Here is a 137,855-nt window from a genome sequence, read left to right as displayed (position 1 = left end):
GACCTTTCTGGAATGTGCCTCTGGCGGCGCTTGCAGGAGCCAGGATTCAAAGTAGGGTGACAAGGAGCGAAGGGGAACAGCATGCCGTCGCGCTCACCAGCCCCTCGCTGCCGCCTCCTGGGGTGGGAATGTGGGGAGGCGCAGCTGGAGCCGGGGATCACAGGGCTTTGGGGGCCCCCCCCAGCAGCCCCTGCACCCCACTTCCCCACTGTACGTTGGCCATCCCGCCAGGACGTGGAAGGCGCCCCTTCTCTGCCTCAGCCTCATTCTTCCTCTGCGTTTACCAGCGGGAGGAAGCTGCTGCCCCGAACCCAGCTTTGCTCCTAGAGTGGACCCCGCTCTGGCCACAGGTTATTCGAGGACAGACACACCACACGCGTCTGGCTGCTAGTGTTTCATCCCGAAGTTTTGCTGCTTTATTCCTAAGTAAGTTTCGTCTGCGCTTTTCTTTTTTGCACCGTATTTAGCAAGTTTGAGTGATGTGGGGCAACCGCTTCAAAGGCTGCAGAGGGCATGGTCCATCCTGTGAACCACACCTGTTTGGGAAATGACCCCGAGGCATCTGTTTGCGTGCACTGAATTTTAGTTTCCCTGCTGCGGCCACGACTCCTGTGCAGGGGGGTTGGCTTGACCTCAGGGGTTTACTGGCTGGTGCTTCCAGAGGCTGGCAGGCACCATTCTTCCAACGTGGTGTCCTTTGGCCGGCAGGTCGTAGGGGCTTCGCTTCCCGGGGCAGTGTCCTTTCCTCTCCCTTCTGGAGCCCACAGACTCCTCCCAGCTTCTTCCCGGGCCTCCTGTCTCCGCAGCTAGGCTGGTTTGAAGCGGCGGTGGACCCCAGAAAAGCCAAGTTCTTTAATCCTCATTCAACGTTGCTGGGTGGGAGCTTTTGCTTATTTCCGTAGAGATGCGACCCACCCAGTTGTGGGTGGTGATTTTTGATCAGATGGTTTCCATGGAGATGTGTCTCCATCCATTCCAGGTGGGGATGCTTGGCAGAGCCCTTTAGGAGGGAAGCATTTTGGAAAAAAGGTTTAGAAGCAATGAGAACTCACCCAGCCAGAGACCTTTGGAGATGGAGAAGGAAAACGCCCCGGGGGAGCTTCATGACACAAGAAGCCTGGAGAGGAAGCTGGCAGGCGTCGCCGCGTGCCCGCCCAGTTGAGAGAGAAACCCAAACTTCATCAGCCTTTCTTGAGCGATGGTAACATTTTGGTGCCTTAATCTGGACACTTCACAGCCTTTGAAGATATAAATTTGCAACGTAATAAATTCCCCTTTGAAAAAGCCGTTTCGTTTCTGGTATATCACATTCCGGCAGCTTTTGCAAACTGGAACGGCAGCCTTTTCTCTCCAAGCCCCGGGACTATCACGCGGGCACCCCTTCACGGAGGTCACTTCTCCAGATGGCCTCTCCGCGACAGGCTCGCGCCTACAGGTGCGGATTGGGATAAAGAACAGGTGTTTCCCAGGTGCCCAACTCTGTTTCCCACAGTGGGGAGCGTAACATCACATTGTGCAGCGCACAGGTCCTCAGGGGACGGTTTAGCAAGATGACGAGGCGAGCGCCAGTGCCGCCAACTCCCAGCCTGGAAGGACGCGCGGCCCGCTCCTGGGATGCCCCCGCGACATCTTCTCGTCGCTCTCCCTCCTCCCCGTCCTTTCTGAAAGAGGAATCACGTCCCTCTTCTGAGAGTCTGCTGCTCTCCACGCAAGCCTCTCTGAGTGATACAGTTCAGTGTAAGCCTGGGTTTGGACTTGGATCTTGCAGAATCCTATTGCGTAAGTGTTATTTTGTGTCTCGTCCCTTCTGCTCCACCTTTGCTTATGGGATTTGTCCCTGGGCTGCAGGGAGCCATGGAGCGCTCGTGAAAATCCCATTGTGGGGCTGTGTGGTGGTTACGCCGCCGCACTCCTGCACACGGGCACGGGGGGGTGATTTCGGCTCAGGGGTGTGAGGACAACGCTGGTGTCAGCAGAGCTGAGGAAGCCTGTCCCCCCCCACGTGCCAGACTTCTTCTTGGGAGTGGGATCGTGGGGCCTCGGGCTGCTCGCCCCTCTGAACATTGGACCTAAACCACTCTCTGGGCAGGACGAGTTCAAGCTCCGTGGCTCCAGCTTGTCGCCAGCTGCCAGAACTGCCCGGCTTCTGCGGTGACGCATGGGGTTTAATCTGCATCTCCCAGCTTAGAACAAGGCTGAGCGCTTTCCCCCAGTTCAGATGTATTCTTTTGGTAAGTGTCTGCCCCATTTCCTGCTGATCTATCATGTTACTAGTGATTTGTACTAGTTCTGAAAATATTCCGGGTGGTCCTGCATTAGTTACTGCTGCGTAACAAAGTATCCACAATGTCAACAGCCTCGAAGAACGCGGTTTCGGAAGGTCAGGCATCCAGGCACGTCTTGGCCGGACCCTCTGACCCCTCGCCCCTTGCGAGCTGCCGTTGGGGTGTGTCCAGGGCTGAGCCTCACCTGGGGACCCCACTGGTGAAGGAGGGTGGGGGCTGCTCTGATTTGCAGGCTGCCGAATGCAACCTACAAGAAACAGAATGGCTTTTCAAAAGGGGAATTTAATAAGTTGCAATTTTATAGTTCTAAACCTGTGAAATGTCCCAATCAAAGCAAAGGTTATAGAAATGTCCAATTTAAGGCATCCAGGAAAAGACATCTTGGTTCAAGAAGGCCGACGACGTTCAGGGTTTCTCTTTCTCAAGTGGAAGGGCACATGGTGAACCTGGCGATGTCTGCTAGCTTTCTCTCCAGGCTTCTTGCTTCATGAAGCTCCCCCAGGGGCATTTTCCTTCTTCATCTCCAAAGGTCTCTGGCTGCGTGGGCTCTGGTGGTTCTTGTGTCTCTCTCCAAAATGTTTCCTCTTTTAAAGGTTTCCAGTAAAGTAATGAAGACCCACCTGGAATGGTGGAGTCACCTCTCCCTCTAATCCGAAGTTAATACCCTCAAGTGGGCGCGTCACATCTCCATGGAGACGCTCTAATCAAACCTCCAACCTGCCATGCTAAATAGGGATTAAAGGAAACGGCTGCCTCCACAAAATGGATTAGGATTAAAATTTGGCTTTTCTAGGGTACATCATCCTTTCAAACCAGCACAGGGGGGTTGGAGCTGTTTGTCCCCAGAAAAGGCCATGGTCTTTTAATCCATCCCTGCAGTATGGGCCTGTTGTGGGCGGATTAGGTCACTTTGGGTCATTAGGTCATTTCAGTTGAGATGTGACCACCCCATTCAAGGTGGGCCTGAATCCCCTCACTGGAATCCTCTGTAAGAGGGTAAAGGATAGATGGAAAAGCCCAGAGAGATCAGAGAAGCAAAGAGATGAAATTAAGTGAAGCTTATAGAGAAAAACCCTGGAGAAGCTCAGAAAGAACCACAGAAGCCCGGAGAGGACCCACGGGAGCCCGGAGAGGACCCACGGGAGCCCGGAGAGGACCCACGGGAGCCCGGAGAGGACCCATGGGAGCCCAGAGAGGACCCACGGGAGCCCGGAGAGGACCCACGGGAGCCAGGAGTAGGAAGCAGCAAAATGCAGGAGAGAAGGGCCCGCAGATGCTGACCACGCCCCTCCCCAAGTGGCAGAGGTGTCCCGGGTGCCTGCAGCCTGTCTTCTGAGTCCAGGTATTGTCCTGTCGATGCTTTGAGTTGGACATTTTCATGGCCTAAGAACTGCACATTGTAAGTTAACAAATCCCATTGTAGAAGCCACCTGCTTCTCATGGATTGCATGCCGGCAACATTAACAAATGGGAAGAGCTGGGTTCCAGGCTTACGTTGTTGGTGGGATGCAGCTCTTTGAGAGTGGTTGGCTAGAGGCTGCTGTTTGTGCCTTGCCACATGGCGCCCTCCAAATGGGGGAGCTTATCACAGCCTGGAAGCCAGAAGGCCACAGACAGAGTGTGCCTGCGGGATGGGAGCTGCGGTCTCTGTAGCCCAGTCATGCAGGGGTTTTGGCTTTCACTGGTGGGAACGCGTGGGGCCAGCAGGTACCTGGGGGAGAGGTTGATTGCATGGGAGGACTGAGGCTCTGTCTGCCACGGCCCCCTCTCCCATTTGGGGGCTTGTTTTCTTTCCCTGTTTTTTTTTTTTTTTTAAATTAATTTATTTAGTTTTTACATGGGCAGGCACCAGGAATCGAACCTGGGTCCTCTGGCATGGCAGGCAAGCGTTCTTGCCGCTGAGCCACCATGGCCCGCCCTTTCCCTGTTTTTATCATGCGTTTTGATAAGCAGAAGTCCTTAATTTGTGAATCTTCTCTTGATGGTTTGTGCTTCTTGTGTCTTTAAGACCGCCCCATGGTCACAGATATATTTTGACAGGCTGTCTTAGTTTGGCAGAGCTGCTGTGACAAATATCACACAACGCGTTGGCTGAAACAATGCGAATTTCTTGGCCAGTGGTTTTTAGAAGCCGGAAGTCCCAAGTCAAGGCTCGGGCAAGGCCATGCCTTCTCCAGTGCTATAGCTTCTGGCGCTGACCTGCCTCGATCTGGGTCTCTCGGGTTGCACCTGCCTCCTGGCACGTGGATGTGCAGGGCAGCCCGTGGCTTGCTCTGACTTCCGGCCGCCAGGTCTCCTGGCTTTTCCACCTGCATCTGAATTTCCTCTGTGAGGCCTCTGGTGAGATGGATTACGGCTGTGCTGGTTCTGTTTGGCCACACCCAAGTAGTATCTTAGAAGATCCTTTCCACAGATGAGTCCACTCTCTAACCGATAACGTACCTTCAAAAGGTACCTCAGAGGTGGGTTCCCGTCCTCAGGAATCAGATTAAGATGAAGACGTGTCTTTTGTTGGTGGACGTAATTCAATCTACCACATATTTTGACTTCTAAAAGATTTAGTTTTGCCCTCACAGTTAACTCCAAAGCGACACTTGCAATGATGGGAGATGGGTGTCTACATTTATTCTTTTTTTTAAATATCACTCTCTAGTTGTCCCAGCATCCTCACATGAGCAAGAAGCAGGTTTCCCCACGGAATCCCAAGGTTACTTTTGTCTGAAATCTGCTTCTGGGCTCTTCTATCCAGGAGTCATTTTATCCATCCGCTCGTCCAGGTCCCTGCTGTCGTGATTAATGATTTAAATAACTAGCCATCTGTTTTAGTTTGTTAAGCTGCCAGAATGTGATATGCCAGAAACGGAATGGTTTTAAATAGGGAATTTATTAAGTTGTAAGTTCATAGTTCTAAGGCCGTGAAAATGTCCAAATTAAGACATTCATAGAAAGATACTTTGGCTCAAGAAGGCTGATGACGTTTAGAGTTTCTCTCTCAGCTGGAAAGGCACAAGGCGATGTCTGCCAAATGTCCTCATTTCCTAAGGCTTTCCCGGGGGTTTTTTCCTTCTGTATCTCCAAAGGTCTCTGGCTGCATGGGCTCTAAACCTTTTTCCAAAATGCTTCCCTCTTAAAGGGCTCCAGCCAGCAACCCCGCCTTGCTGGGGGAGACGCAGCTCCATGGAAATCTTCTAATCAAAGGTTATCACCCACAGTTAAGTGGGTCACACCTCCATGGCAACAAAGAGCTCCCACCCAGCAATATTGAATAGAGATTGAAGGACATGGCTTTTCTGGGGTACACGATGGCTTTAAACTGGCACGTTCTACCCTTTGGACCCCAAAAAGACACATTCTTTCCAAATACACAATATATTCATTCCATCATGATATCAGAAAGCCTTAAACCATTTTGGTAAAAATAGAAATAAAATACAAAGTCGGAAACAGTACAAAATCTCACGAGAGTCAGCTACTGGCGTGATCTGTCCTAAGGCAAAATTGCCCTCTGGCTGTTGACCTGTAAAACTCACAACAAGTTATCTGCTGCCAATATACGAAGGAGAACTGTCAAAGGATATGTGTTCCCATTTCCATGGGGAGGGACTGGAAGGAACCCGGGGGCACTGAACCCAAACTGTTCTGAAAACCTGCAGGGCAAAGTCCATTAGACTTCAAAGAAGTCTGAGAGTCATTTATCTTTGGGGCTTTAGAAAGTGGCAGACCCACCCTTTCCAAGGGCCTAGCATTGGCCTGCCTCTCTCCAAATGCAACCTTGGGGGGTATTGGGGAGACCACCTTTTTCTCGGCTCCACCCTCTCCAAGGATTGGGGCTGCACCCGGGCTCTCTGCCATCTCCGGGGCACCCACTCAACCCCTCCATGTGGTGGCAGCCAGGCTCTCCCCAAACCCCAAGGAATGTGCTCCATGCTCTCCAAGTATATGGGTGGGTCCGCTCTCCTGGCCGGAGGCTTCTTGACTTCAGACCTCAGCTTCCATGGTTCTGCCTCTGAAGTTATCTTTCTTTCCTCCAGTATGTCCCTTTACTGTCCCTTTTAGTCCAGACTGGCAGGGCTTCTGTTTATAAAGATCCCACAATGCTCTTGTGGGTTTTTTGTGCAGTATGCTGGGATCGTGGCCATCAGACAGACCCCACTTCTTTAGTACCAAAGTCTTTTTTTAGTTTAAGGTGCCAGAATGCAATACACCAGAAACAAAATAGTTCCTAAAAAGGGAATTTATCCTTTTATCTATGGTATGGACAGATGAGTAAAAAATATGGATTAAAAAAAAAGGAATTTATTAAGTTGCAAATTTGCAGTTCTAAGGCTGTGAAAATTTCCAAATTAAGGCAAGACTATAAAAATGTCCAAACTAAAGCATCCAGGGATAGACACCTTGGTTCAAGAAGGCCGATGATGCTCGGGGTTTCTCTCTTAGCTGGAAAGCCTATGGCAGCGTCTGCTAGCTTTCTCTCCAGGCTTTTCCAAACTGCTTGCCTGGGGGTGTTTTCTTTATGCATCTCCAAATGTCTCTGGCTGGGTGGGCTCTGAAGCTTTTTCCAAAATGGGTCCCTTTTTTAAGGACTCCAGTGAGCAACCCCACCTTGAATGGGTGGAGTCACATCTCCATGGAAATCATGGAAATCATAAAAAGCTCCCACCCAGCAATTTTGAATGAGGATTAAAGGACATGACTTTTCCAGGGTACACGACAGCTTCAAACCGGCACACATCCCTTCTCGTTCTGCAGGGTTCATTAGTCTTGGTCCTTTGACCTTCCATGCAAATTTTAGAATTAGCTCAAGTTTCGCCAAGATCTGATTGGGGCTTTGATTGGGATTGTATTAAATCTATAAACCAAGAGAAGGAATGTATTGTCTCCTATCGCTATTGTAACAAATTACTACAAACCACTTTGTTATCTTACAGTGCTAGAAGTTAGAAGCCTAGCATGGGTCTCACCGGGTGGAAGACACCGTGCAGGTGGGATGCCTTTCTTCTGGAGGCCCTAGGGGGGGATCCGTCTCCAGCCCCTAGAAGCTGTCTGAGTCCCTTCTGGAGGCCCTAGGGGGAATCCTTCTCTAGCCTCTAGAGGCTGAGTCCCTTCTGGAGGCCCTAGGGGGGGGGAATCCGTCTCCAGCCTCTAGAAGCTGTCTGAGTTCCTTCTGGAGTCCCTAGGGGGAATCCTTCTCTAGCCTCTAGAGGCTGTCTGAGTTCCTTCTGGAGGCCCTAGGGGGGAATCCATCTCCAGCCTCTAGAAGCTGTCTGAGTTCCTTCTGGAGGCCCTAGGGGGAATCCTTCTCTAGCCTCTAGAGGCTGTCTGAGTTCCTTCTGGAGGCCCTAGGGGGGATCCATCTCCGGTCTCTAGAGGCTGCCTCCCTCTCCCCTTTGGAGGAGTCTTGTGATTATGTTGGGTCCATCCAGATACTCCAGGATAATGTTCCCAGGTCAAGGTCAGCTGATTGGCACCTCAGTTCCTTTCCTGTGGGACCTAGCATATTCACAGGTTCTGGTGTCTTTGGGAGACATTATTCTGCCTGCCCCAAAGAGTGCAGGCCTTTCAGTACTGGGGTTCCCATTCTAGGAGCCTGGCATCACTCTATTGCTAGGTCTTCTCTGGAAGCCGTCAAAAAAGTCTCCTTAGAAACCTTATGTATCTTTTTCTTTACTTAATCTGGGGTACTTATCTTTTTTTTTTATGCTACTGTAAATAGTGGTGGTTTGTGGGAGAGGTATTTTTTAATAATCACAATTGGATACTTTCCTGCATGTCTTGAAATAATCATATACTTTTTCCTCCCTCAATCCCTAATATACTGGGTTAGATTAATTCATTTTCCAGTGTTAAACCAACCTTGCATTCCCAACATTTAACCTGATTGAGACACAATGTTTTATGCTTTTTAACATATTGCCAGAGTTCTTCTTGGCTGGTATTCTATTTAGGATTTTCACATTTACGGTCATAAGTGAATATGACCTATAATTTTCCAGTCTCACATTGTTTCTGGGATCTGCTGGTCTCAAAACATGAATCAGAGAGTGTTTCTTTTTTGTCTATCCTCTGGAAGAATTTATGGAAATATTTTTCCTTGAATGTTTGGTAGAACTTTTCAGTTAAGCCACCTGAAACTAAATTTTTGACTATTTCCGTTTCTCTAGTAGTTATAAGACTATTCAGATTTTTAAATTTCTTTTTCAATCAGTTTTTTTTTCCCTCATAGGAATTTATCCAGTTCATCTATAATTTTCAAGGTTGCTGGCATTAAATTGCTTGTGAAGTTATTTTATTCAGGACTCCACTAGCCTGTGTGCTGCCTTGATGTGAGTTAGAAAACGGCTCTTCCTTCCCTGGCTGGCTGGAGCTCCGGACCAGGGCAAACTTCTTGTGAGCAGAGAAAGGGCTGAGGGCCTTCGGGAAGGAAATGCCCCACCCAGCCCTGGGCTTCTGCCCTGCTCTTACCCTTTTAATATCTTGTCTTTGTGTCCATTTCTGAATTTAACCATTTGTGCCTTCTTTCTCTCTTGATCCATTTCCCCAGCAGTTTTCAATTTCATTCATACCTGCTTCTGTTATTTCCTGCTAAGTTCTTGTTTATTTTGTTATTCATTTTCTAACTTGAGATGGATGCTTGTATATATTACATGCATTCATTATATTTCATTACACACATATATATTTTTTTAAAGGCTATAAATTTCCCTCCAAATGCTACTTCAGCTGCATTGCGTAAGTTTCAAAATGCAATTATTTTCATGGTCTCGCAGTTTGAAACATTTTTAATTTTCCTAGAATATCTTTTTTGACCAATGTGTTATTTAGAACTGCTTTCTAAACAAATGGAGATTTTTCTTGCTATATTTTTGTCAATTTCTAACTAAATAGCATTTTGGTCAAGAGATGGTGTCTTTCAATCTTGCTGTATATAGTTACACCCACTGTGTGCTTGAAAAGTAAATGTCTTCCCTAAGTATTGAGTAAAATCCTTTATGTGTATATATTAGGTCAAATTTATTAATTATGTTATCTAAATCATCTATATCTTTAGTAATTGTTTTTTTCTACTTGTTCCATCAATAGCTGAGAGAGATGTTTAACTATTTCTCCTGATAGTTCTGTCAAGTTTTGCTTTGTGTATTTGGAGACTGTTTCCTTCAGGTCACACAAATTTTGAAATTGTTACTTTCCTGATGAAGTTCTTTTTTTTTTTTTTAATCATTACAATGTGTTTCTCTTTATTTCTAGCAATTTTTTTGCATTAAAGAATATGTTGTCTGATGTTAATAGAATCATGGCAGCTTTCTTTTGAGCAGTATTTGTATGGTATATTTTCCCCATCTTTTACTTTCAGCCTTTTTTTGTATTTTTAGGTTTCTGATATGTCTGTTGTAATTAGCATAGAGCTAGAAAGTTAAAGTACATTTTGACAAACTGACTTTTAATTGCAGCATTTATTTTTTTAAACTTTTTTATTGTATAGTATAACATATATACAAAGCAAAGAAATAAAACAGCAATAGTTTTCAAAGCACTCTTCAACAAGTGGTTACAGACAGGACAGATCCCAGAGTTTGCCATCGGCTCCCATACGATCCTCTCATATTTTTCCTTCTAGCTGCTCCAGAATACAGGAGGCTAGAGGGCTTAAATACTCTTTATCATCACCATCGACTTTTTTTCTTTTTTGTGAAAAATAAAATATATACAAAAAAGTAATAAATTTCCAAGCACAACACCACAATTAGTTGTAGAACATATTTCAGACTTTGACTTGGGTTACAATTCCACAATTTTAGATTTTTACTTCTAGCTGCTCTAAAATGCTGGAGACTAAAAGAGATATCAATTTAATGATTCAGCATTCATATTCATTTATTAAATCCTAACTTCTCTGTGTAACTCCACCATCAACTTTGATGTTTCCATCCCTCTCTTTAGGGGTGTTTGGGCTATCATCATTCTAAATTTTTGATATAGGAAGGGTCTGTCACTAATGTGGGGTAGGGAGAAGGAACTATATGATGTTCTGGAGAGGCTGGGCTAGGTGTCAAGACTTATCTGGTCCAGGGACCCATCTGGAGGTTGTAGGTTTCTGGAAAGGTACTCTAGTGCCTGGATCCCTTGTGGAATCTTATATATTGCCCCAGGTGTTCTTTAGGATTGGCTGGAATGGTCCTGGTTGGGGGTTGGCAGGTTATGATAGGTAGCAAGGTCTACCTGAAGCTTGTGAAAGAGCATCTTCCAGAGTAGCCTCTCAATTCTATTTGAACTCTCTCTGCCACTGATACTTTATTAATTACACTTCTTTTCCCCACTTTGGTCAGGATGGAATTGTTGATCCCATGGTGCCAGGTTTGGATTCATCCTGGGAGTCCTTTCCTACGCTGCCAGGGAGACTTTCACCCCTGGATGTCATGTCCCATGTAGGGGGAGGGCACTGATTTCACTTGCAGAGTTGGGCTTAGAGAGACTGAGGCCACATCTGAGCAGCAACAGAGGTCCTCCAGAAGGAACTCTTAGGCATGCCTAGAGGTAGGCTAAGCTTCTCTGTTACCTACATAAGTGTCACAAGAGTAAGTCTCATGATTGAGGGCATGGCCTATTGATTTGGGTGTCCCTAAAGTCTGACACAGTATCAGGGGATTCCCTGATGGTAAGGTTTAATATTTCCAGTCTTTCTCCCCTCCCTCAGGGGACTTTGCCAATACTTTCTGATTATCTGCTTAATCTACTCTAGGATGTATCTAATCATTACATCTATGCAGGGTTAAAGGACTTCACATTCTGTGCTCTGTGTTTCAGTTGTTCAAATGAGCGGTACAGGCAGGTTGAATTAGATTACGCGCTACAGAAAATTTCAGTTTCAGGTCAAATAAACCTTTCTTCCATTGGTCTCAAAGAGTATGTGTGGTTCTAAAATATAGACACTGTCTTCCTTACCCCTGTGTTCTGAATTAGTTTAACCCCAACCTGTTTGGCTTTGTTCTTATCTCTGAATATCACGTTATATATATAAAACAGCCTCTCAAAATCCAGAAAGAATGATCACCACTCCGGACTTGATGCAGCTGCTCTAAAAGCTTACAATCTAGGCCCCCGTTTTCTTATGACCGTTTTCTAAAGGTGACCATGCCATTTTTGTTCTTTTGTTTCTGGCTTATTTTGTCTCACCAAATGTCCTACATGTTCATTCACATCGTACATGCCTCACAACTTTTTTCCTTTTTGTAGCAGCACAAGCTTCGTTCATAAGTATACACCATCGTTTGCCAATCTACTTCTCCGTCAGTGCATCCTTCAGCCACCTGCATTCATCGGGCATCATGTAGCGGGCCAGAGTCCACAGTCCATCCACATTCTCAAATTTAGATAATTTCATTGTTCTCAAGAGAAAGAAAACCAATAAACACACCCTCACCAAATAGGAAATCTAAACCTTCTCTTAACCCTTGTCCCTCCCCCCATTATTTACCTCTGCTGTTGCTGTGGTCGTGCTGATGGTTTCCTTCTGAACACAGCTCATAGCATGTGATAGCAGTTTCCCCCCATACCCTGGACTTAAACACTCTTTATACAAGAATCATATCTTTTAACTAATTTTTGCAGAACTCATTCATATTTCTAGTGTTAATCAGTGGGACATGTAGGTCTATACAACCCCTTTCAATCTTGTTCATCTTCAATGTGGTAATATTACTTCTAGACCCCCTGGAGAACCACCTTCCCTCCTATTTATTCCCTTACGTTGTTCAACCTCATTAGCTAAGCGTTCACCCATCTCTATTAGCGCCCTTACATTTAATGTATTTATATTCAAACCTATCATTTACTTCGCATTTTCTATTTTTACCCTTTTTTTAAATTCCTTTTTATCTCCTCTCTGGCCTTTTTCTAGGATGCCATTTTTTTTTAAAGAAAACTTTTCTAATGTGTTAATTCTGAATATCTGGAAGTTATGATTCTGCTTCTATTATTTTAGTGGTTCTCTTAGATAATAAAATTTATGCTTACCAAAGTTCAGATTTAATGTTTTTTGCTCTTCTCTCAGGCAACATGGATTTGGAACACATCAATTCCATCTGCCCCGTACAGCCATATGCTTTTCTGTGCATATTTTAATTCCATCATTTAAAGAATCTAAAAAGGATGGCTGTTATTCCTTTATGTTGCCTGGTTAGATTTCCCCACATATCTACTCCCTCTTTGCTCTTTATTCCTTTCTTCATCTTGACCTTCCATCTAGGATCACTTTGTTTGTGTGAAGTACATTATTTACAATTTTCTTTGGGGTGAGTCTGCCGCCTGGTAAACTCTTTCAGGTTTTGTTTTTGTTTCAACCTCATTCTTGAAGCAAATTTTTGCTGCATTTACAATTTGAATATAATTACGATCACACTGTCTTCTCTCTTCCTTTACTGCTGCTGGAAAAAGTCAGTGGTCTTAAATTACGCCATAATTTTGAAGGTGATATGTCTTTTTTCTCTGGCTACTTTAAATATTTTCTGTTTTTCTCCTTTGTAAATGTTCTAATTAAGTGTCATGTACAGAGAGAAAAGTGAGCAAATTGTAAGTGCTGGATGCATTTTCAAAAGTTAGCACGCTCGTGTAACCTGCATCAGATAAACAGTATTTTCTAATTTTCATCATATTTTCTTCCTTGACAGAGGGATTTGGAAGTGTGCTTAAAACTCTATTTGCTGTTGAATTCTAACTCAATTCCTTCATGGTCCAAGAATGTGGACTCTAATGAAAAGAATTCTTGGGGAGTGGTGGAAATTTTGGGGGTGTCTAGTATGTTACATTTTAAAATTTTTGTCTTGAAGCCTATTCTGTCTGATATTATTATAGGTGCATCAGGTTTCTCTTGGAAGGTATTTAGCTGATAATCTCTTTTTTTTTTTTTTCTTTGCATGGGCAGGCACCGGGAATCGAACCCAAGTCCCCAGCATGGCAGGGGAGAACTCTGCTGCTGAGCCACCATTGCACCGCTCTAACTGATAGATCTTTTAATATCCTTTAACTTCTAACCGTGTCGGGTACTTGTTTAGATGTGTATCTTGCAAATAGGCTATACCACGAATTTTAATCTTAGTTTAATCTGACAGTATCTTCAGCTAGCAGGGCTTGCTTCTTTTAACGCTGTGATTCCTAACATCTGCATTTATCAGTGCAACCCTGTTTTGAGCTTTCTACCAAGGGGGAGGAGGGCGGCATCCCGAACGTCTTAGCCTGGTTGTAGGTGCTACTTGAAACTTGGGACTGCTTTAAGATTGGTCCTGAGTTCCCTACATTTCTTTCTCCTCTCCTTCCTCCTATTGGTTTGTTAGTTTTCTTTAAACTCTCCCAAGCACTGGTTTGGAAGGTATACATGTATATGCAGCTTTTTAGAACTGTTTAGAGATATCTTGTTTTAGACTTTCTCTAGACTTGGAGAGTTTGGTCTCATCCAAGAGCATCAGTGTTGGTGGTCTCCTGTTCTTAGGGGGCTGGTGGTTTCCAGGTGTAGCTTCCTTTACCATTTTAAACACCAGTTACTTCTTACTCTTGCTTTACAGACTCAGTACTAGTTTCAGTATCCTGATGATTTTCAACTGTCTCAGCATTCCTTCTCAGGTCTCTTTCCATTTGCCTCTCATCTCTTCTTCCTGCATGCATAGGTTCCTTCCGCGTGGGCCTGTCATTGAGAAACAGCTTTTATTCTGCTCTCGCTTACTATGCGTTAGCTGAGCACAGGATTCCAAGGTGTCATTTCCTTCTGAGTGATGTGAGGCGCTTCCTTGTTTTCCGACTTCTGTTGTCAGAGTTGTGAAGGTCGCACTTGGCCCAAATGGTGTGTGTGTGTGTGTGTATATGTGTGAGTGTGATTTCATTTTCTCTTTGCATTGCTTTTCTGACCTCCCCTGAGTCTCTGGTATTCTGCATTTTGACTGCTACATTCTGGGCTATGGATTGGGGGTTATTTATCCTGCTCACTGGTTTTCTGAATCTGAACGTTTCAAGAGTTTCTTGACTTTGGAGAGTGCTGGCCCTTTCCTGTCCGTGTATGGCCCCACACCCTCCACTCTCACTGTTTCTGACCTGCCCTGCACGCATGCCTGCCACCTCTCATCCTCCACATGCCTGGGTGTGTCCCGTCCATTGTCTTGGCTGCGACTGGGCAGTGGCCGGGGCACTCTCTGCCCTCCCTGAGGCTGCCGCCCAGCCAAGGCTCATCCGTGTCTGCTTCTCCTTCCAGCCAGGCCGTTTCCTTCTGCGACTCTACTTTTCAGTCCTCGAATTCTACCTTTCCCTCCACATCGGCTTTGTCTTTTCTCTCATATAAAGCCGTGCCTATGGGCCTCAGAAGGCACAGAGAAGTGTTCTAGTCTGCTAGCTGCCGGAATGCAATGTACCAGAAACTGAAGGACTTTTAAAAAGGGGAATTTAATATGCTGCTAGTTTACAGTTCTAAGGCTGAGAAAATGTCCCAGTTAAAACAAGTCTATAGAAATGTCCAATCTAAGACATCTAGGGAAAGATACCTTGGTTCAAGAAGGCCGATGAAGCAGAAGGGCACATGGTGAACACAGTCAGGGTTCCTCTCTCATCTGGAAGGGCACATGGTGAGCACCGTGTCATCTGCTAGCTTCTTCTCCTGGCTTCCTGTCTCATGAGGGTCCCCAGGAGGCGTTTTCCTTCTGCGTCTCCAAAGGCCACTGGCTGGTGGACTCTGCTTCTCGTGGCTGTGTCGTTCTGCTCTGCTCTCTCTGAATCTCTCGTTCTCCAAAATGTTTCCTCTTTTAGAGGACTCCAGAAACTAATCAAGTCCCACCCAAATGGGTGGAGACACGCCTCCAGCTAATCCATTTTAATAACTACTCTTGATTAAATCACATCTCCAGGGAGATGATCTAATTACAGTTTCAAACATACAATACTGAATAGGGATTAGAAGAAATACCACCTTTACAAAATGGGATTAGGATTAGACATGGCTTCTCTAGGGGTCATACATCATTTCAAACCAGCACAAAAAGCATAACAGAGCAAACGCTGAGCCTACAGCTCAGGAAATATGAATAGCAGTGGTCCCATCACAACCCCGCCTCCTTTTGCCTCCAGAGGTCACCAGGGGCTCTGGCTTTTGTAATTCTCAAGCATCTCATCACCTCTGCTGCATGAGCCTGTGGGGGGTTTGTATATTTTATACTTCATAGCACATCACACTGTACATTCCCTTTTGCAACCCGCCTCTTCCACCCAGTGTCGGGTAAATAACCACTTAGAATCAGTGTCCCTCTAGTCTGCTGCCCTGTCCTCGTGTGTGAAGAGATCGGAATGACCCTTTCTCCACTGAGGGACATCTGGGAGGTTTTCAGCTTTTTGCTGTTGTGAACTAAGCTGTGAAAGGTATCGCACATGTTCCTCCTCCACGTGTGTGTGTGCGTGTGCGTGTCTGGGTGAGGGAGAGTGCGCGTGACCTGTTCTCAGGGCTTTACTCAGTTGGATTCGGCGAGAGAGCCTGCTGTTCGGATGCCGGTGTCAGTGACCGTCCCTCGCTGTCCCCGCAGGTGACAAACGGCCGGCTCGCTCTCCACGAGCAGACGTTAATTTGTTACGTACAGCAGACGCTTTGGTCTTCAGGGCTGGGTGTCTGGGCAGAACCCCAGCTGGGAAGGGCCGGGAGAGCTCGGGATGGGAGCTGGGGGCGTGCAGGTCAACGCAACTGCCCCTGGGGGACCTCGCCACGTGCAGAGGGGGTCTTCAGCTCACACACCTGGGGGGCAGGCAGCTCCTTCTGTGGCCCCGCTGGGTCGCCAGCATCTGCGCTCTGCTGGGGTGCTGCGTGTGAGACAGCACCTCGCTGTGTCCGTCTCCTTAGCTACTCCCAGGCCGGACGTCTGCTCATGTTTGAATTTTTTATTCCATCTTCTCGGAATTGTCTGGTCACACATTTTGCCTATCCTGTTAGTGTCTTTTTCTGATTGATTTGTAGACGTTGTATTATTTGGATGCAAATTACCTGCCTTAGATGCGAGGACAGTCCTGTTTTCCAACAGCATCCCGTTCTTTCCTGACTCCTCTGGCCTTGAATTGTTTAGGGCAAATTCGCCGCTCATCACGTTTCTTGGCGTCTGACCCGAGGGGTTGCCCTGCTGGTTGCACGGCCTGCTCTCGCTTGGGAGCTCTTTTAGAAGGTGCCCTCGCCTTCAGGATGGCTTTATACGGGGAAATTGGGCCAGAAGGGTTTTGTTCCCTAAGTGTCTTCGCCCCAGGGCTCCACAGCACATTGCTGGGGTGGTTTCTGGCAGTAACATGACTTCAGGGGAGCTTTGCCTGTCCCGGTCTCAGACCGAGAGAACAGGGAGGAACTCCTGTCTTCCTGGGCCAGAGGGTATTTTATTTTCAGTTCACCTTATTACTACAAGTCCAGCAACAGCTATCCAAGGGTCCTGCCCCTACATAGGACAGAGCGCTGGGACCCCTGGACATCCCAATTTCCATGACCTCAAAGTCCCACTGACCACTGGGCCCTGGAAAGCCAAGCCCCCAGGCTCCCAAGAGCAGCCCCCGCCTCAGCACACTCTTGTTCTGGGGTGTCTAGCCCCTCCGTGCTGGGCTCCTGCCCGTCTCCCCTGTGTATGAGCACAGTTCTGCATGTACTTTTATTCTATATTTTGTATTTGGAGGGTTTTAGCATAACATTGTTCAAAACACTGCTGGAGACAGAAGCCCCTGGCCTAGCTGTGGAGTTACAGCTCTCTGCGGGGAAGGGACGCAGGGAAGGGGGCTGTAAGAGGCCAAGCCCGACTCGGACCACAGGCGGCAGCGAGGGTGGCAGTACAAGGTGGGATCCGGGTCTGCTTTGGAGGAAGGCCGCCAGCAGTGCCGGTGGCTTGCACGTGGGCAGCAGGGGTTGTGGTGTTGGGGACGCCTTCAGGTGCCTGGCTGAGTACTCCGCTGAGGTGGACCCGGATGGGAGAGGCTGGGGCTGGGCTCAGCGGGTGCCTTAGATCTGGACCTTCACGAGCTGTGTCATGGAGGGGGGATGTGTGGCCAGCAGCTCTAAGGGCCAGCTTGGGGTTACGGCTGAGGGTGGAGAGAATTCTGGAAACATCCTTGTGGTGGGCAGGCAGTGACGTCCACATCGGGGGACATAGGGAGCATGAGAGCAGGCAGGGGCGGGCAAGGGCCAGGCAGTTAAGGCCACGGCGCGCAAACATAAAGCACCCAAGCATCAGCCGGAGACTTCTGTTAAAATGTCCTGGGCGCCACCTCTGTTAAAGGTGGGGCCTGTGGACCTGTGTTTCTCACCAGCCCTCAGGGTGAAGGGCCCAGGCGGGCGAGTGCAGAGGCCCCAGCTGCCAGAGACCCAGGGGCCCAGAGGGGCTGAGCTGGTCCCAGCAGCAGTGGCTGCCACGGAGGTCCTGGGTGTGCTGGGAAGGGGCATGCTGGGGCTACACGGCAGGTCAGTGATGGGGCTGCCCACCAGGGTCACCTGGGGTGGGGTCTGTGCTGCTGCTGTATCAGAGGGAGGCAGGAAGCGTGTTTAATTATTGGACTTTAATGTAATTGTGACAAGAACAGATGGGTGGGGGTTCTGGGTAATGTGCCCCTGCCCCAGCCCTTGGCGGGAGGAGCCTGGGCCAGCTGCACTCCTCCATGAGAAACACTGATGTGGCCAGTGGCAGGCGGGTGTGGCACGGGCTGGTCCCAGGCATCCCCCGTGCAGAGCAGTGGCGGCGTTCCCACAGGTCCAGACAGCCGGCAGCTCCACCCTTGTGCCGGGGGCAAAGGGGGCTGGCCCGTCCTCGCTAAGCGCTGCCTGCGGTCAGGCCCAGGACCCAGTGGCACAGCGGGCAGGAGCTCAGGTGGGAGCTCAACACAAACAGCAACAAACAGACCCAGGCTGGGCCTCACGAACCCCGTCGGCCCCACCAGCTTGCAGCCAGCACCTGGCAATGACTCCCCGGCCTCTGGGCACCAGGGAGCAGAACAGCACACGAGGCTGTGTTTTCCCTGGGGAGGGAAAAGATTTCATTTCCGGGTGGGGTGGGGAGGTGAGGCCACGCAAGGGCTCTTCTGGGGAAAGGGCAACTTGTAGAACGAGCAGGTGAGTGGAAGGCAGAGCGTGCAGGCAGCGGCCGGGGTCTGGGCTGCCGTCCTGCAACCATGGAGCCCAGCAGGAGCGTCCGGTGCCCCCAGCAGGAACCCGAGGACAGAGCCGAGGCAGGTGGCCTCACTGGGTCCGGAGCTGGTAGTCTGGGGGCAGAGAAAAGCTGCGTCCTCCTCTGCACCCAGCAGGGCACCTGAGGATGTGGGGGCTCCAGTGCCCAGTGCCCAGCACCCGCCCTGGTGGGGGTTAGCAGGACAGCCCCATGACCCCGGTGGGCTGTACTCACCTCCGTTCTGGGTGATGTAGCGGACCCAGGGCAGGGCCTGGTAGCCACTCTTCTCAATGATTTTCAGGTAGCGCACCTGGGCACAGTTATAGGCCTGAGCACACACGTAGCCTCTCCCCAGGCCCAGGTGTTTCCTCCCGCTCCCGGGCTGAGTGGGGGTGGGAGACACAGGCTAGGGGTCGGTGGGTCTGGACAATGGACAATGCAGAGGCCACAGTGGGGCGGAGTCATGGCTAGAAGACCTAGCAAAGAGCCTGATTTGTGCCCTTGGACACGTCTCCAGCAGATTCCTGGAGAATTCTGGGACAGAATTCTCACCATCGAGTGGAGAACGCCTCTGGGTCCCAGGAGTCTCCCAGCGGGGAAGCTGCGAGGGGCGGGGCCTTCAACCCTGGTCCGCAGAGCAGGGGCGGGGCGCTCACCTGGATGCCCGAGGTAGTGAAGTAGGGGATCTCGAACTTGACGCTGATGGGCGGCCGGCCCTCCTTGTCCTCCGCCTCCACGCTGGGCAGCCCGAAATGGGCCCGCATCAGGTACTCCTTGCCGCCCTGGGGAACCGAGGAGGGAGGTGGTCAGGCCTGGGATAGCCCCTCCCTGCCGCTCCCCACCACCCCTCACACACACACCCCTGCGGGCCCCCACAGGGCAGATGAGAAAAGACCTGCCAGAAGCCCATCCAGGAAAACTCACCCAGGTCTAGGGAGCAAGAGGGAGTTCCCTAGGCTCTCAAGGGAAAAAACCAGCCGATACCCAGGAAGAGAAAGCGGCCTGGGCCTGGGAAAGGAGAGGGAGGGAGCACACGCACTCGCACTGTAGGACACGGGCCCAGCCTGCGCAGGCCAGAGATCCCAGGGAAGCCTCAGGACATTGGAAAGCAAGAGAGAGATGGAAATACGCTGAGGAAGGCGGAGCTGGGGGAGGACCCCGCACTGTGGGGTCAGGGCAGGGCCAGGACTGACCTGGCCACAGGAAGCACATCCGGGACTCCAGCCTCCTGGGGCTGTGGGCAGCTGCGGGGCTCAGCCTGACCCCCTGCACCTGGGGAGCCTCGACCCTCGCGGACCTCACCAAGTGTGGCTATTCCTTCCTCTCATGGGCCCCAGGCAGACCACCGGGGCCCACACGCATCCATGGCCCTCGCCCCCAGCCCAGGACGCGGTTCATGGCTGGATTTCCGCACACCACCACCAGGGCCAGCACACAAGTGAGGACTCTGCCTGCCCTGGTGTCCTGAGCCAAGTTTTGACTCTGGGCAGATGAGGGGAGCAAAGTATGAGCTATAACAAAACAGACATCCAGGAAGATCACATCAGCTGGTCAGGGCACTGAACGGGGCCACCACTGAAAACCGTGTCCTGCCATGTCTCCCAAAATCCACGCAGCCCTGGTACCTTATTTGGAATAGCATCTTTGTAAATATGCTAAGGTGAGACCATGCTGGGGTGTGGGTGGGGGGTTGTCCAATGACTGGGGTCCTGAGAAGAGGGAAATCTGGAGACAGCAGACCCTCAGAGGAGAGGAGGTCAGCTGACAACAGAGGGAGAGACTGGGCCACGGGAACTGGAAGAGGCAGGGAGGAGCTTCCCTACAGTCTTTGAGGGGCACAGCCCTGCCAACAGCTTCATCTCTGGTTTTCCCGACAGCTTCCTGAGCTAGTTGAGAATACATTTCTGTTGTTCTAAGCCCCCCATTTAAAGTTGGCTCACAGACTCCAAAACCCCACCCTACACTGTGAAAGCAGAGTGTGAGGGGCGTTAAAGCATAAATGCTGGGCAGGGGTGGGCCAACTAAACTCAAACAGACACATCAGGGGCTACTGTGACAACAGGCAGACTCTGGACTACAAAGAACAAAAGTTGCAAAGGACAGTTCACAATCCACAGTGAGGACAAGACAGTGAGTATCTATGCACCAAATAACAGGGCAGCAACTCCTGTAGAGAAAAAGTTCAGCATGGGACCATGAGACAGTTCTCCTTTCAGACAAGTCAATCTCACCCCATGTGGGAAACCTCACGGGAGCCTGCAGTGACAACATGGCGCGTGGGGAGCCTCACGGGAGCCTGCAGTGATGGCGCGTGGGGAACCTCATGGGAGCCTGCAGTGACAACACGGCGCGTGGGGAGCCTCACGGGAGCCTGCAGTGACGTCATGGCCCGCAGGAAACCTCATGGGCACCGGTGGTGAATTCTGTGCCCCCACAGCATAAGCTTCCTCATCTTCTCAAGTACAGATGGGATACCGATAAGCACTGCCTTAATACTCAAATGAGTTCTTAGAAGCAGAACAATACAAATAATATTCTTTGACCTCAAGGCCCTAAATATATAGTGATAAAAAAACCAGATAGATAAAAAGGCCCTTCCTTTTACATTTGATGACAGAGTTTCTAGAATCTGAGGGTCTACCACCAAGGCAGGGCTCAGAGAAACAGTCAGGACTTTAAATACGTACATCAGCACAAATATAAAGCACATCTAACTGGGCATCTAACTCAAAAATTTAGAGCCAGAACAGAGAAGGAGGAAGAAATTTAAATAGTGACTTAGAAAACAGGAAAATAATAGAACAAACAGTGACTACCCTGTCCTCATAAAAAAATTTTTTTTAAAAAGGCTGGGGATGGGATTCAAATACATATAACAAGAAACAAGGGAAGAATACTATCATAACAAAAAGAAAAAAAAACCAAAAAGATCCCATCCACAACTTGGTGGAGATTAACTGGAAAATGGTTGGAATGCGTAATTTTTTTTTTCTTTTTATTAATTAAAAAAATTAACTAACACAACATTTAGAAATCATTCCATTCTACATATACAATCAGTAATTCTTAATATCATCACATAGATGCATATTCATCATTTCTTAGTACATTTGCATCAATTTAGAAAAAGAAATAGAAAGACAACAGAAAAAGAAATAAAACGATAATAGAAGAAAAAAAAACACTATACCTCAGATGCAGCTTCATTCAGTGTTTTAACATAATTACATTGCAATTAGGTATTATTGTGCTGTCCATTTCTGAGTTTTTGTATCTAGTCCTGTTGCACAGTCTGTATCCCTTCAGCTCCAATTACCCATTATCTTACCCTATTTCTATCTCCTGATGGTCTCTGTTACCAATGACATATTCCAAGTTTATGGAATGGGTAATTTTGAAGGGAAATATAATTTACTTTAAACTGACTCCCGAAATTGAACTTTCGATGGCCCGATTTCCTTAGAAGAGATGAAGGGGTCCCAGATGGCCACTTGGGCTCGGTCCAGCACTCAGACCAGACACCCCAGGGCTGGGTAAGTTGTTCCCAGCATGGAAGAAGGAGACAAAAAATTATAAAGCAGGTCTAGCGATACCAAAACCTGATGGAGATTGTACCAAACAAACAAAAAAGCAGTCTCACGGGCATCCACATAAAGCTCCAAGTTAAAATGGGGACAAACAGAACTCAAGGGCGTGCTGGAGAGAGGACGTGTGGTGGCCTTGCAGCGCTGCCTAGGGGCAGATGCCACGCGCCACTCAGAGAGCCGAGCTGAAGGCCCGCGTGCCTGCGGACACACCAGAGCCCCGTTCTGGCCCGACGTGCCATGAGGGAGGGCGTGGCCGGGCCCTGCAGCCGAGGTGAGGAGGCTGAACAGCGGCGGCAGAGCAGACAGACCTGTACCTCGCTGCAGACGATAGCGGGGAACGTGAAAACCTGAGAATCTTCAGAAAAATGACTGACAAGCAAGAAAACCCAGTAAGGGACCAGGCCACAGAGCAAGGACAGACCCAGCGGCCTGCTGGGAGGTGTGACGGAGAGCGCAAGCGCAGCCCTGCAGCCCGCTGAGGGGACTTGGGCAGATCCAGGCTGGGCCTTGGGGCCTCCAGGGGCCAGGAGCGGTCTGCAGCCCCTGTCTGGCCCCACCACGTGGACGGTCACTAAGAGAGCTCGCCGAGCCATGCACGTCCCATGTGCTTTTTGGTAAGCACGTCGGCATGTTTACCTTAAAACTTAAACACGGATATGGAAAAGCCCACATGAGGTAAAAATGCTGAAAGACACAAAAGCGAGTCTGAGACAAGGCTTCATATAAAAAAGTTGTCAATTCTCCCAAAGATTGTAAATGAAATGCAATCTTGATAAAAACAAAACAAAACAATGCCCACAGCTATGGAGCTAGAGAACCTGATTCTAAAGTTCACAAGTAAAATGAAACAAGAAATATCCAGGAAAATCATGAAACAAGATAGCAGTGGGGGTATTGAAGGGTATAAGATGGTGGGAGGGATGGAGCTGGAATAAAGCTTTGCCTCCAGGGTAGACACATGAGAGAGAATTCAGAAACGGACCTAAGGACAAACAAAAATTAGATATTTCCTAAAGACAGCATTTGAAATCACTGGGAAAAAGATGGATTTTTGTAGTAAATGATACTGGGGAACTGAATAGCTGTTTGGAAAAAGATAAAATTAGATCTGTACCTCACCCTGTTTTCCAGACCATGGTCCAAAAAAACTTAAAATCTGAAGGAAAAAACTTAACCTTACAGGAATGCGAAGCAAACATGGCTGAATTCGTTTATAAGCAGGAACAGGGAAGACTTTCAAAGCGGGCCTCAACATCCAGAAATAGTAAAAAGAAAACATGAGAAACCTGACTACAGGAAATAACAGAAAAGGTTACCCAGCAAATACCACCAGGAGAGGAGCCAAGGCCAGACACCAAATGGGGCAAAACTATTTGTAGCTGACGTCCAAGAGACGTGGCACCCCAGCTGACGCACAGAACACTCTTGGAAACCAAGAAGAAAAGGACCAAACCCGAGGATGAGGTGAGTGAGAGGAGGGATGCCATGGCCCCCGGGAAGGGAAAAGCAGCCCATCCTGCTCACAGAACAGAACGGCAGGGAGAGCCGCGGCTTTGCAGTCTGGTCGGCAGGAACACGAGTGTGCAGCCCCTCCGCTGGCGAACAGAGAGCAAGCAAGCCCGGCGTAGCTTGGTACGAGCCAATGAATCCCGGATCCGTGCACCCTCGGACCTAGCAACCCCACGTCTGGCACCAGCCCTGTCACCACGCCTCCTGGGGCAGGCTGGCCAATGCATGAGGCCTCTCGTCAGAGCTGCTCTCTGGAGCCCAAGGTGACCAGCACCCCAAACTTGCTCAGTGGGGTGGGGGGATAAAGACTGGAAGGGTCCACGCACACCACACTACATGGCTGCCCAAGGCAACAGTCAGCAGAGAAGAGCCGGGCACAAAATGATTTGTGAGATATGCCATGCTCTGGTAAGGAAGGATGATAAGAAGTTACACACCCGTCCGTATCTGCTGCTTTTCACCAAGAGAACATCAGAAGAATAAGAAACAAATGAAAATGCTTCCCCAGAGCAGGAGGGAGGGTTGAAGACTCAGGAAGGGAAGGGAAGCTTCTGAGTCTTTTAGAGTTGTGACTTTTGAACCACATACATATTTTACAAATCTAAAAAACCTTTTTTTTTTCCCCATGAGCAGGCACTGGGAATCGAACCGGGTCTCCAGTACGTCAGGTGAGAATTCTACCTACTGCGCCACCGTCACACTGTCCTCCAAAAACTTTTATGAAAAAACAAGCCAAGCCTGAGGTTGACTATAAGTGGACTGGCAATGTGGAGAGATCTAGACAGGTGGGAGGACGGGATCGCCCATGTGTTTGAGGTATATGGACACGTTTTTGTGGTTCTTTTTGTCCTTTGGACACTTCAAGTGTTTGTGGGTAGCTGACATCACCTTGTACACTGCTAAATTCATTCTGCTTTTTAGAAATTACTTGTTTCCCATCTTGACTTAATTTGTTTTATGCTCATGAAAAACATTTACATGGTTTCAGAGTTAAAAGTATTAAAATAAGAGAGTCCAAGTTGGCTAGCCCTGTTGCCTTCCTCCTCTTAGAGGAACCATGTTATTTATTTCATGATCTATTTCTACTTCGTGTTATTTAAACACAGAAAAGCACTACTCTTCTTAGCAGGGGTCTAGGGACCAAGCGGCACAGCCTGACGGTGCAGGATGGCCCCGTTCCCTCGGTGGAACACCCTACTGCTGCCCACACTGGGGCCAAGAGCGCCCCAATGACCCAGAAAACACTTCAGACAGAAGTGTGGGAAGAAGACAAGAAGCAGCTCCAGTCCTTGCTGACAACTCTGCAGAACAAAACTAGAGGGGTGAGAAAGGTTAGACTGAACTCAGCAAGAAGCTAACTGCACAAGGTGGCAGAGTTCCAGGATTTTTTCTCCCTTCCCTCTTCTCTACATTTTCTGTAATGTGATTACCTAATTGTCTTAAAGGAAAACACCAACCAAAGAAACAAACAAAACCCCAGCACTTGAATGGTGGCACGCTCCAGCTTCATTACTTTGGCTGGGGCTGTTTCCAAGGACCCAGATGGAGCAAGGGGGAGTTCACGGGGAAGCGGCGGCGGCCAGAGCCTGGGCTCACCTGCAGATCAGGAGAACCTGAGGGCAGGAGCCCCAGCGCCCCAACAACCTGGACGCAAGTCCTCAGGGTCCTTTAAGCGGCGCTGGGAGCCACATTGACATAGCCAACCATGGGGATGGAAGCTTCCGGAAAGCCTAGCCTGAGACAGCCCGGCCTCTGAGAGGGAATCCGAGCCATGTGGCTCTGGCTCGGGAAAGGCCAGTGCCCAATACCCAGACCCGCCCACAGCACTCACTGGGAAGGACTTGATGGACCAGACGATCTCACTGTTCTCAGGAACCCACTTGACGCTGCCCACGGTGGTCTTGAACTTGGGCGAGTCGGCATCGTTGGGCACGGGGATGTGAATCTCCACATTGTTGGCTGTCGATCGCCGCTTGAACTGGCTCTTGGCCTGGAGGCGAGGCAGGCGTCAGCCCAGGTTCCGGGGTGGAGGCAAGATGGCCCCCACGGTGGCACGCAGCCCTGAGACCCTCCCAGCGCCTCGTCTCACAGGCGCTGTCCTGCCCCGAGGCCCCACCCCACCTCCTGGCCCATCTGGGGCTGCCAGAGCCACTGCTGAGTGGGTGGCATGTCACCCCTGCCCCAGGGCCCCTCAAAGGAGCTGGGGGAGCCATGAATGACACCCCCAGCCTGGTCAGGACCCCGGGGCACTGCATGGCTGCACGTACCTTGATCATGTACTCGATGCGGCTGTGGGAATGCTTCTCAATCACGGACTCAATCCAGATCAGGGGCTTCACCTGTCGGGGAGTGTGAGGGCCGCACTCACATCTGCTTGGGTTTCACCAAGCCCCGTCCCAGGGGGCGCCTTGCCAGCCTCTGCCAGGGCAGGTCGGGGCACAGATGAAGCCATGGGGTGCTGCCAGGGCCCCTGTGATGGTGTGGAGTGGGCAGTGTGGCCCTGAGGGCAACTCACGTGGGTGTTGAGGCGGTAGGACATGAGCTCAAACTCGCCGTCGGGCGGGATGAAGGAGATGGTGCGGTCGTTCTCGAATCGGGAAAGCCGCACGCACTGGTGGAACTTCACGTCTTCCAGCTCCACAGACTTGCTTTTGCCACCTGGGGGCGTGGTGAGGGGGAAGCTGCCGGGCCTCCAAGGACTGGCCCAGCTTGGGCAGACCCTGTGCCCTCGGCCCCCTCTTGGAAATGCTCCCTCCCACCCCAGAAGAACAGACCCAGATGTCAGGTATGGCCTTGGACCCTGAGGGCAGGGCTGATGGGGCTGCTTTGCCCAGCCCAGGCAGCTGCTCAGCACATTTACTGAATGACTGATGGAACTGGCCGGGGGCATGGGGGTGGCCTCGGGAGGGCCTCGGCTTAGCCACCTCTTGCTGTCTTATCAAAGTGGAGGGGCTGTGAGGGAGCTGCTGAGATGACGAAGGCAGGAGGAACTGGGCTACAGCTCTTGCTCAACCTGCTGGGGGTGGGAGCCCCAGTCCAGAACGCAGATGCATCCTGGCCAGTAGGGAGAGCTGGCAGGGTGGCCACGGCCTCCAGATCCCCGACCACAGGCTAGGGTGTGGTGGGGTGGGGTGTGAGGGGACAGGACCTGGCCCTCACCCGGGACCCCACCTAGGGGGCTGGCAGGTGGTCCCCGTTCCAGGATTCTTGCCCTCCTGTGTCATGTCCAGATGTAAAATCTTACACTCGCCTTTTTTCAGTCTTTTGAAGGATGTGAGAATGTTTCCACACTGCGTGGATGGCTCTAGTCTGCTCCCCAACATGGGCACCCCCTTTCCCCGGGCACCCCCGGCACTCACGGCCCGTGTTGTCGAAGAGGACTTTGTCGTTGAGGCCCAGGCGAAGCTCAGGCATGCCCGAGAGGAAGACCCGCATCTTGATGGAGCCCACGATCTCACTGCGCAGCACGTTGCCATTGGCGCTGACCTGGCAGGAGGGGCGGCGTCAGGGGGCTCCCCAGCTGCCCATGCCCACGCGCCAGGACCTCCCAGGCACCCACTCTCCCCTCCCGAGCTGTGAGTCTACCCACCCGCCCCGTCACACCCACCCTCCCCCATCTCCATGCCGGTGAGCTTGGACAACGTGCCCCCAGCCCCACGGCCGGCTGCCCTTGTGGCCCCAGCCACCCCAGCGCCTGATGACGCCATGCCTGGAAACCTGTCCCTTGGCCCAACACAGCCGCCCCCTCCTGGCAGCCCTCCCTGATGGCCCAGGTCACCTGGCGCCCGTGTCTGCACTGCTCACCCATGGCCAGGCGCCTCTCCTCTCCTGTCTAGTCTCCTCAGGGCTGACCCGACAGGAATCCCAAACGGAAACCACCACTGCCAGGGCAGGGTGCTGCTCCATGCCTCACGCCAACCCATGAGGATGGGACCGCAGCTGCGTCACCACCCAGCACCCAGACCGGGGGGCTCCAGGGCAGGCTGACCACCCCGCCAGGGGAAGGGCCACATGGCCAAGGGCACCTCTCCTCAGGCCACTGCAGGCGAGGGAACTAAGGCACACAGAAGGGAGTAAGGAGGGCCTGGCAGGGGTGCGGGGGCCCCGCTCCGCCACCCCACCGCCCTACCCCACCTCTCTGCCAGCAGCCCTGCTGGTTCTGGGGAGTGAGCCAGCGTCCACATTGCAAGCGAGCCTGAGGCCTGCGAGACCAGAGGCCCTGCTCCCACGGGACAGCACCCACGGTCCCCCTGCTGTAGAGGAGCAGGCCCATCTCTCCAGTCTTCAGGAGGCTGGAACTAAGGCAAGGGCTCATAGCTGTCACATGGACAAACCAGAGCCCTCCACCAGCATGCTGCCTCTCCGGGAAGTGGGAGAACAAAGTAGGAAAGGAGACCCCACTACCCCTTCCCCGTTCTTGTGACTGCTCCTTGCTCACTGTGCTGTGGCCCCCCCACCCCCAACTCACTGGGCCTGCTGTGTACAGCAGCCCCCTCCACCTCTTCCCCAGTCTCTCCCAGGCCCCAAGTCTGCCTTTGTCCGTCCTTCTCTGGGCCTGGAAGGCAGGTGCACAGCAGCAAGGCTGGGCTGGGAGGGTCCTTGTTGCTCTAGCACCCTGACCAGCATGTGGCCTGGGGGCTCCTGGTGGGGGTCGTCTCAGGGGTGTTCCTGGGGGAGGCAGCAGCACCCAGTGCTTACCCCACCTATCTTGCCCTGAGCCCCTCCGTGCTCCACCTGACTAAGCCTGCTCCCACCCCCCATCTCGGGGACCCACTGAGGGAGTCGAGGTGCACCTGCCGGGCCTGCTCTGAATGCATGGGCACAGGAGAGCTAGGAGGGAAGGTCCAGGAGGCCGGTCTCGGACCTGTGGGCAGTGATCCAGCCTCACTTTGGCCTCAGCCCAAAGCCAGCCCCTTCCCCAGGGCAGGCACCAAAGAGCTGATGGCCAAGGGCCAGGCTAGTGAAGTGCACATGCTGGGAGCTGGGCAGCTGGACCCTGGAAGCTGCTGCTGACACAGACCCAGGAGGGGGCGTCTGGGCACACAGGGAATCCACACCCCATCAAGCTGTGCTGTGGGGAAGCAGCGACAGCCAGTTCTCAGCACTGTCCCCCTCAGCGGTTTCTACGCTGCTTTTTCACCCCACGAACACCCGCGAGCGGCAGACCAACAACTCAGAGGAGGGTCCCTGCAGGGGGGTCGGCGGCTCTGACCCCACCTCACAGCTCACAAGGTAAGCGAGCGGACACACCAGCCTCAAGGCCACTGGGCCTTTCTGGAGAGGAGTTCCATGCCCAGAAACCCACCCCTGAGAAATCCCAACCCAGGCGAAGGAGACGCCTAGAACCCGTCATCTCTGCCTCATCTGTGAAGGCCAGAAAAGGGCACACCTGAGTGACCACTCACGGACCGCCCAAATCACAGGCTGCACGGCATCTATACTGGGAAACAAACAGAGCACAGGCAGGATGGAGCCGGCACGTGTCGCTCGCTCTCTGCTGCTGGTGACTACAGCACCTGGACAGATGCACAGACGGGGCAACACCAGAAGACTGACAAGTGTGGTGAGCAGGGAAAGGGGAAGAACCTGCCAAGTGGGCAGCATCCCCCACACCCACACAGGAAAGCGCAGCAGAGACTGGACGTGCAGAGGTGGGACAGATAGAGGGCCCTCAGGGCCAGCCCCGGCTGCAGCTCCAGGACGCCCGGTACCAGGGGAGTGTGGAAAGCCCTCTCACTCCACCCTCCTCTGTTCTCCCAGGCCCCAGGCAACCCCTGCCCAAGCTGCAGTGCTGAGGTGGGGTGGTACCTCCCACTGCCTTTTTCTTTCCTCCTCCCTCCACCTGAGCCATGATACAAACAGGGTCACTCAAGCCTCCGGCCACAGAACCAAAGGGGGGAGCGCCCCAGCGAGGGAGGGGCTCAGGAAAGCAGCTCAGAGCTCGTGCAGCTGGCCCTAAGGGACACAGCAGAGCCTGGGAGCTGAGCTGCTGGCGACCTCAGACTGACCGCGTGGTCATGCAAACCGGGACAGGCGCAACTGGGAAAATGCACGCACGGGCTTACACACTGAACTGCTATTCAGAGCCCACTGCTGGCGGACTGGATTTTGAACCTAGCTGGGTGTTCTGCCTACTAAAACAAATATGTCAACATTTTCCACTCAACTAAACAAGGCCTATATAATGTAATATATATAATGTAATATATAATGTAATATTCAGAAAGTCAAAATACAATACAAAATCACATGGGACATGAAGAACCTTTAAATTTCAGCTCCCACAGGAAAATACCACCAACACCAAGAAGGCACAGATGCTGGAATTACTGACAAAGACTTTAAGTAGCTATTATGGAAATGGCAAGCACTCCTGTAACAAAATGTTAGAGCAGAAAGCCTCAGCAAAGAAATAAAAAATGTAAAGAAGAATCAAATGGAAATTTTAGAACTGAAAAACATAATAACCAAAATAAAAAACTCATTGAATGGACTCAAGCAAAATGGAGGTAATGCTGAGAATGACAAAAGAGCAAAGAATTGCTGAAAAAGCAATTAATAGTCCTTCTCCTGAGTTCTTTAAAATACGTTTAACAATTGAAAGCAAAAAACTTAGCACTTGTCTGTTGGGGTTTTCAATACATGTAGATGTTACGTACAAGACAACTGTAGCATAAATGGGGTAGTGAGGCTTCTCTACAACCCAACTGAAGTGGCAATATATTGATTGTAGGTAAACTGTGACAATGTATATGCTTTAAAACAACCACCAAAAAAACTATATAAAGAGATACAGTCAAAATTATAATAGAGAATTAAAATGGAATGCTAAGAAGTGTTAAAAAAAAACCCGCAGAAAGGCAGGAAAAGGAAAGCGGGAATGAAAAATAAAAATCAGAAACAAATAATAAAATGGTAGACCTGGATCCAGACACATCAATATTTTATTAAGTATAAATGATCTAAACACACTGATTAAAATACAGGTGGTCAGAATGGATTTTTTAAAAACGACTCAACTATACGCTATATACAAGAAACTAACTTCAAAAATAATGATACATGTAGATTAAATCTAAAAGGTTGAAAAAAATTAAAAAGATGGAAAAACATATACCACACAAGCACTACAGAAAAGAATGCTGGGTTAATACTTAAATATTAAAATATTAGTGTTAAATATTAAACAGAATATTTAGATTTAATATTAAAGCAGACATCAGAGCAAAGAAAATTACCAGGGATAGAAAGGGACACTATGTAATAATAAAAATGCCATTCACCGAGAAGACATAATTCTAAGATGTGTTTGTGCTTAACAGTGGAACTTCAAAGCCCACGAAGTGAAGACTGCTAGAACCGAATGGAGAGACAGACGAATCCACAACACCCCTCTCTCTGTGACTGCCAGAGCCGGTGGACAGAAAGTCAGGGTATAAAAGAACTGAACATCATCAACCAACTGGCATTAGGTGGAAGACACGGAAGACTCCACCACCAAAGCAGAGGACACGGGCTTTCAAGTGCACATGGGACGTTCACCAAGGGAGACCAAATCCTAAGTTTTAAACAACCATTAATAAACATTAAAGAGCTGGCATAATACAAAGTATAGTCAGACCATGATGGAATTTAAAAAAAAAACCAAAGACAAAAAATGACAGAAAAATCTCCAAGCATTTAGAAATTAAACTACAAAGTTTTAAATAATCTCTGGGTCAAAGAGGAAATCTCAAGGAAAATCTGAAAATATTTTGAATTGAACAAAAGTGAAAACCCAACATAACTGTGGTAGGCAGTGAAAGAAGCGCTTAGAGGGAAATTTATAGCACTAAATGCTTATATTAGAAAAGTAAGGTCTCAAGTCGGTATCTCTACCTTCCACTTCATGAAATCAGAAAAAGCAGAGTGAAATAAATAAGTCAAGAATAAATTTCAGTAGCAGAATTCTCACCTGCCATGTGGGAGACCCAGGTTCTCTTCCCAGCCCACACACTTCACAAAAAACAAACAAACAAAAACATGGTGAACAAAATTCCCTATGATAAACATATCAGATATCTACTTCCGTGTCCGTGTAAGTATAGATACAGACATACATACATTAAAAAAAAAAAGAACAATGAAAGAGGACATATCATTACAGCTCCTGCGACATTAAAAAAAATAACCAGGGAATATTATACAAACATTACCCATAAAAGTAGATAACTTAGATAAGCTGGGCCAATTCCTAAGAAACAACACATTACCAAAACTTATCCAAGATGAATAGATAACCTGAATAATCCTATAACCACTAAAAAAGTGAAATTCATAATTAAAAACCTTCTGAAAAATAAATCTCCAAACCCAGACAGTTTCACTGGCAAATTCTTCCAAACGTTTAAAGAAAAGTCAGCACCCTTTCTATAGAACCTCTTCTGGAAACAGAAACGGAAGGGACACCTCCCAATTCATTTTATAAGGGCAGCATTATTCTGATACCAAAACCAGGCAAAATATTATAAGACAACCCAACTCTCCAATACACCATTCACCAAATGGGGTTTATTCCTGGAAAGCAAAGCTGGTTCAATATTAGGAAAACAATCAATACAAACACAATACTCCAAAGAAGAAAAACCACATGATTCATTTAACAAGATATGACATCCATTCACAAGAAAAACTTTCAGCAAACTAGGAGTAGAAAGGAGCTTCAACCTGAAAAGGGCATCTACATAAATCAACAGCTCACATCCTACATTCACGGTGAAAACTGAGTGTTCTCCCTCTAGGATAGGGAACAGGGCAAGAACGCCTCTTCTGATCACTTGTATTCAACATCTTACTGGACGTGTCAGTGAGGTCCACAGGAAAAAAGAAACAAAAGGCATAAAATTGGAAAGGAAGAAATAAAACTGTCACTATCTGCAGCTGATACATCTATGTTAGACATTCCATGATATCTACAAAATCTTTCAGAAAAAATGTGTTTACCAAGGGTGAGAGATACCAGGTCAACACACAAAAATCATCTTTTATACACTAGTGATGTCCAAATGGAAACCAAAATTTAAAAAATACAATCTAAAATAGTTTCAGAAAATGCAGTAGTATAATTCTAACAAAACCTATGCACAGTGAAAACTGTAAGATGCTGATGAAAGAAATCAGAGATGATCTAAGTTTATGGAGCGATACGCTACATTCATGGATTGGAAAACTCAATATAGCAAAGAGATCGATTCTCTCCAAATCGATGTATAAATTGAACAAAACACCAATCAAAATCCCAGGAGGTTTCTTTGGTAGATGTAGACTGATTCTAAAATTCTCACAAAGGAGCTAGAAGAGCTAAAATAATTGTGAAAAAGCACAAAGCTGCAGGACGTGTACGACCCAGTTTCCAGTCTCGCATCAAGCTGCAGTGCTCGCAGCCATGTGGGGGTGGCGGGGGGACAGGTGTCGGCGCACGGGTCGGTGGGCAGGTACACAGACAGGCGGAGCACATGGGGAGCCGAGAAGCAGGTCCACACAGACAGCCAGCTGATGGCTGACAAAGGTGCAACAATTCAAACGGTGTTGGGACAACTGGACTTCCACATTCAAAAGGAATGAATTTAAAACCTCGTACCTCACATTAAAAAAAACTTATGAGAAACATCTACGTGACCTTGAGTTTGGCAATGAATTTCCAATGAGTTCTTGGATGTGGTACCAAAAGCAAGAGTCATTTTTTAATTGGTAATTGGACATTATCTAAATAAAAACCTTTGCTCTGTGAGAGACACTGCTAAGAGAATGAAGAGACAAGCTACAAACTGCGAAAAAATATTTGCAAATCAATCACATTATCTGCTAAAGGACACATATTCAGAATATATAACGAACTCTCAAAACTCAACATAACAACCCCATTTAAAAATGCTCAAAAGACATGAAGAGGCATTTCCCCAAAGAGAATATAAGGGTGGTAAATAAGCACATAAAAAGATGTTCAACATCATTAGCCGTAGGAGAAATGCAAATGAAACCATGATGAGCTACCACTACACACCTACTAATAAATGACAAAAATTAAAATGCTGACAACACCGAGAGCTGGCAAGGATGCAGACGGACTGACTCATCCGTTACTGGTGGGAATGCGGAATGGCACAGCCACTCTGGAAAAGGGCTTGGCAGTTTCTTATAAAGTGAAACATACACTTACCGTATGACCCAGCAATCCCACTCCTGGGTATTTACCCTAGAGAAATGAAAACTCATGTCCACACACAAACCTGTACACGAAATCTTTATAGCAACCTTATTTACAATTGCCCCAAACTGGAAACAACCCAAAATGTCCTCTGGTGGGTGACTGGATGAACAAACCCTAGCCCATCCACACAACAGATACAAAGTAAATGCAAGTCTGTTTCTTTTTATATCTACTTTCAGTACATGTTAACAAGGTAGGGGGAACCTCAAAGGTATGATGCCAAATAAAACAAGCCAGGCTCAAAAAGTTACATGCTGTGTGAGGCCATTCCTAAGGCAATCTCAGACAGAACTAGAGTGAGAGAACAGATGGGGTGGCCGGGGGCTAGGGGTGGGAGTGGGAGGGAGGGCGTGGCTACAGAAGGGCAGCACAAGAGTTTTCTGTGCGGGGGCAGTTGTGTATTCTATTACGGCAATAGGTTGAACACACCTACACACATGCGAAATGCATAGTGAGAGAAGCCAGTCTTACCCATTTATAAAATAAAATACACACACACACCGAAAAACCAACCAAACAAACAAACAAAAACTGCCGGAAAACTATACATTGTGATCTTGGCTTTGTAGAAAAGCGTCAGTCTGCGTTACATATATAATTAGTTCTGTAAGCGTGATGACAAATTCTTTAGAGAAGTGGCCTTGGCAGTTACAGGGGCCCATGACCTTCTAACTTGACCACTGCTTTGCTTTTTCTACAATATGAATATATTACTTCCAAATCAGAACAAAGGTCAATAAAAACAGGCTAGAGAATAGAGAGCAAGTGGCCTAAATTGAATTCTGCAATTTGGAAAATCACATGGAAACTATATGATTCTCACGGCCCTGCTAATTTTAAAAGTCTAGTTGTTTTTATTTCTATCATGGAGAAGACAAATTAAAACAAAAAACTAAGCCTACCAAGAGGTTGACTGACTCGATGACATCCAAAAACACCTCGTTTTTCCGGTACTTGATGCCCTCGGACCGCCAGGACACGGCATTGGTGACGGTGGCGGGGGGCCGTGGGGCCCCTGTCTCCAGCTTGTGGCCCTCCTGAGTGATGTACCTTTGAACCACAGGCTCAGAGTTAGGGAGGCGCCCTGAACACACACCCATGGAGGCCCTGACATCTCCACTGGGGGGGGGGGGCAGGGGGGTCTTGACCAAGTTGAAAACAACAGAAAGCTGCAGAAAAGGGAGGTCTTGGTCTCATCTCTAGGTTGTTTAAAAATAATTTATAATTCACTAAACAGAAATAAACCCAAGTTATGTGAACCTGGAGAGTTCATTTGTTGGGGCCAAAGAGCCAGTGCTGATGAGGGAAGCAAGGCCAGGGCATGAGCTGCTCTCTGCGGGGCACGCAGGGGCATGGCCCTTGTGGTGCGTAACTGGGGGACCCTGTCCCTCTTGGGGGCAGCGGTACAGCCTGGGCCCTGTAAGATGGGCAGACCTGATGGGGTGGTGCATGGCCCAGCCCAATAGGCATCTGCAGTCATCTGAAGGAGGCAGTTTGCCTCACTCGCCATGGTATAAACAAAGGCAGCAGATGGTCTAAGAGCCCCTCTATGCAAAGGGAGAATAAAGGCCCAGCACAGTGAAAGGCACTTGTGTGAGGCAGGGATGCTGTGTGAGAAAAGGACCCCAGACTGAACTGCAGCAGCTGAGTGCAAACCTGTGCACAGCTGGGAGTGGGAGCCGGACAAGGCCAAGTGCCAACTGTTTCTTCCAAGGGGAGGAGTGCGCCCCAGTCCTGCCCCAGCCCCGCCAGCCCACTCACTCCTGCAGGATCTTGCTGTCTGTGGTCTGTGGGTAGCCAAAGTCCATGAGCTCATCCAGCAGCTCATAGATGATGACGAAGTTGTCGCGGATACTCTCCTCCTCCAGCTCCTTGAAGTACTCGGAGAATACCTGGGAGGTGGGTCCAGGCCCCCGGATGTGTGGAAGGAGGGACAAGGGAGCAGGGTGAACACACCAACGCTGCACAAGCGCATCTGCCCTTGGAGCCCACAGCCCAGAGCCAGCACAGCAGCCCTTGGCTCATCTCCCAGGCTTGGCCATGCACTTCAGGGCCTGGACTTGGGGACACGGCTAGGACAGCAGTGGGACGGGAACATGAGGTGGGGGCTGTGTGGGACGTCCTGGTGGCCAGGTCAGACCTCTGCACCCCCGGCTCTGTGTCCTACACTCCCCCCTCCCTGATGACACCCCCAGGCCTGTGGCTCCTCTCAAGCCTGAGGAAACTGCCACCCGCTGAGTCAGGGAGGACTGCTGAGGGGCTGGAGCTGCTGGGGCAGGACAGACCGTTCTCCTGCCTCCTCCGGCCTCCCTGGGCTGCCAGTCTGCACCTGGTGCACCTGCACAAACTTCTTCCCCACTCCACAGTCAGGAGGGGCAGAGAGTGGCCAGAGGAGGGGCTTGGAGAAGCTCTTTCCTAGTGGGCCTGGGCCTCTGGAACTTCAGAGTCCAGGGAGGTGCTGAGCTGAGCTCTGCCCTCCTGGCACCCAGCCCAGTTCCCTGCCCACCTGTCGGCTGGGGCCTACCCCCTTCCCGAGGGGGGAGCTTCCAGCCCCGGGCCTCTGCCTCCTCATGTTCCTCTCCTCACCAGGGAGGACAGGGGCCTGAAGACTGCTGACTCCCACCCTGGGCCGCAGGGCTCCCCTGTTCCTTCTGGGGGGCCTGCCCCAGAGCTAGCTCTGGGGAGGGGCTCAGCATCAGGGCCTCACGCACCTGTACCACCTTGTAGAGAAAGGAGAACACCAGCGACACGCACGCATTCTTCTTGGAGGTGGCGACCACTGCATGGCCAGGCAGTTAAGGAGCTCTCAGGACTGGGTGTGGCTGCCCACCCATGGGATGTCATGGCGCCACGGGCCACATCCAGCCGTGGTGCCGGCCCCCAAGGAATCCCAGGGAAGGACCCGAGATGCACCGGCTGCTATTCTGGGGAAGTTGCCCAGAAAGGAGGCTTTACCCAGAGCTTCAGCCCCCAGGGGAGCCCATACAGGGAGCAGGGCCCCCTTGGTGCCAGGCTGCTTTTGAAGCCTGCATGCGGGTTGGGGTGAGGCTAGGGGTGCGGCTAGGCTGTGCACACGAAGTGCCTGGTTCAGGGCATCGTGGGCGTGCCAGGTGCCTCCTGTCTCCTGCTCACCCCCCGCCCAGGCAGGCCCCTGCACTGTACCTGGACACACCCACTACCAGTGTGCTGGCCTGCTAAGCCCCCCGGGCCTTGGCCTGGAGCAGCCAAGTGATGGGAACCAGGTGTTGGCTGACTCCAAGGATGGTGGCCTCCCTCCCATGTACCTATCATTCGCCCCAGAGGCCTCTAAGGAGTGGGGGCCCATCCCCCAGGGGCATCTAAGGAGGAGGAGTAGGGGCTCATCCCCCAGGGGTCTCTAAGGAGGAGTGGGGGCCCATCCCCCAGGGGCCTCTGAGGAGGAGCAGGGGCCCATCCCCCAGGGGCCTCTAAGGAGAAGCAGTGGGGGCCCATCCCCCAGGGGTCTCTAAGAAGGAGTGGGGGCCCATCCCCCAGGGGTCTCTAAGAAGGAGTGGGGGCCCACCCCACCTCCACACCTGGCTCTACTAGAAACCATCCTCGACCTCACTGGCAATGAGCCCTCAGTCTCCTCCCCGATTGCCCATGCAGGACGTGGGGGCCCAACTGCAAACTGGTCCAGCTGCTCCTTTCCACTCTACCTGAGGTGCTGGGCACCGTTCCCAGGCCTCAGCCAGCTCCCCAAGTGACAGGCCACCCACAGGCCTTCTAGAAACAGACGAGCAATAAGTCCTTCAGAGTGCTGGCGGAGGTCCTGGGCCACGTCGCCACTCGCCACTGTACACAAAGCACAGGGCCTATCACGGAAAAGCAGATGCTGACTGGGCAGAGCTAGGCGGGGCTTGGGATCCTGCATTTCCAACAAGCCCCAGGGAAAGATGCTGGTCCGCGGCCTGCACAGGAGGATACGGGTGTGATATCCCCCTTCTCTGCAGCCTATCGCCCCTCTGGCCTGGACACGAGCCCAGGCCCCTTTCCTCTCCCCAGGCCCACTCCTGCCCTACTGTCTGGCCCCCACTCAGCAGCCAGAGCCCTGCACACACCAACCCGAGTACGTAGGGCTTCTGTCCAACACCCTCCAAAGACCTCCCGTCCTGCCTGAGACAGTGCCTCCAAGGCCCTGCTGACCGCTGGCCTCGCTCCCACGCATGCCCCCTCCCCACCTGCTCCGCTTCCCCCATGGTCTGCAGTCCCCACGCCCACCCAGCACCCACTCCTCAGGAGGACCCTCACCCTCCCGCAGGGGCCCCTGGCGCCCGTCTCCCGCATGTCCCCGTGGCCTGCCCCATGGAGGATACGATACAGGTTGTTGTGTTTGATCCACATGAAGCGGACGCCCCCGTGGGCCAGGATGGGCGAGAGCATCCCCTCCTCCTCCTTCTCCATCAGGATGGGCATGAAGTGCTCCACCTCGGACATGTCCACGTCGCCGCGGTAGTTCCGGCAGATGAGCACCTGGGGGGCGAGGGGCCACGTTCACAGTCGGCTCCACCACACCGGCCTCCCTCCCTTTAGGGACCCCAATCCCAGCCAGGCCCCTGATCTCCATCCTCCAGGACTCCTCAAGGGGGGCCCTGGCCAGGTGACCTTCCCCAGGGCCAGCAGATGCCCAGTAGGGGGCCTTGGGAGACAAACAGGCCCATCCCCTCTGCGGGCCTGCTCAGAGCCTTCACTGCCCGACACATGCTGCCCTTGGGCCTGTCAGAGTCCCGTCTGGGGACACGCGGGAGGGCTTGCACTTAGGGAACTGGTCTGAGGCCTGAAGAGCAGAGCCCCTTCCCCTGGTCTTGCTCACGGCCTATCTGTGAGGATGGGAGCTGCCTCAAGCCCCAGCACTGCCCTTGGGAGCAGAAAGGGGGCAATTGCTTGGGAAAAGTTTCATAGTCCTCCAAAAGCAAAACCAACCCTGACCACAGGGCCCAGCTGTTCCTTCACAGGTCTTCACCCAGAAGAATAAAATCTCATGTCCACACTGAAACTTGGTCACAAATGCTCGAAGCAGCTTTATTTTAAATAGGCAAGATACAGACAGTGCAAATATCCTTTGGCTGAGAAACAGGGAAACAAACCACGTCCCTCACCCTATGAACAGGACGCCTCGCTGAGATGCTGCCTGGAATGGTTGGAGCCCCCGAGCCCCATGAGGTGGGCCAACTGCAGGACCCAGGCATGCTGGGAACGCCATCGCTGAGCTGCCCCCTTGGGGCCAACCTCCCTTAGAACGCACAGTTTCATAAAGGAGACTGTCTTCCTGTTTAAAGGCAGAGGGCGAGGGTGGGCGAGGTGGGCGAGGGTGGACAACGGTCAGGGTGGGTGAAGACAGGCGATGGCGAGGGTGGGCGAGGGTGAGAGCAGGTGAGGGAGGGCGAGGGCAAGGGCAAGAGTGGGTGAGGACAAGTGAGGGTGAGAGTGGTTAAAGACAGGTGACGGCGAGGGTGGGCAAGGGTGAAAGCAGGCGAGGGTGAGAGTAGGGGAGGGTAAGAGCAGGTGAGGGCAAGAGTGGGACCCTTCCTCTCCCAATCTCCCCTTCGTGGAGGAGCCCTGCACCCCCTTCCTGTGGCGGCCTGGCAGGACCCCAGCACCCTGGCCAAGAGGTGCCGCCGCCTGCCCCCACACACCACTAGCCACACCCCGACGTGGGACTGCTGCTTTTACAGATGGACACATCAGGTCCCGCAACGAGTACAGGTACGCGGGTCGGGACCCTAAGGCCACCCCATGCTCAACTCTGCTCTCCTGGTTCCTGAGGGCCTCCTTCTCCCCAGTTTCCAATTCCTGGGGTCCTCAGAGGCTTCAGGAAGAACAGGAAGCCACTGGCAGGCCACGTGTGCCCTGTGCCAAGCCTAGGGACATAGCAGTGACCAGGGCAAACCAAGGCCCTTCCTGAGGCCTGAGCAGCAAGGCAGGAGTGGCGTGGCTGGTCCACAGAGGACTGAGAGCAACGACCAGGAGGCCCAAAGCAGGAGGCTGGATTGACTTGGGGGAGGTGGGCTACGCACTGGAGAGATAGCCCCTGACCCCCCGCAGCTCTTCCCCAGAGAGCAAGAGGGTCTTGGAAAGAAGTCAGACTGGGTCCCTGCCTGCGTGCATCTCCCAGCCCCTCCGCCCCTCTCCCTACTCTCCCCCTGGCACGGGGCCTCGGCACTTGCAGTTCCCTCTGCCTGGAAGGCTTGGCCCTGCACCTCTGCGCAGACACACTTCCTCCCAGAGGCCTCCCCACCACCCCACCCTATCGTCACCGAGGCCGACACGCATTCACGTGTCTTTGCCTCTCGCTCCCTGAGACCAGCGATCACGCCACCTCACCCATGCTGGCGGGCAGCATGCCCAGCCCACAGCGGGGGCTCGCCAGCATCTGGGGAGGAGGAAAAGGAGCTGGAGTGACGTCTGGGTATCTGGCGTGACGTCTGGGTATCTGGCATGTGCAGCAGTGTCACCCACTGAGAGGGACACCGGGTACAATGGGGAGCTGGTTTTGGAAAAGGCCAAGTTTGGAGGACAGGGTGAGAGCTGCGGTGTGAATCTGAGGGTAATTAACAGGCTACCAGGGCGAGAAGGTAGCGGAGGCTGGTCCCGTTGGGCCCCGTCACCCAAGGGGAGGCAGACAGAAGGGGCTGGCCAGGAACAGCGAGGAGAACAGAAGGAGACCCAAAGGGCACAGCCCAGAAACCAAGGGAAGCGGTCTGGATGGGAGAGCGGTCCTGCTGAGGAAGTCAGATGAAGGTGGCGAAGTGTCCCTGGAGGGCTTTCCCCAGCCACGGTTGGTAACTTTGGGGTCCAAGGCCTGGCCTGCAGACAGATGCATGGTTGAGAACTTCTTCATGTGCCACTGACTTACTCTTGATTAAATTCGTTCTGTTCTGGAGGCAAACTTCTAAACTGTGAGGTCCACAGGGAGTGATGACACCAGGCGCCTGGGCTGTGAGAAGGGGACCCGCAGTGGCCCGGGGAGCCCCCCGAGAGGTGAGTCTCCCCGTGTTCCTCCTGAAATGCTCGTCTTGCAGAGGCTCTGCTGCCTGTGCTGACAGCTGCCCACCTCCACTCCTGCCTGGCCATCCTCACCACCCACGGCCCTCCCAGAACCAGGCTCTGGGCTCCAGCGTTGCCCAGACTTCTGGCTTGCAGCCCTAGCAGGCAGCTCCACTGGGACACTTCCTCACCTAACTGCCACCTGGTTCATCTTTCCAAACCCAGCCCCAGCATCTCCCCTCCACCACAGGCCTCTTAAACCTCTCCCTTCCTGCCAGCCAAAGAACAGGTGGACAACCACATTCCCTTGGGCATGTCCCTGCCATTGTGGCTGCCCAGACCCGACTATGTGGTGATGTCTCTGCTCCTACATGTGACCCCTGCCCCATTAGACAGCAAAGTCCACGGGGGGGGGGGGGGGCTGAGCCCATCTCATACATTCACATTCACTCTGTTGAGTCTGCAGTGACCCCATGAAGACTCGCCTGACCAACGAGGAAAGCGAGGCTCAGAAAGGAGAAGGCACTTGCCCAAGGTCACACAGCTCAGCCCTAATTCCTCAGCCACAGTGAGGTAGTCACACCAATGGGTCCCTTGACCCTGGCACTGGACTTGGTGCAAGCTGCATGCTCACACAACATTTGCTTTAGGAATGAGCCAGCTGAAACAGGCAGCCTGCTGGCACTGCTGGTGACAAGGGGGCTCGTACTACAGGCAGTCAGGGAATACTGCCCCTGCCAGCCCCAGCTGTGCTTTGTCTTCCCTGCCTCTGGGTCAGCCAAGGAAGGAAGCCCAACCACGGGATCCACAAGTTGTTGACTCTGGGTGGCATCCAAGGCGGTCAGCTCAGGCAAGCCCAGTTAAAGTGACTTCAGGAAAAGTGCTCAGAGAGAATGGAGGGGCAGGCACCTCACCTCTTCACTCCCATGTGTTTCTGCGTGAACTCTGGCCCAGCCCCTGCACCTGACACCCACATTTCTATCACTGATTGACGTCATACTTGACCCTGGACCAGTTCTCGTGACTCTTGACTTCAGAAGTCTTTCACCGGGGTGTACGTGGGGAAAGGCAGCAGCTCTTTTGAAAGGCTTCAATGCCTCTTTTCTGTGAGAAGCTTTCTCCCAGGTCCTCCTTGTGACTAACTCCCAGGTTCTCATTACATACCCTCACTACCCCAATCCATGTTGATAGGTGCTTCTGGGAACTAACATCTGCCTCCCCCACTAGACTGAGCTCCAGAAGGACGGCGGCTACCGCCGTCTTTGCTCCAAGTCTGAGCACCCTCTCTGACATTTAGCTCAGCTGAATCAACAGATGACTCCGGGTTCCATTCTAAGTCGACCGGCCACTTCTCTGGGGCTTGGGTAACGTCATGTTTGTTCACTTCTATGCCTGACTTTCCCATCTTGCTTAAACCTCGTACTCCATCACGTGGCGTAATTCCACCTGGGACAGGCCCCGAGAAAGCGCCGGAGAAAAACCTGCAGCTGCCTCCGAGAGCGCGAGACCGGCCGAGGGTGCCCTGTCCCCGCCCCGCCTCCGCCTCCGGCCAAGGGTCGCGCGAACCATAGCCGCGGGGCCCAGCTCCCCAAGCCGGCCAGACCCGCCATATCCCCGACTTCCGGGTGCCGGGTGCCCCCCAACCGAGGCTTGAGCCCCGCCGCCAGACGCGCGAGAGATCGTGTCGGTTTCCTGCTGCCGGTTACTCGGCAACGGCAGCGGCCCACCGCGTTGCCTAGCAACAGGGCGGGGCCCATAGACCCAAGACCACCGCCCGGTTACCTGGTAACAGGGTGGGGTTCATAGGTGAGGGCCGCCGGCCTCCAGGCCTGACTCTAGGGTGGTGCCCGCTGGCTGGTTACCTAGCAACAGGGTGGGTCCCCGCTGGGCGAGGCCCCCGCCGGCTGCCTGGCAACGTGAGGGTGGGGAACCTCCATACCTTGCCCTTCAGGTCCAGCACGTAGACGGCGCTGGCTGACATGGCGGCTACCGGAGGCCTCGACAGGGGCCTCAGGTGGCGGCGGCGGCGGGGGCTGCCGGGCGTTGAGGAAGACCGGGCACGCCCCACGACGGTTCCCCTCCACTTCCGGTCCCGGGCGCCGCGCGGGGACCGTTATATCCGGTCAGGGAGCAGCTGCTGGTTCTGCGCAGGCGTAGGGCGGGGTGTGCGCAGGCGCATACGTTGATTCCGGCTCCCGCCTCCAGCATCCGGGAAGTGAGGCCCAGAGCGGCGGGCTGAAGAATCAGGGCGCCCTCTAGCGGCCTGGCTGGACGACGGCCCCAGAGCAGCTGGAAACCCCAACCCGTGCGCCGAATCAGGTGAGAGTTTCAGGTGCTGGAAGCGCCCTGCGCACAGCCCTTAGGAAGTCTAGGAAACTAAGAAATGCACAGTTTGAGAGGGAGCGAAACCTTAGGAAGTCACTACTTGTCATTGTCTCAGTTGTCGTCCATGACCTCGTTTGTGCCTGTTTTAAGTCCTGGAGTGACCTAGTGAAAACCATCCCCCTCGGAGTACAGACACAAAGTACATACGTGTTTGCATTAAGTGCAGGTTAGTGGCCATGGTGAGTGTTGCAAACTGTGGTCCCTGACAGATCAGTTGATTCACATTCCGTTTGCTTTAGGAACACTCGGGGTGTGGGGTCATGCCTGCATTCCACCCCAGTAAACCGTCCACACTGCCCTGGAGAGCCAGCCCTGCAGCCCACCTGTCAAATATCTTGTCTCTACCCTATTTCTAAGTGGGGTTTGAGGGATGGTTCTTGCCACAGTGTATTTCTATATCCTCTGCTCAGGAGAGAGATGTGTGAGGAAATCCAGAGTAGAAAACTGGATGAAGACAGCTAAGGACCCTGCAAACCTTCTGGCACAAAGGGTGTAGCAAGAAGCCGAGACAGGGGCTGGGGCACCAAATGTCTGGCAAACGAGCCCTGAAAGGAACGTGATGAGATGTCAGGGTGGTGCCTGTCTGCTGCCTAGGGAGAAAAGCAGGGTTCTGTTCAGCAAGAGTTTAAGTTAGGGACCAAAATGCAAGAAATACCTGGCCTCATACTCTGCCCAGTTTATTACAGTGTGTGTGTTTTAGTCTTTTTGTTAACCAAACTGTCCGTGCTCACTGTGGAAAACTTGGGGAAGTGCCAAAAGGAATTAAGACAAAAAAGATCACCAAGGAGAGGTGAACACAACACCTCTGGGCCTGCTGTCGGTATTGTTTAGATGTTCAAAATCAGCATCAAGAGGACTGGGAGCAAGTGATGGGACAAGTCTTTTGAGGAAATAAAAGACTCCAGGTGCCAAGAGTAACTCTCAATCAACGCTTTCTCAGTAAACAAATTACCTGTAACCCCCTTTTCTCCCTACGTGGGGGTTTTTGGGTCACATCTGAATTTCACCCTTGGTTTTATTTTATGTACTAGCTGGATAAGACTTCTGCAGTGTCACAGAAAAGACCCAACCTGTAGACCCGGGTTTTTCAAACTTTGCTGTGCATCAGGGACACCTGGGGAGCTTTGAAAAATCACAAAGATGGGTCCCCCACCCCAAGCCAATTGAAATCAGAATCTCGGGGCTGGGAGTCCAGGCATCAGTGGCTTTTACCGCACAGAATTTGAGAACCGCCATGGTGGACTCCAACAGTGGGGGCTGCTTGCCACTCACAGCTAAGAGAGGTCCCACCCACATGCTCGGGGTGTGGCCACGTGTCCTTCTCTGGACAGTGAAATACGTGGGGGGAGAGAGAGACAGATGCTGGAAGACAAAGATGCCATCTTGCACTTTCCTGTCCCAGCTGAGCAAGCTGTGACTGCGTGACCTAAACTACCCCAGCCCATGGATGAGAACGGCCCAAACAGGCACAGTCCACCCACAGAAGGGGGAGATGAGAACCCCCTGCTGTCTCAAGCCACATCTGCAGCAGTTCTTCCGCGATCCACTGACTGTGATTAACTGGACCATCTACCATCCTGCTGGAGCAGCATCCCCAGTGGTAATCAAATGGCACGGAGTTCAGACCCGCAGACTCACACTTAATAAGTGGACTTTGCTTTATTTCGTAGTTCACACATGCTGGCTCCAAGCCCAACACTTGGTTTTCCTCTTGTCACTTTGTTACTCTTTCAAATCTACCCCAACAGCAACTTCTCCCCAGTAGCACGTGGGGCGATCCTGGTCTGGTGAACGGAGACCCTCAAGGTCCTGGCTCGCCAGCGCCAGCCCCTGGGTCCTCCCATTTGACTGCACCCAGGGCTGCTGGCCCCAGGACTCTGCCTGGCCCTGTCACCCCCAAGGTGTCCTGAGGCTGGAAATGCCAACCAGGCTCCAGGCCCCATGCCAACTCTGAACAAACATAAGGGACTGCGGGGCGAGTCAGGGTTTGGGCTCCATTACAAAGAGTGGTGAGATCCATTAGCCGTGTCTGCCATGGATACCATGGCAACACCCATTAGCAGTGTCTGCAATGGGGGCACTGGCACAGAAAGGGACAAGGCAGTCTTTCCACCCTCCCCTTGGGTGGCTGCTTCCCAGGCTGGAGCTATCCAGCTGGCAAGATAGCCGAGGGGCAGCATGAAGGCCATGAGCTCTGCACAGCTTCCCAGGGTCCCAGATGGAAAGTCACAAGCCCAAGCTTAAGGGAGCTTCCAAGGGCAGCCCACCAGGGTCCATGCTGGCATCAGTTCCTTCTCTGGAGGTGGTTTTATCCAGGCAGAGAGAGCCAGCTGGCTGTCCTCAGGGGGCTGGATGCAATTCAGGGAGGGAGGTGGGAGGCGCAACATTTTCACGTGGTACTTCTACAGAAATCACCCTCACCTCTGCATAAACTTTTAAAAATTTCCAGTCCAGGAAAAAAAGGTTTATCTTCTCTGTGCTACGGAGAAGCCAACAAAAATGAGCAAAAGGACAGTCTCGTTTTAATGAGTTCCGGAGTGAAGGTATCCAAGCCTTGAAAAGCCCTGTCTCAACAGAGAAATGCAAGAGTGTGGGAAAAAGAATGTGTCCTGAAACTGCGGGGGCCGGGTGGCTACTTCGTCCAGCTGACTTTGGGAATGTCGTAGTGCTCCGTGAGCGTGTCCAGGTGTCTGTTGAAGTCCTGGGAGAGCCAAGGAACAAGCTCGTCTCAGCCCAGACCTCAGGCCCGCCCTGCCTGTCCCACACCCATCTCTCCTCTTTGAGTCCCTCCTCCCAAACCCACCCGGCCAGGTCTCACAGAGCCCGGACACTGGGGTCCCCCCTAACGAGCCGGTCACTGCCCTCCCACCAACACTCCCAGGCCCCCTCTGCCAGACTCCGGGCCCAGCTGGGACCAGCACCCAACTCACCTCCACTCTCTGCTTATGGGTTTTAGATGCTTTCTTCAGGATCCTTTCCATTTGCTGAAGAGAAAGGAGAAACGGAAGTGAATTCACAAGCTCAGCTCAGCCTGGCCAGCATGTGACAGAGGACGGGAGCCTGGAATGGCTGAAGGTCTCAGGCTGCACGTTCTGCCCCCCTCCTTCACCTTCACCCAGGCAGGTCCGAAGGGGAAGCCCAGCTCCAGTGACCACTGGGAACCTGGGTCAGTCGCCTCTGTACCAGGCCTCATGAGGGGCAGAAGAGGACACAACATCAACCAAGCACCCACCAGTGGCCGCCCTGCAGGCACCTCTACGTGTGCTTCCCAGAGGGTGTGACACTGACAGTCATCCCAGCCGGGTTTTAGGAAGGACAAGAAATGAGGACAGTAAAGGGGTCAGCCAAAGGAGCTGCCCAAATGACTGCCAGCCTCAGATACGGTCACAGCGCCTGGCTGTCCTCACGGCTACCACGATCACACTGCAGAGGTGACTCTGGGGTACAGGTCCTGCACCTTAACCGACTCCAAAACAATTTCAAACCTGAGGGGCAGTACCTGCAGGGCCAGGCAGGCCCCGGGCTGTGCTTGGCTCCCACACTGGCTAGTGTGGCGATCACAGCCGACTCGCCCGGGTGCTTCCCAGGAATCGCGCCTCGCGGCGTTCATGCTCTCATGCAGCTCCTGCCACGTGGACTCGGGCCTGGCCCCGTGACTCAGTTTACACAACAGAAGGCAATAATGCAGAAAGCAGTGCCTGGGCTGGGATGGCGCCATGAGACGCATGGGCAGTGCTGCACTCTGGGAAGCCACCCACCATGCAGGTCTTTCCGGACCTACAGGACGAGAAAGCCCAGGGAGAGAGGGGCCGTGGGGCTGTGCTCGGGGCAGATGTGTGAGTGGTGAGAGGGTCACCGTGGGCCTCCAGGGCTTCAGCCCCAGCTGCCCCTTGGCTGCGCGAGACCCCAGGCCAGACCTGCAGGACCACCTGGCTGAGAAACAACAACACAGTGCTGTCAGCTGCCACCTGTGCTCCTCCCTCCGAGGTGTCTGCGCTGCCCCATCCCTGCGTCTCCCTCCCCTCAACCATGAGCCCACAGGAAGCTGGACTCTGTTCTCACCAGGCCCCTACAAGAAGCCATGCAACTAGACCAGCTTTCACGCAATAGCAGGTGCTGAGCTGGACTCTGCCCTCCTGTAGCCAAGTTTGCTGGGTTTCCTGGTGCTGTTGGTACCCCCACTTTGTAGATGGAGGAATCAAGGACCAGGCCATGCAGCTGGAAATGGGATGGAGATGCCAAGCTGCTGCCCCCTCCACCTGGCCTGGAAGCCAGGGGGCTGTCCAGCCTCTCCTCAGTCACTCTGATCACCTGACAGGCTCCCACAGGGCCACCTCATTTCCAAGCACTGCCCACCTCCTCCACCCCACCTGCTCACCTGCCTCATCTCCCTCCCCCCTCCCCCAATCAAACAAATCCCATTTAAATGATGATAATAATTTTCCCTTGGCCCTACCCCACCTCCAGCTACCATCCCTTTACTCTGTCCCCTTCACAGCAAATCCTGCACTTATTCTCACTCCTGCCACCCCTCTACCCCCGACCCCCCAGAACCCACTCACTGGCTGCAGGGTTCCCACTGAGGACTCTCAGTGCTCTTCCCATGCAAACCCTCAGCAGCATCTCAGGTTGCCAGCCATGTCCTCCTCCTCAGAACACTTTCTCCACTAGGCTCCCGCAGATGCAGGCTCTCCTGGTTCTCCTCCTCCCTCTCTGCTGCTCCTCTGTACTTTACTCCCAACCACGCTCTAATCGTGGAGTGCAGCAGAGCTCGGCTCAGACCCTGGACCTCTTCCTGGCCAGTGCCCCTCCCTCTGAGTATCTCATCCAGTGATCCCCAAATGTTAATGTGGGGCCCAGGCCTTTCCTCCCAGCTGAGGGCTCTACAAGTCAACACGCCACGAGAATGTCCCACTAGGCATCTCAAACTGAACTTTTCTGAATTCCAAGTCTTGATTCCCTCTTCTACCCCTGCCCTGAAACCTGCTTTGCCTGAAGCCCCTCAGTAAACTGTACCTTCACTGTCCCAGTTGTTCTGGTCAAAATCTCGGTCACCTTGATGTTTCTTTCCCAGCCCACATCCAACCCCCTCAGCCCCAATCCTGTGGTTCTTCCCCCAGCTCTGCCATCCTGTCCTCCATGCATTAGCCTCCACCCTGACTTCAGCAATAAAATTCCAGCCCTGCTGCCAACGGTTACCTCAGGCAAGCGACTTCAGTACCATCTACTCGTTAAATCCGCATCCTAAACCCTACAAGGTAGGGAGGAATTTTATATTCACTTTACGGATGACAAAACCAAGGCATGGGAAATTGACTTGCTTATAGTTAGTTACCAACTAATAAACGCCAGGTAGAGACAGGGTCAGAACGGAGGTCTGCCTTACCCAAACTGGAGTGCCCCCTGTACTTTCTGCAAGATTGAATGAGGCCTGGGAGTAATGAGTTAGCTTTCCCCAAGGTCACTGGACTGACTCCCCTAGCACAGTTTCACAACTGCAGCACCACTGACAGAAAATTCTTTGCTGTGTGGAGGCTGTCCTGTGCACTGCAGGAGATTGAGCATCCCTGGCCTCTACCCACCAGGTGCCAGCAGCAGCCCCTCCCTCTGCACTTGTGACAACCAAAACTGTCTCCATTCATCACCAACTATCCTCAGAGGCAAAATCACTGAGAGCTGAGAGCCATTGGCCAGGTGGGTTACTCCCTCACCCAAAATACCTGGCCTTGGTATATCTGTTTTAGGCTGACCTTCCCTGTCCTGCACCACCCTCCAAGCTTATTAAGCATATAATCCCAAGAAAAACAACTGATTGGAGCCATAAATTAAAACACATTTGAATCCACCAAGCAAAGTGGTCACGGAAAAAGATTTGGGGGTGACTTACAGCTCTGAGCAGGCCAATTAACAACACTATGAACCAAGCCCTTTACTTTCAGCCGGACCCAGTGGAAAGGACTTTAACTGCATTATTTCACCCAAAGTTCCCCACCCTTTTCCGGAAAGGAACTATCGTGACCTCTACAGACGAGGAAACCGAGGCACAGATAGATATAAAATCGCCCGCCGACATCACGGTGCAAACGAGCGACAGCGGAGGACCCCGGTTCTCGCCTCCGCGGTCCACTCGGGACCCCGTCTCTGTCTCTCCCGCCGGTCCCCGGGAGCCCCGCCCCTCCTCCCTGACGCCCGGGCGTCCCAGGGCGGCCCCTTGCCCTCTCCTGCGCGGCGCCCCGCCTCACCCGCTTCTCCTGCATCTTCTCGAAGGCTGCCTGGGCCGGGGTCCGCTTATCCAGGCCGCGCCGCTTCTCCTCCTCGTTCTTTTTGCTCGTTCCCATCGCTTCCAGCATTTTCGCCTTGTCTTTGTCCTTCTTTTTCTTCTTCCTGGGAGAGGAGACAAGAAGAGAAGGGGGTTGAGGGCGGGTCACAGGGAGAGAGCCCGCAGTCCCGGGGGGCAGGGGAGGGGGTCCCGCGGCCTCACTGTTTGGTCACGCCAAGCTCCGCTACCCCTTTCAGCTTCAAGGGTCCCTTCTGGACCTGCTCGTAGGCCGCCATGACACTCCCAGGACGTTCGCTCGGTAAACTGCCACACTTCCTGTTTGGCAACGTCACTTCCGTCCCAGCGCCCGCTTCCCTTCTTCGTGATTGGTCGAGCCGGGAGGTGGCATCTGGACGTGGCCACACTTCCTGGGGAAGAGGCGGGCACCGATATGTCCTTTGCGCCGCCTACGCTGCCACACTTCCGGTTTGGCGCCCACTTCCGGCTTTTCAGCTGCCAGTGCGTCCCAAAACCTGTAAAAGGGTTTTGGCAGAAACCGGTTATACTAAAGCGTTTTTGTTTTTCGAGTGTTTGCCATGCAGATTGGATGACCTGTTCTCGCTCTCTTTTTAAAGTTAGAGGAATTGTAGGTTCACGGGAAAATCGTGGAGAAAATAGAGTTGCCCCAGCCCCTTGACGGAGAAGTTAGGAGAAAGTAATGATTATGACATGACCCAGAAGTTGGGATTTAGGAACTGATCATGGTTACTGGGTCATTCTATAGATGTTTCTCTTTACTTTCTAGTACGTTAGAGCAGACAGAGGGAAGTACCTGGAAGTGCTGAGCTGTAATCCAGCAGCCGGGGTCTGACAGGGATCGCCCGACCCTACAGCCTTCGCCTTGAGCCTTGTCATTGCAAAAGCTGTGGCCGGCCCTCCCGGGCATCGCTTCATCCTGGTTTTCAACTTCAGAGGCTTTGTCTTCCCCAAAGACAGCCCCCCATGTTCATTAAGGAAGGGCCGTGAGCCAGCCCAGAGCTGACCCAGACACAATTCCAAGGCTATCTTACAAGATGGAGCTGGATCTAATCAAAATAGGCCTCTCGTGGTAGCTTAAACTTAACCTACAAGTGACCTACGCTTTGCCGTGATACTAAACATCACGCCTGTCATGGTGAGGCTGCCCTTTTCCTGCAGGTGTTCTGTGACGAAGCGTGGAAGCCATCCGGGCACGTTCGGTGATTAAAGCATCTCTAACTTCCTCATCTCCAGCCACTGCGCTCATGCTAAAGTCCTAACACCTGCCCGTCTTTTGATGCTCTAAAACTATCAGTTACTGGAGACAGATCTTTAGGCCAATAGGTCATTTGATCTCTTGCTTTGCGCCTGGCAAATCTAGTCTTTGCAACCTCCATGTCTCAAGTCATTGAGCTCATTGGTCAGAGAACCCATTGCTTTTTTTAACATTTAATTAATTTATTTATTAATTTAAAGAATTTAACAATAAAAACTAAAACATTAACATGTGATCATTCCGTTCTACATATGTAATCAGTAATTCATTCACAATATCATCACTTAGTTGCATATTCATCATGCCTTAGAACATTTGTGTCAATCAGAAAAAGAAATATAAAGACAACAGAAAAAGAAATAAAATGAAAACAGAAAAAAAAAAGATTATACATACCATACCCCTTACCCCTCGCCTTCATTGATCACTAGCATTTCAAACTAAATTTATTTTAACATTTGTTCCCCCTATTATTTATTTTTATTCCATATGTTCTACTTGTCTGTTGACAAGGTAGATAAAAGGAGCATCAGACACAAGGTTTTCACAGTCACATTGTGAAAGCTATATCATTATTCAGTCATCATCAAGAAACATGGCTACTGAAGCAGAGCTCTACATTTTCAGACAGTTCCTCCAGCCTCTCCATTACATCTTGAATAACAAGGTGATATCTATTTAATGCGTAAGAATAACCTCCAGGATAACCTCTCTACTCTGTTTGGAATCTCTCAGCCATTGACACTGTCTCCTTTCACTCTTCCCCCTTTTGGTCGAGAAGATTTTCTCAATCCCTTGATGCTGGGTCTCAGCTCATTCTAGGGTTTCTGTCCCACGTTGCCAGGAAGGTCCACACCCCTGGAGTCATGTCCCACGAAGACAGGGGAGGGTGGTGAGATTGCTTGTTGTGTTGGCTGGAGAGAGAGACCACATCTGAGCAACAAAAGAGGTTCTCTTGGGGGTGACTCTTATGCCTGAATTTTAAGTAGACTTGACCTAACCTTTGTGGGGTTAAGTTTCATGTGAATAAACCCCAAGACTGGGGGCTCAGCCTATAGCTTTGGTTGTCCACACTGCTTGTGAGAATATCAAGAATTCAACTTGGGGGAAATTGAATTTCTCCCCGGAGAACCCATTGCTTTTGATTGGTATTTATTAACAGTTTGTATTAGTGGACATTTATTATAGTTTGTATTTATTAACAGTTTGTATTAGTGTAACAAATTCCACTTTGTTACAATTGATGAAAGAATATTATTAATATTGTACTATTTGCTACAGCCCATAGTTTACATTAAGGTTCACTGTTTATGTTGTAGAGTACTATGTTGTTTCTTAACATTTTTTTAATTCTAGTAAAATATATACAACCTAAACTTTCTCCTTTTAACCATGTTCATGTACGCCTACACTTTGATGGTGTTGATTATGTTCACATGTTGTGTTATCATCACCACCATCCATTACTAAAACTTTTTCCTCTCCCCGAACAGAAATTCTGTACCAGTTAAGCATCCCCCACTCCCACCCAGCCCTGGTTAAAAACCAGGAAAAATCTTTCATAATCCCTGATAAATACATGTTCACGGCCACATGTAAGAAAACCAAACAGTACAGAAAGGGTCAAAAGGAAGAAAAGAAAAGGGAAAACCTACTTTCTGCTCCTCACAAAATGGTGAATGATTTCACAATCATTCTTTTCAACACAAAAGTGTATATACACCGTTATTTATCTGTGTGATGCCCTTTTTATCTCTGCCCTCATCTTTTCACACAACAAAATGTCTTGTAGCTCAATGCAAAGCGGGAGATGCGCGTCAGCTTCACCTCCTTCCGAGGTGCGTTTGTCCTCCAGCTGAGCGAACCCCACCCCAAATGAAGGCCATTTCACACCCACAAATCTTGTCCAACTTTCGCGAGTGGGCTGACTCTGTGGCATTGCTAGGTGCAGGATATATACGTTTGTGCATTTTGATTTGGAGCTGTTGCCCCAAATGTGCCAGAGACAGTTTTGTGTGCATCTTTTGTGGGGGTCAGGAGGCTTAAGGAGGAGGAGCAGGCATCCCCAGATGTAGGGAATCAGAACAGAGACAGCACAGTAGCTGCTGTCCCCAGTCCTACCGGCAGGAGACAGCAAGCGATCAGCCAGCCCTCATAGGCATACCCTCCGGCATTCGAGCTGGCCGAGGAATCCCTCGAGAAGAAAGAATGGGCTTCCTGGTATCAGGAGATGGCAGCTGCAGTACTTTCATTTTAAAAGAGAGGCGACCTTACCTGTGACAGCTTACTGAGAGTGTTGTCCACGGACCAGAATCAACTAGTTCCGAGAGAGACAGGACGGACTCAGCTGGGGAAAACTCTCCCCCAGCACCCAGCAGCCCGGCTCCAGGGATTAGGCCTGAGAGTGGAGAGACATCTCTTGCACTTCTGATGCTGTGTGTCCTGGAGGAAGTTGCTTGACCTCTCTGAGTTTCCCTTTCTTCTTCTATAAAATGGGGATGATTATAACAGCAACAACAACAAACACAACGGCTAAATATTTGTATGGATGATCTCATCTATTCTCATGGCCACCCTATTCTGACTGTATAGATGGGGAAACCGAGGCATAGAGAGCTACAATAAAACTGTAGCTTCTGACACTTAGCCAGCAGAGGTTTAAAACCCGGACAGGCCACCCTGCGGACCAGTCTTGAAAAAGTACAATGCAGTGCAGATGCAGAATAACATTTCAATGAAATCTGACTGCTAGCAGCACACGTGGGAGGGGTTCCCACATCCCACGTCCCTGCCCTGCCGAGCTCGGCCGAGGCCATGTGGGAGGAAGTGCCCCATCTGACTTCCAGGCAGAAGCTTAAAGAGGCAACCGAGGGAGGCCAGGTCTCCTGTCCTTGTGCCACCATGACGAGCAGTATTTCTGATAGAGCTGCCGGGATCCCTGAGTGAAGGAGAGCTGGAATAGAGCCCTTAGCTGGCCTGGAATGGATACACAGATCGTCCTCAATGACTGGCTCTTACCATATCACACAGCCTTCACTGTCACACTGCTTTCACACAACACGAGGTCATTTGCTGTCAGATGCGCCACTGTTAATTCATTATCACCGCACCCTCCCCTTAAGGAAAAGTTATCATTTCATTTAATTCCAAAAAAGAAGTTGAATGCTCATGAATAAGGTTGAGTTTTGGAGGGCCATAAACCGTTGAAATATCTAAGACATTTTAATTGCCTGAGAACCAGCCCCAGGGCCTTTGCATCTGCTGTTCCCTCTGCCAGAAACTCCCTCCCCTGTGCTTTATTCCTTGAGGTTGCTACTAAAATGTCACCCCAACGAACCTACCTTCTGTGCCTTTAATGGGTTTCGAGAAAGCAACTTAGTGCATGAAACTTATAGAGTCTTACTTTGAGCCCCAGGTATTCTTAAGAGACAACAGGAGTGATGTTGGTTGGGGTTTAGCAAACCATGGCAATCAGCGCTATCTAACTGAAACCACGTAACAGCAGCCTCCAGAGCAGCCTGTTGACTCTATTTGAGCCCTCTTGGCCACTGATGCCTTGTTTGATTACACTTCTTTTCCCTTTTTTGTCAGGAAGGCACTGTTGATCCCATGGTGTCAGGGCCAGACTCATTCCCAGAGTCATGCCTTATGTTGTCAGGAGACTTTCACCTCTGGATGTCATGTCCCACGTAGGGGGAAGGGCAATGATTTTCCTGGCAGAACTGGGCTTAGAGAGAGAGGCCACATCTGAGCAACAAAGAGGCTTCCTTCCTGGAAGCAACTCTTAGGCCTCATTGTAGGTAGTCCTACCTTCTCCAGTACGGAAATGACTCTCCTAAGGGCAAGCCCCCAAATCCAGGGCTTGGTCTATATTCTCAGGAGCCCCCGATGGTTGAGAAGGTACTGGGGTTTCCCAGATGAGAGAATGTAATAGCAGAACTTCATTCCTTTTTATGGCTGAATAATACCCCATTATATAGATGGATCACATTTTGTTTCTCTGTCCAACAATTGGTGAACATTTGAGTTGTTTCCACTTTTTAGCTATTATAAAAGTGCTTCTGTGGAATTCACGTCCAGGTTTTTGTGCGGACACATGTTTTTGTTTTTCTTGGGTAGTTATTTAGGAGTGGAATTGCTGGGTCATATGGTAACTAGGGGTTTAACCCATTGAGGAACTGCCAGACTGTTTTTCAAAGCAGCTGCCCTATTTGCAACCCCACCAGCAATGTATGAGGTTTGCGATTTCTCCACATCCTCACCAACACTTGTATTATCTGTCTTTTTAGTTTTAGCCATTCCAGTGGGTGTGAAGCAGTTGCTCATTGTAGTTTTGATTTTCAATTCCCTAATAATTAATTATGTTGAGCATCTTTCCGTGGGCTTATCGGCCATTTATATATCTTTAGAAAAAAATCCAATCCTTCATCAATTTTTTTTACATTTCATCTTCTTTATCAGAGAAATTCTGGATTTATGGAATAATCATGCATAAAATACAAGACTCCCATATGTCACTTCACCACCATCACCTTGCATCGGTGTAGAACTTTTGTTACAAATGACGACAGCGCATTTTTATGGTTGCACTGTTATTTAAAGTCCATGGTTTAACTTAGGGTTCTCTGTGCAGTGCAGGTTTTTTTTTTAGTTTTTGTTCTATCAGTACACATGCAATCTCACATTTCCCCTTTAGATCACATTCAGGTGTATACTTCAGTAATGTTAATTGCACTCACACTGTCGTATTACCATCACCACTACCAATTAACAGACACTTCCAACATTCCAATTAAGAATCAGGTACATTTTAAGCCTCAACAGCCCCTTCCTTCACCCTATCTGGTCCTCTGGTAACCTATGTCCTTGCCCCATTTGTCACTGTATTTGTCTTTTTATTGTCGCACTGTAAGAGTTCTTTATGTATTCTGGATACTAGCCCTTTATCAGGCTCATCCTTTGCAAATATCTTCTCCTGTGCTGAGGCACTTGGTAGGGGCACATCTAAATCTGTAAGAAACTTCCAATTCGCCTCGCAGGGGGCCTGAGCCCTTTGGCATTCCCACCAGCAGTGGACAAGAGCTCCACTGGCTGCTCATCGTCGCCAGCACTCGCTTTTGCCCCCACCCCTTTTTTTCATTCCAAGGGGGTCTTTTAAAACCTGATTGGAGCCACATTAGAGATGACGTCACACGCTTGGGTAGACGATGGTTGATGAGGAAGAACCGCAGAGGTCCAGGCCAAGGACATGAGGGCTGGGGGAAAGACCCAAGAGCAGTTTGGGGAGCAGGAAAAGACTGAGGAGATGAGGGGCACAGAAAGCCGACAAGGTTCGAGAAACTTCTGAGGACATGACAGCCAGGCCGAGGACATTAGACCTGCCTCCTGCCCCAGATACTCTGCCCAAGAGGATTCCAGATATTCATAAGGTAGGTAGCTGCTACATTGCATCTATCCTTTAAGAATGCACCTGCGCATTTGTCCATTAAAGGCTCTGACAAGTCCTGCTGCAAAGATCTCTGACGTTATTAAACTCACTGTTTTTCTAATTTAGACCTTGGATTACTTTTCTCAAGTTAGAACAGAACACTTATAATAATTTAAAAATAAATGACCAATGCACACCACAGGGACCTTTCCTGGCTTGTGTCCCCCAATGCTTAGAACTGGCTCACAGGCAATGGGCAATGAATACTTTTTGTGGCTGCGTTAATGATCTCATTATCCTCAATACGGCCCTATGAGGTAGACACTAGTATAATTTCCATCTTCCGAATGGGACTCAGAGAGGTTAGGCAACTTGCCCAAAGCTACACAGCTAAGGATGCAGAGCGCTGGAATTCGAATCAGGCTGTGGCTGCAGCGTCACCGGCCACCCTGCCTGAAAGCGCCCCCTGCCCAGGTGCCCCGGTGGCCATGGAGGCGGTCTCCCCATCCAAGGCTGCTCCCTGGGCCCCACCCCCCCTCGCCCGGTGGCCGTGGGCTCCGTCACGCTGTCGCCAGGGAGCTGGGCTGTAACTTGAGTCTCGCCCAGGCTGGGGGTGACAGGTTGGGTGGGCAGGTGACAGCCAGGTCACAGACATTTGCTCACACCCTCGTGAGCCACAGCCTTGCAGCCCGGTGGTCCCCAGGGCTCATTCCCGGGTCTCGGCATGGGCAACAAGCAAACCGTCTTCACCCACGAGCAGCTCGAGGCGTACCAGGTAGGGGCGACAGGCCCGCCGGGTGGCCGGGCCTGAGAGGCGGTGACAGCCTCCCTCCAGCATGGGTGTCCAGTCCGTGATGGGGGGTGTGGGCGGCGGGGGGTCGGGAGGAAGGAACCAGGAGCAGAACTGGGTCCCAGCCCCCAAATCTCTCCGCAGGACTGCACGTTCTTCACGCGGAAGGAGATCATGCGGTCAGTCCCGGGAGGCAGGGAGGGGAGGCCTGGGGACCACTTACTGTTCATTGTTGGGGAAGACCCGCTGAATGCACCCCAAGGCTCAGCTGCCAACGGGGGGTTTGGGTCGCAGCCCTGGGCAGTGGGTGGTGGCAGCTGCGGGGAGGCTGGGAAGTTGCATCTTGTCCCCTTGTCACGGCTTCCAGGCGGACGAGCGTGGATGTCTCCCAGGGCAGAGGGGAGCCACAGCGGGTGTGTGAGCACTGGGGAGAGGGATGGTTGGGGTTGGGGAGCTAGAATGACCTCCCTGAGGCTGGTGTGCAAAGGCTGGGGGTGCGGGGTGGGGGTGCTGAGGCTGGAGGCTGGGGGCTCAGGTGGGACCGCCCAGAGCTGGTCTTGGTGGTGGCGTTGGCACCAAGGCGAGGGGTTCAGGGAGGTGGCCATTGTCCAGATGTCCTGACCCATGAACTTGGAGCTGTGAAACCCAAGCTTGGCAGGGCTTTGTCTGCAGAGTGATTGGCGCCAAGGTCCCAGTTGTGTGGGCATGGGGCATCCATTATTGATGGGTGCACCATCCGCCAGCCAGCCCCATTGTCTGGGCAGGACACAGCTTGCAGGTCTCTTCCAGGTCGCCCTGGCCATCGTGATCAGATTACCAGTGGGGAAACTGAGGTTCAGACAGGGTCAAGCTGACCACAGGCCTCAGGGCATTTGGCCAGAGCCCCAAGGACATTTCATCTGCCCAAGCTCCTTGCTTTTCAAACAGATTTGAAAAGGCTCAGAGGGGGAGAGGGACCTGCTCCAGGCCACATAGAAACCCCAGCTCAAGTTGTCTCCTGAGGGGACCCTGGCAGGGGCTTGGGTGTTTGAGACTGAAATTCTGAGCTGCCATATAATCCAAGGGCTCCTGCACCCCTCAGGGACAATTCCTAGCATCCTGGGAACCCCCAGACTTATCAAGGGTGGTCTCTAACAAGGCTGTCTCTCAGCATTCCCCAGGGACAGTATGTCGTCACCAGGTGAGGGCATCATAGTGGAGAGCTAGCCTCGCAGTCTAGGCAGCAAGTGTGTCATTCAGTGCTTTGCAAAATGCCTTCATTTGCCCCCTTGGGAAGACCTGAATATTAGCTTTTTTACTGTGCTCTGCTCCATTACAAGAACTTTGCCTCCTGTTATGGAAGGAGGGAAGGAAGGTGGGAGGCTGGGGGCTCTTTAGAGGCAGAGTCTTGCAGACATTGTGTTGATATCCAGAGATTCACAGATTGGCTTGGATTCTCTGAATGTTTGGTATGAAATGATCTAACCCTAAGCTCCCTTCCTTCTGGTACCTCCCTCTGCTTGGTAAGCTCCTATGCATGCTTCAAAGCCCAGCACATGCCCCCTCCTCCAGGAGGCCCTGCCTCCTCCCTGGTTTGCTACTCCCAGCCCTCTTTCCTCTATTCCTGGGGTTCTCTCTCCACCTTGGCCCTGACCCAGGGGAGTGGAGGTGTTTGTGCCTGGCTCTGTCTGATTCAGGGATGTACCCAAGGCTCCCAGCTCTTAGGGACCAGCACCTCTCCGCATAGAGTAAATACTTTTGAGTGTGAAAAAGAGGGACAAGACCCCTCCCCTTTCCCGCCTCCCAGCCCTCCCCAGCATTTCCTTCCCCATGCCAGGCTCTTCTATCGCTATCAGGACCTGGCCCCTCAGCTCGTCCCTCTTGACTATACCAACCGCCCTGACGTGAAGGTGCCTTACGAGCTCATTAGCAGCATGCCCGAGCTGAAGGTAAGTCTGGGCCAAGGGACAGGCAGGGAAAATAAAGCAGAAGAGATACACCTCGCACCTCGTTCTACGGGGTGGGTGCTATAATTATCTCCACTTCACAGACAAAGATAGCGAGGCTCAGAGAGGTTAAGACACTAGTCTAAGGTCACACAGCTGAGATATGGTGGAGACAGGACTTGAACCTGGGGTTGTTGGGAGGATGGAATGAGTTAACGCAGACAAAGGGCTCAGCTTGGGTATGTGCTCAGAGAACGTTAGCACTTTTCACACGGGGAGCTGCTAAGTGCAGGATCTTCTGGGTTGGGCATCTGTGGCTCTGAAGGGGACTTTGGGGGTGAGGGTGGTGAGCCGGGATTAACTGCCTGCAAGTGCAGAAAGCTGGTTCCAGACAGAAGGCTGGGCTCAGAGCATCAAGATAACCCAGGGAAGTGCCTGGAACCCCCCTCCCCCCCAACCACAGTGTGTGGGGAATCTTCTGCCACCTCCCCGCTGCTTGCCTCCCAGGGGCTTCGGTTCTGCCAGCTGTGCAAGCGGTGCGAGGAAGCTGACCCCACCCGGGGCTGCCTTGAAAGGTCCCAGGGCAGCCTCTTGTGGGTGGGTTTAGGTCCCGCACCCGTCCCAGAGCCGAGCAGCGGCCAGGTGACTGGAAAGCACCGAGGGCCCTTACCTGGGCCTGGGGATGCGGCAGGGCAGGGCTGGGAGGGGGGAGTGAGGAGTGTCTCCAGGGAGGCAGCTGGGGTGGGGGTGCTTGGGGTGTCCAAAGCCCCCTCGTCCCCCTTCCCGCCCCAGGACAACCCCTTCCGTCGGAGGATTGCGCAGGTTTTCTCTGAGAATGGGGACGGTCACCTGAGCCTGGACAACTTCCTGGACATGTTCTCGGTGATGAGCGAGATGGCTCCCGGTGACCTCAAAGCCTGCTACGCCTTCAGGATTTATGGTGGGTGCGCAGGGCGGCCGGGCCAGGCGCGGGGGCGGGGGTCACCCAGGGCTCAGAGACCCTGCGTCTTCCACCCCCCACGGTCCCACTTCACCCGCACCCCCCTGGCAGCCCCCCCGCCCCCCCCCGCTGGTCCTCGAAAGCGGCCGGCCCACCCGGCCTTCGCCCCTACTGGGATACCTCCACCCTCACCCCCCGCTGTTCCTTATCCATGAAGTCCAGCCCAAGTGTCCCTCCTGAGAGGCTGGCCGACGCCCGGCTGAAAGTAGCCGCCCCGTCTGCACTGATGACCCCATTTCTCTCCTGATGCTCAGTCCTCGGCCTTGAGCTGCCCCTTTAGTGATGCTTCCCAGGTCCCCATCTCTCCCCTTACGTGGCACATGGTGGGAATGCACTACACACTTGCTTAAGGAAGGGGAGTAGATGGAAAAAAAGAAGAGAGAGAAGAGACAGAGAGGAAGAGAAAGAAAGAGAAAAAGGTAGGAAGAGGGGAAGTGAAAAAAGAAGAGAGAGAAAGAAAGCAAGAGGGACAGAGAAAAAGAAGAAAGGGGGAGAGAAAGGAAGAAAGAAAGAAGAGAGGGAAGCAAGAGAGAGAAAGAGAAATGGAAAGAGAGGAAGAGATAAAGGAAGAGAGGAAGAGAAAAAGAAATGAACAGAGGAAGACAGACAGAGAGGAGGGAAGGAAAGAAGAAATAAAGGGGGAGAAAGAAAGAATGAATAAGAGGGAAGAGAAAGAGAGGCAGAGAGAAAAAGAAGAGAAGGAGAGGTAAGGAAGAGAGAGAGGAAGAGACAGACAGAAAGAAAGAAGCAGGGAGAAAAAATGAAGAAGAGAAAAAGGAGAGAGGGGAGAAGACAGAGAAAGGAAGAAAGAAGGGAGGGAGGGAAGGAAAAGAGAGAGGAAAAAAGAAAGAGGAAGAGAGGGAGAAAAAGGGAAAAGAAATAGAGGAAGAGAGACTGAAAGCGGAAAGGAGGAAGGATAGGAAGACTCATGGGGCCTGGCACACGGCGGGCGCTCAGTATACACGTTTGTTGATTGAATGAACGAACTTCCAGCAGGGCCCCCGCCCCATTCTAAAGCCAGACCCAGAGTCCAGCCCGGGTCCCTGGGTAACCCCCCCCCCCCCGTGCCTCAGTCTCCCGTCCTTAAAAAGGGGCGCGGGGAGCCCCCGCGGCGGCCGCGCCCCCCACCCCCGCAGACTTCAACGGCGACGAGTACATCTGCGCGCGGGACCTGGGGCAGACGCTGCGGGGGTTGACGCGCGGGGAGCTGAGCGCAGACGAGGTCCGCCTGGTGTGCGAGAAGGTGCTGGCGGAGGCCGACCGGGACCACGACGGGCGGTTGTCCCTGGAGGATTTCCAGAACATGATCCTGCGCGCGCCCGACTTCCTCAGGTGCCGCCCGGGCGCGGGGGGGGACGGGGCACTGGGGGACGGGGCGCTGGGTGACGGGGCACTGGGGGGCGGGGCACTGTGGGGCTGGGCGCTGCGGGGACGGGGCGCTGCGGGGACGGGGCGCTGGGGGCACGGGGCGCTGCGGGGACGGGGCGCTGGAGGGACGGGGCACTGCCCGGCTGGGCGCTGGCGGGACTGGGCGCTGGCGGGACAGGGCGCTGGGGGACGGGGCGCTGGGAGACGCGGCACTGGGGGACGGGGCGCTGGGGGACGGGACACTGGGGGACGGGGCGCTGCAGGGACGGGGCGCTGGGGGACGGGGCACTGGGGGACGGGGCACTGGGGGAAGGGGCGCTGCAGGGACGGGGCACTGGGGGACGGGGCACTGGGGGACGGGGCACTGGGGGACGGGGCGCTGCAGGGACGGGGCACTGGGGGACGGGGCGCTGGGGGACGGGGCACTGGGGGACGGGGCGCTGCAGGGACGGGGCACTGGGGGACGGGGCACTGGGGGACGGGGCGCTGCAGGGACGGGGCACTGGGGGACGGGGCGCTGGGGGACGGGGCACTGGGGGACGGGGCGCTGCAGGGACGGGGCACTGGGGGACGGGGCACTGGGGGACGGGGCGCTGCAGGGACGGGGCACTGGGGGACGGGGCGCTGGGGGACGGGGCACTGGGGGACGGGGCGCTGCAGGGACGGGGCACTGGGGGACGGGGCACTGGGGGACGGGGCGCTGCAGGGACGGGGCACTGGGGGACGGGGCGCTGCAGGGACGGGGCACTGGGGGACGGGGCACTGGGGGACGGGGCGCTGCAGGGACGGGGCACTGGGGGACGGGGCGCTGGGGGACGGGGCACTGGGGGACGGGGCGCTGCAGGGACGGGGCACTGGGGGACGGGGCGCTGCAGGGACGGATCGCTGGTGGACGGGGCGCTGCGGGGACGGGGCGCTGGGGGACGGGGCGCTGCAGGGACGAGGCACTGGGGGACGGGGCACTGGGGGACGGGGCGCTGCAGGGACGGGGCGCTGGAGGACGGGGCACTGGGGGACGGGGCGCTGCAGGGACGGATCGCTGGTGGACGGGGCGCTGCGGGGACGGGGCGCTGGGGGACGGGGAGCTGCAGGGACGGGGCGCTGCAGGGACGGGGCGCTGGTGGACGGGGCGCTGCGGGGACTGGGGGCGCTGCGGGGCTGGGGCCACTGCGGGGCTGGGCGCTTCGGAACCAGGCACGGGAAGGTTGCTGCGTTCCTTGGTTTTCTGACTTGGGAGAACTTCCGGCCCCGCCCTTCACGTCCGCGTCTGTGAAATGGGGATAAGCAGGGTTCCCGTGGGCACGTGGAGCAAGGAAAGGGCATGTCCCGCGGGTGGGCGTGGCTCCCTGGGCCAGCGGAGCCTCCTCGGGTCTGAACCTTCCGCAGTGAGCAGCTTGGACAAGGCTCCGTGGCCGCCTAGGGGCGCGTCGGGTCCCCTCCGCAGGGCCGATGGGGGGCGGGGGGGGGGGCGAAGGCGCCACATAGAGATTCGCAAGCCCTGGCCTGTGGGCCACACGCGCCTGCCCCCTGTTTTTGTTGCCCGGGGCCAGCTAAGAATGGCTTTCAGGGTTTTTCTTTTCAATGGTTGAAGGAAATCAATAGAAGAATGATATTCTGTGACATGTGAAAATGAGATGCCGTTCAAGTTGCAGTATCAGGAAGTAAAACTTTATTGCCCTGGGAGTGAGGCTGAGGCGGGGTGGGGCGGGGACAGGCCCATCCTTGGGCAAGCTTCCGTGCAGTTTTCGTGACAATCGTGACTATTTGGCCCTTTAGAGAAAAAAAAAAGTCCACTGCCCCCTGAGTAAATAGGTGGAGCGAATTGAGAGCAGTGGCTGGCACACATTAGGCACTTAATAGATGTGGGCTATCATTGCCTCCTCTCTTCTGAACAAGTGACATGGGCCTCCCTGCTGTTAACTGGGCTCTCTCTGGGTCCCCTGCTCTGTGCATCTGTCCCCCCACCATCATTTCAGTCCCTTAGGGAGGAATGCCTGTTGTCCCCATTTCACAGAGGGGTAAACTGAGACCCAAAGAGCCCCAAGGCAGAGCCACGATGCCAACTGCTATTCCCAAAGCAAATGTGCTCTCAACCCCCGTGGGGGTGGGTGGGGCTGGGGGGCCTTGAGGGGGGCCTGTCTGTCTGGGGGGCCTTGAGGGGGGCCTGTCTGTCTGGGCAGCTTCTTGACTACCTTGGGGGCTCTTGGCCGGGCGGATGGGGGTCCCTGACCACCGGATGACTCTGGCTCATTTTTCTTTACCCACAGCACCTTCCACATCCGCATCTGAGCTGGGCTGGCGGAGGGCGGGGTGCCCCCCTCCCCGTTACCCCACTGAGAATAAACACATGTCCTGGAGTCTCACATCTGCTGCAGGATTCGCGTGGAGACTGATGAGTGGAGGGAGGGGCCTGCTCTCTGGCCCATGCGCGCCCCGTGGTCCCCTGGCTGCGGGCAGCCCTGTCCGGGTCAGCATTCCCCCAGCTGTGCAAGGAAGGGGCTGGGCAGGGCAACGTCTTGCTCTGTCTCTGCTGTGATAACTGGAAGTGCCTAGCTGTGGGTTTCTGCAGGCAGAGGCTCGGCTCGGAGGCCAAGCCCATGTTGTCCCCCACCCCTAGCCCTCCAGGGCCCCCCCGAGGCTAGAACTCTGCCCCACACAGCTTGAGCCCCCTCTTTCCCCTCAATTCCTGCATCCCCTAAAGAGAGAGAAACTTTCACTCCTCTGAGGGGTGGTGTTGTGTGGCAGGAACACCATTCACTGAGGCAGGCACCGTACTTTACAGTTTACAAAGCACCTGCCCCTCTGCCACGACGTGGGCTGCCTGTGACTCCATGCAGGGCTGGCTGAGAAGCAGTCTCAGACCCATTTGGAGGCAAGTCGGCCCTGGAACCCAGACCCAGCTTGTTCCCGAGCCTGGATGGCTATGCCTTGCAGATTTGGGGAGCCCAATGTCCAAACCTCATCCCAGGCCCCGTTTAGTGCCCCAGCTGGTCCAAGGATGGGTCATTCCCGCCATGGATTCCAGCCCCAGGGACCTCAGCAGACACCCCCACTGTGTCCCACTTCTAGAGAGTGCTCTCCCACCCTAAGCCCCATTTTAAAATCACCTACTGTGTCCTGCCAGCTCACCCTGAGATTCGACAATTTCTGGAGGACAAAACCGAGGCCCAGACAGGTCCAGCAACTAACCAAAGGGCACACAGCACTGTAATCTGAGATTTCCCAGAGCCCACCCCGCCCATGCCACTGTGCTGCCTCTTCCCCCTTAAAAAAATTTTTTTTTATTTGTTTTGAGATAATTTCAAACTTACGGGACAGTTACAGAAATAATACAAACCCCATAGAGAGAACTCCAACATACCCCCCATGCAGCAGATACCGAGATCACCAATTTTATCACTTTGCCACCTTTGCCACAGCATTCTATCTATCCATCCATCCATTCATCTATTTTCTGAACATTTGAGAGTCGGTTGTATATACATCACATTCCTTGGACACTTATTATTTTCCTGTACATTTCCTATAAACAAGGACATTCACTTAGGTACCCACCTTAAATGCACTTTTCAAGTTCAAGAATTTAACACTGATACAAAGCTTTCAGTCCGCATTCCAGTTTTTCCTTTATGTCTCAATAATGTCCTTTTGAGCCTTTTCTCTACCATCCTAAATCCCACCCAGGATCGTGTGTAGCATTTAATTGTCATGATCTCTAGTTCCTCTTACTTTCTCTCTCTTTCTTTCTTTTGCTCTCTTTCTCTCCATCTCTCCCTTCCTCTCTTCCTTCCTTTTTCCTTGCTTCTTTTCTTCCTTTCCCTTTCTCTCTCTCTCTCTTGCTCTCTCCCTTTCCCCCCACCCTTCCTCTCTCCCTCTAGCGGTTTCCTCCCTGTTTAAAGAGATTGGCTTGTCTTGAAGCTCGGAGCCACCCCACGTGTCTGAGGTCCCGCTGGCCACCGCTGCCAGACCCTCTTGTGGGTGGGGACGCCCTGGGCGGAGCCGAGCCCCGGCTGATGGCGTGTCCTGCCTGTGCATTCGCAGAGACAAGGCGCTGCGGGGGAGGCACCGGACCGCTCTGGGGTCAGGCGCTGGCCCCAACACCCCGTGGCGGGTGACGTCTCGGCCGTGTCCCTTCTCTGGCCGGTCCGCTCGCAGGCGCACAGGAGCTGATGCGCGCGGCGGCTGGGGGCAGGCTGCCCCTGGGCGGGGTTCCAGGGGCCGGGTGAACCCCGCTCTCTCAGTAGCCAGGGGCAAACGGCGGCGGTGGGAGGTATTCTTCTGGCAGCCAGCTGTTCCGGGGTTCTGCCAGGGCTCCCCGCTCCTGCTTGGATACCTGCCGTGACAGTGCCCTCACTACCCGCTCCGCCAGGGCTGCCCCGCCCCAGCTGGCCGACCTCAGGACCTCCCTGCAGCCGGTGTCTCTGCCTCCTGGGGTTTGGGGCCAAGTGGGGCTTGAGGGGGGCGTGACCTCAAAAGGGTCTGTGTAGATGCTGGCCTCTCGGGTCCCTGAGCCGTCGTCCTCCGCAGCTGGCTCGGGGTTCGAGAGTGAGGGCAAGCTAACTGCTGCCAGGCGGGATTTCAGCTGCCGCCGGACCCTCTTGCCCACCTGGGACAGTGTCTTGAGATTCTTCCAGAATTTCTGGCGGGTGTCCCTGAGAGGGGCTTTTGCGTGATGGGAGGAAGCGGTTTCCTCCAGGGACGCCCTGGGCAGCTCTGCGCATGGCCTCCTGTCCTTTGCCCAAGGGGACTCCTGAAAAGAAGAGCCGGTGAGACCTGGGGCCAGCCTGGCCGCCGAGACCCCAGATCTCCCCCAGTGATGGGGGCCGGGGTCCCAGGCTAAGAAACTTCCCCACAGTAGGACCAGCACATGCAAAGGCCCTGAGGCCGGCCACACCCCATTGGTCCAGACTTGGTAAATCCCCGCACCATCCCCCAATAGCCCGCCTGTCTGTCTGTCACGGGCCGGACACTGCCCGCCCCCACCCTGGCTTTTGGCCCTAACGGGGGAGCGGTGCAAAATGTCTACACCGCCAGCCAGCCCTGCCTGACGGCGTTGAGCTCCAGGTGCCCACAGGATGTCACCTGCTCCTAGATGCCCCTCCATGGCCCGCCCTCCTCCTCTCCCGTGTCCCCACTCCCTGATGATATGTCCTGAGATCGTTGCCTGAATGAACAATTTGCTTTTCCTCCTTTTCTACTGCTTTTGCCTTGTCCACTCGCCTTCCACCCCCACGCTGTCAGCACATGCCCCGCGTACCCACTTCTCCTCCACCCCGGGGCTCCCGTCCCCCACCTGACAGCCCCTTCTGCAGCCAGCCGTTCCGGGACCATGGGGTACCAAAAATCCGATCCTGCTCCAAATCTCCCATGGCCCCCCTCCAGCACACCGAGGATAAAATCCGAGCTCCTCCCCCTCGTCTCCCCCCACCCCGAGGCCCTGCCTGATCCTCCCTGCTGACCCAGCCCCCCACCCCCCAACAATCTCCGCCTTGCTCACTCCACTCCACCCACACACGGGCTTTTGCTTGCCTTTGGTTCCTCAAGCACACGGAGCCTCAGGACCTTTGCACGTGCTGCTGGCCCTGTCTAGAAGGCTCTATTTGTGTCTCTGGGTGTGGCTAGCTCCTCTTGGCCCTGGCAGCTCCATGCCACCGCCTCCAGGAACCCTTCTCTGACTTCCTCACCCACACACCCATGTGTCTCCATCACACCAGCTGTTGCATTGCCTCCACTCTCAGAGGTTCCCCACCTCTGTCCTGGAGGGCAGGAGAGCATCAGAGCCTGGCCTAGGGTTGCCTGAAGACCCATTCATTCATTCAGTCACTCATCCACCTTATGGATTCAGTAGCTGAGCACCTCTGAGGTGTCAGGGTGTCCCTAAGGGGCGGGGGAAGCAGCCGTGACCCAACCAGGTGGAGGCCCAGCCCTCCTGGAGTTCCCAGCTGATGGGGGAGGCCCACAAGGAATGCATGAGCTTGCAAAGGAACAGGCCTCCTCAGCCTGTGGGAAGCACTCTACAGTGACTAAATGGGGTGATGTGCTGGAAAACACAGGGGGCTGCTTTAGCTCCAGTTACCGGGGCAGGGGGCAGTTGGAGTGGGAACTGGAGGAAGGAGCCAAGCTGGGAAATCTGGATCAGAACACACAGCTTGTGCAAAGGCACTGCAGGCAGCCAGCACGTGCAAAGGCCCTGAGGTTAGCTTAGTGTCTGAATAACAGAAGGGATGGCAGCGGGCCTGTAGCTGAGCAGCTGAGGGAGAGGGTGGAGCTGAGGCCCCAGTTTGGGTTTTAATCTCAATGCCTTGGGAAATTAGGGGGCGTTTAAAAGCCCAAAGCTCTAGGATCTAGATGCCATTCTAGAAAGAGCCTTCTGTGGCAGCTTTTTTCTGCACCCCGGCCTCCCCGGGCTCAGACGTGCCAGGCTCCCGCGGCTCAAACCTCCTCAGGTGGGGCCGGGCAGGCCGAGTGCCCCTGCTGCGGCTGGCTGGGGCCCTGGGAGGGGCGGGCGGCTTCCTCGACCAGTGCGGAGGAGTACAGGAAGAGATCCTCGTAGTCCACGGCTCCGGGATCCTGCGGGGCAGAGGGGACCTGGGCTCAGCCTCAGGGAAGCGGGAAAGTGGGGGTGGGGGGTGGGGGTGGGGGGGCAGGACCAGTGCCTGGAAGGCGGGGCTCAAGGGCGGCCCCGCCCACCGAGGCCCACCCACTGATCAGTCAAGCCCCACCCGCTAGCCCCTTTTCAGGGTCTAAGCCCCGCCCACCGCCCTCTACAGGATGCAGGCCTGCCCCCAGGCCACTGCAGGGGTGGGCCCCACCGGGGGACCCGGGCGCTGGGAGGGGCACGTGGGAGGCGCTGTGGATCCGCCCGCCCTCACCTGCCCACAGGGCCGTGTGATCAGCTCGCCGTGGGCGCGCAAGGGGCACTGCTGGTGGAAGGCCACCAGCGCGTCCAGTGAGCAGTGGGCTGCCTGCTCCCCCGGAATCACGAGGTTCCCGTCATCCAGGAGCTTCACCATGAAGTGGCGGCAGCAGTCTGGGGCTCTGCGGAGACACAGGGGAAACTGGGACACCCCCCTCGTCCCCCCCAATGCCCCAGCCCTTGTTCCTTCCCCATCCAGCCCCCACCCTCCCCGTGGCACCCCAGGCTCCCATCTCAGCTCCTCCATTCACTAGCAGGAGGACAACTGGCAGGTCAATAACCTCGTTGTGCCTCAGTTTCCCCATCCGTATCAGGGGGCCACTAAGGCTGACCTGGGGGAGGTTCTTGAGAGGATGAAACAAGCTCCTGCAGGCAAAAGCAAAGCCCAGCGCCTGGCCAGGGGCAAATGATCAGCCAACCTGCTAACGGTGAATATTGGAGTCAGACTCCAACCCGAGGCTCTGTGCACACAGCAGGTGCTCAATGAATACATGTATTAATGACCTACTCCGTGCTGACTCTGAGTTAAATCTCAGCATTCCCATAGTGGAGGCAAGGGCTCTGAGGGTGGCACAGAGAGCTTGACTAACCAGCCCAAGGTCACACAGCACAATCAGAGCCCAGCCAGTTGCTTCCCACTGTGGGTAACTCTAATTGAGTCATTGGATGTGTTTTTTTCCCTTGGCCTGGATTCCTTTTGAAAAGTAGTTTGTGCTTCTGAATCCTCCGCGGAGGTGTCAGATGAGGCTTCGAGATCCTGAGAAGTTGGGTTTCCCTAACACTTCCTGCTGGGTGGAATCAGGGGGAGGTCAAGAAGATGGTGAGAGCTGGTGGGAGGGCAACAGCCACTTTCGCTGCCCCCCAAGGGATCCCAGGGTGTTCTCAGAGATACCATCTCAGTTGCAGCCAGACCCAAGTCTGCTGGATACAGCCAGACCTGCAGCCACCCACTCTTCAGTCGTGTCTGGGCAGACCCTCACACGGCTTGCTTTCTGAGAAGTGATGGCACAAAGTACCCCCTCAGCCTGCCTGCCCCCGGCCCAGGCCTTACCTGTAGGAGAGCGTGTAGCCCACGTGGGTGTGGCTGACCCTGATGAGAAATGTCCCTGGGGGCTGTGCCTCCAGCAAGTTCTCGGCAGTCCTGGAAGAGGGGGGAGATGGCCACAGTTCAGTCCTCAGAGTCGCAAGGATGATGCTTTTCTAAAACCATCTTTTCTTGGTTGTTTCAGACCTTGGGGGTGTTTGGGGACAGGGATGTCCCCTACATAGGTGGAGGAAGGTCTCTGAAGACCCTGGCTTCAGGACAGATCTCCTGTCTTCTCTTATAGCCCTTACCTGCCTTCTCAATGCCCGTTAAAGCACCTTTGGGTGGGTCAGGGGCTCATGGAGGGCAATACAGGAGCTGTATTCAGATGTGGTTCCAAAAGCAGTTCTGCCATTTGGTTGCTGTGTGTCCTCAGGTGAGGGTCTATCTCTCTCTGATCCTCAGCTTCTCCAAGGGAGAAGTTACCCTTCACCCCCCCCTCACCGGGTGGCATGAGAATGGATGTAATGCATGTGAAGTTGTGAGCGTGCTCTCTGGCACGTGCCCACAAAATGGTCCAAATTATTGTCATGAATATTATTCACTATCAGTTTTTCTCTCATCTGGAATCACAGAGAGTAAGCGGGGCTCCCATGGGACAAGGGGGGAGGCCTCCAGATTTCTGCTCTCCAATCCAAAGGCCGCTGGCCACGTGTGGCTATTGAGCACTTAAACAGATGTCCGGTCTGAATGGAGATGTAAAATACACGTGGTTTTCAAAGACATAATATAAATAAAATAGTATGCAATGCCTTATGAATGATTTTCTCAATATTGATGACATGTTGAAATTATACTCTTCTGGACATAAATAAAATTGATGATTGTAATTAATTTCACACATTTCTTTTTACTTCTTTGAAGTGCAGCTAGCATTGTGTTTCTATTGGACCCTGCCGCTCCAGAGCTGAGAGACCATGCCCAATTCCTCCCCTCTAGGCTTCCTGGAATCTCTCAATTTCCCTGCATGCAGACTGTGGCAATAAATGCTCTTTCCTGCATTTATTTCCTGCTGGGCCCTCGGGGTGTCTGACTAGGTGGGTTTATTTGTGAGCTCTGTGCTCACTGTCTGATGTCAAAAGGGCACAATGCTTGAATAACCTGTGGATGGAAAGCAGCTGCTTGGGGCGCTGTGTTAAGAAGGATTTTGCAGCTCCATCTTGCCATTATTGATTGGCAATGCCTGACCTGGGCAAGAGGGGGAGAGGGATCTGCAGGGCTGGGCTGGTAGCCACTTGAATAGAGAAAACGGAGGCTCAGGGATGAAAAGTGATTTGCCCAAGGCCATGCAGTGAGTCCATGGAGGCGGGGCAGTGTTCAAACCAGGGTCTGCGTGACTCCAGGGTTTTTTTGCCCTTTTGCTACCCTGAGGCGAGCCAAGCCCAGGGTTCCACAGCCCAAAAAACCTGCCTAGGTCAGGAGCAGATGGGGAAAAGGGGTGGGCTCAGGGGTATGTCCTCACTCTCTTGAGATGGCACCATGAAACCACTCGGGGACCCCGCTTTGGGTCAGCTGTTCCACCTGGGTTTGCACAAACCAGTCCAGCCGTGGGGGCAGTGTGGGGGGCAGACTTCTGGCCTCCGTCATGGCTTCCTGGGGGTGGGGGTCTCACCTGTGGGTGGGAAGGAGGAGAGACTGTCAAGCCTAGTTGCCCCCACCCCATCCCATCTTGCTCTTTTCTTGCAGCTTCTGTTGCCTCCTCCTTCAAGAAGTCCTCCAGGCTGGACTAAAACAGGCTTAAAAGCAGCTGGCGTTTCTTAAGCATCTCCTAGATACCAGGCACTTTATACTCATTAATTCATTGACTCCTCCCAGAAATCCTCCAGGGTTTCTCTTTGTCTCTTATTCTTACTATTTCACTATTATGAGTGCTAGCAAGTTCTCTGCTGTTACCTGGCTGTCCCCACAGGGAAGGGGCGTCTTGCCAGACTGCTTCAATACTGACATTTTCCTGCCAGAAGGCAGATAACCAGCATGCCCTTTGGGGAACTGTGGGGGGAATTCTGGGACAAGTGACATTAAATGGGTCAATAAAGAAGCATTCCATAAAGCAAGGTGGCAACATGATTAAGAGCCTGGAAGTCAGGCCAGGTGACCTGGGTGCAAATCCCAGCTCCCCCACTTGACTGCTGTGTGACCTTGGGCAAGTTACTCAACCTCTCTGGGCCTGTTTCCTCATCCGTAATTTGTGGATAATGATATGTTTACCTGGGAAGGTAGTTGGCATGGAGTAAGCACTATATGTATTTAATGAATATGTATGAATCTGTTCCATGATCTAGCACGGGGTAGTGTTTTGTTCTTTTTTTTTTCTCCTATGTGGGACAACTTCTACTCATCCTTCAAGACCCAGCAAAAATGTCCCCTCCTCCAGCTAGCCTTTCTGCCTCTCCCCCTAGACAAAGCCCTGGTTCCTCCTCTTTGTTCTCCAATCATCCTACCCCGACCCTGATCCCACAGAGCTGGAGTGTGTGAGCCCATCTCTCCCAGACTGGGGGCTCCAGATGGCTTGACCCAGGATTGGCTTCTTTTGGGTTCTTTCTGGGTCCCAGCATCACTCAGCGCTCATATTTGCTCATGAATAGGGATCTGGCACAAGGCTGGATGAATGAACCCAGAGTAAGTTAATGCTGGCATCGGGGCCCCTCCTTTGTGCTTGCCCGCCCCCACATTTTAGCCCTAAATTCATCCTTGCTTTACTCAAACTCTCTCTCCTCCAAGCCTTTTCCCATGCTGTTCCCCTGCCAGGAGTGCCTTTTCCACAGCTCCAGCTCCATCTTCCAACGGTTCCTCTATCTTCCCTCCTCAGGGAAGCACCCCCAGTACCCCTGCACACACCCCACTCCCCCATCTACCGTCCCTTCCTCTGGCCCAGCTCGGCTCTTACTCAAGTGTCCGGCTGGGGCTGGAGCTTCTTGGGGTGGCACAGAAGCGGGCAAGTGCCCAAAGGAGGGGGCCAAGTCGACCCCCTCTCGGCATCTTCCCCTCACCCCCCAACTTGGCACGTACCTCGTCCTGGCCATGCCCGGAGCCTGCAGGAGCTCAGGTTTCGGTTCAGTGTGTGCACGTCAGCGGGGTGGGGCCAGCGGCCGGGGTGCTTCTGGCTTCCGCCCCAGCAGGTGCGTGCCCGGTTGGGGGGAGGCGATGGCCCAAGGCGCCGTTTGTCTGCAGGGAGAAATGGAGAGCTCCCACTGCAGGTAGAGGGACACCCCACTTCCCCGCCTTTATGGAGCACCTGCTATCTACCAGATCCTGGGAGGACCCGGCAGTGCCCTGCCTGTGTTCATAATCTGGCTGCCACCCCCAACAGTGAGAAATCACAAGTGCCCCCGTTACAAAGAGACGGTTGTCAGGGAGGGGATGGGTATTGCAAGAATGTTGCAAGTCCTCCAGAGGGGGCCTGATGGATCAAGAGGAAGGCGCACCTGTAGGCAGATAGGAGTTTCCCAGAATGGCGGACACAGAGGGCATTCCAGGTGGAGAAGACGGCACGTGCAAAGGCCCCGAGGCAGGACTGGGTCTGGACCAGCCAGCCCTTGTCACACGCAGGGGGCCTCGTTGTGCCTTCCTCCTTGTACAAACAAAATATTCAAACTTTTATTTTATAACTGCACTGGCCTCCAGGACAAAGAAATTCCAGGCTGGATGTCTTATGAGAGGTTTGTTAGGACTGCATTCTTTTTTGTGTGGTTTTTTTCTTCTTTTTTTTAAGTTCTGATTCCAAAATAAACTAAACATTTTTTGTGGGGTCCCTGCACATACCTCGGGCCCTGGGGGGATCAGCCGGCCCTGGCCGCACCCTTCTTCCTCCCTGCAGAGCACATGGGCCCCCAAACCACTTCCTCCTGTGCTCTCAGGCAGAAACGGCCCAGTTCCTCCTGGCGGGCTGGGGGCCTTCCACAGGCCTATCGCCCCCACCCAGGCCGGCGAAGCGAGGCCCCTTCCTGCTGCTCCCCCCTGCTGCTGCGTGGCCCTGGGTCCTGCTTCTCGGGTGGGGGGACCTCGCGGTCTGGGTATCAGCGAAGCCCAGGTGGGGGCTCCTGCCACCCACAGGCCACATGGGCAGGGGCAGGGAGGGGTCCAGAGGGGCCCAAGTGACCCCTGTGGCTGGAAAGTTTGGCCACCGGGGGTGTCACTGGCATGGCGTTCTGCAGCCCCTGAGCCCCCCGTGCTTACCCCTGCCTCGCCTGGGGGATGTGCGCCCCCCCCCCAAATCGAATGTCGTCCCCCCAGAAGGTCGAAAGAGGCTGACGCCCAACCGCCTCGGAGGCCACAGTCCTGGGGAAAGGAAGGCGGATGGGGGTGGAGGTCTGCTGGTAGGGACATGGTGGCACTGGGGCTGTGGCCCTGCTCCAGTTTGTAAAATTGTAGGGTGCTCCAGTCCCATGATGCCTCCTAGCACCCACTCCTCCGTGCCTTGATTCGTTCTGCAAACACTGGTTGAGCCTCCCTCTGGGCTGGGCAGCAGGTGGGAGAGACCCTTGCCCACCCCTGTGCCATGGTCCCCGGGGAGATGGACTGCAGACCATGAGAAACTCAGGTGAAAGAGCAAACGGCAAGGCTGAGGAGTGGACTTGAGGGGGAGAAAGCCAGAAGGCCCAAGCTGTGGGGGCCGCCCCAAGTCCATCCATGGTCAAATGGATAAGTGATCTGTGGCCTGTCCACCCAGAGGAATATTATGCAGTCATTAAAAGGAATGAAGTTCTGATGCACGTGACAACAACCCAGAGTACAGAGGTCATATGAGCCCATTTGTGTGGTTTCCTAGGGCTGGGAGGTCGCGGGGGCAATGAAAATGTTCTTAACTTCACTGTGGTTTTGGTTGTCGGGCTCTTCGAATGTATAGTGGCGTTGTGTCGCCCAGCTGTACGATGATCTATGAAGCCACTGAATCCAAATTGACGAATGTTGGCATAGTCATTACTTCTGGGGCCAGCACGGGGCAACTTCCTGCCAGCCCCTGGCCCTAGCATGTCCATCAGCAGAGCAGCCCATGGCCTTGTCTGATGTGAGTTTCTCTTTCCATGGCATCTACATTATGGATTTATCATCAGTGCACTCCCGGCCACAGGGCCATAACGAACGCCGTAACGAAGCCGATCTGACATGTATTTTCTTTCTTTCAATATATATTTTTAAACTGTAAAATATAACATATACACCGAGCAAAGAAAGAAAAAGCAATCATTTTCAAAGCATGCTTAAGTACTTACAGATCTCAGAGCTTGTCATGGGCGACCCTTCCACCATCTCAGATTTTTCCTTCCAGCTGCAACAAAACACCATAGGCTAGAGGGACCACTAATGTAGAGACTCAGCAGCCATGTTTGTTTGCTAAATCCCATTTTCTCTGTGATAACCCCTCCTTCTACTTTGAGCCTTCTTCCAATCTGGAGGGATCTTGGGGCAATGCCTCTCCTACCTGACTTTTTCACGTTGGAAATGAAAAACACGAAAGGATAGGGGGAAGTGAATTGACAATCCTGGAGAGGTCCGTCTGGGTTTCAGGATGTATCTGACCTGGGAACCCTCTGGAATCGTATGTTCCAGGAAGGGAAACCTAGTGCATGAAACTTTTACAGAGGCTCAGTTGAGCCCCAGGTGTTTTTAAGAGTCAACAGGAGTGATGTTGGTTGGGGGTTAGCAAACCATGGCGTTCAGCGCTACCTAACCGAAGCTGCATAGGAGTAGCCTCCAGAATAGCTTTTTGACTCCAGTTGAGCTCTCTTGGCCACGGATGCCTTATTTTATTACACTTCTTTTCGCCCTCTTAGGAAGGTGTTGTCGATTCCATGGTGCCAGGGCCAGACTCATCCCCCTGTGATCAGGCCCCGTGTGCTCACGGAGACTTACACTGCTGAATGTCATGTCCCAAGTAGGGGGAAGGCAGTGGTTTTCCCTGCAGGGTTGGGCTTAGAGAGAGAGAGGCCACCTCTGAGCAACAAAAGAGGTTTCTTGGAAACAACTCTTAGGCTCCATTATAAGTACTCTTAGCTTCTCCCCTACAGAAATGAGTTTCCTAATGGCAAGCCTCAAAATCCAGGGCTTGGCTTGTTTTCTAGCAAGTCTCCTGTGGTTGAGAGGGTACCTGGGATTTCCAAGGTGGGAAAGTTTAATAGTTCCATATATATATATACATTTTTTTTTCTCCTTCAGACCCCCAAGAGACTCTACTAATACTTTTTAATTATCAGCCCACATAGTCTGAGATGTATCCTGGAATTATCTTAACTATACAGTATTACAAAACCTCACTCCTGTCCTGGACTCCAGGAGTTTGGGTCGTTTAAATGAGCTGTGCAGACAGGTAGATTTAGGGTGTGTGTTACTGAAAGTTTAGGCTCTAGACATAACAAACCCCTCTGCTTTTGTCCCATAGTGGCTGAAGTCCTAGAGCACTTACAGTGTCCTCTTTTACTCTGTATTCTGATTTACCTTCGCTCCAGCCAGATGGGCTATGTTTTTATTTCTGAATGAGGCCCGATCTCCTTTTTGGTTGCTTTGACTGTTATTATACAGCGATGCTAACTTTCAGGGCTGCAGCTCTCCACTTCTGGGTCTCAGGTGTCACAGAGTTATTTAAAGTTCCAGGGAAACACCAGGTGATTCAGGTATGGCTCAGTGTCTCAGCATCTAGAAATCCACTTACGACGTCAGACAAGTATGGCTGCTTACAATCCAGGCTCCGATTTTCTTTTATTTTCTGAAAGAGACCATAGCATATTTGTCCTTTTGTTTCTGGCTTATTCTGCACAACACATTGTCCCCAAGGTTTATTTAGTTTGCTGTGTGCCTCTCAACGTCCTTCCTTTCTGTGGCTGCAGCATATTCCGTCGCATCAATGCATCACAATTCGTCTCCTGCCTCTCAGTCACTGCACTTCTTTTGGTTTGCTAATGCTGCTGGAAATGCAATATACCAGAAATGGAACAGCTTTTGTAAAGGGAATTTATTGAGTTATGAGTTTATAGCTCTAAGGCCATAAAATGTCATTGATGCCTCTGCCACTGAGCCACCACGACGTTTGTCTAGATCCAGACTAAGGGATCTAGAGAAAGATACCTTGACTCAGGAAAGGGCCGATGACATTAGGGTTTCTCCATCAGCTGGGAAGGCACGTGGCGACGTTGGCTATCTTTCTCTCCTGGTTTCTCCTTTCAAACAGCTGCCTCGGGAGGCATTTACTTTCTGCATCGCCAAATGTCTGTGTCTCCTATTGGCTCTGTTGGCTCTGAAGCTTCTTTCAAAAATGGTTCCCTCTTAAAAAAAAAAAAAAAAGGTGGGCTGTGGTGGCTCAGTGGCAGAGTTCTCGCCGGCCATGCTGGAGACCCGGGTTCGATTCCTGGTGCCTGCCCATGCAAAAAAAAAAAGTTCCCCCTTAAAGGGCTCGAGTAAGTAACCCCACCTGGAATGGGTGGGTCGCATCTCCATGGAAGCCACCTAATCAAAATGTTCCACCACAATCGGGTGGGTCATGTTCCCATACAACCAACTTCATCAATAAGATTCCACCCAGCAATACTGAATCAAGATTAAAGAACATGGCTTTTCTGGGGTACATAACAGTTTCGAACCGGCGCAGCACCCTTCAGTTCTCTCCATCTATAGGGCATAATGGATGATGTCCCAAATAAACAAACCATGTCTTACAGTATCCTCACTAGCACTCTCAATTTAAGACAATTTTCACTGGTCCATAGTGACAACCGACAGTCACCAACTGTGAAATCCAAACTACCCTTTATCACTTGTCCCCCCCCATTAGTTGTCCCCAGCAATATTGTATACGACTGATGTCTTCCTGTTACCTACTGGCCATGGCATACATTTTTAGTTTTCCCCCTTGAGTCTTTGTCCACTATTGAACCTCTGAAATAGTTCTTGTCAGAATTTACTTATAATCGGACACACGTAATACGGCGCTTCGCAGCCTTTTTGTGCTTAAGAACACTAGATTTTGGCATTATGTCCAGGGACCTTATTTTATTTATTTATTTTTTTTTGCATTTTTAAGCAGTTTTATTTGCACATCATACAATCCAACCTCAGGAAAAAAAATCAGTGGTTCCGGGAATAATCGCATAGCCATGTCTTTGCCACCACAATCTATATGAGGACATTTCTTTTCTCCCACGAAAGAATCCCACACCCCTCCCCCATAACCCCCACTTACTGACATTTAGTTTTGGCATGTTGCCTTCGTTACCTTCAGTGGAAGCATGTTACAATCCAAGGGACATTTTAAACAGCGAAATCACCTGTACAAAGCACAAATATGCAAAAAACATGGCACCGAATATACTGCCAGAAGGACCCTCAGTTTCCATCCTGAGAGCTGAGGCAAGAAGGCAGCTCATTGCCTTGTTTGAACTCCGTTGGGGTCGAACTCAAACTTTCTGCCACGCTGGTGGATGTGTGTGAGTGATCGTGGAAGTACCACGGGTATTGATTTCGGGGTTGCAAATACGCTTTAGCAAGTAGACAAATTTACAAATATGGAATCTCCAAATAAGGATGATTGACCGCCCTAAAAACCATCGAATTAAGGTTTAAGTGGGTGAACTGATGGTATATGAAATACTTCTCTAGAGCTTCTCCAAAACAACAACAGCAACAACAAAAAACAGTGTGTTTGGTCGAAATCTGGTGTGTGTCCATCACCCATCAGTTATGTGGAGGGTGTTTTGTCCGTGAATATTGTTTCGTGCTTGTATGGGGAAAAAAAATCATTTCATTGTCCCCAGTCTGCAAAAGAAGCACACTCCTATTGCTTTGTCTTGCTTATAGCCATTAAATCATTCCTTTTGCTAAAAATAAAACAGAACCCAAGGTGTAATCTTTCCTCGTAGGAGGGGACACAGAATAGAGGCCATCTCCTTGCCCATCAGAGACTTTAGACATAAGAAAAACAGGTGACGGTCTGAGTGAGAAGGGGGATAGAAAGTGGGATGGGGAAGTTTCCCCTGGCCTGGCTGGACAACCGGGTGGAAATTCGGCAGGGGCGGTATGGGACAAATATAATCACAGCCCAAAGCCATAAGCTATTTGGAAGTCTAGTGCCCTGGTAGGGACACACACTGCATGAAAGAAGTGAGTTCCCCTGGGGCATGAGAGGAGTGGTGGTGAGGACGAGGTGACGGCAACCACACAGGTGGCAGCTGCTCTGGCGGTGCCCATGATGTGTCATATCAGCATTTAGGACACACAAACTCCATGGCTCTGCCTACAAAGTGGGAACTATTGTCCCTCCATTTTACAGACGAGGAGACTGAGGCACAGCTGATGAGGCGACTTCCTGCGGCCCAGTGGGGGCAGGCTGGGATTCTAGCATGGGCCTAGAGCCCCCCACCTGTCCCTGAGCTTCACTTAAAGGGCTCAGGACGCCGGGCGCAGGATGGCCCCCAGCCCACCTCTGTACTGACCGTTACCACCCTCTGTGCACCGGACTTCTCAGAATCTTGGGGCTTCCAGCTGGGGTGGAAAGAGAGCAAAGGTATCCCCGATGGGCCTCAGATGTGACTCTGCACCGCTGGGGGCTTGGTCTTTTAGAAGCAGGATTTGGGGACTCGGGGCTGGGAGCCTTGACAAATCTCCCAAGGGGTTCCTGAGGGCAGACCCCTGATCCGCCCTGGGGGGGAAGGGAAAGCACGGCAGGAGCCACCAGCCCCCCGAGTTTGCACCGCCTTCTCCTCAGGATGATCTGGGGCGGATTGTGGGACTGGGGGCTCAGGGAGGGTGGACGCCTGGGAAGGGGGATCCACCTGCAGGTTTAGGGGCTACGGATTGAGCTGCGGGGAAGCCCAGCTGTGGAGATGACATGTGCATCTGTTTTGGTTTGCTAGAGCTGCCGGAATGCAATATGCCAGAAATGGACTGGCTTTTAACAACGGGGGTTCATTAGCTTATACCCGAAAATGTCCCAATTAAGGCTTCAAAAGGATGATACCTTCTCTGAAAACAGGCTGCTGGCATCCGGACATCTCTGTCTCATGGGAAAGCACAGGGCTGGGAATTCTCACCAGGGTTCCATTGCTTCCAGCTTCTGGTTCCAGTGGCCTCATTGAGCTTCCCTGGGGCTTTTCTCTCGCTCAGTTAAGCTCTTTCCAAATTTCTCTGTGTGTTTCTCTCCCACCTTTCTGTGGGCTTTTTCTGTCCTCTGTCCTGTCATAAAGGACCCCAGTAAAAAGAGCAAGACTCATCTTGAATGGATCACACGGCAATTGAAAAACCTAATCAAAAGGCCCCACCCACAACAGCTCTGCACCCACAGGGTAGATTAAGAGAACACGGCCTTTCCCGGGGTACACAACAGCTCCAAACCAGGGCCGCGTCCTTCATCAATTCAAAGGGTGCAGGTAACCCATGCACATGCCATGCATTCCCTGCTGGCACGGAGCTGACATGCTGAGGGAGGGGACAGCATTGCAGGCACGAACAAGGGACGTCCAAACAACACTGAGAACAGGGGGAGGGACAAGGAGAGGGTGAGTGGGGTGGGGGCTTCTCTGCAGAGCAGCCCTGCAGGGCTGTGACGGTTGAGGAGGCCAGGTGGGTTTCCATGGGCTTGGAGATTCCGGAGGCCGTGCAGGTTTCCGGGGGCCATGCACTGGACCGAGGCCATGGCAAGTGCCAAGGCCCCAAGGCAGCGACAAGCGTGGGGTGTCGGGCATGCGGAGCCAGGGGAGGGTGGGATGTGTGTCAAGGACGAGGGGCAGTGGGAAGGGTTTCAATTTCTTAGGAACACCCTGGAAACAGGCTGAAGGAGGGAGGGCAGCCTGGGGAGCCGGGGGGCGGCTGTGACGAGAGGCCAAGTTGAGAGCTTTTCCTTGGCCATGTTGGGTTGGGGCGGCCGGCAGGCAGGTGGGCGCCCTGCAGTTGGTTGGCTGTCATCAGTGCATCCCCAGCCACGGGAGTGTGTGTGGGAGAATTCACCGGGCTGGCCTGAGGCTGCTGCTGGGAAAGGCGGGTGGTCCCTACGCCGGTATACATGTGAAAGGGGGGCTCGCCAGGGCGGGCCTCGGCTGTGTGAACAAACACGGCTTGCGGAACATCTGCCCTCTGTCTGGGGAGCCAAGAGGTACTGCCCACGTGCCCCGCCCTGGCCCTGGGTCTCTAACAGCTTCCCAGGTCAATGGGAACACCGCTGCCACAGGCCTGGGTCTCTAACCAGCTCCCCAGGTTAATGGGAATGTGCATTCCAGGCTCGGGTCTCTGACAGCTTCCCTGACAGCTTCCCGGGTTGATGCCTTTCACACGTCGCTGCAATGCACTCCCAGGGGGATTTGGCGTGTCCCTGTGCCCGGTCCTGACCCCGCAACCTTGCCCCGTTGGGGGGCTGTGTTGTGTTCTCCCATGTAGCATACCTCAGCCGTGAGGACGAGGTGCTGTGAGGCCTCCTAGGGGATCCCCTGGGGGAGCCAGCGTGGGTGGAGAGGGGGGCCCTGGGAGGGGGTGTGGGGGACGTGAGGGGCGGAGGTGGCCGAGCTGGGGGCCCCAAGTGCCGGCTCCTCCAGGAGGCAAAGGGGTGGGCACTCAGAACCAAGACTCAATCAGGCGGACGAGGATCTTTGGGGTGCAGCGGGGACCCTGCATTCATAAAAGCTGGGTCTGGGGAGAGCAGGGGGTGCTGGGGCCACAGTGCACAGGAGGGTGGGTTGGACAGTTTCCTGAAGTCCTTTTCATGGAAGGCATCATATTTTGGAGACGGCCCTCAGGCTGGTGAGGACCCACTGCCTACAGCCAGAGGGAAAAAAGGGACATAAAAGCCACTGACTTTAAAATGCGCTTTAATTCGCTTGTTTGTATTCCTTAAGTGCATTTATAGATGTAAACAGAGCAGGTTAAGGGTTCCAGGGGAGAGCAGGCTATTGCTGGTCGGTTGGTTTTAATTCAGAAACGGAGCCGTTAGGAAGCCAACGGCCTGGAATGACAGCAGTGTGGGGGATCAGGGGCGCAGGCCCTCCACGCCAGCCACCTGGTGCCAGCGGCACAGTCTCTGCAGAAGGCCGAGCTGCCGTGGCAGAAGCTGCTCCATGGCCGTCCCTCCGTGCGGACCCGGCCGCCTCGCCCTTGGGGCTTCGTCCCAACGGCCTGGGTCTGCTGCTGGAGCTCAGAGACGGAATCACTCGGTGGCACAATGGATCTGGAAAAGTGACCTCTGCCGGGAAGAGTGTCCGGTGTGGAGACGGCGGGAGGGGAAGCAGGGGCCCGGTCACGGGTGGGCTGTGGGAGCCTGGGAGGTTGTTTTTGGGGTTGCCCGTGGCTTGCAGAGACCTCTGGTAGCGTCCCCTCGAAGGTCGCGGGGGGACCTCGGGGAGCGCCTGCTAACTGTGGCTGGGCCGCAGGAGACCAACACACTTGCTCCCTTCCAAGTGCTTTCCACGGGGTGGTCTCAGTTGTGCTTCCCTTTGGTTTGACAAGTAGAAAGAAAGCTGGGGGGGGGGGGGGGTCAAGAAAATTTTTGTCACTTGTCCAAAACCGAGAAGAGAGGTGCCGGTGGAAGCAGAGGCGTAAGGCAGCGGGAGCCCCTGGCACTCCTGGACGGCTGCTGCTTCCCGGTGGAGTCGGTGGAGTCCCGGCCAGACGAGGCGTCACAAGCCCCCAGGCAAGGCCTGAGGACCCCGCCGCCGCCATCTCTCCCTGGCCACCCAGGGCACAGGCCTCTTCGGACAATGTTACGGGAAAAATGGCAGATCCTTAACTTACTCCATCCCCAAAGGTGGAAAGGATGAGGCAGTGACTAAAATAAAACAATTTCTCGATTTCGTTCTGGAGGCCAGGGCCCAGCGGCCGCGGGTGGAGGGCGTGGGGTGGGCGGGCCCAGTCAGAGGAGGCACAGTCAGCTCGGCTGAGCGCGGCTCAGGGTAAGGCGCAGCCCTCACAGAAGGACACATCGGAAGAAGCTCCTTTTCTGCTGGTCGGGCGTGATTTTGACTCCCTGGTTGCTGCCCTGGGGGCTGCTGCCTTCCTGAAGTCACAAGAGATTTTTGGTGGTTATGGCCAAGCCCTGGTACCGCACTGACCATCCAGCCATCCCTCTGTCCATCTGCCCATCAATCTTCTTCCAACCAACCACGATCCAAACATCTGTTCAGTCCACCCACTGGTCCTTCCAATCTGTCCGTCCATCCATTCATCCAATCACCTACCCACAGTCCTCTTCAACCATCTGTGTCATCTGTCACTCATCCGTCACCTATCTGTCTTTCCTAACCAACATCTGTTCATCAGTCTTCTTCTAACCATCCATCCGTCTGTCCATCAGTCCTCTTCCCACCATCCCCTGGCCCCTACCAACTACCTATCCGTCTGTTCATCAGTTCATCCATCCATCACCCCAATCTAGCCGTCTAACCTGTCCACCGTCCATCTGCCATCTACATGCATGCGTCCACGACCTACCTTATCTACCCACCCAGTCTCTTTCCAACTGTCCATTCACCTGCCAGGCCACCCCTTTCCCACCAACCAGACACTCAATTCCTTCACAAACCCACAGATCTACTTTTCATCTCCTGCCCACCCACCTCCTCCCAATCACCCAATCTTCCAACCATTTATTCACCCACCCAAACCTTTTCTTCCCTCTTCCAACTTCTTTCCAATAATTTAGTCACTGCCCCTCCTTCTTTCCTTCCTTCCATCCACCTACCCGCAGGCAGGAGGAGCCGCAGAAAGGCCCTGGGTTACCTCTCACCTGGCTGGTCTGTGCCCTGTGCTGGGGTTCAGGCGTGCCCTGCCTCTCATCACCCTGCCCCTCCTGAGAACAGCCCAGGGGCTCCGCGGTTTCTGAAAATGCCCAGATCTGTAGCCCAGGATTCAAAGCTCTCAATGTGGCCTTCCCACCCTGCAACACCCTCTCATCACCCAATCCTGCCGCCCATTTGGAATGCTCTCCCTACTTTTCATTAATGCCTTCTCCTATTTCAGCCCTTAAGTGAAACCTTTATTCAGGAGGGGATGTCTCAGGGAGCTCAGGCTGTGTTGGGGGGAAGGAGATTATCATGCAGGAAAAAGATAAACAGCGCGATTTCACATGCTGGTGACTAATAAGAGAGGAAGGAAGCTGGGCAAGGGGTTAGAGTTGACAGTGGGAGGTAAGTTCCAACGGCAATGGCTGAGCACACCTCGTGAAGTGAGGAAGTGAGACTGAAAATGGTCCAGGGGTGTGGCAGGAAGACTCATGGCCCCCCAAAGAAGCCCACATCCTAATCCCTGGAACCTGTGAATATGTCCTCTTCCTCAGCAAAGGAGGCTCTGCAGATGGGGTTAAGGACCCTGAGATGGGTAATTATCTGGGCAGGCTGACCCAATCACACGAGCCCTTCCAAGTGGAGAATCCATCCCAGCCATGTGGTCAGGGAAGGACAGAGCAGTCAGAGAGATGTTGGTTTCGAAGGCGAAGGTGGGGCCAGAAGACAAGGAGGCAGGCAGCAAGTAGATGTGTAACAGACAAGGAAGCGGAGTCTCCCCTAAAACCAGCAGAAGGCATGCAGCCCTGACACCCTAGTTTTAGCCTAGTGAGACCTGGGCTGGACTCCTGACCTCCTGAACTGTGTGATAGTAAATCTGTGCTGTTTTAAGCGGCTAAGTGTGTGACGATCCACCGTGGCAGTCACGGGAAGCTAACGCGGGGGAGCACCTCGGGGTCCTGGGGTGCATGTGGAGCAGGTCTGGGGCAGGAAGGCCAGTGGGGCTGGGGTGGAGTGGATGCAGGGAAGAGACAGGACAAGGTGGGGAGGGGCCTGGCCGGAGCCCAGGAGAAGGTGGGGTAGGTGGAGCTGGCTGGGACAGCCATGCAAAAGCTGGGGGAGAAAACATCAGAGTACAACTGAATAAACAGGAGTAGGAAATGGGGCATTGGGGAGCTGCAATTCGATGAAGAAAAAGAAATCTGAAGGATTCTGAGTGCAGCCTAGAGACAGCACTGGACATTCTCAAGGTAACCAAGAGGTCAGTGTGAAAAGCGTGGGTGAAGAAATGGGAAAAGTGAGGATGGCTAAGAAGCAAAGCTTTATCTTCACGCCGAAGTAGAACGCTGAGAAAATCACTGGATGTTGCTGCTGGTCAACGCAATCATTTACACAGAATATTTTTTGTTGGGCCGAGAAGCTGCAATTCAATCAAATATGCGCCCAGCAATTTACAGCATCTTAAGAAAATATATTTGCTTTCAATCTGACTGGAACTACTTGAAAGACAGTGTGTATTTTCTGTGCAACTTCTCATTTGACCAGGCCTTCGAAGCCACAAGTACAGGGCCTTAGGTCCTTTTATTAGAGGACAGGATGCAGCCAGGGGAACAGCATTTGCTAGAACCAAGAAAAGAGAACTCGGAACAGCACTTAGCACCTCCGGATACCCCAAAAGTCCAGGAAAGTGCTCAGATTCCTGCCAAGAAGGACCAATTTATGCTGAGTGGCGTGGAATATGCAACTTCTCGTATACTAACCAAACACCCAAAAGAAAACCAAGGGAAGGGCAGCAGATGAAAAAGCCATATGGCAGGACAGCTTGGGGGCACCCAAGGGTGCAGAGGTATTGCCACGTTTAGAGCTGGAGGCTGGAGAGAGAAGGGGTCGTTGGCCTGCAAGATTTGCCACCGCTGCTTGAACGGACAAAATCCGTGCACTGGAACACAGAAAAGGGAGGACATCGTGTCCCTGTGACGTGGCTGCACCCTGAAGGTGTCATGCTGAGTGAAGGAAGCCAACCACAAGAGGGACATCGCTCAGCCTCACGGACGAGAATGGTCTGGACTTAGGACACGCACAGACACAGGAAGAAGGAGAGGTTACCGGGGGCCGGGGGGTAGGGGAGCTTGTTGCTTCATGGGGAGAGTTTCTGCCTGGGGGTTTGGACAGGCCTGGGGCTGGAGGTGGGGATGGCAGACAGCACCACGAGCGATGACCACAGCGATGTGTGTGTTACATGTATGTTACCGGGACATGTGGGTAAGATGTGCCACGGGCTTGGTGTGCGTGGGAAGGGGTGAGTGGGGGGAGCACGGGCCACTGTCTGGACAGTGGTGCTCTCCTGTCTGGTGTCCTGGCCGCAGCCACACCTATTCCGCGTTCACGGAAGTCCACGGAGCGGCTAGCATAGACGGAGCCTCCCTGTCAGCTGTGGCCTCCCCGGCTGATGCCGCAGCAGTGCTGGCCCGTCCGCTGTGGAAGATGTACGGCACCAACGCAAGAGGCTAATGATGGGGGAAACTGTGCATGGGGTGGGGCGGGGCTTGGAGGGACACCGGGGGCTTCTGGTGCACTTTTGTTACAACTGCTCGACAGTTAATGTTTATCATCCGAGAGAAGCAACAAAGACTGCTGAGGGGCTCATTGCTGTGGACAGAGGCTGGGCCCTAGCCCTGTGGGGGCCATCAGGGAGGCTTTCCTTCAGACAAGGGCTCTCTCCTCACACCGGTCATTTGTCCTGAGCCTTCTTCGAGTGCTGTGTCCTTCCCTTACCAGGAGCTCTGTGGGTAGGGCCTGTCTGTGCTGTGCTCCCAGGGCCAGCCTGTCTGTCTGGCAGTGCTGTGCTCCCAGGGCTAGCCTGTCTGTCTGAATGTGCTATGCTCCCCAGGCCTGTCTGTGCTGTGCTCCCGAGGCCTGTCTATCTGACACTGTGCTCCCCAGACCTGTCTGTGCTGTGCTCCCGAGGCCCGTCTGTCTGAATGTGCTATGCTGCCCAGGCCTGTGCTCCCAAGGCCTGTTGGCTATTATGCTCCTGGCAGCTCTTGGTCCCCAAGGAAGGGGAGGGGTTTGCTCAGCCCCCTGCAAGCCCTCCTGCTCCCTGCAAGGGCTTAGCTGGGGCTCTGGGTGGCCTTTGGAAAGCTCCAGCGCCACTGCTGGCCGGACCTGACAAGTCCCATACCAGCATTTGGGGAGAGCAGGCACTCACCAATTTTTTGTCCATCTTTGCTTTGATATCCCGTGCGAGAGTGAAAAACGCCTGCAAGAAAAGGGAGGTGGTCAGCGTCCATGGGGTGGGGGGAGGGTCCTGGGGTTCCGGGGACTGCCTGCATGGAGTGGACATGATGGGCTGCGGTGCTCAATCACACATGCATGTGCAACGAGCCCAAAGGGTGCCTGGGGTGGCCCCCAACCAAGTGGCAGTAGGCGTGGCTCCCAGTCCAGCCCAGCCCAGCCTCTGAGACCCTCTAACTCCTCTCCAGTGCCAACCCTCACCTTTGCAGAGCACTTCAGAGTCAACAAGGGACTCCTACAGGTGCCACTTCCCCTGAGCCAGCAACCCCAGGAGCTGGGAACCATTTGACTGACCAGAGGGGAAACTGAGGCTCAGAGAGTACCCGAGGCCCCCAGTGGTTAGCTGATGGCTGGCAGCAGGACCAGGCTCTCCGTCCCCAACACCCTACTCTGTCCGTCTGCTCTGGTCCTACTTCTGGTGGCCAGGGGCAGGGAAGAGACAGAGATGAGCCCTGGCTGGAGGGGGAGGCCTGGCTGGACCGAATCCCACCCCCACCCCAGAGAGGCACACCCAAGTCCTACGCCCCAAGCCTGTGACTGAACCGGTCTGTAAACAGGAGCCTTAAAGAAGAGATAGGGTAAGGCGAGGCCAGCTGAAGCAGCATGGGTCTTAATCCGGTAGGACTGGAGTCTGCAAAGCAGAGGAAATGGACACAGCGAGCGGGACACATGTGGAGAGAGATGGCCATGCGATCTCCGAGTCAGAGCCAACGGGGCAGCACTAGGACACCAGCACACTGTCGACTCGAGAGCCAGCCCTGCCACCTTGGTTTTGGACTGGCCTCTGGAACTGGGAGACGACGGATCCCTGTTAAGCTGCGTGGCGTGTTACCTGTGACAGCGGCCACGGTGAACTGGGGAGGGGAACGTCCGTTTTCCTGAGCACAGTGGAGGGCTCAAGCTGGCCTGGACCCCACTGCGGCCCCCAGCACCTCCTCTGAACCATGTCATTGCTTTCCGTCCACACTTATAAAGCCCACGTGTGCACCCGCCCTGCCCCTGGGGTCAGGGGTAACGTCCTCGTTTGGGTCCTGCGCTTTGCACTCAGGGCGTTCCTGGTTTGGAGGGAGAGGCAGCCACGTGGCAGCAGAGTGCGCTCAGGGGCTGGGGCACGGTAGAGGCTTCCTCGGGAGAGGGGCCATTTGGGTTGGTTAAAGAGGAGTCTGACGGTCACAAAAGGGGAAGGAACATGTCAAAGGTGTGGCGGTGGGTGGTGAGGAGCTGTTCCTGCGGTCTGCAGCGGGGAGCCACGAGAGGTTTGGGTTGGGAGGGACGAGGAAGAAGGCTTTAGGACGAGCACCAGGCCAGCAGAACAGAGGGGAAGCTGGGTCGGCTGCAAGACCAGCCCCTGCCCCAGGAGAGGAGTGAGAGGGCTGGGCCAGGCTTGTCAGGGACCCTACGTGGGCTGTGACTAGGCCCTCACCTGCTGCTCTAGGCCTCAGTTTCCCCACTGCAAATCTGTGGCTGGGTCTCAGGGCTGCCTAAGTGTCACCAAGATGTGGCATCCCAGAGGGCCAGCCTAGGCTGACCGGGGCATACCTAAGCCCTGTGGGTGCTGCCGGGGCAATGCCCTGGGAGGCCAGGCTGGGGAACAGAGCCAGGCAGTACAGTGCGGAGCCCCGGCGCACCAGACTCACGTTCTCCACGTTGATGTTGGCCTTGGCGCTGGTCTCCATGAACTTGATCCCGTAGTCCAGGGCCAGCTGCGAGGGAGGGAGATGCACGCAGGTCAGCCCCAGGGCAGGGGCCGGACAGGGAGACAGACAGATGGATGGATACTCCCTGGACCCTTGTCACTGGGCACTGAGCACAGGATGGGGGTTCCGCTGGGCCCTTTTGGGGTGCACCCTGAGGCCTCTGGGCTTGCGGTGACCTCTAGCTCAAAGGCTGCTCCTGTGCAGTAAGGGCAGTGAGGGGCTTTCCTGCAGTCCCGGCCCTGCTGTGGGTGGCACTGGGGACCCTTCGGGGTCTCTGTGGGGAACCCTGACACTCTAAGCCCCACCACACAGAACCTTTTCTCCCCGTTCCTTGGACACTTGTCTTTTGTCGTTGACGTCACACTTGTTCCCGAGGATCATCTTTTCGACGTCTGCAGAGGCGTGCTGTGGGAAGAGGGCAGGTGGGGGGCTCAGGGCAAGGCCCAGCCATCTGAGGGGCGAGGAGGGGGGATGCTGCTCACACCCCTTGCCTGAGAGGCTGCCCAGCCTGAGCCCACAGCCAAAGCCAGGGTCCTGGCGACTCCATCCAGAGCATGCCTGCTGGAATGTTCTGGCTGATAGCACGTCTTCTCTACAGACTGTGCCACCAGCCTCCCAGCCTCCCAGACTGTGTTTGGTTCTCAGTCCAGGGACCTGCTCCCACTTTCCAAACTCTGGGCTCTGGAAACAGGCTGGACCTGGTGGGGTCCCCTCCTCTCTCTCTGCCCTCACCCTGAAGGACGGGACCTCAGGGAGCACTCATCTTCCCAGCGGGCCTCATCCGTTCTCTGGGAAACGTCCTGTCTCACTTTTCTCACCAACTACCCAGAGACAGGGTTCCCTGAGGACCCACAGGGGCGGTTTCTCCCCTGCCCAGAGACAGGGTTCCCTGAGGACCCACAGGGGCAGTTTCTCCCCTGCCCAGAGAGAGGGCGGGCCATGGGGAGGGGGGCCGAGCCAGCCTTCTCCTCCGTCCAGGGTCTCCCAGTTCCGCCCTCAGCGGCCTCAACACGGGCAGCCCCGACAGCTCACACCCTGCTTTGCTGTAGCTCAAAGTACAGCGCAGCACGCCCTTCGCCCTACCCACAAGTACAAGGTTGCAGGGCTCTAGGACTGTCTTCACACAGTGACAAATGCTCGGACTGAGCTCCAGCACATCCGCCCCCTTCTGTGACTAAGCCCAGCCGATGCAGGCCCTGAAGGGAGCTGGGCTCCTGGAGGGGTCACGGGGTGTGTCTGGACTCCAACCGCGGCCCTAGCGGCCCTAGCGAGGCCAAGCAAGTGGGTGTGGCCAGGCTGGAGCGAGTGGGTGTGGCCAGGCTCCAGGCCCCAGACTCTGGCTCCCTGCCTGTGGGGCTCAGGGCCAGTTCCTGCACTCGCCTGCGCCTCACCTTTCCTGCCCAGGCCCAGGGACTGCTGGGGGCGGGGGGAGGGACGAGTGGCGGGCTCACCTCCTCGATGTTCCGGATCCAGTTGCGGATGTTGTCGAAGGACTTCTCGTTGGTGATGTCGTAGACCAGCATGATGCCCTGGGGGGGAGAGACACTCAGGCCGGGTCACCTGGGAGGAGCCCCCACCTGGCCTCCGGGTGCCCCTACCCGCACTGGCCTCTGCCCTGCTCCCTCCTCATGCAGACACCTGAGGGGACCCTCTTCCAGCCCCGCCTGCTGACGCCTCTGGGTCCCCACAGCTGCAGGCGGAGCACTGCCGTGCTGCTCAGCCCCACCACGCCTGCGGAGTCCCAGCAGCCCCCAACTCCCTGCTGCTCAGCGTCCCACACTCCCCTGGGCACCTCCCGGCCCAGTGGGCGCCCTCCTTTCTGGCTCCCAGCCTTGTACTCCCTCACGTTCAGGCTAGGCCACTGTTAGCTGAGCGCTGGCTATGTGTGCCAGGCGCGGCGGCGGGGACTCGCTGAGCCCGCTCAGGCCCTGGGGAGGTATACCCCTGCCCATGGGTGTACAAGGAAGCGAGGGGCACAGCTGGGGTGGGAGTTCAGGGCAGCCCAACCCCAACACCCGCCCAAGTGGGACCAACTTTGGGCACAGGGCTGGGCTGGGCTGGGGACTGGCCGATGGCCTGAGAGAGCAGCAGAGCGGCCCCACCTCAGTCACTGTGGACTAGAGCAGCTGTTCATGGGGCCAGGCAGCCAGCACCTGGTGTCTGTCTGATACTGATGACAACACTGCAAGGGACAGCACATGTCCCTGTTCCATACGAGGGGAAACCGAGGCTCAGAGACATGACCTCTAAGACTCAAGCTCGACTGGGCTGGTGACCCCAGTCCTGCCCTCAAGGGTACCTGCAATCCCCCAGGAACCTCCCAGGACCCCACAGGGACTGAGCAAACCAGCATGTGGATGAACCTCTGACAGACAGAACCTCCCCCAGGCTTCAGAACACCTGGCCAGACGCCACCATAGCATGGCTACAACAGCCCAGAGAGGAACAGGGCCTGTCTAAAGCCACACAGCTCGCCCCTGAATCAGGAGAGCTCCCCCAGGACCCCAGGGCCCTGAGGCCCCAGACCTCTCCCCCCACCCCGGGCACAACGAGATGAGGGAGAAATCAGGAGATAAATTTTAATGAGGAAGCACTAAGGTTGCACCCACATGACTGAGCTCCCAGCATGTTTCAGATGCTGCGTGGGAGGCTCTAAATACTTAATGCCCCCATTCATTTCTGCTGTCCACAACCGCTGCCTGAGCTCCGGGCACACCCGGGACCTTTCCAGGCCCTGGGCCCTGGCTGTGCACAGGAGGCAGCTTTTGCCTCCCGGGGCTCACAGTGCTGCAGAGGAAACAAGCACCTATGCTACTAAAGAAGAGGGCTCTGTGGAAAGGCCAGGGTGCCTCCAGGCTGGGGATCAGGAAGGGACGGCCACACCCTGCTCTCAGCTCCATCTTAACAATAGGGGGCTGGGACCCGGGGTCACCCTCTGCTCCCTCCAGGTCCTCCATGCCTGGCCTGGCGCACACCCCACGCATGTGACCTGCTGGGGCCTGCTCCCTGCCATCCTCGCACCTTGCTCTGGCCTGGCCCAGGGATGGCCTCCCTTGACGGCCATCTGAGTAGGAGGGACGAACCTCCCGGTGGCTCGTGTTGCCTCGGGCCTGCACCCCAGCATGGCGACAGACAACCTCCAGGGCAAGTCAGCACCAGTGACCCTGAAAATCCTCGCCGGCTGACAGGGTGTGCGGGTTCCCTGGACCTCACAGGAAGAACTGGCTTCCTGCGCCTGCCCCCTATTCCCAGAGAGCCAGGTTTTGGCTGCACTTAAACCACACTCCTGGCTGGAAGTGGGGTGTGCCCTTGGGGTTGGTAGGCCCATCTCCTCCGGCTGAGACTAATCTGAGGTCAGGATGCCCTAGAGCCCGTGAGCTGACCCCCAGGGAGGGCAAGGCACTGACACTGCGGGCAGGGACACGTGCTGACTACGACACGAGACAGGCAGGTTCATACCATAGCACCCCGGTAGTAGGCAGTTGTGATGGTCCGAAAGCGCTCCTGACCGGCCGTGTCCCTGAACACGAGGAAAAGGGCATTAGAGAGGCCAGAGCGGGTGCTCGCGACCCAGAGGGCACAACTGATTTTCTGATGCCCAGCTTTCTCGTGGGTCCTTGACTCCTCCTGCTCTAGACGACAAGGCCCCACCCAGCCGCCCCACTCCTCCGCCCTAAAGAAGCACAGGGCCCCGCCCAGCCGCCCTGCTGCAGATGAGCCTCAGCCACAACCAGCACTGGCCCAGGCACCGTCCCCTCCTCACTGACTGCTTCCCAGGACTTCCCCCGATCCTAGGGCCGTGGAGAAGCCAAAGACGGATGGCGTCATGTGTGAAAATCCGGGGCCGTGTGTGTGGGAAGCGCTGGCCGCATGGCATGGAGCACAAGAACCATGCTCGGAGGAGCCGGTCCAGGTCCTGCTCGGAGCAGATGGCTTAGGAAGCACTTAGCACGCCACCCTGGTCTGGGGGTGGGGGGCAAAGCCTCGCCTTCCGGGTGCCATCGGGGGAGTGAAGCAGGCAGGGAGTGGGAGCACGGCTGCCAGCCCAGCTCTTGGCACGGAGGGCAGCTCACAAAGACACCAGGAGTCACGAATCACCGGCTCCAATGGCATGAGACTATCTCAGTGGCAGAGCCAGGCCCAGAACCTGTGTCTTGGGGTCTCAGGCTCAGGGGCTTTCCCTGCAACAGGCGTGGACTACACAGAAGTGCCTCACTTCAGGGGCAAGTTGGGTGGGTGGCGTCAGAAGCCATGGTTCCATTCGCTGGCCCCCAGCGAGTGTGCTGCCCCCATGCTTCATCTCAGTGTTTCAAAAGAAGCCGCAGCCCTGCCGAGGTGGGTAAGCGCAGGAGGAAAGTGAAACTGCTGCCGGCTTGCAGGGTGTCACTCTGGACTTGGGCACAAAGGCTGCTGAGGAGCCAATGCGTTGGGAAGTGGAGGACCTTCTACGGTGGAAGACTTACAAGTTGGAGAGAAAGTTCCTGCTGAGGGCGGCAGGATCGATGAGGCGTTCAGCCTCACCTGGGTTCACTGCTGCCGTCGGCTCATGAGGCGTGCGCAGCCCAAAGCCGAGAGCAGCAGGGGATGCCCACACTGAGGCTTGCGGGGAGGGGTGTGGCGCCAGGGAAGGCTGGCCTCACGCAGTACCGCCAACATGCTGTGCCCAGCCACGGGCACACGCCTGGGAGCAGGGGGTGTCTCGCACCCGCAGTGTGACCCCCCCCCACCGTCTGCTCCAGGGTGCTGCCTCTGCACATGCTATGGGATGCTGGGTGTGACTACACGTGACCCTCTGAATCCAGCCTTCCCAGCGCAGCAGGGACCCTGGTCAGCATCAGTAACAGGGACTCAGAGGCTCACCAGTTCCCTAGTTTCATTATGGCACAGGAAGCCATCCCCCAGGTCTAAGGAAGGAAGAAAGGTTTACTGTTGGGCCCAGCCTTGGCTGTTTCGGCTCTGGGAGCTGAGGTCTACGTGCTAGTAGGTGAGGCCTGGGCCTCCCCAGGAGAGGAAAGAAGAAGCCACGTCGAACCCAGAGGATCAAAGGGGAACTCCTGGGCGGCCACTCCCCTGCCCCAGCCTCCAGAAGCACCGCTGCCCAGAAGGCGTGGACACAGAGTCTGGGCTCTAGTGGGCAGCTGAGCACTCTCCGGGCTGGGTGTGAGGGCACCAAGGGACCAGGGCCCCTGCCCCGGGGTGGACCAAGGGCTCTGGCTAAAAGCACATGCCAGCTAGGGACCCCAAAGAACAGCAAACCTTACCATATCTGCAGTTTGATTCTCTTGCCATCTAGTTCTATGGTTCTGATTTTAAAGTCAATTCCTGAAAGAAAAGGAAAAGAGGGTGTGTCATTGAAAGTCCGTTTCCTGGGATGGGGGTGGGGGTGGGGGTTGCCAACCCATGCAGCTCACGGTGGCCACGGCTTATGGAGTCCCCACAGGAACTGCCAGGTGGGACCCTGGAACCCACACAATCTGAAAGCATTTGGAGATGTGTTCCCCTCTCCCAGGAAGGGAACCCAAGCTCAGAGTAAAGCTGACAACGGTAGAACCGGTGGCCAAACCCAGGCAGCCCCAACGCTCGCGCCTTGCTCCCTCCCCGCCACTGCCCAGCCCCTCTTAGCCTGTGTCCTGCCATCCTGTGACCCGTCCTCCAAGTGCAGAGGACCCAGCCCCACGATGCTCCATCAGCTTGGCAATCTTCTCCTTCCAGAACTGCTTGGCCGGCCCCTCCCATGCAGCCTTCCTGACTCTGCCCTCCTCTTCTACCTGTCCACTCTTAGGATGACCACGGTGGCCTCCTCACTGCTCTCCCTGCTGCCCCCCACCCGGTGCACTCCCCTTTCTACACCCAGAGGGCTTCCAAAGTACAAGACTGATCACCTCCTGCCTCTGCTCAAGATCTCCCAGGCTGTCCATCAACGGACAGACAGATGGAAAAACAAAATGGGGTCCAGCCTTAGGCTGGAGTATCATTCCGCCATAGAAAGGAATGGGGTTCTGACACACGTTACAATGTGGATGGACCTCGAGAATGCTATGCTGAATGAAAGAAGCCAGACATGAGGCCACATGTTGTATTATTCCGTGTGGATGCAATGTCCAGACCAGGCAAATCCACAGAGACGGAAAGCAGATTAGAAGTTGCTCAGGGTTGGGAGGGGTGGAAGGACTGGGATGGGGGATGGTTAAAGAGTATGTGGTTTCTTTGCGGCATAATGAAAAAGTTCTAAAACGGACCACAGCAATGATTGTACAACTCTATGAAAATACTAAAAGCCACAGCACTGCACATTTTACCTGGGCGAACTGAATGGTACATGAATTGCATCTCGGCAGCCTTCCAGAAGCTTGCCCCCATGTTCGCAGAGGCCGAGCTGTTGCTGGGTGCTCTGAGATCCAAGTGGGCAACCTCACTGCTCGAGGCCTTCCTCTCCAGCCATGTCCCGTGGGCTGCTCCATCCACATTCCAAGCACATTTCCTGGGGCCGTAGGGCTTTTGTCCCTCTTCCCTCTTCTGAAATGTTCTTTTCTTCCACAGCCATCTGGCTGCCTCCTGCCCTGTTCAGGCGCCTCCTCAGGGGAGCCTTCCCTGACCACCTGTACTCTGTCCCCTCACCCTGCCTAGTTTTGTCCAGAGCACTTATAATGCGCTGAGGTTCCACATTTGCGTATTTGCTTCAGGAAACTATAAGTAATGGATCTGGAAGGCCTGTGGAGGTGAAATAACTGAACCCTGCCTCTGCCTCTGCCCCTGCCCCAAGCAAGGGGAAGCTGTTCCAAGGATGCGAGTTCCACCCTCACGAGCCTCAGGAGGTGTCCTGGGAACCAAAGTGACCGGACGTCTATGATTCAACAACCCCCCACCCCCACCAACTAGAACATACGTTCCCTGAGTGCAGGCGATACGTGTGTTTCAATCACTCCTCTACCTCCAGTGGCTCAAAATGGCAGGGGCTGAACAAAACACCTGTCAGATGCCCAGCCCTGTGCACAGGCTTCATGTACCTGTCTGCTTCCCTGATTCACCTCTGCAGCCCCTGCCCTGAGGCGTTTGCTGGCACAGGAGGCATGGGTGGAAGATGGCTGGAAGAGAGAATTCAGGGCAACAGGGCGTGTGTGGAGCTGTAGGATCATGAAAGCCTTTCCCGGACATCATCTATCTCACTGCAGGAATGAACGGGCCCCGAGGAGGTGCTGGGTGAACACAGCCCGGTCACCGAGAACTGATTCCAGGAGCCACAGGCCAAGTCCACACCACAAGCAATCAATGGAGCTGATGAGAAGAGCCTCTGGCAAAACATCCCCTGGGCAGCAAATGAACAGCCACGCAAGCTCTGATCTACAAAGAAAACCCAGGGATACAGGCAGTGCCAATCTAGAAATCACCTTTATGCACTGAGTCATATTTCAGGACTTAGAAGCCCAATGTTGGCTTGTCCTAAACATTTCTCTACTTCCTGACACAGATGTACTGGGATCCAGGAAATCGAGATGCACGGCTGAATATGCAGAGTCCAAGACAGCACTCTGCTCTGCACATCTCCTAGGTTTTACGAGCACACCAGATTTAATTAGGATGCAGCAAGTTTATGAGGGCTAAGAATTATGAGGCCATGACTTCAAGGTAACGGCAAATTTAACCTTCCCGGGCAGACAGAGAGCTGCAGCAAAATTACACATGTGATAGGAAGAATATTGGGGTGGCGGGGAGAAGGCTGAGTTCAACTCCACCTCCACCTTTCCGCATGACCTTGAGAGAGCTGTATTCTTGTCCGTGAATGGAATAGTCCAGATGCCTCCTTCCTGGGGCCCTAAAGGTGCTGCATGGGGTTTCAGGGTTGAAGATTTAAAATCCAAATGAAAAACTCAAGTTCAGAATTTATCTCACTGGGGCACGTGAGGAACAAGCTGGAAAACTGAGGTCTGGGGCTGAGCACAGTGGGCCAGGAGTTAATGTCACTTCCTGGTTGGTGGGGAGGCAAGAGTTATTCCAAGGGCTGACCTTGAGGGTGGAGGGGGGAGGATTCTGATACACTTGTGCCCAGGGAGATGCTACCACCTCAGGAGCCATCCTGCTGCCTCTAGGTGGTCTCGACCTCTTAGTCCAGGTGGAGTTCTGATCCTCAGCCCCAGGCCTGGCCAAGGCAGAGAGCTCTGCTCTTAATCTGAAGACATCGGTCTCGGAGAGGTGGAGGGACTCCTCCAAGGCCAAACAGCTACTGGAAGGCAGGTCTGATGCCCTCTGGTCCAACGCTCTCTACCTTACATCTAACACTTGACTTGATTTACGGCGCTCTAGGTGAAGGACAAGGATGGATTGAGCACCCTCGTCATGGGGTTCGAGGAGAAACAACGACTTGGTCAAAGTTACACGGGGATAAAACAAAACCCACCCACTAGGTTTTCTCCACTCAGCTAAACTCTCAGCTCTGGCTGAGGCCACTCCGTTTGGTCGATGTTCCTGACAGATCCAGCTTTCTCAAGTGAGCAATGACTGCTTTGTGGAGCAAAGAGAAGTCAGCTCCATTTTGGTGGATGTCAGAACTGAGGTGCAACCAGCCAATTCTGCTCAACCACAATGTGGGCTGGCTGTGTGGGAAAGCCTCTTTTGCAAAGTGACAACCGACATCCTGGGCCACGCGATAGGGAAGCCGAGGCTGCTTGCGGCGGAGGCTGGTTTTTGTTTCTCACTGAGGCTTTTTTATCTGGCAACTCCTTGCAGATGAGGATCCCAGGGTGGACAGCTGTCACCCGTCATTGCTGTCACCCTCGACTGGGATGGAAGGCAGGGCAGGGAAAGGTCACCAACTCCCTCTCACTGCTCCTTCTAGACAAAAAATTCACCCATGGGAAACAGGACAAAGGAGAGGGCTCAATTTGGGGACATGGCTCTGGGGTCTCAGGGCTGTGTGCTGGCGTCCATCTGCGACAGCTGCCCCCGGCATTTTGGGGTCAGGCACCCCTGGGTTCTAAACCCATCCTTGCTACCTGCAGACCGTGTGACCTTGGGTAAGTCCCTACTCCTCCCCTCAGTCTCCTCTGTAACGCAGAGTTCTGCTCGGGGCGTGAGAATGCACAGAAAGAGCCTGGCCACAAGAACAGGGGCTCAGCGAGTCCCGACCCCACGGTCAATTCCCCAAGCCTCAGTGTCCAGTTCTGCACGTCGGGGGGCCTCCAAAGGACCGCCTGGAGGTGTGCTGCGAGCACAGAACGAGAGGACGGGCGCGAAGACCCCAGGCCACGACAGACACTCCTAGACGAGAGGCTGAGGATGGGAGTCTCAGTTACCCCACCTGCAAAATGGGCACTCGCCCCGCTCCCTGCGGCCCGTGGAGCCCCCGAGGGGAAGCGGAGGCGGGGGCTCTCCGCCCCTCAGGGCCCCTGACGCTCTCCGACCCCTCCGCCCTCCCCACCTGCTCCTCAGGGGCGCGCCCGGACCGGGCCTCTGGCGTCCCCACAGAGGCCCCGGCCGCTCCCCGGCCGCGTTACCTATGGTGGAGATGAACGTGGAGTTGAAGGCGTCCTCGGAGAAGCGGAACAGGACACAGGTCTTCCCCACCCCCGAGTCCCCGATCAGCAACAGCTTGAACAGGTAATCGTAGGTCTTCGCCATATTACACTCTGTCTCCGACGGGAAGTGCGGCCGGCTCCTCGCCACTGGTCGCCGGCCCCGTCCATCAGCGCCGAGCCCGCCCACCATTGGCTCCCGGCCCGCCGAGCGTCATCGCGGCCGACGCCCGCCCCCGAGGCCCGCCCAACGCGCGGGGCCGGAAGCGGTCCCAGCGCGCCTCCCATTGGCCGGCGTTCGGGATAGGGCGCGCTACGATTGGCCAGCGGTGAGTAGTCGACGGCCTTCAAACGGGGAACGGGACGGAGGCGTGACCTCCAGTGGCCACGCCTTCCCGCCCGCAATTCTGGGGAGGCCCCGCCCCCTTAGGGGAGGGGTGGAGGGCAGGGAGCGTCGCCAACGGCCCTGTGCGCCGGAGGCTCGGGGGCGGGGTCTAAGGACTGCGCACGCGCCCTGGGGAGACCGTTGGGCGCCAGCAGAGGGCGCACACGCGTGGTGGGGCGGGAGGGATGTCTCCGGGGTCCGCCCTCAGAGTCCGCGCAGGCTCAGTAGACGGCGGGGCGAGCGCGGGAAGGGACGGTGGGCGGAGGCGGCGGCTGGAAGCCTTGGTGTTGGGTCTCGGGGTGCTGAAGAGGAAAGCAGGGAAAGGGCGCTCGTCGCGGTCGAGGAGCGGCCTCTGGAGATGTGCTCCGGGAGTTCCGCCGGCCTGGGAGCCCGCCTGGGGATAACCCGGCCTCCGCCACCCCAGTCCCCTGAGGCGCGTGGGCCTCCTCAGGACGGGCCCGCGGACCTAATCAGAGGTTGTGGGGACCCCCGAGATCTGTCCCCACGCCCCGTCCGCCCTCGGAGGCGCGCTCGGGGGCCTGAGGGGCCAGGGGAGGCGCGCAGGCCGCCTTCTCAACACTTCATATCTTGAACCCTCGCACTGACCCGAGGCCGATGTTGATTGTTGATCCCCGTTGCGTGCGGAGGAAAGGGAGGCCGGCGACAGGTCACTTTCCCTGCTACGGAGGTGTGTGAAGATGGGTTTTGCACCCGAGGCGGGGGCCAGCTGCAGACCCCGAGCCCTGGATCGCTCCCCTTCCCGCCTCTCAGAGCCCGAGCCGCCTCGCCGACGTGCCGGCTGTCAGCCTGGCCTCGCGCCTCAGGCCGCCCCCGGGGCACCGCGAGAGGCTGCTGGAAGCCCTTAAGGTCCTTCCCAGGAGAGGCTCGGCCTGGCTCCAGGATGGCCCGTCTAGCTCTGCTCAAGAAACGCTTCAGGCCGCAGCCTCGGCGCTGTTCTGACCATTGGTCACCTCTGGAAAGGCTCTTTTCCTCGGCGCTTTCCCCAGCCGGCCCGTGGCCCGCACCCAGTTCTGCCTCTCTCTGGGTGCTGCGTCGCACCCCGTCAGCGCCTTTGGGCAGATGTCGGCTTGTGCCTTGAGCGGAGCTCCTTGTGGCTCTATGTCCCGAGCCCTCTGTTCGCATTTTCGGGGCCTCTCATTCACTCTGTGACTTCCCAGGCCTCCAAGGATGGTTCAATTTTTCATTCATCGCCTCCCCATCCCTGCGTCTCTGGGGGCCTTGACTTCTACCGCTGGATTTGTCAAAAGTGCTTTCAACTCAGCGTGTGCACCGCTGAACTCATCGTCTTCCACTCCAGCTTGCTGGTCCAGAACTGTCTTCTGTGTGAAACCTGCCTTTGTGGCCACCACCTCCTCACCCCTTACCTGCGGGCTCTTGGGGAGGTTCTGAATAGCTCCCGAATCCTCCTCCTCCATTTCAGAGTCACAGCCAGGCCCTCACATCTCCCTGCCGGTCTCTCCCAATCCTGCAGAGTTCATCCCAAGACACTGTCCTCTAAGCATAGCCATCCCCCTGGTTGAAATCCTTCAGTATTCCCTGAGCAGGGTAAAGCCCAGAACCTTTACTGAGTGTACAAACCCCTGCCCCCCGCCACAGTCTGGCCCTCACCTCACCCTGCGATCCACCCGTGTGCCACAGGGGTGGGCGGTTGCGGAGAGCTGGAGTGGGTTGGGTTAACAGGCGGTGAGCACTTAAGCTACGTGCTGAGGCACAGGACTGAGTAAAACAGTTTCCAGAGAGAAGGTGGTGGTGGGAAGGCTGAGAACAGAACAGCGAAGAGAAAACTTCAATCACGCAGTGGTGTGGCAGGGGAGGGGGCTGTGCGTTATACATTATTCATGGCATCTACCCTCTAACCAGGCTCAGTGTCAGGACAATGTTAATATGAGGGAAGTGCTTTTCACTGCATTTGATAACAATTGCTGGCATCCTGTATTTAACTTTTTGAAAAGCTTTCACTTCTCTTTTTGATGCATTTCCTTCCCTCCCCACCCCCAGTTAAGGAGCTCTTGAGGCAGGATGCCAAAGCAGTTCAGGTAGTGAAACTGCAGTGGTCTCTGACACCCTCTTCTCCAAGCTCCCCGCCATGCAGTCAGCTACTCTTAAGGCTATTTCCATCAGGCCATCTCTTGCCTCCTATTGGCAACCACTATCCTGGATTATTGAAACATCTTCCTGCCTGAAAACAAAACGCTTAAGTTGATTTTCCTACTATACTGCTGTGATCACTCAAGTCGTCAGCCACACTCCACTCCTGACCAAATTGACTCCAGATTCTCATCGGTCTGAACCCAGCCTACCTTCCTGCTTTCTCACTTTGACTTTCCTTTTGATGTCCAACACACAGGAAACCTCGCCCTAGCAGATAACGGGACCATCTTCCCAGCGCGGCTTGAGCAGGACCGGGAATGACACAGGGCAGAAGCATTTGAGTTCCTGAGGCAAAATGCTCTCATGTGTCATGTGGCACTCATAATCCTTGCATCATGAAATCATGGTATAAAGCAAATAAATAACATTAACTAAGTTCTTGGCACGGTAATCTTCTTTTCCTTCTCATTAACATTTGTTGGCTATTGAGACCCAAAGTGCCTTTTACTCCCCTACACATCCCAAAATTCACACACATTGTAGTTTATGTAAAAATTTATTTGGCCAAAATGTAGAAAAAGTGATACTATTACATATGATACAGTTGCAAGAAAGTGTGGGTTTTATTCAGTTGCTCAGTTTGCTAGTGTATCTCCTGGGTAGTGTGATGCTTAATAAATAGGAGTGAGGGGCAGGGGATTTGGATAAACTAGAAGCAGGGTCACTTTTTAGCCGGAATTGTAAACTTGAGTTGGCCCCCACACTTCTGGGGAATGTGGAATGTTTCAGTTCTGAGATGTTAACTGAGAAAGCAGAACTATCGCAAAGGTAAAATGTGCAGTTCTGTCTACAAAATGCTCCAAATCCAGTTTAATCAGGAGTTTCTTGGTCTTTTACTCACTTGATCCCGAAGAAGGAATTAAAGTCCTAAATTTAAAAATCTTCAATTTGCCATTCTCTGAACTATGGAGATGAAGTTGGGTCAGTAGCCTTTTCATTCCAGCTTTGCTGCCAGAGAGACCCCTTCTGCCTGGTATTTGTTGATTAAAAAAAAACAAAAATCCTTTTGCCCAATTTACTGATGGCTTGCATTCTCTTTGATATGGCAGCCGTGAATTGTTCTGAACTTTGCCATATCCATTCCTCCAGAGCGGATGGCCTTACTGAATAGGGTAGGCAGCCAAGGGGCATTATTGGAATAAGCCATCTGCTCCCCAGAGGCCAACTTTAGAATGAAATAAACGTCAAGGATCTATCCAGAAAATGTGGGTTATTATTATGACTGTTTCCCAAGCATTCCATGCTGACTGCTCAGAGGATGTTTGCTGTGTACAGTGGAGTGTGGAGAACAGCCAAGATGATTAGGCTACTCTGCATGTGGTTTATGACTTTCCTTAAGAGTCCTTTTTTCTTTTCTTTCTTTCTTGCTCTGGATGGAAAATCCCCACCCATTCTAATGTGATGGTCCCTCGCCTCCTGTAGTGTGACCAAAGGTGAGCCCAAATGGTTCTGTTCTTCAGCCTTTTAAGTTGACCCATGACTAGATATTGGAGTCTGTATTCTTGAAAGTGTGGGGTTGTCTAGTCTCCCAGGAACCAAATACCCTGCCTAAGGAATAAATGCAACATAAGGGTAAAAAGAGAGCTGAGAAAGCCAGTGCCATGGAAAAGAGGAAGGAATTAAACTTAACAGGTGCTCAAAGCGTCTCTGATAACAAAATATTTGGTCATGGATTCATAGGTTTGCTCGACATTTCCAGCAAAGAGAAAGATGCGATAACGAAAGAAACTTCTTACAAGAGAAGAGAAAGACCGGAGCTCTGAACAAGACTCTTCTGTTTTGGTTATATACAGTTAAGTTCGTTTAGCGTCTGATCCAGTGTCTGATGTAAGCCCACGTTCTCTTCTTTGGCCTGGGCAAGTTTTTCTGGTGAGGATTAAGAAAACAGGGGGAAAATGAAATTAATATGCATTTTTATAAAACAGAGGGAAAAGAAGGTTTCCAAACCCAAAATGCCAAAGTGAAGGTAATAGCGGAGAAAGTACTTTGTATTTTAATTACAGCAGAACACCAGGATAGAAGAGGGACCAGTTCCCAAATTCAGGAGTCACACATGGTTGTAAATAATTTGCCGGGTACCTGGTTAAATTTGAATTTCAGATCACAACAGTTTTTTAGTATATACCCCAAATATGGCATGAGACATACTCAAATATTCCTCATTGTCTATCTGAAATTCAAATTTAACCAGGTGTCTTGTATTTTTATTCACTCTGTCTGGAAACCCTAGTGTCAGAACACCTGGGTTTAAGCCCCAGAGAAGGCACTGAGGTAAGCCATTTACCCTTTTTTTAGTCTTAGTTTTCTCACCCATCAAATGGGGGCTATCACTGTATGGCATGGAACTTACGAGGAACAAATGAGAAATGTTCTAGAACCTAAGGAGTGCTACACAGACCTAAGATTTTAGTCCCAAGTATCGGGGACTTCATAGCTTCCCCCCCAGTGCCAGTTAATTAATCCCCAAGTCTTTGCTAGAAGCCTTTGGAAGGAAAATGCAATCCTGTCACCTGTCTTTCCTTTGGAGCGTCAGAGAGCGGCTCTTTAAATTCCAGTCCCATTTGTGTTGTTGTGTGTGTTTACCCAGAGCAGTGCCGTCAACCCCAGGTAAATGTTACATAACTGAGACTGAAATCGGACTGTGGGCATGTTACTAAGAGCCCTGAGCTGGTCGTGAAACAAATTTGGGGGGGGGGGGGGGGGGGGTAGAGCAAACTAGCACTATGTGTGATAAAGCCTGGGAGCAGGCTGGTTTGTAAATGAGCGACGACCGATAGGGCGCTGGGCCGAGATCGACTAAGATACTGGCGAAAAGCAAAATGTCTCATTAAATATGATACGATCAGCCTGGAAACTTCCAGAAGGAAACAAAAAGTCATGAATGCAGAGGATGGCAACCTTTCGACGAGGACCACCGAACCTTTCATTTGACAAGACACTACAAACAAATGAAGTGACTGACCTGGGGGTTCCATTAGAGGAGACGCTGGCCCGGGTCTCTATGACCCGGATGAACAAATGTCCATCAAGTGTCTTCTGTGTGCGAGCACATCTCTCCATTCTCTCATTAAATCCTCCCCCAAACCGAGATACCACTTTAATGTGGCAGAAAAGCTCAGCCAATTGTTCCAGATCTCATAGCTAACGAGCGGGATGGCTAGGATTCAAATCTAGTTCTCTCTGACCGCAAATGCCGACGTCCCCTCAACCTGGCCACCTGGCGTCCTTGGCCTCTACCTCGCTATGAGGTCTCAGATAAAACCACTTTCCCTTGAAGTGTCACTTGCTCACAAGGATTGTGTGTAACAAGGTCCACAGACCGTGAGCTGGTCCTGGTAGGACCCCACGGCACTCATCTCTGTAAATGAAGTCCCACCTAGGTGACAAGGGAGGCAGAACAACCAGACAGCTGTCTCAAAGGGCAGAGCCTAGCGATAGCTGGAAAAATCCCAGGAGCAAACATGTAGAGAGAGCCAGAAAACCAAACCACCCTCCCCATATGATGTGTGAGCCTTCCAGGGACATAGGGATGGCAGTGGATGAGGGGCAGTGGGTAGTCTGGGGAGCCTGGGGGGTGGAAGGGGCTGGGGTGTTTAGGAGAGCTGTATTTTGGAAAAATGAAGAGAAAGAATTGGGCCAGAGGGTCCCGCCTGAAGACAAAAATGACATGATGAGGAATAGAAAGCTAGAGGGGCGCAAACTGCTGACTGAATTGGACTTTCAGGCCATTTTCAGGCACAAGGGCAAGTCTGAAAAAACGTGGCTTGGACAATGAAATGCCAGTGTATCTGGGACATTTTGAGGAGACGGTGATGTGCAGGGATGAACGAGATCCTCCATTTGAAATCTGTATTTTCTTGGGAGCGCATGAGCTGCAGGTCACTGAGAGCGTTACCTTTTAATACCCAGAGGCCAATTTGATGAGTTCTTACTGAACCAAAGCAAGGTTCCTAGGTATCGCTAACTCGTGTACGAGGGAAGGTACGAGTCAGCCCCTCGGTCAACCCTGTTTAAGAGTTGGGAAAGAAGAAGCACCTCGCTCCCTTTCTCCAGCCTCGCAGCAGCTCCCACTTCCTTTCCCTGCTAATGGGATGTTCCTGAATCCCCTGTGCTGGTCTTGCTCTCAGGGGAGAGTTCAATGGTGAACTTTTCCTTTTCAGAGCCATTCTGGAAAGGAACTCTTCGTGTGCGAGCAAGAGTCAGCTAGCAACCCATGTTTTGTTCCAGCCACATTCAAGGGCTCACAGCTATGGCTCAAAGCAGTCAGTGGAGAAGAGTTAAATGAGAGGGAACGGGGACGGGGAACTGCCTGTCTTTATTTTAGTCACACAATCGCAGACACATCAGAAGAAACTTGAAAGACCAAACCGGGAGGTGGGACACTGAAGGTCTCAGAAGCCCACGGGAGTGGAGACACCACAGAGAGAGGACAGCTTGTGGACAGCTGGGACAGAGGGCAGTGCCCCCACCACCCCTCCGAGAGAGGTCACATCATTGAGAGCCTGGCCCAGCGCCTCACTGATCGCTTTGTACTTAGGCTTCTGTAGAGTCTGTCTAGAGGTTGGAGGTGCCCAGGAAGAAAGTTCAAGAGAAGAGGTACAGGGGATAGAACGTGAGGGTCAGAATGGAATGCCACGGATGCAAATGAGAGGAAGGAAAAAAAAAGGTGAGAAGCTACAGCATGAACTGGGTGAAAAAGCTGGGTCCTATGACAAGCAAAGGGAAATAAAAAAGAAATCTGGAGTGGCTTCTGTATGGTTCTGAGGTTCGGCAGGGGATTTAGCAGTAATGACGTGGCAAATGTACCTTTAAAAGCGTAGTGACCTGAATCTGGTCAGAGACCCCTCCCCCCCCACCCCCAGGTTACTTTTGACATCCAGTGATGTCACCCAAGCCCAAAGGTTATACATTGGAATGGGGCATTTCCCCTTATATGGAAAGCCTCATGTCCCAAACCAAACACTGAGACACACGACGAATTATTTTTACGCTCTCTCTGGGTGAGACAGGCAGCTTGGGAGATTCTGTCAGAACCCCAAGATTCTGGAATTTCCGGGCTATTTCATAAACAGGACAGAATTTGAGATATTGGAACTCTTTTGTGGGCATGAGACTTGCAGACAAGAATTTTTACTCAGGCCTCTACATTCTATAGACTTCCGTCTTCTCAAATTGTGATAAGCTCTGAGCTCTCTGGGAGAGAGCTTCTGTAAAAATGCAAGGCATCGCTCAGAAACCAGCAAGCTCCCCCTCCCCCTTCATTTTTTTTAGATCAGAGAGCCATATTAGGATCTCTGTACTCACACGTGGAACTTATTAAGCAGAGATATTTTATTTCTTGGAAATGGTAACTCAAGCCTGAATTTCTTTTGCACCATCTTATGCCCCAGATTTTCCGACGTGACGTCCCTCTGCCTCATCACGTCGAGGGAGCAGAGCCCGACACAACCCTCCCCACACCTCCTCTGCCTGCCTGGGAAGGCATTGTCAGGGTAGAGGCGTGGAAAACACATTAGGATAGTCATTTCCTACCTTCCAGGTCATCGATGGTCTTTTCCAGTTTTGCAACCGTTCTCTCTGCAAACTCAGCACGGGTCTCAGCCTAGAGAAGGAAGGAGTCGCCATCAAGCCTTAAGACCAGCCCCCGGGGAAAGCTGAACAGGCTGAATGTGACCCTACTGACCTCTTTCAGCTTGTCAGACAGAAGTTTGATCTCTTCTTCATACTTATCCTCCTTTTCGGAATACTGTGGGAGAGATCAAAGCACTTTTTAAAGAGTAGAAGGCAAAGACTCAAAAGAAGGTAGGTTCCATGCTTCCTGGAGAAGAGTGTGCTCCTAAAGCACCGTGGACCTGAGAATCCCTACGAGGAATGGTGGAGGCAGGTCCCTTTCCCGGCAGAAGAAACGTGCGAAATGCCGAGAGCCTGCGAGACGTCCCCCTAGGCTGGGGTGATTAGAAGGACTGAGTTGAGGATTGAAGATCAAAGCATGCTGAAGATGGGACAGATAAATTACTAGAAGGACATGGCACCCCAGACCCCTGCCCGCTGCCCCAGGATGCCAGCCACAACTGACCACGTTCTGTGCCCTCTCCTGTCTCCCATCCCTCGCCCACGAACATCTTCACCAGCCTGCAATGTCCCTTTCCCCATCACTGACCTTTCAGAAAGTGCATTTGTCCTACAGGACTCAACTCAGACCAACGGTAGCGAACATTTATTAAGTGCTTGCTAGGTTGTGAGATGACCCTAATTCCATTTTACAGATAAGGAAAACAGAGTCGCAGAGTGTTCTGGTCATCTGTCCAGCTTCCCCCCTGGCTGGGATGGGACAAAGCCTGGATGGAAACCTGACTCTGGAATCTGTGCCATGACCAATGCACTCTCCAGCCTTTTCTAACATGGCCTCCACAGGGTCACCTTCCCCACCCTTCTAAGATCCCGCTGCTGAACCCCCAAAGCATCCTGTGACTCTGTTCTGTCTGTCTCACACTTGACCACTTCAAGGGTAGAAGCCGGACTTATCACTGTGACATCTGCCCCCAGGTCCTGGGGCAGTTTTCGGCATGCATGCATGCACTGCAGTTATTCATTAAATATCTGAGTTCTGAACACGGGGCAGGCAGTTTCTCAGAAAGCTAAATATAGAAATGCCACAGGACCCAGCAACCCCAGTGCTAGGTTTAAACCCAAAAGAACGGAAAGCTGGGACTCGAACAGACCCTTGCACACTGGTGTTCATGGCGGCATTATTCACAGTTGCCCACAGGCGGAAGCCACACAAGTGTCCACCAACCAGTGAAGGAACAAACACAACGTGGTCCGCCTGTGCAATGGAATAGTATTCAGCTGTGAAAAGGACACGCGACAACATGGATGAACCCCGAAGACATCGTGTTGCGTGAAATAAACCAGACAAAAAGGACCGATGTATGAATGTATGATATGAAATAATTAGAGTAAGCAATTCCGCAGAGTTGGAAACTACAACCCAGGGTATCCAGGGGCCGGGCTGGGGGCAGGGAATGGGGAGTTCATGTTTAATTGGCACAGAATTTCATTCTGGGGTGATGGAAATATTATGGTAATAGTGGTGGAGACGACAGTATGACGTGAATATAATTACTATCGCTGAATTATATGTTTGAATGCGGTTAAAAGGGTAACTTTTAGGTTGTATATATGTTACTAAAATAAAAATGAAAATAAAAACAGGACTGTGCAACACAAACACTGAACCTAATGTAAACCACAACTATAGTTAAAAGTACAATTATAATAATATTCTTTCATCAGTTGTCACAAAGGAACCAGATTGAGGCAAGGATGTTAAAAATGGGGATGGGTAAATGGGAACTCTGCATTTTCTGCATGATTTTTCTATAAACCTACAACTTCTCTAATAAATACATTTAAAAATCAGGAAAAAATATAATAGTAAGTTGGGTCACAGCTCTGAATAAGATAACCACTCTGTCTTTTAAAGCTACCATCCAGCCAGGGAGGCACGCAATTAACTGAATAAGTACAAGATACGTGTCATCCCACGACAACAGGACAAGAAGGAGACGGGACCCCACAGCAGAGAAACAGCCAACCTAGAGAAGACCTCTCAGAAGTCATGCCTGAGTAGAGACCCAGAGGACGAGGGGGGCTTAGGAAGCGGGCAGCCCCTCGAGGCTGAGCGAAAGAACACGGAACATCTGTGAAGCTGAAGTTCAAATGCAGAGGGAGACGCAGCGAGGAAGAGATGGGCTGACGTGTGGGGCTGGGTCCTGGGAAGAGTCCGTACTTCGCTTCTCAGTCCTGCACTGCCTGCTCCTTTTCCATCCAAAGGCCCCCAACAGCGCCTCTCAGGCCGGCTGCTCGACCTTCCGGAAAAGGCATTTCTGGAGGGGGTTTGGGTGAGAGCGAGCCTCTGGACTGCCACGACTGAGCCCCCATCTTCCCAAGGGGAGCCTTGTCGGGTGCCGTCCCACATTCCATCTCCACCCTGCCATGAGGGCCCACGAGCCTGCCCGAGAAATCAAGTCACTGACATATCTTTCTGCAGGGACAATAAAAAAGAATAAACAACCCGAAACTTGACTACCGGGCATCAAAGCTGCTGTTAACAGCGCCAGGCCAGACTCCTGCAGCCCTGGCACGGCCCCCTGTGCCCTGGGGGCAGGAGAACAGGTTCAGCGAGGAGCCCCCAAGCTCAGGCCAACCACCCACCTTCTCCGAGGCCGCCTCCAGCGACTTGAGGTTGTTGGTGACATTTTTGAGCTCCTCCTCCAGATCGCCGCATTTTCTGCACAAAGACAAAGGCTTTTGGTGTTGGCCTCGCCCCTGCAGGCGGCAGGTCCTCTGAGGGGACGTGGGGGTGGGGGTGGGTGGGGTGGAGGAGACCCACGCTGGCGTGGGGCCCTCTCGGGGCGGGAAGGCGATGACAGATTTTCCGTGGATTTTTCTGAGAACCAATGCCGTGCACTTAGCAAACCGCCGTTATACCGGACCAAGGCACGGCCGGCCCCGGGAGCAGCTGCAGGGTCTGTGAAGTGCTCCAGGGCCCTGCCACGGGCAAGGCGATGCGGCCTTCTGAGGCAGGTGTCACGGGGTGCAGGAATGGGATTGCGGGTGGGGGAGGTTGGGGAAAGGAGCAAACAGCCCCCACTGGTGTTCACAGATGGCACTGGTGAGACCAGCCCGTTCCCCATTCAGAGCCTGGGTGGGTGTGAAGCTATTATCTACCCCAGAAAAGCCATGCTTTAATCCGATCCTGTCTTGTGGGGCCAGCCCTGTGGGACACTTTGATTGGATTGTTTCCTTGGAGACATGACACACCCAATTGTGCGTGGGACCATCTGGTTAAATGGTGATGCGTCTCCACCCACTCCAGGTGGGGTCTTGATTAGTTTACCGGAGTCTGTTAAAGGGGGAGCATTTGGGAAAAACCTCGGTGCAGATGCTTTGAGAACAGTTGCCTCAGAGCAGATGGAGACAGGGATGTTTGGAGACGCTTGGAGTGGTGACAGAGAGAGCAGATGCCTAGATATGGGTGGAGCCCAGCACACATCGCTATGGGCCTTCCCGTGAGATGCTGAGCAAGCCAGAACCCAGCAGAGCTAAGTCCCGGAGGAGTTAAGTGAAGGAACATGGTCACTTAGAGAGGAAACCACTGGCATCAGAAGCTGGAAACAATAGAACTGGGAACACGGACCAGCAGCTGCCAGCCACAGCCCTTCCCAGCTGACAGATATTGGGCTTTCTTTGGAATTAAGATATCTTTCTCTGGATGCCTTAGTATGGACATTTCTGTGGCCTTAGAACTGTAAATCTGCAACTTAATAAATTCCCTTTTTAAAAGCCACTCCATTTCTGACAGCTTTAGCGAACTCCTAGAGAGCCAAAGCCAGGCAGCGGTGCGGATAGGACTGTATATATTTTTAAGCTTGCTGGATTCCGGTGGAGCTTTTCACCTTTCCCCCAGGAATGTGTCATGGCAGTACACTGTGACATCAGTAGCAAAGCATTTCAACGCTGCTGGGGCAAGTGCCTTCCACAGGCCACAGCCTCCCAGGAGGTCCGTTCCAGAGACACTTCTCTCTGGCCACCCCTCTTGGTCCTACTTCCTGCCCCCCTGCCCCTCCCCCCCAAGGGGAGCGTCAACACGCCTTCCCCTAGCAGTGAGGACAAACGGGCACCCCTTAGTGAGGCCCGGAGGCCCAGTGCAGGGACTGAGCCGCCAGTTTCCGCTGCCGCCTGCTTCAGCAGGGGTCCCAGTCAGAGTCAAATCCCAGTACGATCCCCTCCCCCCATTCCTGCCCGCAGTCCCCCACCCCCACTCAGTCCTTTGGTGCCACTCACAGTTCAGACACCTCGGCCCGCTCCTCGGCCCTCTCCAGCTCGCCTTCCAGGACCACCAGCTTCCGGGCTACCTGCAGGGACCCACAGGTGTGCCTGAGCCCCACCCCCACCCCCACCCCCACCCCCACGCCCAGAGGATGCCGGCCCGGGAGGCCAGCAGCTTCCTGCCGCCCGCTGCAGGTGGGCCATGCGCCACGTGGGGCTTCCCATTCGCCCTGGGAGAGAGTCCCAAAGGCCCTCCCTTTGGGTGCGGGTGGGGAGAGCTGAGCCACGGAGGCAGGTGGGGGGGTAGGAGCCACGAGGCTCCGCTCTGGTCACCCTGCCCGCCCCGCTACCCGATGGGGCCACTCGGCAGGTCAGGCTCCCACCAAGGCAGGGCTCCTCAGGCCATTTTTTATTGGACATTGTGGGGGAGACACCAGTTTCCGGTCCCTGGGGAGAAATTGGGATGTGCCTGCAGGAGGGCGGCCGCCGCACCCCAGAGCTGCCTCGAAGCGGGGCGTCGCGGTGGGGGGCCCCACTGACCTCCTCGTATTTGCGGTCGGCCTCCTCGGCGATGTGCTTGGCCTCCTTGAGCTGCATTTCCTGGATCTCCATCTTCTCCTCGTCCTTCATAGCTCGGTTCTCTATCACCTTCATTCCCCTGCGAGGAGCAGCCCGGCCATCAGGGCGGCCGCCCACCCACCCGCCTCTGGGCGCCGTGCACACCTCCCAGGGCCCCCGCTTCCTCTGCACGGGCCGCCAGGCCCCACATCATAGATGGAGAAACCGAGGCGGTTCAGCAGCTTGCTGGGGTTTATTTATACGGCGCATGGCACAGGTGGGATCCCATGCCGGGCGCTGCCCCCGGCCAAGCTGCCCCCTGTAACTAGTAACAGGGCAGGCTCGTAAACTGGCGGTTCCCACGATGTGGTCAGAGGGCCGTGGGAGTGCGGAGGGGTGGCGAGAATTTGGCTGTGGGGCATGGCGGGCAGGGGTGGTCACGGAAGGCTTCCTGGAGGAAGGGACATTTCTGCTAGGTAGTAAAGGGTAGGAAGAGAGCCCTCAAGTGAACAGGGAGAAGAAAGGGAGAAGAAAGAGCTACAAAAGGAGCGCTTGAAGGGACACGTCCCCTTGGGAGCCAGAGGGGGCTCAGGATGGCTGGGCTGTGGGCAGAGGAAACCCACCAGGGGATGTTCAAAACCCTATAGGAACAGCAGGGTTTTTGTGAGCGGCAGCCAGGATGATGATGGACGGCGGTGGAAGGACCAGGTAAGAGGCAGGTACCAAGCAGACGAGGGCTGGGGAGGGTCTCAGCAAAAGTGGCTACATCCATTCTGGGAAGGTCAGTGTCCTGGGGACAGCTGGGACCTTCTACAATTCAGCTGGCTGACCACGAAAGGGGGTCGCTCTGCCTGTGCTGCTTGGAGCCGGCGAGATGAGCTTAGAGACCTCCAAGGAAGCCCGTCCGGGATAACGCATCGGTGTGCCTTGGCGCCGAGCAGAGGGCATGCACCTCTGGCCGTCTAACACATCCATGTGGAGACACCCTCCCCAGTGGTTCAAGGCCTTGCCCGCCGCCTGTGAGCAGGCACGCTGGACCGTTTACTCACAGGAGCCCCCCACAGTCTGGGAGAGATCGAGGGGCTTTCCCACCGCCAGGTAGGAAGCAGCAGGGACAGTGGTGTGACCCTGGCTCCAGCTCCCAGCCTGGTGTTCTCCCGACCAAAACCCAGCAGGCTGCAGCAAGGGCATCGCCCGCGGCCTCTGCTGACATCCCACAAACAAAGCGAGTGGCCTTCCCAGGCCCTCTCAGTTGGCCACTGGGGAAGTCCTTGAAGCGACACGTCCGGCCAGGCTGGTCTGACCAAGCCAGGCCCCCGGCCAAGGGGTCCTTCACGCTTCCTGGGACTGCCCTGAGTGGCCATTGTCTCCCCCAAGTCAGTCTGCCCTGGGGCTGGAGGCGTTTCTCACAGGAGCACCCTGCAGTTCCCCTCTGTGGGAGCCACACGAGGAACCCTTTTACCAGCATTTTTGCTTCTGTGAATTATGCAAACTACGCTTGGCCTGTGCCAGGGCGCGTCAGAGAACGATGCAGCTTGAGAGGACGGAAGAGCCTGCTTCAGGCATGAATGCAGTGCAGCTGCCACCGGGGGGAGGGGCCCGGTGTGGCCACGGTGCTGTCCCTCGTGGCAGGTGCCATGCCCAGGAGCCCACAGCCCAGCCCTATGCCGACGGCCCATTCCAAGTTTTCATTTTGCTCCTTGCTCACATCGTGCTGGAGACCAGTGACGTCTCCAGGGCATCTGGGAGGGGGCTTTTGTAGGGTGCTCATGTGGGAAACTCCTTTGTAGGGTGCTCGTGTGGGAAACTCCTCCAACCGCACTCGTGGCTGCAGCTGTGCACTCGGGGGAAAATGGTGGCAACGCAGCGCAGCCCCGGAGAAGTATGCAGGAGCAGTCCTCTGCGGCTTCCAGAAGACACAGTGGCTTCAGTGTGCTCTGCAAACTGGCCGCGCCCTCTCATGAGAGAGTCTGCCCGTTCTTTGCCTGCCTCTGCCCGTTAGCAGTTTACCTGCTTTTAACTGCTGTAATAACAGACATCTGCATACAGCTGACCAGTATGTTCATGGACAGATGTACGTGTCTTCAAGCTCTCGTCTGCTTTCACCCCAGCCCAGGAGGGTCAGCAGTCCGACACCCAGTGCCCAGAAGCCAACTTACCTCTCGCTCTCATCGGCAGCCTTTTCGGCTTCCTCCAGCTTCTGCAAGGCTGTGGCCAGACGCTCCTGGGCCCTGTCCAGTTCCTCCTCGACGAGCTGGATGCGGCGGTTGAGAGCTGCCACGTCACCCTCGGCCTGGTGAGGTCAGAGGTGCGGCCAGGTTAGTGGGGGTGGGGTGGGAGGACAGGCGAGCCGGCAGTGGAGATCCCCCACTCCCACCACGCCCTTCCCTCTGCTAACATGCTTCCCCCTGCCAAAGCCCACCCAGGAAGCCAGGTGATGGGGGATTCATTCCCTAGCTGGGAAAGACAGTGCAGAAAAGAATCCTCCTGGCTGCAGAGCTGAGACGAATGCCCTCTGGATGTCCCAGCCTGGGGAACTTCCCTTCCTGAACCTGCACCCTGAGTCCTGTGGGAAGCTCTGGGGCCAGGCAGCTTATCCAGGGACGGTCACCGTTAGGAAGGGACCCTGAGCATCAGTCAAATGGGGCTCGGCTGGCTGACGGCACAAGCAAAGGGCCGGAGGAGGCCACCTCAGCTTCTTCTGATCAGGACAAAAGAAGCAGCTCAGAATTGGGGCTGCTATAGAAAAGACAGTGCAAAAATGCATCGACTACCCTCCCCTAAGTTTATTCAGCGAAAAAAAAAACCAAAAAAACCCAAAATAAAACCCTTGTCATAGCAAGAAGCCAGAACTGCTGAAAAATAGATGGACAGTCTGGAAACATCTGAGCTCTGGAAGCAGAGGGGAGATGCTCACAGGTATTTCTGATCACAATTCCACTGAAACACCAATTTGGAGAAATCTACCAAAACCAACTATTTTAAGAAATGTCACCTACTCTTTCCAGTGACTGGGTGCCTTTTTTTTTTAAATTGTATGAGCCTTAACTTCCATGATCCATCTTCTGCAACTGGGGCAGGAATTGACTCCCCCCTCCCAGGGCTTTTTAGTACATTCAACAAATTGTGCAACTAGTATCTCTAATTTCCATCACTCCCCAAAGAAACCCCAAGTGCACTAGCAGTGAGGGAACTGATAAAAGAGCAAGCAATGAGGAGCTTCACTCATGAGTTCTTTGGAAAAAAAATAAAATAAAAGGGGAGGGTGTGATGCCCCTTATGTGGGAAACGCTGAATTCTGCCCCATAGTGTGCTCTTGGCTCATTTTCAATCATCTGAACTAGAACGTGCTCTGTGCCTACATCCACAGATAAGCAGGAATTTTTGTCCGTGTACATATATGTACATTCATGCATATATACGTATTTTTGAAAAACTGCTAGTCACTGCTCAGTCATTTTGGGCTCCGCCCCTTCCTGCAATCAAAGCCTTCCACACTCTACAAAGGATTTCCCTTATAAGGTAAAAGCATTGCTAGATACATGTGGCAATGGAACAGGAAGATGTCGGTTAATCACACAAAAATCTAAACGAAACCAGCTGTCTGGAGGCAGGAGTCGGCCTGGATCCAGCCCTTGGTGTTCTCTGCCAGCGGCAGAGAGAGAGGGAGAGAGAGGGAGAGAGAGAGAGAGAGAGGGAGAGAGAGAGAGAGAGCGCTTTCCCCGCCCCCTCTGGGCTCGGTTCCTTTGCCTAGAAACCTTCCTCCAGCTTGCCCTCTCTCAGCCCAGAGCAGCGCGCTGCACACAGTGAAGTTTTGCAGAAGTCCTAAACTTTCCAAAAGCCTTTCTCCTTCCAACTGGACTGTCCCATTCCTGAGCCTTGGCTGGCGCCCCGAAGGCCATTTTGGAGCCGGAGTAATTGTCCTCCAGCGAGAGATCACTTGGAAAGAGATCAGAGGGAGGGTTCCAGGGCTCCGCGTGTGCAAGACCCAAGCAGCTCCTGTCTGGGGCCCGGCCCGGGCTTTCCAAGGCTCCTCTGGCCAAAGCCGCCAATGCTGACGCGGTCTTGGGGAGGGGATCCCCAAATCCATCTGGGAAGATGTCTTCTCCGCTCCTGGGGTGCCCTCCCTGAGCCCCCCCCCCCATCGCCCCATCCTTCTTGCCTCTGAGCCTGGACACACCCAGCCCCTGGTCCCAGCAATTACTCTTTAAGACCCTGAGTGACCTCCATTTTGGAGCCTTCTCTGTCCCCCTTGGGGGGAGGGTGAAGGTGGGCAGTGTGGGGGTGGGGTGAGGGGTTGGCTGCTCCCCATAAGGAGGCAGAGAAACCCCTGTAACACTGACACCTCCACAGCCTTATTTGTGCCCCTGCCGGGTGTCAGACTGTGCACCTTTCCCTGGGTGGAGGAAACATTAAGCACCTACTGTTTGCCAGATGCTGGGAGTCTGGACTTTTGGGGGGACCCTCCCAGCATCCCCAGGGGGTAGGCCTGTGTCACCCCTACTTTACAGAGGGTCAGACAGGCTCCCAGAGGTCACAAAGATGGGACTGGAACCGGGGTTTTTCCCCAGCCCCAGGCATGGTGGGGGGGGATGGTGGGGCTGGCCCCCTCCTCGTTCTGTCCCCAGCCCCGCGACATGCGGCCGTGGCACCCCGTGGGCGCTCAAGCGCCCCCCTGCTAACATTCCCCGGGCTTTCAGGGGGGAAAGCGGGGTCCCCCGGCCTGGGCTCCCGCAGGGCCCGGCTGGGGAGGGAAAGAACTTCCGCCCCGCCCGGAGCAGACACGTCGCCGCCGCCGCCACCGCCGCCGCGCCCCTGGGACCGGCTGGGAGTGTCCAGCGCGCGCCGGGGAGGCCGCGGAAGGGGCGAGAGCAGCCCAGGCATCCCCCCGCCCCACCGCGCCCAGACAATGGACGGAGCCCCACGGTTCCCCCCCACCCCGCCCCCGCATTCAGTCGGGGGGCCCCGTCCGCGCCCAGCCTCACCGCCCCCTCCCCCCCGCTCCATATCCCCCACGTCCCCGCCCGCCCGGGGCGCGGGGCTGTAGGCCGGCGGCGCGGCCCGGAGGAGGGGGCCCGGCGGCCCCGGGCGCGGGGGGCCCGCGGGGGGCTCTCACTTTCTCGCGCCGCTCGCGCTCGCCGTCCAGCTCCCGCTGCAGGCCCTGCGCGCGCTCCTCCGCCTCGTCCGCCTGCTGCTGCAGGGCTTGGATCTTGCGCTTCACCGCCTCCAGGGAGTTGAGGCCGGCCATGGCGCGGGGGGCGCGGCGGGCGCAGGCGGCGGGCGCGGGCCGAGGGCGCTTTGGCTGCGCGGCCGCGCCCCGGGGGCCCCCCGATCCTGGGCGGCGCGGGGCCCGCCCCCCGCCCCTCCCCGCCCCTCCCCGCCCCTCGGCCCGCCCCGGCCCGCCCCGGCCCGCCCGCGGGGACGATGAGGTCAGCCGGGTCCGGGCCCCGCGCCAGCGCCGCCGGGGCAGGGCCCTGACGTAGCCACCGCTGGCCGCCGCTGCCGGCTCCGGGCCCCTTTCCGCGACTTATTTGGAGAAAGCCCGGGAAGCGCCTCCTCCTCCTCCTCCTCCTCTCCCTTCTCCCCCAGTCCCTCCTCCCCTTCTCCCTCTCCCTCCTTCCCCTTCCTCCCCTCCTCCTCCTCCCCCTTCTCATCCTCTTCTCCCTCCTCCCCCTCTCCCTGTCCTCCTCCTCTCCCTCTTCCCCTCCTCCTTTTCTCCTTCCTCCTCCTCCTCTCCCTCCTCCCCCTCCTTCTTTACCTCTCCCTCCTCCCCCCTCTCCCTCCCCCTCCCCCTCCTCCTCCCCCATCCTATCCCTCCTCCTCCTCTCCATCCTCCTTTCCCTCCTCCTCCCCCTCCTCCTCGGCGGCGGCCCCTGGTTAAGCGCGTACGCACTTCCGAGGCTTTCCTCTCCGCCAGCTCCAGCTTCTCCTGTGTGTCCTTCAGCTCCTCCGAATGTTTCTCCAGCTCATCCTCCGTCCCCTTCAGCTTCTTCTGGAGGTGGGTCAGCTCCTCCTCCACCTGGGGACAGACGGGGCGCGCATCAGCCTGGGGGAGCCCCCCTTCGCGTTCACGAGAGCCCGCTGCCTCTCTCGTTTGCACACGCCTGGCCTCAGCTTCCCCCTCTGTAAAGCAAGGTTGGCGTTGGCGTGAATGCAGCGGGCTCCTACCACCTCCGCAGCTCCCATCCTTCCCCACTCTGTGCTGGGGGTCGGCGCTTCCTAGCCTCGACGGGTGTCTCCGGTACCTGGCGGAATGGATTCCCACTTTGGGGAGTGCAGTGGAAGTCCTGGCACTTTCCCCAGCAACACACACACTCAACTTGGCTTCCCGGTTTTAGGGAGTGCTCCCTCCCCACGACCCCAGGGTTAAACAGTAAGGGGGTCCTGTCTCTGGGGCTGGAACCCCCTAACCACCATCCTCAACCTACCCCCCTTTTAGATCTGCTCCCCTTCCCCCCGTCCCCCTCCCCTCACCGCAACTGGCAGCCAAAGAAACTTTCTTACAGCTGTGTGTGTGTGTGTATGTGTGTGTGTGTGTGTGTGTGTGTGTGTGTGTGTGTAGGGGACAGACCTAAACTTTCTAAACTTTCTATCTCTGGCTTTCCCCTGTTTAGAACCTTCTATGGCTCCCCAGTGCCCAGGGCAGTGAATTTTAGACAGTCTTGCCAAAATACTCCAAAGGGCAGCCAAGGTCAGAGCTCCCCAACTTCTGGACCTGAGGGACCTGGCTACGACAGACCCACCCTCAAAGACTGCTTTCCTTGAAGGCTCATTTAAATATCATGAAAATTCTTCACTTGAAGAGTTAGATTTTTGCACATTTGGCCCAGATTTGTTTTAGTGAAACTTCCCTCCCTCTCCTCAATTTTGAGAACTCTCTGCTCATCCTGAGGGTCTGCTGCCTCCAATTCCACCCCTATTTGAGGAGCACAGACTGCTGTCCCTGTGCCCTCTCCATCTGTCGTTGCAACGCCCCAGGCCACACCCCACTTCTCTCCTCCACCCTGACTTTTGTCCGGGAGCGCGTGTCCGGCCACGGCAGTGTAACCACGGGTCCCACAAGCAAGGCTTCACCCCCTGTCTGTGCTCCCAGGCTGGGCAGGCCGCCCCCGCTGAGCCTCCACCCCCCCTGCACCATTCTCCTGTTTCCCATTCACAGCAGGAGGCACAGAGAGGTAGAGTGGCTTTCCCCAGGTCACACAGCATAGGATTTGGACCTGGTTCTGCATTATCCATGGGCAGTGGCGGGAGCTGGCAGGGCCTGTCCAGAAGCCTGACTCCAGTCCCCGCCATGTGACCCCTGCCCCCTGGACTCAGTTTCCTTCTCTGCCTCTGAGGCGGTGGTCTCTGAGCTCCCCAGCAGTTGCTTTGGAATTTCTGCTTGCCTGGGAACATGGGCCTGTTTCCTTCAGGCCGAGCAGTGGTGACCATCCCTGACCGGGCCTTCCCCTAACTTCCTTCCAGCTCGGTGGGGCGTGGTACTCAGTGGTGCCAATTGTGTGCCCAATACAGCGCTCTCTTGACACATAAGAGCCAGAGCAAATTCTACAGCTTCCAGGCGTAAAGATGAGTTGGGTTTGGAAGATGCGTTTATAGCAAACTCTGGATGAGGTCAGGTGAGGGAATGGGATGGGGAGGGCAGGCATTTAGGGTGTGCATGCTCTTTCCAGATACCATCTTAGTGAACCTCCAGATTACAGAAGGGTCAACCGAGCCCCCGAAAAGGGAAGGGGCTGGCTCAGGGCCATTCGTATGGGGAGTTTGAACCCTCATCAGTCTGATTCCAAAGCTGGTGCCTGGGTGGGCCCACAGCTTCACACACCTGCCTCCCTGCCTCGGCTGGTGGGACTCCTATTGACCCTTCGATACCCCAGCTCCAGTGCTCTTGGGACTCCTTCCCTCCAGCTTAGCCTTGACCTTTGGGGCTGGGACATCTGTGTCTGGCCCTGTTTCCCCTGCCTAGCGGCTACTTGGTGGGGGATCAGGCCTGGGGCCTGAGGTCCTTGTCCTGGCATGGGGCTCCCAGCGGCATAACAGGGGGGAGATTGTGGAGTGAATGAGTGACACCACCCCAAACCTCCCACTGGAAGGAGGCCAGGTGAAAAATAAAGTACAGGTGGCCAACTTGAACCTGATCCCTTTCTCATTCTGTCCCTATTCCATTTCAGGGTATGTGCTGGTGCCCCGGCTTCGTGGGGTCTCCGGCAAGGTGCCCTCTTTCTTTGGGCTTCAGTTTTCCCGCCTGTAAAATGGCCGGGAGGGGATGGCACACCTCGGTCCCTGCAGATGGGGCAGGATGAGGGGCCAAAGGCCGGCGGTGGCGGATGTCACAGCCCTGAGCAGGCAGCGCGCAGGAAGCGGGCCGGCTGGATTCCCCATCCCGTTCCCACGCTGGACAGGCAGGGACCGGAATCAGGACTCCGCAGCAGGGTCAGGCTGGTCCCGAGACCCACACTGTCCCGCCTCTCACAGCATGGACAACTCAGGGTACATTGAGCCCCTCACCGTCCCCTGCCTGGTTTCCTGACCATCTGGCCCCATGGGGCCCTGGCTTCTGCTTTGGAACTTGAGGGTCTCAGGTTCCATCAAAGGCATCGTTGGCCCCCATTGCCCAGATGACAAAGCCAAGGGCACAGAGAGTTACAGCCACATAGCCTGAGTCACACAGCTGGAAGAAAATACAGCCTGGATTTGAGCCCGAGTCCATCACAGCGGGTTGCTTTGAAAAAGGGGAACAGAATAAAAATCCAGGTGGAGATCTAAGGACCTGCCTCTGCCTCTTTGTCTACACAGCTTGCCTTTTGAATTTATGGCTGCCTTGGAAGGGTAAGGTGTATCAGCTACTCACACCCTAGTGAGAATTAAAGCCACCAATGTGCTTTTCCCCGAATCCCAGGTCAAGCACTTCTTGGTGAGGTCTAAATGAGTGGAAAGCTGGCAGCTCAGTGCCCAGCCCAGGATGGGCGTCAGTGTTTGCCCAGGAGGGACCCAGGGAGGGAAGAGGTGGGGCTGGTTGCAGTGAATGTGTCACAGGCGCTCAGGGAAGCCCCGGACCTGGGGGATGGGGAGACACAAAGGGGAAGTAGGGAGGGGCAGGAAACAATGTCTCGTTTATTGAGTGCTTACTCTGCGCCAGGCGCCTGGCCAAGGGCCCCACCTGCACAGCCACCTCTAGCCACCCCCAGGGTCAGTTGAGGAAGACACCAACTGCTTCCTTTCCCTGTGCATCCCTGTGGCTGTGAGAGCACAGAGAGGGAAGGTGCTTTCTCCCGGTTGCCCATCAGCGCGGTAGTGATTGGAACGGGGCTCGTCTGAGCTCAGCCCATGCTCCAACCTGCTGGGCTGGCCTGGCGATTGCTGGGCAGGGCTGGGCACTCGGTCTTTGCCCTCCTCCACTGGCCACCCGGGCTTCTGCCTGCTGCCCCTCCACTAGCTCCCAGAGGCGCACATCCTGCCAGGGACCCCCAGAGAATCTGATCCCCAAAGCTTGGGGTCTAGGCCTCGGCCAGCTGTGGGGTGGGAGTGACCCCCTGCCCGCTGCCTGCCCTGGGCACCCCACCTGCTCCCCACCCCGGGGCTTGCAGCAGGGGTGGCCAGGACCCCCAGATGGGCACAGGCGATCCTCTGTCCTCCCTCCGCAGCCCCCCGACCCCCCACGTGCCCCGCTCACAGCGGCACCTACCCGCCCGCAGGCACCCGCCCTCCTGGGCAGTGTCACCGCGCTGGGCTCCAGCTCATTCTGGACACACGGGCAGAGGGTCACTCACATCACATGGCCCCACGCTGACACCCTCACCCCGACTCACACACACTCATGCCCACGCCAACCGGACAATCACCCTAAGTCCCACACACAGACACACTCACACATTCACACACCAGTGAAAGTCACCTGACACATGTACACACACACTCACTCTCACACATTTACACACACTCACACACCAATAGGAACAGTCACCCGACACACACACACTCACACTCACTCACTCCACACCAATGAGTCACCCTGACTCACACACACACTCACTCCTACGCCCACGGAACAATCACCCCGACTCTCACACACACACGTTAATAGGAACAGCCACCCACCTCACACACACACACACAGCCACACACACACGCACAACAGAAACATCACCCCAACACATGCACACACATGCATATTTCAGCAACACACACTCCTGCCAATGCACACGTACACTCAGGCTGACACACACACCAACAGAAACTTCACACCAACATCCTACCCCCAACCAATTACTTTCATGCCAGCTTTTGCACAAGCACACACACAGATCCAGCCTCTCTCACACAGCGGCACACTCACTCACAAACACATCCACCCTTTTCCACGACCACTGTCCAGCTGTAAGAGTCCCACACACACACGCCTCTCTCGTGTCCACACACTCACACGGACGCCTCCTCCCACCATGCCCGCTGCCTCACCTTCCAGCCGATGCACACACACACACACACACACACAAAACCACACACACGCTTAAGCCCACTTTCACATAAACGCAAAGACACACAGCCTCTCCCCCGAACCCTGACCTGTTCACCATCCTAGGCTGGCAGCCTCATCCTGACACATGCATAAGCCCCACGCCCCTTCCTTCTTTCTTTTCTTTCTTTTTTTTTTTTTTAACTTTTTTATTATATAGTATAACATACATACAAAGCAAAGAAATAAAAAAATAATAATTTTCAAAGCACTCTTCAACAAGTAGTTACAGGACAGATCCCAGATGCCCCTTCCTTCTTACACACTCATCCTCACGCCCCCTCTCCTCTCCCACACTCACACTCACTTTTCCCCAACTGGGCCCAGTGGGGCCGGTCCAGCCGCCTGTCCCCTCCCAGCCTCTAGGGAAGCCAGCGGCCCCCTCTCTCTCTGCCGGGACCACCAGGTTCCCCGGGGGGCCATGGCCCCCGCCCCAGCCCCCGGGACCTCCGCGCCCTCCCACCCACCTTCGCTCCCAGAGCCTGGCCTTCCCCGGCTCCGGGGGACCCACACAGAGACGGTGCTGGGTGGCCCAAGGCGGCCCAGCGCAGCCTCACCTGCTTGCACTTGTCCTCAGCAGCGTTCCTGTCCGCCTCGGCCTGCTCGGCCCTGTCGATAGCATTCTCCTTGTCCAGCTTCAGCATCTGCATCTTTTTCTTGATGGCCTCCATGGCTGTGCGACGCGGGGCTGGGGCTGCCGCGGGACAAGGGAGCAGCCCGAGGGCGGAGGCCCTGGCCTTTTAAGCTCCGGGGTGCGCCCGCCCCATTGCCGGGCGAAGCTTGGAGGAGGCCCAAGCCGGGCCAGCCGCCACTCGCTCGCACAGGAGACCTGGCCCAGCCGGCCGCCTCCACCAGCCCGCCGCCCTCGCCTTATTTGGGCCTAGGATTTTCTTAAAGGGAGAAAAAAAAAAAGGAAAGGAAGATCCAAACTGTTTCCATTTGTAACATTGGGACACAGGCCCCGTGGGCACAGGTGGATGCAGGGCCGGCCTGGGAGAACCCACAGCGGCTGAGCCTGGGGTGGGGTGAACCTCAGTTTCCCCAGACCTGGAAGGGGGAGCAGAGTAATGGCATGGAGGGGGTGAGGGGCTCTTGTCCCCCACCCCTGCTCATCTCCTCTGGGTCTTGTCTCCAGGCATTGGGGCTCTATAGTCAGGCTAATCCTGACACTGCCCCCAGGGAGCCCTCCTGGATTTCTCCCACCTCATTTCCCCCTGTGTTTTCGTCTCTTCTTGTCTTTTTCTCTTGGACCCTCTTTGTCTCTCACCATCCTCAGTTTCTCTATCTCAGTTTCCCCAGCACCTCTGTGGCATCCACACATTTGGCTCACAAGGGCGCGATAGCCAATCAATCGATTGATCAGGGCATCCTTCAGAAACTCTTGGAGGCCACAGGCTCAGCTTGCTGGCGCCCTCCTTAGATCTCACGCCCTCCCTCCCTTGCTCAGGACTCAGCAGTGGCTCCCCAGCACCCCCAGAAGCCAGCCCCAGCTCCTTAGCTACTCAGTCAAGACTCCCACTTTTCCCCAACTCTTCCCTCCCTCAGAGCTCAGAGATCCCCCCCACTGCTTCCCGGGCATGCCACTATGTCCCCCACCACCCGTGTGCCCGAGCAGCCCCCTCTTCTCCAGCTCTCACAGGCAGTGTGAGCTGAGTTCAGACAGATGTGTCAGTCATTCAGTCACTCAACAAACACACAGTACTCCCCTGTGCAGAGTCCTACCCTTGCAAGCTCAGAATGTGGCAGCTATTCCTGCTCTTAAGTTTATTTGCTCATCATTGTTGGGCCATCAGCTGCTCTGGGCCAGGCGTGTGCTTCAGACTTATCTGTGGTCCCCTCAGTATTGGACCCAGAGGAGATCAGAAAGTGCTTGTTAAAGAAAATTAGCAGTTACCCCTTATGCACACACACATACGCTTCTCTGCAAGGAAATTTCTATTCATCCCTCAATACCCACCACATTTGGCCCCTCCTTTGGAAGCCTTCCTGGACGCCCAGACAGAGCCCTGGGCCCCAGCATCAAGGCAGCGGGCTCTGACCTGGGATGGGATGGAGGTGGACAGGTTCATTGTTTCTGCTAAGGCTGGGAAGGGGGCGGGATCCAGGCAGGGAACTTGGGGGTCAGGTCAAGATGCAGAATCTCCATTTCCCTCTGCCCTGCCATGCTCTTTTGCTGCCTCCTCTTTATAGCACTGAGAACTTCGCCCCCAACAGTGTGGGCTGGGGGAGGGGGAGTGTGAAAAAGTAGCAAACAGAATGTTCTGGAAACTTTCTTTCACTCTAGGCACATTCGCTTCTCCCCAGCTCAGACCCCTCCCCAGCTCTGCTCTCCACCCACTCCCTCGCCCCCTGCCCCCGCTCCCACCCCATCTTGGCTGCGAAGGCTCTGTTTCCCCTTGTGATAAAAGGAGAGGGGCACAATTACATCTGAAGGAATGTCAAGGCACACAAGATGGAAAATGGAGAACTCTTTCTCGAGGGTTCCCACAGGGGCTCGCTTTTCTCCGCCTTCTACAAGGAGGCAGCTGAGGTTTGCTCTCAACAGCACACAGGTGCCCCAAGGCCAGCCAGAGGCGGCTCTGGAAACTGGCCGTGGCTATTAGCCCCTCCCCCCTTTACAGAAGGGGAAACTGAGGCCTGGAGGTGGCCCGTTTGGGAGGGGTGGAGCTGGGCTCTTACCCTGCCGCACGTCCATGCCTCCCTTCCCGCCCGCCCCCCCCCTGCCCCCAGAGCCCTGGGGCCCACCCCAGCAGGCGGTGTGGCCAATTCCAGGCCTGACACGCCGTCTTGGAAAGGGGTCCCGCCCGCAGGAGCTGCCCACTCTCCCGGTGGCCTCGTCCCAAAGGGTGGACCTTGGTCCCTGCAACTGTCTCTTACTTAGGGAGTGCCCGAGGTGGAATCTGAGGCTGAGGAGGGAGAAGGGGGCAGGTAATGCATTTAACACCCAGCCGAGGTCTCTACCAGCACCCCCAGCCCTGCCCCGCCGCCCTGGGGTGACGCCTGCTCCGTGCTTCTGGAGCTCTGGCGCGGGCCGACAGGGTGGGCATCGGGGTTCCAGGTCCGCGTGGCCCTGGCAGGAGGTGGATAGCAGCTGCTGTCTACACCCCACGACCGCTCTCCCTCTGGGGGGTTCTGGGGACGGGCAGGGGGTGTCAGCTCCGCCCCACCCCCAGCCCCCTCGCAGCTAAAAGGGGGGCTTGGGGACGCAGAGGCTGAACAGCACAGTGCGGTGGAGAGAAACAACTGCGAGCTGCAAATACCTGTGTGGTTAATGACCGCGGCAGGCTCTGCTGCCCCCGGCTGGGCGTCCCCAAAGCAGAGCCCAAGATGAGAATTTGAGAGCGAGCTCAGGATTTAGGGGTACGGGGTGTGTGGCCCCAGAGCCATGTGCAAGGCAGTGGGGGGGGGCGAGGCAGGCAAAAGGGGAGTGTTATCAAGCAGGTTTCCTGGGGGGGGGCAACTGGGGCTCCCTTGTTGTGGGGCCCTGGGGTGGGGGAGGGGTGGGCAGGGTAGGGTGCCCATCTCCACCTTGGCAGATTTACCTCCCGAGGGGGCCGAGGCGCTGGACCACTGGAACGGGACACTACCGGCCAACACTGTGAATGGGATGGATAATGCCGGACTGATGAGTCTTGGGTGGAAGTCAGGGAGGGCTTCCCAGAGGAGGTGGCAATTGCGGTGGAGCCGGTGCTGCAAGGAGAGGGAGGATGATGTGCCAAGACCACAAGTGGGAGGGATTCCAGGTGGTAAAGGTGGCTTGAGAAAAAGGGGTAGTGCAGTGGTGAGGGGGTACAGAGGTCAAACTGCAGAGGTGAGAAGGGGTGACCCCTCCCACCCACCCTGAAATCTGCCTCCCGGAGTTCAAGGCATGCAGAGAGAACAAGGGGACTGGCTTAGTCCCCTGGGGCTGCTGTATCAGTGTACCTCAAATTGGGAGCTTAAAACAGCAGGAGGTTATTATCTTATGGTTCCAGAGGCAAGAAGCCTGGAATCGAGGTGTTGGCAGGGCTGTGCATTGCCCTGTGCACTCCGCCCCCCAAAATCACCCTGTAGCAGAGGGTCCTTTGTGGCCTCTTCCAGCTTCTGGTGGCTTCTGGCATCCTTGGTGTCCCTTGGTTTGTAGACACATCCTGCCAATCTCTACCTTCTTCTCTGTGAGTGCCTGCATTTCTTCTTGAAAGGACAGCAGTCATGCTAGATTTGAGTCTACCCTACATCAACTCAGCCCCATCTTAATGCATCTAATCAGATTTTCAAAGACCCTATTTCCAAATAGTGTCTCATCTTGGGACCGGGGGTTAGGATTTTTGGCATCTTTTGGCCGGGACCGGGGTGGGGTACCGTTCACCCCAGACCAGGGACGAGGTGAATTTCCTGAGACGTGGTGGGAGAGAGAAACAGACAGTCTCAGCTGCACCCCGTGGAGTGCTGCCCATGCCATTCCACGAGGATGATAAAAACGGTGCTGGCTGAGGACAAGCCCTAGAGCTCCATGGGCCGAGGTGGGGAGAGGGAACCCAGCTACCCTTCACCAAAACCACGTGCGGAGCCAGGATGGGCCCCTGCGTCTGTCTGATTCCTGGAGACCCTAAAACCACCAGCGTCCACGGCCCACCCTCAATGCCACGCTTTCCTACGGAGCACAGGGAGAGGGGCCACTCAGTGTCGGGGGGAGGGAGCAAGGGTCTCATGTCCCACTGGAGTCCCTGAGCCAGACTCTGAGGTAACTGTGTGGGTTAGAGAGCTTGCCTGTGAATGCTGAAAAACAGGCAGGACTGCAAGCTTTGCGTCATCGTCATGCTAATTAATAATTACAATTAGCGCTGACGTGGCTCTCCATGTGCCTATGCTGTTCTAAGGCCCTTGCCTGTATAAACTCACTTGGTTTCTACCATGACCTTATGAAGCAGGACCGTTTATCCCTATTCTACACAGGGAGATACTGAGGCACAGAGAGGTTGTGCCACTTGCCCAAGAACACACAGCTAAGAAGTGGCAGAGGCGAGATTTGAACCTGACTCTTGAGTTTAGTGCACCAGAAGTATCACCCATGACTGTCTCCAGCTTTGGAAGACACAAGGCGTTTTTCCCCGTGGAGCATAGGGAGGTTCTGCTTGCTGTCCAGGTAGTAAAGAGAACGTGTCCCTCTGAGATAAGGGCTGGGTGGGGCTTCCTGCAGTCCGCTCTAGAAGATTGGGTCTCCCAGGGTTGGTGTTTCTGAAGAGTGAGGCAAACCCACCGCGCAGCCAGCTCCACCTGTGGCCACCTGCGATGTCCCCGCCAGACATGGCCAGGACCCGGCACAAACACGAAAACTCAGCTGCATCACAAGTAACCCCTCTTTCCCCTGGCCCTGCTCTTCCTCCAGCTTCCAGGAAACCCAGACAGCTTGAAAGGAGGAAGACATCTCAGATCCTTCCCTGGTGCCTGTGTGTGTTTTCATTATAGGAGGTGGAACACGTCTTATCACCCACCTCCCTGCCCTGCCACCAGGTTGTGACAACCAAAACAGTGCCCAGACATTGCCAGAGTCTCCTGGAGGCAAATCACTGCCCATCCTCCCCTCTACCCAACTTGTTGAGAAGCACTGTTTTAGGGAAAAAGCCAAGCTAGGGCAGCTTCAAAAGCTGCTTTCTTCTATTTAGGATGTCTGCTTTCCTGAGAAATCCCTCTACACTACCAAACTGCAGAGAAATCATTTTTTTAAACTTTTTTTTTATTGCACAAAGAAAGAAAAAAGCAATAGTTTTCAAGGCACTCTTCAACAAGTAATTGCAGGACAGATCCCAGAGTTTGTCATGGACTACCATGCAATCCTCTCAGAATTCTCCTTCTAGCTGCCCCAAGAACACTGGAGGCTAGAAGCAATAAATATTTTTTTATCATCACAGCGATTTTTTTGTGTGTGAAAAATAACAAATGTACAAAAAAAAGCAATAAATTTCAAAGCACATTACAACAATTAGTTGTAGAACAGATTTCAGAGTTTGGTATGGGTTATAATTCTACAATTTTAGGATTTTACTTCTAGCTTCTCTAAAATACTGGAGACTAAAAGCAAAAGCAACCTAATGACTCAGCTTTCATATTCGTTTGTTAAATCCCAACTTCTCTGTATAACTCCACCATCGCCTTTGATCTTTCCATCCCTCTCTTTAGGGGTATTTGGGCTATGGCCCTTCTAACTTTTTCATATTAGAAAGGTCTGTCACTAATATAGGGTAGGGGGATGGAACCAGCTGATGTTCTGGAGAGGCTGGGCTAGGTTTCAGGACTTATCTGGTCCAGGGACCCATCTGGAGGTTGTAGGTTTCTGGAAAGGTACTCTAGTGCCTGGAACCCTTGTGGAATCTTATATATTGCCCCAGGTGTTCTTTAGGATTGGCTGGAATGGTCCTGGTTGGGGGTTGGCAGGTTATGATAGGTAGCAAGGTCTACCTGAAGCTTCTGTAAGAGCAACCTTCTGAGTAGCCTCTTGGCTCTGTTTGAACTCTCTCCACCACGGATACCTTATTAGTTACACTTCTTTCCCTCCTTTTTGGTCAGGATGGAATTGTTGATCCCACATGCCAGCACCCGCATGCAAATCATTTAAAAAATACACTCATTTCTAACATTGGCATATGGTCGACAGTTACCTTGTCGCTCTGTGGTTGGTTGAATGATGCATCTTAATCTTGACCCAATCTGGTGGGTATGAACCCAATATAGATAGGGCTTCTGGAAGATGTGGCTTTTATCTAAGATGTGGCCTAACAGAGTGAGGCGGGATCTAAATCCAGATGACTGCAGACCTCAAAAAAAAAAAAAAAAAAAAAAAAGCCAGAAATCAGTGAAAAAAATTGAAACAGCAGAAGAAGGGAGAGGAAGTCACCATGAGATGGAAAACTAAAGTGCCCCAAGGCCAGCTGGCAGTCAGAACGAGAGCCCAGCTGTCTGTGGGGAGAAAGCCAGCCTTGTCTTTGTCTTCATGTTGGACTCCTGGCCTCTGAGATGGTGACTCAGTAAATGCTTGTGGGTTGAGCCATCGCCTTGGGTGGTGTTTGTGATAGCAGTTCAGGTAAACAAAGACGGTTGTAATCAACCTGGCGCCCCTGCCCTGCCCCATGTGGGGCCAAGAACATGCCCTGTTGGAAGCTGTTGGGGTGGATGGAAACGTCTGCAGGTGATCCGTGGGGTGAGGAGAAGAGATACAGAGAGGGGGTCCCGATTGCATCTCCTAAGGCCAACCCATGTGCTAAAAGTACGCTCACTTACTTGATATTTTTCTTTAATTTGCCTATGAGAAATCTCAAATGGCTTCTTAAGCCTCATCCTAAGTACAGGTTTGAGGTGCTGGATGTGTTTTATCTTGATGCAAGTTCAAATAAAACATGATTATTCGTCTTACTGTTGAGATTTCATCTTGTTTCAGTCATGGCGCCCGGCAGCTTAGTACTTCCTGTCTTTTCCCAATTGGCGTCGCGACACCCTACGTTCTAGGTGTTTCTGCTGGTCTGAATCCATGGTGGACCCCAGAAAAGCCATGACCTTTAATCCTCATTCAGTATTGCTGGGTGGGAGCTTTTTGATTATCCTTGGAGATGTGACCCACTCAATTGTGGGTGTTAAATTTTGATTTGATGGTTTCCATGGAGATGCGTCCCCACCCATTCAAGGTGGGGTTGCTCACTGGAGCCCTTTAAGAGGGAACCATTTTGGAAAAAGCTTTAGAGCCACGAGAGCCCACGCAGCCAGAGACCTTTGGAGATGAAGAAGGAAAATGCCCCCAGGAGAGCTTCATGAAACAAAATGCCTGGAGAGAAAGCTAGCAGAAGCTGCCACCATGTGCCTTTCCAGTTGAGAGAGAAACCCTGGATGTCACTGGCCTTCTTGAGCCAAGGTATCTTTCCCTAGATGTCTTAGATTGAACATTTCTATAGCCTTGCTTTAATTTGGACATTTTCATGGCCTTATGACATGTAAACTTGTCACCTAACAAATCCCCCTTTCTAAAAGCCATTCAGTTTCTAGTATATCACATTCCAGCAGCTTGCAAACTAAAACAGTGTTATTATCTTTACTTTACATATGTTACAGCTGAAAGGATGTTCAGAGGGGTGAAATGACGTGCCCAAAGACATACAGGAAGGAAATGGCAAAAGTGTGGCATGGCGGGAGCTGCCGCGCATAGAACTGCTCTCCACGTGGCCACTTGGTGGTGGAGGAGGCAGAGGGTGGAGTGATGCAGCTACGGCCAAGGAAGGCCACAGGTGGCCGGCTACTGCCAGGTGACAGAGAGGCAGGAAGCACCCTCTTCTACAGGTTTCAGAGGGAGGGTGGCTCTGCTGAGACTTTGGTTTCAGGCTGCTCCCCTCCACAACTGGGAGACGATACATTGTATTGTTTTAAGCCACCCAGTGCATGTTACTTTGTTACGGCAGCCCTAGGTAGCTAACAAAGCCAAGTCTCAGGGATGATGGAGAAATGAGTTATAAGGAACTTGGCACCCTACAAGATTGCATAAAGCAGAGCTGTCTGCTAACCTGGAACTAGTGTTTTAGTTTGTTAAAGCTGCCGGAATGCAATATCACAGAAATGCAATGCCTTTTTTTTTGTTTTGCACGGGCAGGCACCGGGAATTGAACCCAGGTCTGCGGCATGGCTGGTGAGAATTCTACCTGCTGAACCACCGCCGTGCCACCCTGCAATGACTTTTAACAGGAGATTTATTAAACTGCAAGTTTACAGTTCTTAGGCTATAAAAATGTCCAAGCTAAGGCATCTAGGGGGAAAGATACCTTGACCTAAGAAAGGGCTGATGAAGTTTGGGGTTTCTCTGTCAGCTGGTAAGGCACATGGTGATGTCTGTTGGCTTTCTCTCCTGGCTTCTTTAAACGGCTTCTCCGGGAGCATTTTCTTTTTGCATTTCCAAAGGTCTCTGAAGCTTTTTCCAAAATGGTTCCCTCTTTAAGGGGCTCCAATAAGCAAAACCTCAAATGGGAGAAGACATATCTCCATGGAAACCATCTAATCAAAATGTCCCACCGAATTATCACATCTCCAGGGAAACAATAAAAAATACAATATTAAATGAGGGCTAAAGAGCATGGCTTTTCTGAGGTACACAGCAGTTTCAAAGTGGCACTACTCGAGAGGGAAATGAACCATCCTGTGTGAAATTTTGCATCTGAGGGCTCTTCTTTTTACTGGTGTTTAGACTTTTGTCCCGACAAGTACAGTAACAGGTTCCAGAAGTGCGGTACTACCCTGAAAATCTGCTGCTTGCAAGAACACAGATCTTTCTAGCTGAAAAACTGGTTACCCTCCTTGGACCAACGGAGACATTCTGGAAAACTATAATCTTTGAGGATTTGGCAAATGTTGCAAGAGATTGTTGGGCCTGAATTTCTAGAGGAAGTGACTGGAAAGCACAGGAATATTGTGGTTGGTTGCTTCTTGCTTATTTAAACAAAGTAGTAGAATAAAGTCATGAACTTGGGCATGAGCCAGTTTGCAAGCAGCGATGGAAGGAAAGGGGGCACGGATTCACAAAGTCATGGAAGCCAGCCCACTCTGCTCTCTAACACCGTGGTAAGTAAGGCTTTCACTTTCCTGCGTAGAACTTTATTTCAAACGACCTTAGGTAACCACTGTTAACATGATCGAGAGACCTGGGTAAAGATCTGTATCTGGGTGTGATTCCTTCGTGGCAAATGGCCTAGTGAATTGTTTTTAGAGAATGATTTTGAAACCACGGGCCCCGCCTATGTTTATTGGACTTTTAAAACAATACTCAGGACCCTAATTTGCACGGCCAGGCTGTGCCAATCACAGATTTTCCAAGAAGAGCATACCGTACCACTCCGTGCCCACTTCATTTATGGTCGTGGGTAGCAGTGGACTAGAAAGGACATCCCAGATGGGAGAAGCAGAGACCCAGAGAGCCAACCAGATCTACCAAAAGAAATTTATTCCACCTCATCAGCAGGGAGTTCTTAAATAGAGCCTGTTCCAGAAAGATTTGGTCATTACTACGGACCTGTCTCTAGTCCAATAGCATATTTGTACTAGAGGAGGAGCTCAGATAAATTAATTTCTGGCTCACAGATTACTGAGTCATGGGAGAAACATTTGCACTTGATGAAGGAATCTGTGTCACCTGGAGATTTGAGATTTTGAGCTGGAGGTAGCTGTTGGATAAGGCAAAGTTTGTCTTCTTCAGGGAGGGTATCAATGTGGTCTTTGGGGTGGAAGAGGCAGGCGTTCAGATATTTGGTGGCTGGAAGAGGGGAATGTGGGCTGCTATTTTTTTTTTTTATCAATTTAAAATTTTTTTTCAAAAATACCAAAAAACACCAAACAAACGCAAACATTCGTAATTTTTGATCATTCTGTTCTACACATATAATCAGTAATTCACAATATCATCACATAGTTGCATATTCATCATCATGATCATTTCTTGGAACATTTGCATCTATTCAGAAAAAGAAATATAAAGAAAACATAAAAAAATTCATGCATACCCTACCCTCCCCCTCCCCCACCCCTCCCCCTCACCGATCACCAGCATTTCTCTCTAAATTTATTTTAACATTTCTTCCCCCTATTATTTATCTTTATTCCATATGTTTTACTCGTCGTAGATAAAAGAAGCATCAGACACAAGGTTTTCACAATCACACAGTCACATTGTGAAAGCTCTATCATTATACAATCATCTTCAAGAAACATGGCTACTGGAACACAACTCTACATTTTCAGGCAGTTCCCCCCAGCCTCTCTGTTACACCTTAACTAAAAAGGCGATATCTATTTAATGCATAAGAATAACCTCCAGGATAACCTCTCGACTCTGTTTGGAATCTCTCAGCCATTGACACTTATTTTGTCTCATTTCTCTGTTCCCCCTTTTGGTTGAGAAGGTTTTCTCAATCCCTTGATGCTGAGTTTCAACTCATTCTAGGATTTCTGTCCCACGTTGCCAGGAAGGTCCACACCCCTGGGAGTCATGTCCCACGTAGACAAGGGGAGGGTGGTGAGTTTGCTTGTTGTGTTGGCTGGAGAGAGAGGCCACATCTGAGCAACAAAAGAGGCTCTCTTGGGGGTGACTCTTAGGCCTAATTTTAAGTAGGCTTGACCTATTCTTGTGGGGATAAGTTTCATATGAAACCCCAAGATTGGGAGCTTATGGGCTGCTATTTTTACATAAAAATCCACCATGTACTTCTTCTGTAATAATAAAATCACAGCCTGGAACCCTGTCTGGCCACCAATACCTTTCTCACCAGCTTCTCCTGCAACTGGATGTAACCCAGTGTGGGATGAGTGGTGAAATGCACACCTCAGGACAGCAGGCTTGCCTCTTCTGTTCTTCTGTCATAACCTGGAGTTCACAGCTTTCATATTGTTAAGAATAACATTCTGAGGGCGGGCCGCGGTGGCTCAGCGGGCAAGAGTGCTTGCCTGCCATGCCGGAGGACCTCGATTTGATTCCCGGCCCCAGCCCATGTAAAAAACAAACAAACAAACAAAATATAATAAAACAAGAAAATGTTTAAAGATGTTTCCCTTTCTTCCTCCCTTCCTTCCTTCCTTCTCTCTGTCTTTCCTTCCCTTCCTCCCTTTAAAAAAAAAAAAAAAAAAAAAGAATAACATTCTGAGAAGTGGGGAAGAAACAGGACATAAGAAAACTGGATCCCAGAATCACCCACTGACCTAGAACTCTTATTGTTGTATGAGAGAGAAATAAAATCCTTCTTTGCTCCTCTGAATCTATTTTTTTTAAAGCAAAGAAACCGTTCATCCTAAATAATTCCAAAACTGGTACCAGAAGTGGGGTGCTGTCTTTATGTACACAAAAACTGGTTGCATTCGATGAGTGGATTGGTGGTATGGAAACAAATATTGGAGGATGGATAGCTGGAGACCTTTTTTATGCCCAAGAGCAACATTTGGTAAAACCACTTGTGATAAGTTAAAGGTACACCTTGTTTCCACTGAGCCTGTATCTCCAGAAGAGGAAACTGGAAAAAGCTAGAGTGTCACCATGAATTGGCTTCTTCTTGCTGTTTTCATCAAAGAATTACAATAATGAAATGACCTTAGATAAGAATTGTCCATTTTTCCTGTAGAGATGGAAGGGAATGGGCCCCGAATAGAGACAACAGTTTCTAGTTCCTGATACTATGAAAATTAGGTTCTTGCATCTGCTCGAGACTGTCTTTACAATGGCTCCAGGTAACCTCCATTAACTGAGAATTCCAAAGACGTGGGATTGTCAAGGAAGCCAATACTCTAACATAAATAGACACAAAAACTCTGGCTGGAGAAGAACTCTGGATGTGGTCCCCAGCAATGGAACCAACTAGAAGCCATCAAGTACTTTTATGGTACTGTGTTGCTAAGGGAACAAATAACCTGAACCTTAACCAAAAGCAGGATTTGAACTCAGGTCTGTCTGGTCTCCAAAGCACTTTCTTTTGACTGTTACATGTTCTTCAGGCTGAAATGTGAGCCGTGCAATGTTAGGATTGTGCTTGCTCTTGATGCATGCTTTGCCCTAAAACAGTGCTTAAAATGTAAAAATAGTGCACAATAGTCATTGAGTGAATGAAGGGATAGACAAATGCACTGAAAGCAGTAAAAGGAAATATCTAAGATTGGGAATGTATGGAAAATGCAGGCTTCTTGCTGAAGACCTGCCTGGGGCACCCTGCATTTCCCCATTCCTGAGGCTGTAAATGGAGGGATCCGACATGGGGGTCACCACGGTGTCCATCACGGCCGCCGCCGTGTCCCTCCGGGCCGTGTGGGAGGACGTGGGGCTGAAATAAACCGCGATGAACGTCGAGTAGAGCAGGCACAGCACGGAGAGGCTGGCGCCGCAGGTGGAGAGCGCTTTCCTCTTCCCTCCCGCCGACGGGACCCTCCGCACCGCGCCGGAGATGCGCGCGTAGGAGCCCAAGATGCCCGAGAAGGGGGTCACGACGGCCGAGGCGCCCACGGGGTATCCCATCACGGTGTTGAGAAGGGTGTCCGAGCAGGCCAGCTTCAGTAGCGGACTGAGGGCGCAGGAGAAGTGGGGGACGCAGTTGTGGGTGGAGAAGGAGGGGTGGGTCAGGACCGCCGGCTGGGCCAGTGCGTTGCTGAAGCTCGCGGTGCAGGGGGTGGCCACCAGAAGGCCACAGAGCCCCGGCGTCACAGGCTTGGTGTCGTGCAGGGGGGCGGCAGATGGCCACGGCGGTCAGCAGGAAGCTGTCCATGCGGCCAACCAGGTGAAGAAGGACACTTGGGTCAGGCAGCCGGCGTGGCGGATCCCTTTACGTCCGGACACGTGGTTGGCCCGCATCTTGGGGACGGTGGTGGAGGTGAAGCAGATGTCCAGAAGGCCAGGTTGGCGAGGAAGAATCCATGGGGGGTGTGGAGCCGGGCGTCGGCGGCGATGGCCAGAATGACTAACGCGTTTCAGAGTCTCGTGATCAGGTAAGTGACCAGGAAGAGGGCAAAGGGCTGCTCTTGCCAGGGGTCCACCCGAAAGCCCAGGTTGTCTCCTTCCATGCCTCCCTATCAGGGAGAGGAAGTGGCGGCGCTGACCACGGTACTGAACCATGCCCACCCCTCCATGGCATGGGGTGTCCACCCTTGTCGGCTCAGACATGCAGCAACTGACCCCACCCTCTCCTGATCATGACTTCCCCCCTGTTTGTGGGGACAGCCTCATCTGGGGACAAACGGAGGGCACACTATTTATCCCCCCAGACCACCCCGATGCCAACTGCAGCCTGGTAGCCCGGTCTCCACCTCAAGCAGTTGGCCTCCTCTGGCCCCACGAGCAGATATGTCCTGTATGCATGGGGTCGTGTGGCCATGCTAGGGACTGGGCACTCCCAGGAGGCACTCTTGACCAGCCAGGACTGGGCTCCTTGGCTTCCTCACTCCCTGGTGGACATTTCTGGGGTGTGTCTGATACAGACCACTGGGGAACACGTCCCGATTGCCTGGAGCCCCCCAGCACTTTCCCTTCCCCAGCTTCCTTCCCAAAGACTCACTGGGCCACTTGAGAAAACCAGCTAAATTAACAATCTGCGCTCAAGTCCTGAGTGCAGAATCTGCTTTCGGGAGAGCCCAAACTAAGACACAAGGATTCTAACGTTTTATTCATCTTTGAAGGAGTATCTTCTGAATTCCAAATACTCTTCCAGCTCCTGCCCTGGTTTTCTGCTCCACTTGACCTTGTCCCACCTCAAAAAAAAATGGCAAAACAATCTCCATGCCCTAATCCATGGCTAATTTCCAGCCAATGTGCCCCACTCGTAAATCCAGAAACAGTCAGCACAGTACAGCACAAACCCTGATGGAACTCCACAGAGCAGTGAAATCCGTCGGCAATGCAAATTACAACTGCATTCGAGCCAATTGTTGTGGGATACTGCCAGGATCTTTTGAACCCTGGGCGACATCTGAGAAACACTGTCAGGTCTTTCTGTAAAATTTGGGGGTAGGTTATGGCTTTTACATGGTTAACATTTGCTTTTCTTTTTAATGGTCCATGTATTGTACTTTTTTTTGGGGGGGGGTGTAAGTTGTAAGTGTGTAGTGTTTTGATAATTATAAATTCAAGAGTTTATAATAAGCCCTTAAAAGCAAAGATTCAGAATGAAAAGGCCACAAAATTCGGATGTTTTTTCATGTTCCTAGGAAAGGTTACAAACAATGCTGTGCTGAATTTGAAGGCACCTTCTGTTCTGCATTTTCCACAAAATTCCCACGTGTGGGGTATTCACGAGTAGCAGCCTTGGGCATCTGATATTGACAGATCAGAGCAGTCTGGAGTGATTTTTGCTACTGTGTAAGACTCAGTATAAAATACAACAACCAACCAGCAATTTTGTAATGAAAAGCGAAGTCTTTAAACAAAAATGTGGGTAACTTAGGTTAACCAGTGACTTAATCATTAGATGCAAGTACTACCCAGGGGATGTTTATTAAAACTTGAAAATGTTGTTACTTAAATACTTCTTCTGAATGGTAATCATGTTGTGTTGGTTATGGGCTCCAATAGAGAAGATTTTCAATAGCCAATGAAGAAAAATGACAGTTTTAATCAGCTCACAGTATAAGGGTTAATCCGTTTCCTACTGTAAAGATTTTCAATGATAAAATTGTTCTGGAAACGTTTGTTTTAAGTAAAAAGTGTTGATAAAGCAGACAGAATGTATTTAGAAAGTAGAGTATCAATTCCTCTTTTTTTTCAAATTGTAAGTTGTTTTTTTTTATAAGTGCTCTGGAAGGAATTGTGTGAGGATTCAAAGAGAAAGATTGCAACAAGTAGAGTTAAATGTTACAACACAGCAAAAAAGAGACCTGTCCCAAATCCTCCTTGTATATAAGCAATTAAGCCCATTGACCCAATGCCCCCAAATGCTTTCAATTAATATGGTGGAGCCCTAGGGTTTGCAAGCTTCCAAAATCAAGGAAATTTCAGTGGAAGCACAATCTTAGAAATCTGTGGACAAACAGAAGGGATACATTCTCTTTTCGCCTTCTCTGAACGTGGAGGCCTGAGGGATATGGAAGGGAAGTTGGAAAGGCACAACTTTTAAAGATTTTTTAAAAAAGTATTGCTTCTAAATTAAAATTAAAAAGCCCTATTCAGATGGAGGCTGTTCTTTTTTTTAAAATTCTTTTTAAAAAAATACGTTTATTCAACCTCTGCATGTCACAAACCTCAGAAAATTTCTTATGAATCGTGAGCCAGAAGAGCTTTAAAATTCGAGGCAAGTAAAATAGACATCAGAGGAAGGATTCTGGCCCAAAAGCGACAAAGCGTTGCACAAGACAATTGAACACACAGCAGAATTTAAAACCTTTTAAACAAACTGGAGTCTATTTTTCCTTTAATCAACCTATTTTTTTTTTAACTTTTTGAAAATTTTTATTAAAAAAAACACACACACACACACAACATAGACTTCTTTCACTTCAGTTTGTGGTATGTTGCATTTTCCGGTTTGCTCAAATGCTTTAAAGTTCAAGGCTGCCTCTGTTTTCAGTTGTACATGTACCTGACTCATCCTAGCATTTGGTAAGCAGGCAGGAGACTCAACAAAAATCAAAATAGGGACAAGGTAGGCTAAATGCAGGGCACATCTATAAACATATTATATATTTGAAAATTATAGTATCAGTAAAAGTGATACAGTCTACAGGTGAAAGGAAACTCTCTGGAACTGAACTACCACAAGTCTTTGAATCTGGACTGATACAGTAAGAATAAAAATATTGTATATATTACGTATAAGAAGTTTTGTTTGCCTCAAGTGGAATTGGCCATCCATGCTTATACTTTTTTAGGATAAGTATATACTTATACTACTCAAAGCAAGGTAGAAGAAATCCAGACTCAAAAGATCATTTTAATTTCTTGACTCTATGTTGAGTTCAGCAGCTTCTTTTATGAAGTACTATTTAAAAGCTTCAACCAACTAAACAAGAAAACCCAGCCATGCTACGTGCTTTCAAAATTGGACATTTCTTAAGTAAAGGGGTATAAATTACTTTTTTTTCCTTTTTTTGGTATCAATGACTTTTAGCTACAGTTTGTTAACATTAATTGCATGATTTCGAATGTGAGATATTTAGTAGAACTTTAAAGAAAGTAATGTTGATATGGACAAAACACTTTCCTTTGGACTTTTGCTTGTGGTAAAACTCCATCTATTGGAAAGAGACAGCTTTGTGGAAAGCTACATCAAATCAATAAAATTTCAACCATTTTGAGGAAATGTCCTTTAGAGGAGTTTCTAAAATGGTTTCCGCAATTTTATTTAAAAAGTGAAAAGTTCAAACTTTTTTAAGGACTTTTTTTTTGTTGATCACACAAGGCGGATCAGAACAACATCTGAAAGAAAGGCTGACAAAAGTAAAAATATATAATTAAATTAATTGAAGCTAACACGTGGTCAAATGATGCTTGCAACGTTGTG

General features: G+C 53.4%; 6 protein-coding genes across 15 annotated transcripts; 1 reads left to right on the top strand and 5 right to left on the bottom strand.

Moving 5' to 3' along the window:
• Window positions 1–17,811: 17,811 nt before the first annotated feature.
• On the bottom strand, window positions 17,812–42,896 carry AP1M1 (adaptor related protein complex 1 subunit mu 1). 3 transcript variants are annotated; one of them, XM_077121966.1, is made up of 13 exons: window positions 42,723–42,896; window positions 38,113–38,269; window positions 36,490–36,557; window positions 35,540–35,670; window positions 34,681–34,828; window positions 33,728–33,763; window positions 26,889–27,015; window positions 26,045–26,187; window positions 25,797–25,868; window positions 25,361–25,519; window positions 19,090–19,215; window positions 18,668–18,743; window positions 17,812–18,527 (listed from the first exon to the last, which is right to left on the bottom strand). In XM_077121966.1, the coding sequence occupies exons 1-13, from the start codon at window positions 42,762–42,764 to the stop codon at window positions 18,505–18,507; spliced, it is 1,308 nt and encodes a 435-aa protein (XP_076978081.1). In that variant the 5' UTR covers window positions 42,765–42,896; the 3' UTR covers window positions 17,812–18,504. The 3 variants fall into 3 exon arrangements, with proteins under 3 accessions (XP_076978081.1, XP_076978083.1, XP_076978082.1); XM_077121968.1 differs by lacking the exon at window positions 42,723–42,896 and adding an exon at window positions 42,566–42,694; XM_077121967.1 differs by lacking the exon at window positions 33,728–33,763 and having other exon boundaries at window positions 42,723–42,895.
• Window positions 42,319–63,596, top strand: CIB3 (calcium and integrin binding family member 3). 3 transcript variants are annotated; one of them, XM_077121970.1, is made up of 8 exons: window positions 42,319–42,589; window positions 42,989–43,102; window positions 57,084–57,118; window positions 57,307–57,352; window positions 58,756–58,867; window positions 59,657–59,804; window positions 61,001–61,196; window positions 63,500–63,596. In XM_077121970.1, the coding sequence occupies exons 4-8, from the start codon at window positions 57,321–57,323 to the stop codon at window positions 63,519–63,521; spliced, it is 510 nt and encodes a 169-aa protein (XP_076978085.1). In that variant the 5' UTR covers window positions 42,319–42,589; window positions 42,989–43,102; window positions 57,084–57,118; window positions 57,307–57,320; the 3' UTR covers window positions 63,522–63,596. The 3 variants fall into 3 exon arrangements, with proteins under 3 accessions (XP_076978085.1, XP_076978086.1, XP_076978084.1); XM_077121971.1 differs by lacking the exon at window positions 57,307–57,352 and having other exon boundaries at window positions 42,323–42,589; XM_077121969.1 differs by lacking the exons at window positions 42,319–42,589; window positions 42,989–43,102; window positions 57,307–57,352 and adding an exon at window positions 55,659–56,150.
• Window positions 44,803–49,780, bottom strand: FAM32A (family with sequence similarity 32 member A). The gene is made up of 4 exons (XM_077121972.1): window positions 49,650–49,780; window positions 49,411–49,552; window positions 46,099–46,152; window positions 44,803–45,869 (listed from the first exon to the last, which is right to left on the bottom strand). The coding sequence occupies exons 1-4, from the start codon at window positions 49,721–49,723 to the stop codon at window positions 45,801–45,803; spliced, it is 339 nt and encodes a 112-aa protein (XP_076978087.1). The 5' UTR covers window positions 49,724–49,780; the 3' UTR covers window positions 44,803–45,800.
• Window positions 63,597–64,368: 772 nt separating the features above from the next.
• On the bottom strand, window positions 64,369–72,291 carry HSH2D (hematopoietic SH2 domain containing). Of its 4 annotated transcripts, none has more exons than XM_077119638.1 (6): window positions 72,242–72,291; window positions 70,695–70,844; window positions 69,200–69,289; window positions 68,105–68,270; window positions 67,671–67,802; window positions 64,369–65,982 (listed from the first exon to the last, which is right to left on the bottom strand). In XM_077119638.1, exons 2-6 carry the CDS (start codon window positions 70,817–70,819, stop codon window positions 65,470–65,472), a joined length of 1,026 nt encoding a protein of 341 aa, XP_076975753.1. In that variant the 5' UTR covers window positions 70,820–70,844; window positions 72,242–72,291; the 3' UTR covers window positions 64,369–65,469. The 4 variants fall into 4 exon arrangements, with proteins under 4 accessions (XP_076975753.1, XP_076975757.1, XP_076975755.1 ...); XM_077119642.1 differs by having other exon boundaries at window positions 70,770–70,844; XM_077119640.1 differs by lacking the exon at window positions 72,242–72,291 and adding an exon at window positions 72,120–72,216.
• An 8,710-nt stretch (window positions 72,292–81,001) lies between these two features.
• On the bottom strand, window positions 81,002–97,596 carry RAB8A (RAB8A, member RAS oncogene family). Its single transcript, XM_077121965.1, has 8 exons — window positions 97,406–97,596; window positions 93,176–93,236; window positions 91,374–91,434; window positions 89,366–89,443; window positions 88,230–88,319; window positions 87,855–87,920; window positions 86,132–86,182; window positions 81,002–82,199 (listed from the first exon to the last, which is right to left on the bottom strand). Exons 1-8 carry the CDS (start codon window positions 97,527–97,529, stop codon window positions 82,110–82,112), a joined length of 621 nt encoding a protein of 206 aa, XP_076978080.1. The 5' UTR covers window positions 97,530–97,596; the 3' UTR covers window positions 81,002–82,109.
• A 2,861-nt stretch (window positions 97,597–100,457) lies between these two features.
• Window positions 100,458–121,662, bottom strand: TPM4 (tropomyosin 4). Of its 3 annotated transcripts, XM_077121964.1 has the most exons (10): window positions 121,443–121,662; window positions 116,266–116,391; window positions 112,532–112,665; window positions 110,355–110,472; window positions 109,830–109,900; window positions 108,198–108,273; window positions 105,664–105,726; window positions 105,513–105,582; window positions 105,430–105,445; window positions 103,636–104,534 (listed from the first exon to the last, which is right to left on the bottom strand). In XM_077121964.1, exons 1-10 carry the CDS (start codon window positions 121,554–121,556, stop codon window positions 104,372–104,374), a joined length of 951 nt encoding a protein of 316 aa, XP_076978079.1. In that variant the 5' UTR covers window positions 121,557–121,662; the 3' UTR covers window positions 103,636–104,371. The 3 variants fall into 3 exon arrangements, with proteins under 3 accessions (XP_076978077.1, XP_076978078.1, XP_076978079.1); XM_077121962.1 differs by lacking the exons at window positions 103,636–104,534; window positions 105,430–105,445 and adding an exon at window positions 100,458–101,846 and having other exon boundaries at window positions 121,443–121,626; XM_077121963.1 differs by lacking the exons at window positions 103,636–104,534; window positions 105,430–105,445; window positions 116,266–116,391; window positions 121,443–121,662 and adding exons at window positions 100,458–101,846; window positions 115,489–115,659.
• Between the last annotated feature and the right edge of the window lie 16,193 nt (window positions 121,663–137,855).

The sequence above is a fragment of the Tamandua tetradactyla genome, chromosome 11, assembly GCF_023851605.1.
Source record: "Tamandua tetradactyla isolate mTamTet1 chromosome 11, mTamTet1.pri, whole genome shotgun sequence".
NCBI classification, from domain to species: Eukaryota; Metazoa; Chordata; class Mammalia; order Pilosa; family Myrmecophagidae; genus Tamandua; species Tamandua tetradactyla.
This window is presented reverse-complemented; position numbering and strand designations above follow the sequence as displayed.

Excerpts from the sequence above, each read along its gene's own strand:
- AP1M1 (XM_077121966.1), bottom strand. The coding sequence starts at position 42,764 with ATGTCAGCCAGCGCCGTCTACGTGCTGGACCTGAAGGGCAAG. Across the intron at positions 36,558-38,112 it reads CAAACACAACAACCTGTATC|TGGTCGCCACCTCCAAGAAG; the intron begins GTATCCTCCATG and ends CTGGCCATGCAG. Across the intron at positions 25,520-25,796 it reads GCATCGAGTACATGATCAAG|GCCAAGAGCCAGTTCAAGCG; the intron begins GTACGTGCAGCC and ends CCTCGCCTCCAG.
- FAM32A (XM_077121972.1), bottom strand. The coding sequence starts at position 49,723 with ATGGCGGCCTACGAGCAGGTCCAGAAGGGACCCTTGAAGCTGAAAGGG. Across the intron at positions 46,153-49,410 it reads AGAAGATGCAGGAGAAGCGG|CAAATGGAAAGGATCCTGAA; the intron begins GTGAGGCGGGGC and ends CTTTCTCTTCAG. Across the intron at positions 45,870-46,098 it reads CCCATAAGCAGAGAGTGGAG|GACTTCAACAGACACCTGGA; the intron begins GTGAGTTGGGTG and ends TGGCTCTCCCAG.
- CIB3 (XM_077121969.1), top strand. The coding sequence starts at position 56,073 with ATGACAGCCAGGCCGAGGACATTAGACCTGCCTCCTGCCCCAGATACT. Across the intron at positions 56,151-57,083 it reads GGATTCCAGATATTCATAAG|GACTGCACGTTCTTCACGCG; the intron begins GTAGGTAGCTGC and ends ATCTCTCCGCAG. Across the intron at positions 57,119-58,755 it reads ACGCGGAAGGAGATCATGCG|GCTCTTCTATCGCTATCAGG; the intron begins GTCAGTCCCGGG and ends TCCCCATGCCAG.
- HSH2D (XM_077119638.1), bottom strand. The coding sequence starts at position 70,819 with ATGACGGAGGCCAGAAGTCTGCCCCCCACACTGCCCCCACGGCTGGAC. Across the intron at positions 68,271-69,199 it reads GGCTACACGCTCTCCTACAG|AGCCCCAGACTGCTGCCGCC; the intron begins GTAAGGCCTGGG and ends GTGTCTCCGCAG. Across the intron at positions 65,983-67,670 it reads GCCCGGCCCCACCTGAGGAG|GAGTCCCCTTGGGCAAAGGA; the intron begins GTTTGAGCCGCG and ends TCTTCTTTTCAG.
- RAB8A (XM_077121965.1), bottom strand. The coding sequence starts at position 97,529 with ATGGCGAAGACCTACGATTACCTGTTCAAGCTGTTGCTGATCGGGGAC. Across the intron at positions 91,435-93,175 it reads AGAATCAAACTGCAGATATG|GGACACGGCCGGTCAGGAGC; the intron begins GTAAGGTTTGCT and ends CCTCGTGTTCAG. Across the intron at positions 88,320-89,365 it reads GGATCCGGAACATCGAGGAG|CACGCCTCTGCAGACGTCGA; the intron begins GTGAGCCCGCCA and ends CTCTTCCCACAG.
- TPM4 (XM_077121964.1), bottom strand. The coding sequence starts at position 121,556 with ATGGAGGCCATCAAGAAAAAGATGCAGATGCTGAAGCTGGACAAGGAG. Across the intron at positions 105,727-108,197 it reads TGGAGGCGGCCTCGGAGAAG|TATTCCGAAAAGGAGGATAA; the intron begins GTGGGTGGTTGG and ends TCTCTCCCACAG. Across the intron at positions 105,583-105,663 it reads TGTCTGACAAGCTGAAAGAG|GCTGAGACCCGTGCTGAGTT; the intron begins GTCAGTAGGGTC and ends TTCCTTCTCTAG.